The sequence below is a fragment of the Tympanuchus pallidicinctus genome, unplaced genomic scaffold, assembly GCF_026119805.1.
Source record: "Tympanuchus pallidicinctus isolate F22 unplaced genomic scaffold, pur_lepc_1.0 scaffold33, whole genome shotgun sequence".
In the NCBI taxonomy this organism is placed as follows: domain Eukaryota; kingdom Metazoa; phylum Chordata; class Aves; order Galliformes; family Phasianidae; genus Tympanuchus; species Tympanuchus pallidicinctus.
Window position 1 is genome coordinate 1,824,290 of NW_026294751.1, and position 142,179 is coordinate 1,966,468.

Genomic DNA, 142,179 nt, shown 5'->3' on the forward strand with positions numbered 1-142,179 from the left:
TGATCTGGACGTGGGATGGAGGAGCTCTGAAGCCCCTGCTTGCAGAGGAGCGATGCTGGAGCAGCGCTGGGTTGCAGGCATTGCTCCCTGGAGCAAAGCAACACCGAGCTGAGCTTCTGTGTGCTTCAAAAGCAGTGCAAAGCGAAGGGATGCAAAGTGAAGGGGGTATTTTTGTTGGAGATGTCTGCTGCTATGAATAATGCATGCTAATCTCCCGGAAATGCGGGGCAATCAGAAGGAGCCCATTGCAGGAATAAGTGACCGTTCCCATTGACTCCTGCTACTTAAAGGCAAGGGATGCGCTGTGCCTTCCCAGCCAGACACCACTTCAGCACTTTGCTGTTCCCTGCACGCTGATAAAGCACTGGAGGGGTGAGCTGGGTGCTTCCCTTCCACCCCTGCAATACCCAGATGGCACAGAACACCCCTGCAGACACACTGACATGTGGGGCTGAGCATAAAACTGCAGGGAATTGAATTTAACTGCTTTGGAACAGGTTGCCCAAGGAGGCTGTGGATGCCCCAGCCCTGCAGGCATTCAGGCTGGATGTGGCTCTGGGCAGCCTGGGCTGCTGGTTGGTGACCCTGCACACAGTAGGGGGTTGGAATTGGATGAGCATTGTGCTCCTTTGCAACCCAGGCCATTCTCTGATTCTGTAATTCTACTCCCCATCCCTTCCCCTAAGCAGGACAAGAAATGCAATTTCATTCATCGTGTACTCAGTTCAAAGCACCATTTACTGCCGAAGGATTGAACAAATATAATTTAAGGTTCCACTGTGCATGTGACAGATTTAATTAGTGTACATGGGAGCTCAAAGTTGTTCAGAAAGTATTTGTTTGCATAAAAATAGGCAATGTCTGCAATTTAAACTGGAATAAAGTACTGCAGTTATGAAGAATTTAATGAGTTGTTGTGTAATGTTCTGAACACCATCCGAGATGGGAAATTCTATTAGGAAATAAAAACGAGGTTAGGAAATGCAACGCAATGCTTGCTTCCCTGCACCCCCCTGTTTGCAATGCTGTGTGCCTACAGAATGCTGCACCTCTGGGCTGCTCAGCACCACTGCAAGCTACAGGGGAGACGTTCCTTGTTCTCATCCTGCAGAGCACTGTTTATTCAGAGGGAGATGGCACCTTTGTATGGTTTGCTTTTCATCTGCCCTCCAGCGCTCTCAGATCGTTTGGATCTGTGCTTCAGAGCCGCTCAGAGCAGCGGCAGGCACAGGTGGAAGCACCATTCAAACTACCAGCATCTCTGATTGCAGTGCTGGGTTTGCTGGGCAGGCTGGGGGTATGGTTTTATCCCAGGAATACTTTTTTTTTTCCCATTGTAATTCCATATAATTTCCATCTCACGCTTCTCGTGTGCAGCCCAGAGGTGTGGGTGAGCTGCTTGGAGCTTCAGTTGTTCCTTGTGCCTCTGGAGGTCACTGTAACAAAGACAAAAGTGCAGATCCTGCAGGTTGTTCCTGGGTTCTCGTTTGGCCGCTTGCACTCAAGGCATTTGCTGTGTTAAGGGCCCGTTCTGCACGTGCTTTAAAGACAGCATTTGTAAGGTCATAATCCGAGGGGTCCTCGACCCTGCTTGCTGCACTTGTGGTCAATGCATGCATCTGCTGCACTGTCAGAGCAGGCAGTGCCTGCAAAGGGCACCAGGAGCCCGAGTGCTTCTGAGGCAATGCCTTTGCTGTCTGGCTGTGTGGACGGTGTCTCTTCCTCTCCTAGGTGCTGTTACCATTTAAGACGGAATAGCTGGGCTGTGATCTCTGGTCCTTTCTGTGAAGGTAAAGGGAAAAGCTCCCTTTTTGGAATTGAAATGTGCCTGCCTCGGTCTGAGGATTTGTTTTTTTCTCTCTGGTCAGTAATGGAGGCCCTGCAGTAGCACTTTGTGTCTTGCCTTTAATGGTGTAACGGGTGCTACTCCGTGTGAAACCCCCCAGAATCCTCCATCTTTTTCTGCAGAGTTCAGATGTGGTGAAAGGTTTATATTCAGCTCACTGAGGCCAGAGAGCTGCAACAGTGGTTTCTTAAGAGATGTAGTTCCTAGTGGCAAAGACTGGAGGCAAGTGAAGGCAAAGCAGTGGCCAACTGCCTCTTAGGATCCTCTGTGCGCTGCTGAAGGGTCAACTGATCCTTCTCAATAAAGTGAAGAGGTGCTGACAAGCTGCAGTGTAATGGAACAGCTGCCAGTTCTTTTTTGTAGTGCACAACAAAGCAGAAAGCAGCCTGACTGCCGTAGCATTTCATCTCTTTGGTGCTTCTGATGCTGCAGAGTGCTCCAGGGGCTTGAAGCAGCACAGGAGGCAGCGGCACCCAGCGCCCATGGCACACATCAGCACTGCTCTTCCAAACAGACCCCCGTCTTCATTGCGTGCGCTTTGCTTTTGACATCTTTGTGTTCTGGAGGCTGGGTTGAGGTATAACAGGAGAAAATCCTCATTCACGGGTGTGAGGAAAACACATTCCATGTGTAGCTGAAGTAACGAGGTCTCCGTATTGATCCTGTTTGCAGAATCCAAACATCTTGTGTTTGGATTCTCTGCGGTCTAATTAGACGTGAGCTCTGATGTGCAGCCTTTCTTCTGCCCGGAACATTCCAAACATCCCTCCTCGCTCCCCATCCCTCATCCTTACAGGTTCTGCAGCAGGAGGTAAAGCTTGGAGCTCAGGCTGATGTCTTTCTATTCTTTCTCTTCTCCAGAGCTCGTTTAGGTGGCATTCTTCTAGGTGTGGCTGAAGCAAGCTGATGAATTGGGCAGTTCCTGGAGGAGAGGGGGGTGGAAAGATTCCCGTGCAGCATTGCTGGGTCTCATTTCCCCAGCAGAGCCAGCTGAAAGGCTTTACTTCAACCAGGAATAGGTCAGGAGGCCTAAGTGTGTCCCTGGGTACAGCGTGAGGAGTTTACATCCCTCCCTGTACAACTTCCATTAATGCTTCTGCTTAATCTGTTCCTATCTGAAAGCAGCGTTGCTGGGCGTTCCCTGGCTGCCGCTCATTGCATTCCCAGCCCTCACCAGCAGAAATGGATGCTCAGAGGACCTCATCACCATTCCACACCACTGGGTGTCTTTTAATCCCGTGTGTGTGATGGCAGCGCTGCTCGGGAGGGATTACTAAGATCTGTCATGCCAGTGATACGCAGCGTGACCTTCAGCTCTTATTGCCCAAATAAAGTTGGGCAGAACTTTCCGACGGATGGATGCAGGCTGCAGCACAGAGCAGGAGGATTGCTCGTGGTTGTTCATCACCTGAAAAGTGCAGTGTCTGTTCCCAGATATGTCAGGATACAGACACTGGTTTTTGTTTGATGGCTCGGCTTGACTTTTCAATGACTAAAATTTACATCATGGGTTTTCAATCATGTGCGTTCTCAGCCAAACTCCAGATGCCTTTGATCTGTGCCCATGGGTTAACTGCTCAGAGGAGTCTCCAGGTGTTGGTATTGTTCAACAGACAACGTATTTTTCTTTTGATTAGACACCGGGGTTGGCACAACTGTCTGCTTTGCAGAATTATCTGAGCAGCTTTCTCGAGTGCTGGAAGTTTACCCTTGAATATGACAAGTATAAAACATGTTTTCTGTGTCTGTGTATCTTTCAGTCAAGTGATTGATCTACTGCATTAGTGAGAGCTTCGGCTTTGTCACCCTGCCGCTGTGCTGTGCTCTGCACGAGGAGGTGACCGATTACCAAGGGCACTCCTAGGATGGAGTAATCACCAATAGAAACCTTTGCATCATTTGCAAGCACACGAATTTGGTTTCTAAAATAATAAGCGCAAAATACCCGTAAGAGAAATTGCTTTCAAGGACAGCAGACGAGCTGCTCTCACAGTTTGCAACCCGAGTCACATCACTTAGCATCTTCTTGTCAATTTACATTAGCTTCTCAGAGGTGTTATCAGGCAGCTGGTTACAAACTTCTGCTAATGCTGCTTCAACAGATCTATAGGACACGCACCGCAAGCACACGAGGGATTGTGCTGCGAGCTGTGTTGAGTAATGATTCCTTACGTTATTTTTTAAGAATTGATACAGAAGTGATGAAGATGCATTGCAGAAGCAGGACGGAGTTCATTCAGTTTAGTCGAGGCTGTGGGAGCTCCTCTCCAGGGCAGGCAGGAGGCAAGGTGATGCTGGGCACAGCACTGAGCCTTGCTGCCTCTATTCTTCCTCCCAGGGAAGCAACCTGCTGCTGGCTCCAGGCTCTGGTCAGTGATTCATCTGCTGAATGTGAAGGTTTCTTATCAGCCCCAGGCACAGGGTAATGCTCCTTGGTGAGAGCACAGGGTGTGCAGTGGGTGTTGGGCTGGGGATGTGCTCGGTTGTTTTGCCTCATAGTCGTTGCAAGCCAAAAAAAGGAGGCAAATCTCAGGAAGAGAGAAGCAATACTCTTAGCACCTGCAGAGTGAGAAATGGTAAATAGCAATTATAGCCATAAAACGGATGGTTTCTACTCTGGCATTTGAAAATGATTTATTTGGGGCGAAAAGTCAGAGAAACAGAACTTCCCAGGAAGGAGCAGAAGCAGAATTTCACATCCAGGACTGCACTGCAGCCCCGCTGCGCTGTGCTGAGCTGTGCTCCCTCTGCTCCCACCCTGCCCTGTTGGTGCAGCACTGCGTCCCAATCCAGGCTGCAGAAATTGCTGTGTGCTTTGTGGCACTGCTGGCTCCGACTGCTGGAAACGCGGCCTGAATTGTTGAGTACAGGGAGAAAAAGATGTCGTGGAAGATTGAATGGCAGCTGTCAACTGTGCACCTGAGCCCCATCTCTGCTTAATTTGTCTCACGAGAGGAGAAATTCCTGGGTGACATTTAGCTGTGTCTCCAGAGGTGGGAGAGGTTGGGGATTTTGGAGACCGTTTCTGTGAAGTAGCACAGAATAAGTGTTCAGTGTTCTGTTCTCCCCAGAGACTCCGGGCATTTCGTTGAAATACCACAAAGAGAAAAGCAGAAGCACGTAAAAGGTCATTAGAAAAAAATTAAGAAAGTGGCATTTGGAGTCAGCTGAAGTGCTGGCTCTGTGCTAATTGCAGCTCCCAAAGATCACCAGCAGCGTTCTTAGGGATCATAGGGAGATGGGGCAGTTCTGCTGCAGCTTTACCAAGGGCAGTGCATAGAATCACAGAATGGCCTGGGTTGCAAAGGAGCACAATGCTCATCTAAATCCAACCCCCTGCTGTGTGCAGGTCACCAACCAGCAGCCCAGGCTGCCCAGAGCCGCATCCAGCCTGAATGCCTGCAGGGATGGGGCATCCACTGCCTCCTTGGGCAGCCTGTTCCAGTGCCTCACCACCCAATGGGTGAAAAACTTCCTCCTAATATCCAACCTAAACCTCCCTTGCCTCAGTTTAAGACCATTTCCCCTCGTCCTATCACTGTCCACCCCAGTGCATGGGGCAGAGCAGATCACAGTGTGTCCCTCTGGCACCTGGAGATCTCTTTGCTCACTGAGTCCTATGAATCTGCAATAGGAAATGCAAACGCTGGGGGGGAATCTCTCCCAAGTTAATTGGAGAAGTAAAATGGATTTGGAGGTTTTCAGTAGCATTTCAGCTTTTAAAAAGCAACAACAACAAAAGACACAACACACAAAACAAAAAAAACTGCAGGTTGGAGGCTGTGTGGAAGGGGGGCTGCTCCCATCGGGTCCTGGCAGCTGCAGAGGGCACTGCCCAGCTCCTCCTGCTCCACGGGCTGCAGCACAGCCATATGAAGATGAATTCTCCTTCATCACTGAGGAAGTGCTGGCATCCGCGGAAAGAATGAATTAAATTGCTGTCGTGAAGCACGTTCACCTCTTGGTGTGTGTGCTTAATTATTTGGTGGCTTTTGCTAGAAAGAAGGGCACTGAAGTGGCTGTGTGTGCCCTGCGTGGGGTTCAGTGGAGTGATCTTTGTATTCTCCACTTACAAATGGCTTTGACTGCGCATCTAACGAGGGACCACATTAGGCATAATGGGAAAGGTATAGCAGAGAGGAGACCTTTCAATTGGCACCTAAAAGGCACCGGGTTCTGTATGGGATGACAGCGTGAAAGTGCCTCTTAGAATAACCCACGGAAAATGCAAGAGATGAGTGAAGTGTGAACCCAGGAGGAAGGTCTTGAAGATTGTGCTTGCAGCAAAAATCTGATCAATCAGGAACAGAAAGCGAAACAATGCGAAGCCTGGCAGCTAAAGTAGGTCAGCAGTTAACAAGGCAATGACTCACGCAGAGAGGGAGAATTTAATTTTTAAACACCGGGTCCTGAGTTTGCTTGAAATAAAAAGTATATATGCATTCAGCAGCCGGTTAAATGAGATTAGAAAAAAAAACGTGTTTTGTTTCGATTTCATTCTGCTGCTTGAAGTTTTTTATTGTATTTACTTAAACGATGCTTTAATAGCACAGCATCTTAGCCAGGGTGACGTCTGTGGGTTCAGCATTGCTGGAGCTCAGCGCAGCTTTCTGTAGAAGCACAGTGTGTGGAACAAGTGATGTACTGCCAAAAAAGGGATTGCCGTATCAGTTCCATTCGTTCACCCTTTGCAGAGCCTGAAGGATGTAGAAAGCAGAGCTGAAGGGACATCTTAGAAAACACTGACCTGGATGACGTGTTTGTGTGAGCAGTCGGTGCGGTGATGCATGGCTTCTGCTCTCAGAACTGTCCTGTGCTTGCCCAAAGCCCGGTGACATCCTCTCTGTGGTTATAATTAGTTTTTATCCTATTGATTAATGGAGGAAGGCATATCTTGAAATCATTTAGCAATAAAACAGTGCTTCTGTTTTATTCTAAAACTTCTAAGAATGACGCGGAACTTGTTTTTCCTTCTTGGAGTCAATGCTGGGTTTGTTCTAATGAGGGAAACTCAGGCAGCCCCATCCAGCAGAGCAAACCCAGCTCAGCCCTGGCACTGCTTCATGAAGCCCTCATCAGTTTTTGGGAGCTGGAACTTTTTTTCACCAAGCCAACTTTTCTCCATGCTGGAGCATCCCACCACCTGAGCATGGGCAGCAAATGGATGAGGAGCAGAGAGGGAACGATGCTCCCTGCTCCCAGATCGAGGTAGGCTTGCATCTCAAACTGAACATACAGTGCCCACGTGGAGCTGTGCACTGGTATAACTGAACAGCTGCTCCACACTGCTGAGCTCCAACAACTGAGGTTCAGCCAGCAGTAGGGAGGTTTATGCCTGGGAAATGTTTGTAGAGAGGAGGCTGGAGTTCCTGAGCTTTGCTGGAGGCTGGCGAAGGAATATTTGCAAATACTTGAGCAGGAAAGGAACGGAGCAGGAGAACATTTTAAACAAAAGCAGAGATTTTGCGAAATCCTTCAAACGATTTTGCACGCAGGCAGCTTCTCATTCGCACCTTTTCCAACGAAAGCCATCTGTTGTGTGTTAGCCAGATGCTCCCTTTCACTTCCCAGTGCACGGCAGTGCCAGACTGCCTCCCAGGGCCGGCTCCTCCATCACACCTGCACTCCCTGTGGGAGCCAACGCTGCCCTGTGTGCTGCAGCACGGTGGGAGCAGGGCAGCACTCAGCAGGACCGCTGCCCACCTCTGCCTTCTGAGCATTGCAGAGGGGATCACAGAATCACAGAATCACCCGGGTTGGAAGGGACCTCAAGGATCACGTAGTTCCAACCCCCCTGCCTAGCAGGGCCACCAAACATCCACATTCAGATCAGGTTGCCCAGGACCCCGTCCAACCTGGCCTTGAACACGTCCAAGGACGGGGCATCCACAACCTCCCTGGGCAGCCCGTTCCAGGGCCTAACCACTCTCTTGTGAAGAACTTCCCACTAACATCCAACCTCAATCTTCCCTCCTTCAACTTGGATCCATTTCCCCTAGTCCTGCTGTTGTCAGCCCTTTTGAAGAGTTGACTCCCCTCCTGGGTGTAGGTTCCCTTCAGGTATTGATAGGCTGCAATGAGGTCACCCCGCAGCTTCTCTTCTCCAGGCTGAACAAGCCCAACTCCCTCAGCCTGTCTTCATAGGGGAGGTGCTCCAGCCCCCTGATCATCTCAGTCGCCCTCCTCTGGACCCTTTCCAGAATCTCAATGTCTTTCTTGTACTGAGGGCTCCACACCTGGACACAGGACTCCAGATGGGACCTCACAAGAGCCGAGTAGAGAGGGATGATCACCTCCCTGTCCCTGCTGACCACCCCTCTCCTGATGGAGCCCAGGATCCCATTTGCCTTTCGAGCTGCCAGAGCGCACTGCTGCCTCATGTTCAGTCTCTCGTCCATCAGGACCCCCAGGTCCTTCTCTGCCGAGCTGCTCTCAAGGACCAAGGGATGATGGGCGATGGAGAGCGTTCCGTTCTGGCAGTTGTCCTGCAGGTGTGTGCTTCCCGGCCCGAAATTACGTGTATTTTTAGAGGTGAGGCGAGTTGTGGATTAATTAAGAACGTAGGTTTCAGACTCCTTCAGATGTGAGCTCCTATTAATATTTATTAAAAACGATTATATATTAATGCATTCATAATACGTAAGATATGTGCGGCACCGTCGGTTTTAATAGATTTTTTTTAGAACATCATTATAAGTGGGGATTGTTCTCCTCCGTCCTTCTTCGAGTTTAAAGAGTAATCGTATGGATTTATTCCCCCAGTGTTTATACAAGGCTTTTTTGGAAAAGCCTCCTTTTTAATTACCTTGCCAGTCCATCAATAAGGGCTGTAGGCAGTGTAATTTCAGCTGCAAGTGGCTGTATAAACTGCAATCAGAACGCTCAGGAACAGAATGGCTGTAGGTGTGGATGTGATTGAGTGCAATCTGCAGCCCGGTGCAGAGGAATGTGAATGAGCACAGGGCTGTGCTGAGCTCCTTGTGTTCTCCTGCTCCTCCAGGAATGGGCGCTTTGGAGAAATGCAGCATGAAGGAATGGAGGCCTTTGGTTTCCATTCATGCTGGTCTGTGGTTGACCTTTGCCGATCTTCCTCCTGGTCGGTGATGGGGACTCAACCTCTTCGGTTTCCAGTCTCATTTGCCTTCAGAGCATCCCAATTAGAGGCGAATTGCTTTACAGATGCGCAATTCTGCGCTGATCGCTACTCTCAACCATTTCATATTTACGAGGGAAATGCCTTCCAAAGGAGCTCTGCCACCTCCTGCATCCCGAGCTTCTCTCCTTGCAGCTGTAAGCAGTGAGGAGCAGCATCACGGAGGGGGCCGTGTCCCTCTGCAGGGCGGGGGGCTCAGCCTGTGCTCCTGGCTGAGAAAATGAACCAGGCATTGCGTGTGCATCACTGCTGTCACAGCAGCAGGGCCTCAGCAGCCCGGGGCAAAGCTTGCTTCTCTGTGTTTTGCTGTGTGAATTTAGGTTTAATTTTGAATCGGTCCGCGGTGATATTGAAATAAAAATAGTTCTAACATGTTTTGCTATTAGCATATGTTGGCAAGAATAACGCGCCGCCGGGCTTGGTTTTGTCAGCCTCGCAGTATGGGAGCTCCAGCTCTAAATGTTCACAGCATGTTCCTTAGGCTGTGTTAATGTGCATCAATTCTCGCTTACAAATTAACACGGAGCGTTTGCAGGAGGAGCACAGGCAGGCTGGGGCGGCGGCAGCGGCTCTCTGTGCCATGGCCAAACCCCAAAGAAAGGAAAGTTGGTTCTTTTTATTAAGGTCAGGTGGATAAGCCTTGTTGGTGCTTACATTGCTGACACGTGATGTCGAGCTCAGAGATTCTGAAGCCAAATTAATACTGTAGGGATTGCATTCTTCCCCGCAGCTCGGTCCATAGGCAGTGCTGTCTGTCCATCCAGTGCCATCAGATGGGAGAGCAGAGCAGGAGGGGTTGGCACACAGTTGAGTTCCAGCTCGAAGTCAGATTGGGAAATACCATCACCTTAATTCATTATCATTTCACTGCGAGAATCCTAATCTTGTCATTACCTTAAAGATGGCATAAAGGATAATTCTGTTCCCAGGGGAGTGGGGAATGCTGGGCTGTGTCACACACCAGTGCACCGTCGCTGCTATAATTACGGGACACAAGCAATCTTATTTAAAACCTGGGGAGCACCTGTATAGCCAGGAAAGGGGCTGTGCTCATTACGCTGCGTGGCAACTGCTGATGTTGTTATACAGGTGTGTGTTATTAAACAGTTTGCTCATTCCATTATGTATTTCCCTGGTAATTGTAACCCTGGGCGTGGAGAGCTCCTGGGTACCGGTGTGCCACTGAGAGATGCTTCTGTACCCCCAGCTGTGTTGGTAATAAGGAGCTCTTGTGAGTCATCTCCAAAACCACTGGACCAAACAGCTGAGCGGTGAGAGCCCCGTGCTGCAGAGCAGGGAAAGTTGGAGAAGTGCATTTGGGGCTTCTGTTCTTTTCCTGTGGCCTGAAAGGGGCTGTGGGGCAGGGATGCAATGCAGAGCTGTCAGGCAGGGCCATGGGGCAGGGCTGTGGGGCAGGGCCATAGGGTTTGGCCACAGAGCAAACCGGAGTGCGGATGGCTGGCGACCACAGTGGGGATGTCCGCGTGAGCATCAATCTTTGTGAGTGAGGAGAGGATGGAGAGGGGCAGTCACAAGTGAGTTATCCTGTCACTGCTGACAAATGAAGATAAATTGCGTGCCACCGGCTGTTTATTTACATGCTGTGCTGGGGATGCATATGGGTATGAGCAGGAGAAGCAGCACGGTGTCACGTATGTGATCACTGCTGCAAAGGGTGGGGGTGAGAGGTGAGGGTGAGCGTTGGTGATGGCTGCGTGTGGCCACTGGTGTGTGCTGGGAGCACGGGGAGCAGAGGGAGAGGATTGGGGGAACTCCGTGTTTGTGCTGGAGCTGTGGCCCCATCAGAACTAAGCTGGTGGTTCAATTGCTGTTGTTTCACACCTGAGCAAAGAAGCTCCTCTTCTGCAGGTCACTGTCCTGCCGTCTCAGTTGTGGGTGCAGCTGGCACTGGTGTGTCATCCTGCTGGCTGCTGTGTGAGCACACGTTGGCAGTGACCGTGGGGTGTCAGGACTTGGTGCATCACCCAGGGAGGGACTGCAGGAAACTGCCTGATGCTTTCTGGATAAATGTCTTTGTTTTCCCAGGGCCCACAGCAGCGAATAGGTTGAAGTCTGTAATTGCAAGATGTGTTATGTGGGAGCAGTGCCAGTGCACTCCATAGCAGTGTCTGACTGCAGCAGCCATGCAGGCGCAGGGCGGTGTGCCTGGGAGCATCACGCACTTGGAATTTGCATCTTCATCGATGCAGATTAGTTTCCAACTTCTCCCTCAGCTCGGTGCAGTCTCACTAATCCTGTTACAAAGGCATGAACTGCTAATCCTGGTCGTGCACCAGCCTTGCTGTTGTTTATGCAGCTACCTGGATTAGTTTTCATGTTTATAATGACAACTGTATTATTTGTATTATTTGCGAAGAGTGCACTTCAAAATATGGGTTGACTTTTTGCCACTTCCTGGCATGGAACCTCCATTCTGTAGAGCTTCCTGAAATGGAAAGCCATGGCAGCCAAGGGATCGTGTCCTTCAGGTCTCTGCATTGGTCTCACAGCTGCTGCTGTGCATGGAGAGCTGAAGGCGTTATGCTAATCCCGTGTCATGGCTTTTGCCTGCGGCACACGGTGCCAGTGGGGATTAATGTGAGGGACCTGGAATAGCTGACAGGCTGAGGAGCGTGGACAGGTCTGATGGGAGCCCATTATCTTCCATCAATATGTTGATAAACTGTTATCACTAAATTTTCCTGAGCCTAACATAAGCTTTGCATCAGGCGGGTATGAAATCCATTACTGTCTGTCACACCGCTTGGCTGTTGGAAGGAAATGGGTTTCTCCATTAGGGTTTGGTTGGATTCCTTTATCTGCCCCCTGCTTTTCCTGTGACTCTCATAATGCAAAATGACAAAGAATCAAAAAAAGACACCCAAACAGGGGAGCGGAACGAGCCGCATTGCCCTGCTTGGCCTCATTAAGGAGCCTGAGGTCCGAATTCACTTGCAGATTGGCTTGCTTAGTGAGTGATCCCGTGAGCTCACTCTTTTTGCTTAAAAAAATAGGAGAGTAATTTTTGTTTTACAGTAAATTTGGCATACAAATGTCATGGCATAGAGAAAACCGTTTATCGTCATTAGCGGAGCAGCTTCCCTGACCCTTTTGTCTTCACAAAAGCAGATGGCACGGCTGCCCTATCATTTGCTTTTGTTTTATTAATCTCACAGCTCCCCCAGCAATCATCCCTGTCAAACCGGGATGTGTGCGATCCAAAACTGCCCGCCAAAAACCAGCAGCCGTTTGCAAACAACCCAGCAAACACAAATAAGCAGAAGGATAACGCACGCAGGCGCACTGTGAGTGTTACCCATTCCTCTCCAAGCCCACGGCCGGGCTGCGAGCTGCTGTGGTGCCCTGCTGACCCTGTGGGGGAGGCTGTGCCGTGCCGTGCTGTGCCATGCTGTGCCATCTATGCCATGCCATGCCATGCTGTGCCATGCTGTGCCATGCTGTGCCATCTATGCCATGCCATGCCGTGCTGTGCCATGCTGTGCCATGCTGTGCCATCTATGCCGTGCCATGCCGTGCTGTGCCATCTATGCCATGCTGTGCCATCTATGCCATGCCATGCCGTGCTGTGCCATACTGTGCCATCTATGCTGTGCCATGCCATGCTGTGCCATCTATGCCATGCTGTGCCATGCTGTGTCCCAGTTGCATCCGCAGTTTGCCACTGTTTCCTGCCCCAGTACTTGCAGACCAGGAGCTGCTTTCTGCCACCCATGAACACAAGGCTCACAGCTCTGATGGTGGAAGTGTTTGGATGCCAGCTGGCAGTGGAGAAGCACTCTGTCTCATGTGTGTTGTCACTGTGCTGCAGCAGATCCCATTTTTCACTCCCAGTTTGTTTGGTGTGTGCAGAAAGAGGGAGACCGAAGGACTTGGCCAAATCTGGCACCGAGCTGGGTGTGAGGAGTGCTTCCTTTCCAGCAGCAGCACCGACCCGTGGGTTCTTGGGCTCACAGCAGTGCGTGGTTCTGATGCTGGGTTTGGTTTGTGTGCTGGCTCTGGGCTGGATCCTGGCACCCCGTGGGGCTCCTGCTGTGAGCACAGCCCCTTGCTATGCCTGGTGCCGGGTTGGGGTCCGCCATGGACAGCTGGAATTTAATATAAATAAATAAAGGAAATGAAGAGTGTTTCCCAGGCAGCTGAGAGGTCAGCATGGAGCAGGCTGTGCCATTGCTGCTCTTCAGACATCCTTCCCTGCTTGTAGTTAATCCCAGGCAGACAGCCACAAGTGTGTTTGTTTCCCTCCTCTCCCCTTTGCCTTTCTGTCCTCCTGCAGTGCACACCAGGCCCTGGATTGTCACTGCTGTGACCGGCCCTGTGCTCTGCTGCTGCTGGTATTAATTTTTTGTTTATAGAAAAATCGATAGGCTTTGAGTTATCAAAAGATGTGTGCGCTGCCGGGAAAGACACAAAATCAATGCTGAAATATTGCCTTATTTAATGGCTGCTGTAAATAGCTCTGTTATGATTCTTTAGTAGCAGTAAATGATGAAAGCAGAGGAGGGGTCTGTGGGATGCACTGTGCTGGCCTGCCCACCGCCCAGAGCTGGCAAGTGCAGCTCTGAGGGGCTTGGAGCAGCACAGTGCTGGTGTTTAGTGAACATAGGGAACAATGACAACATGCTGTTCTTGGATGATGATAAATTGTCTGTGTAGCTGCGTGCTCCAGGGGTACAGAGTGGGCCAGGAGTGAGGGTTTGGGCTCCAGATCTGAATATTTGCTGAGCTGTGTCCCTGCTGCTTGCTTGGCTGGGATATGGATCCATCCCTGTGCAACTTGTGGGGCTGGGAAGGAGGCAATGACCTAAACTGTGTTCAAACGATATCGTGGAGCTGGAATCTGCTCCCAGCAGACTCTCAAGGGAGTTTTAAACGGGAGCAGCATGTATTCCTGGAAGAGAACAAGGCATGGCTTCCATTTGCATCTTCACAGTTATCCTCTAACCCTCGGTCCTCCTCACCAGATGTCAGGAGAGCCGTCCTCAGCACTCAAGTACGAAAGAAGAGAAACCCAACTTCCGTGCTCCGTGCCCTTGTCTGAATGCAATGGGACCAGTGAAAGCAAGGCTGATAGCAGGGGAGGAGCAGCAGGAAAGCAGAGTTGCCTCAATGCCCAGTGAGCACGTTGAAGCTCAGGGCTCCATCAGCATCTGCAGGGGTGGCGCTGCTTTGGCTGCTCTCTGCTGAGGATTCCCTCGCCTGAGATGCACCGAAGCCCAGCGCTGTTCCCTCCTCCCCATGCACTCCTCTGGGCAGCAGTCGGCCAGTCATAGCATTTTCTTTTCATTACGCGTTTAATATTCATGAGGCATGCAAATTAGCGGAAAGGTAATTGCCCCAATTAACACCAAATAGGTTTTTTCTCGCACATCTGAAGCAATTTGATGCTTCTGCTTATCTCATAAAAAGTTTCCTGGTGGAACCGCCTCAGACGCGGTGTTCCTACAAGAGCCTGCTGAGCTGTTGTAATTAAGCTGTGATTAGCCAGCTATGAATACATGCTTTTGAATACGACATTTTGCTCTTAGGGCTCCTACAGATAACACAGCGAGCACCCAAGCTACGAGCTGGGATGGAGCTGCCTCATGATGGCACGCTGCTTGCCTCGACCCCATCGCCATGGCTGTGCTGCTGCCTCAGTGCCATCACACCATGCTCTGCCATGGCAGAGGGCTCCTGGCTGCGCCCCCCACCCCTCACCGTGTGCTCTGAGCACAGCAGCACGCAGCATCCCTCCGAGCACAGCCCTCCTCCCAGGCTCGAGACCGAGGGCCGCGAGGTTGTGTTCACTCAGCCAGAAACATGATGTATCTTGTGGCCTCTGAGCCCAACCGCAGCTGTTTGTAATGTCAGGGTAGTGCTCCGAAATGAATTACAGCTGGTATTTCATCACACGCGTTATTCGGCTGAAGGATAAAGCAGAGGAAGCCGGGACAATTCAGCGAGGAGAGCGAGCTGACAGTTCGTGAATAAATGATGCATTATTCACTCCGCTCCTGTTGCTCTGTGCGCTCGTCCCGATTCCTCCACTAAAGCTGGTTCCTTTCAAACCCGGCTGCGTTTCCATCTCCCCGCCTGACCCGGAGTGACAGATGAAATGGTCAGGAAATATTCTTCGGAATTGCAAGTTCTGTCAAAGCTGATTCTGAGAACCGCTTGCGGAAAATTCCTATCAGCTGCTGATTTTCACCCCTTTGCACCTCGAATATGGTGTGTGAGCTTTCTGACTTGATGTTATTTCGGTTCTAAAAGCACTTCAGGATTATTGTCAGAACAAGCACTTTCTTTTCAGCAGCCTCTCTACTCCCTGTTACAGTTCCTAGCAGGGCTGTTGCTGATTTGGCCTCTTTGTGCCAAGCATTGCACAAACAGTGTGCACAAGACCTGATGTCTCCAAGCTGAGCAGAGCCTGGGTTTGGCTTTGAGGTTGGCTTTGAGGTTGGTTTTGAGGTTGACTTTTGAAGTTGGCTTTGGGGTTGATTTAGGAGTTGGCTTTGGGGTTGGCTTTGGGGTTGACTTTGGGGTTGGCTTTGGAGTTGGCTTTGGGGTTGGCTTTGGGGTTGGCTTTGGGGTTGGCTTTGGAGTTGGCTTTGGGGTTGGCTTTGGGGTTGGCTTTGGAGTTGGCTTTGGAGTTGGCTTTGGAGTTGGCTTTGGGGTTGGCTTTGGGGTTGGCTTTGGAGTTGGCTTTGGGGTTGGCTTTGGGGTTGGCTTTCAGCTGCTGCAGTCAAACCAGTTGGGATCTGACACCTCTTCCATGTCTCTGGGGTGGAAATCCATGGATGGGGCAAGCACAAGCCCTGTGCCAACCCCAGAGTTAGGCTGAAAATGTGGTCCTTCATATGTGGTCCTTCTGTGGATCACACATGGTCCATATGACGTGCGTGGAACAAGGCAAGTCCCTGCTGTGCTGTGGATTGAGTTTGACCTACTGTTGAGGAAATCTAAAACTTCAGAAGGAAGAGTGTTTGCACAAGTAGAGAATGCAGCACCAGAGAGGAAATGGCAGAGTTCAGTGCTGAGATGGGGGGGAGATGGAAGAGAAAGCAATATGAAGATCTGTGCAAGCTGAAAGCTGGGCAACGTACCCAAGCAAAGAAGGAGATCCCAAACAAAATTCAGAGAAGGGAAAAGAAGGATTTGGGGCAGGATCTGACATGTGATGCGCAGGCAAAGGTCAGCAGCCGGTGGCAGCGCCCCTGGGATTGAGTGGAGCTGCTGGGGAGCAGCTCTGTGCAGCAGCTGTGAGTGCTGCGTTGCTGCACAGCGTTCCTTGGAGCTCCCCTCGGGCAGCGCAATCACAGAGCACTGCTGAGCTTTAACCTCACTTGGAGCTGCTTCGCACAGAGCCGTGTCCACGTCGTGCTTATTGAGACTGGGAGGAAACGTGCAGAGCGGACAGAAAACTTCCTTTGCTAATTTCTCCATCTGTTTTGTGCCTTTGCTCTGTTTGCTGTGTGGGTGCTCGTCGGAACATGGGCGTTTCGAAGCTGTTGTGCAGCTTTTCCCAGTAAACATGCTTTGACAGTCACTTCAAGTGGGGCTTTTGCTGCAATTCTCATGTTTCATTTCTTTATGTTCTGCCAATCCAGCTGAGTCCTGCTGCTCTTCTTTGTCCCTCTGCTATTCCAGTCCAACCCTGCCCCCTACATGAACACACGGAGAAGTATTTTGTCCAATTTAAAGCTAAGCAATTTTTATTTGTAGCTGTAAGTGGGTCCATTAGTGCTAGTCAGAGGAAAGCTGAAGAACATTTGGGAGATAATTGGGCCTGGGTCCATCAGAAGGTCTCAATGCAGAGCCTGCCGCACTCTGTGCTGGTAAAACATCTGTGTAAATAGCTCTGAAGCTGAGGTTTCATTAGAACTGCCCATCACGACAGTCCTCCTAGAGCTCTAAATACGCCAGGGACTCTTCTGCGTCTGCCCAAAATAGCAAGCTCTCCACTTAGCGGCCCTGCTCTAAAACTGGGGTCGTCTCATTTCAATGTTCCCGGCTGCAGGCGTGACCCAAGGTTCTTTGTTGTAATGTGCTGAGCTATCAAAGCCTCTCCCGATAGCGTCTCATTAGTCCTGGGAGAGGTGAGGCTGGGGTTGGCATCCAGCTGCGCTTCTGAGCGGAGTGTATAATTTTCTCGCCACATCTGGGGAGGGGGAGACGTGTAATGGAATGCAAATAGCCCTCTGTCACAGCAAAGAATGTCATTTCCAGTAGGATTTTCTTTGGGAAAAAAAAAATATATATATATATACCTTTGGATGAGAGGAGATTATTCTGGTGTTTGTGGAGCTGTGCGACACAGAAAGTCAGCTGTAACCTCAGGCTCTTTTCCCAGCTCTGCTCCAGTCCTGCTCCTTCCCAGCCCAGCATCCCCATGCAGGTCTCCCCTTGCCTGCCTGGCCCTGGCTTCCCACACAACCATTCTGCCCTATGTTTCTGCATCTCCTGTGTAAGGCAGGCCCCATCACCCCTATGCAGCCATGCTGTGGAGCTGCTGGGTCCCTCCTTGCTGAGCGCCGTGTTCAGACGTGCACATTTGTTTAGCAGATCGTCATCTGTTCCTTCTGTGCGCCACTTAAACTGCCTGTTGTTATGCAAATCCGGTAATGCATTTATGAGTGCTCTCCAGAGATTGCGAATGGCAGCTAATCTGGTTAGTGGATCGTTCTGCCCTGACCTGTGTCAAATTCAGCACTGATGCTTCCTGCATTCCTCCAGAGATGGAAGCTGTTCTGCCACCGTCGCTGAGCGCTACAGCAGCTCTACTGACCTGAGCCTGGGGAATGGCTGGGAGGAAGGAGAAACACACACATGTGGAGAAGCATTTGTGATGTATTCACAGCTGCTGGAGGTGTCTGCAGCATCTCTGCAAACGGAGCTCAGCTGGTCTGGAGTGAAGCAAAGCTGGGATGAGCTGTGCCCAAGTGAGGGAGCTGCTGGTGCTGCTGTTTGGGGCTGAACAGCACAGTCCTGAACCTGAACCTAACCTAACACTAAACCTGAAATTAAACCTAATCCTAATACAAATCCCAGTCTGGCACTAACACTAAACATGACCTTGACCCCAAACCTGACCTTAATCCTAGCCATAACCCTAACCCAAAACATAATACCAACCCTTACCTAACCCTAACCCAACCCTTACCCTAACTCTAACCCCAACCCCAACCCCAACCCCAACCCCAACCCTAACCCTAACCCTAACCCTAACCCTAACCCTAACCCTAACCCTAACCTTAACCCTAACCCCAACCCAAATCCTAACCCTAACCCTGACCCTGCCATGCACAGCTCTCTACTCCTCACTCGGTGCCCTGCTCACTTCTTCCCCACACACTGAGCACAGCCAGAATGACGAAATCCCCACACGTTTCTTGCTCAAATGGTGCTTTGATTGTCTGCGAGCTGAATGAAACATTTCTGATTTTTTAAATACTGACTTGAAGCTAGATTGAGGGAAATGAGCTCTCTTATTGAACGAGAAAAGGTTCATTAAAAAGTCACTTTGTTTTGACTCTACATTTCAAAGGCAAATACCTTCAACAAGCCCAAGTCTTTGGATAATTCTGATGTACACAGAGCCCTTTCTCACTCATAGTTCAGTGGAAGGCTGCGTCACACAGCTCACAGTGGTGCTTCCATCATCCCATCGCTGCCATGCACTGTGTGGTTGGGTCCTGAGCCCCTCCTGCCCAGCTTGGCACACGTGCTGCCCTGCTGCTCCCTGCCAGATGACAGATTTCAGGAGAGCGTTAGTGATGAGGAGCTCCACTTTCATCAAGGAAAATAATTAGTGGGAATGCATGCAGTTTACAAAAGCGGTTCAATTAAAGAGAATAACAAGCCTTTTACAGCAACAAAGGAAGGGCTAAGTAGACCTCAGTGAGTAAATAAAGCTGCAATCAGTGCGATTAATTTGAAATCTCAGGAAGGCCTGAACTCGATTGGTATTCCAGCAGCCTAATGTCTCTCGTGGGACCACAGAAGAAATCATTTCATGTTTTAGGGAGAATGTGAGGCCCTCACTACTTGCAAACAGCAAGAAAAAAGGAAAAAAGTGACAAGCATTATTTTTGCTCTAAATTTCTTGTCCTTGGTAGCACAGGTTTTCGTTGGTGTTCCCTTTGTGAGGCTACAGGGCAGCAGAAGATTCCCATCTTTGATTCTTCCATCCCACCCCATTGCTGGGGCTCTGGTGGCAGCTCTCTGCTCAGCTCATCAGTGCTGGCACTGCTGCCTGCATCTGTCCTCCAGCCCAGCACAGCCATCCCCTCCCATGCGGTGTCCTCTCTGAGTTAATCCAGTATTATTCAGGGGAAAAGGAAAAATAATTTCTGTCTGAAGATCGATGACATAGGTGGCAATTATCACTGCATCTCCGACTGTGGGATCTCCCTCTGTAGAGGCTGAGAGCAGTAGGTGCACACACAGCAGCCCCCCGTTCCCCCCTGACCCCCCAGCAGCAGAGGGGTGAATCCTCATCCTGCAGAGCGGTTGGATTCCTCTGATTCAATTACTCTTCCCAAGGCCTTCTCTTGCGAAGCTGTGTCTCAGCAGAACAAAACAAACACTCAGCCTGGATTCCGTGGATCAGCCTTTCGCGGCACCCCAGGGAGGTGCGTGATGTTGGAAGCAGACGGCAGACAGGTAGAAGCAAAACAGCCCATGCGTGGGCCTGCAGCTGGGTAAACAGCTCTGCTGTGCTCCTCTGGGTGCAGCTGGTTAGGGTTAGGGTTAGGGTTAGGGTTAGGGTCCTCCTACCAGCCTGGTAGCAAGGGCAGCACCTGCACCCTACCTCGGTTTGTACCTGCTCAGGGTTTGGATTGATCCCCCCCGACCCCTGTAGTGCAATTCATGCCTTTTCCCATTTAAGCATGCTGTTTCTGTGAACCCAGTCTGCAGCAGCTTTGCGTTGCAGCAGGAAAGGTGCCCTGAGAGTGAACTTTCCCTGAGCAAGCGCTGAGTGCTGGGCAGTGCCTGCTTCAGGAATGGCAGCTCGGAGATGATGGGGTCAGGCTCTGCAGTGCGGTGCCAACCTCCCCATAGCGGCCGTTTGCGCAGCAGAAGGAGCAGCGTTTGCATTAAGCCCTCCAAAGTTTTGATAACCTCGTTTCCCTCAGGGGAGGCTTTAGGCAGGATAATGTATAGCCCACTGTTGTATGTTCCGAATTCCATTTGCTGGAGATCAGTATTTTATTGCTAGAGCAGTGCTTAAAAATTTTTCTCTATTTTCTCAGCGTTGTGGGAATTTCTGGCACCCGGAGAGGGAAGAAAAGGATTTTTTGATAAGACACAGCCTCAGTCTTTATTGGTTCTGATGGGAATTTTTACCCCCACAAATTAAACCTCTCGGTTCCCTGCAGAGGGGCTGTCATGGAGTGTGGCCTGGCCCCCCAGCACAGGCTCTGAGCACACAATTTGGTTACACCTGGTGGCTGTCGGCGCCCGGCCACCAGCAGCGCGGAGCTCCAGCAGCTCTACCTAAAAATAGGACTCTTTGAGTCTCTTCTTTTGTTCCTCTTTTTATCCCATCCTTCAGCAGCCGCCGGGGCCAGCCGTGTGCTGTACTTTAATGCCTCCCCAGTGGCTGTCCTTTGATTTGCTGTGCAGTGCCTTCAGCTCTAGCACCGCTCTGCCAGTTCTGCAGTCAGCCCGTCCCCAGCTGGCGCTGCTGCCTCCATCCCGTGCCCATCACCTTCACGCTGCCCACATCCCTCCCTCCACATGTCCGTGTCCCTCAGCGTGTCCTTGCTGCTGAGCTGCCCATTGCTTTCAGCAGCACAGCTTCCAAAGGCCATGGGCTGGGAATGTGCATCTGCACCGTGGAGAGGTTGGGGAGCCTGGAGGTGTGAGCAGGACGTGCTTCTCCTCATCACTACTGCAGAACGTTTCAGCTCGTGTTTCTGATTTTACTGCTGTGTTTTCAAAGTGTTACCACAATACTTAATTGCCACAGTTACTGAAATACTTGCATAATTACCTTCTATTCCAGTTCTCATACCGTAGCTGTGTGAGCTCAGCACTGGCTCTGCAGTTATCATCAGACAATGCTTCTGGACAGCAGTACCAGACAAATGGGTCTGCTTCTCCCTTCGGGGCAATGACAGTTTAAAAATGCCCCGTCCTGCCCGTACTTCCTCCATTTGGCAGCTTTTTGGTAGTTTATATAATTTGGCCGTGATCCCCTGTCTAAACCATGTCCAACATTTCATGCAATAAACTTAATGGACTTTTCCATCTTTGAACAGCTGAATTCTTTCTGAGCAGCTGCTCTGGGTTATTGATGGCCTAATTAGAGCTCTGCCTTAGGCCTGCCACCAGACTCTGGGAGACTTTTACATATTCCAGGATGTAACGGAGCAAAGTGTCTCCAAATGATCTCAGAGCACAGCTTGGATCTGGGGAGCTCAAGGTGGATGAGGAGGACTGAAGGATGCTGATGGGCACCATCCTGGGGCTGCAGAGGCCCCGGCACAGCGCTGCTCCCAGCGCTGGTGGACCGACGTGCCCCGGGTGTGCTCTGTAAATCCAGTTAGGAATAAATCAAAGCAGCAGCAAGCCATCGAGCCACCCGAATCTCAGACAGCTTTGTTTGTGTCATTTTCATTTGCCTGCTTAATCGAATTGGTTGGAATTAGAGGGTTTGTCTGGATAATAACATTTTCTAACCCTCTGGAACACGAGAGGGTTCGGCTGCGGCGAATGCTGATGTAAAGAGAGCGATGCTGATTGCAATAACCTGGCCCTAGATAGCATCAATTACCCACTTGTGGGGGATGTCTGTGTGCTGGCTGCCAGCCCTGCGCCATTCCTGCCTGCAGGGATTCCACTGCACCCAGCATCCCTTGGTCTGCATTGGTGCTTGTGCTGGGGGCGGGCTCAGTGGCATTCCCACTGCAGAACACAACTGCTTTGGCAGCCTTGTCAGATTGCATATTGATTACAGCCTGGCTGTCTCCTTTACTAATTTCCTCTTCTCTCGGGCCCCTCGGTGGCTGCTGGGTGGCCAAGATAGGGGCACATGGTGATGGCTGGTGGGGTGCCAGGAGGCTATTCTGCTCTGCTGTGCAGGGCTTGGGGCAACGCTGGGGGATGGAATTGCTGGGATTCAGGGGCTGCAACTCAGCTGTGCGACTTCTGAGCCATCCTGCTATGACTCCAATGACTGATGTGGCACGTGTTGGTAGTGAAGGCACCTTGGTGTTCTTGTAGACTTCTCCATGGAGGAGAAAAAGCAGCAGCCACATTCAGCTTCTCCATTGTTCTTGAACCCAATGCCATTTGATCTGGATTCACACCAGTGGTCCTACTCACAATAGTGCCATATTTCCAGCTGGGAGCTTCAGGGCCAGCAGTGAGACAGGTGTGGATCTTATGCCATGGACAGCAGGGAAGGGGTCCATAGGGGTGAGCAGGAGATCTGTGCGTGGAGGAGCTGCGGAGCCCAAGCTAAGGGCAGGGCTTTCTGTTCTGAGCACTGCAGTACCAGAATTCATCCTGAAGGCCATACAGATGGTATCACCTGGTGTCGTTATGTGGTCACCCACAGGCTGGGCTGGGCTCAGTGCTGTTGGCACAGCACACTGCTGAGGATTGGGTTCCACCAGCCTGAACGCTGCTGCCAATCAAAGGAGTCCCCCCGTGCTCTGCTCTGCTCCTGTTTGAGCAGATGAGAGCTGCAAAGCCATTAGCTGCGAGCGTGTTCCTTAATGTGGCATAAGCAGCTAAAGAAGATGTATTTATGCTCCTTCATTTGCAATTGATAATCTCAAGAGTGAGAGCCTGGTAATAAATAGTCTCGCTGGGGCTCCCGTCCCGCTGCAGCCCACGCTACAGAAGGGAATAGATGGCTCATTTGCATAAGATAATGAAACTGCAGCGAAATAGTAAAATTGCAAAGCAACTTTGTTTTAATAATGACAGATGCTTCTTAAACACTTTAATGATGTCTCTCCGAGCAGTTTTCAGCCACAAGCAGAATGAACTTGAGAGAATCAAGAGATTCTTGCAGTGAAACCCGGAGCCTTCCTGCGAGATCCACCTCTTCTCTTCCCCGTGTTGCAGTGATGCCCTCACCCCGTGCTCTGCCCCGTGCCCTTCCTTCATGTAACAACACCCCCTCCATGCTGGTACCCACAGAAGGAACCCACTCACTTTGGCCATGGCAGAGCACCGTGGGGCTGTGTGTGTTGCCTGTGCACCATCACTTCCCTGCCCTACGAACCCCTTTGAAAGCATGTTAACTGAAGCCCATATGTTACATCAGTGCTGCCAGAAGATCTCTTGTTTACTGAGATCACACTTTCGCTCTGTGTTTGGAGCCTGCAGCACAGAACCATTGATACAGGGCTCCGAGTGAGAGGTGTCAGCACCCTGTCTGCCTGCAGTTTGCTCCGTGCTCCCGGCTCCAGCAGTGCTGCATCCCTGTGCAGCTGCACTGCTCTGCAGTGTTTGGAAGCCCATCTCCACGGATCCTGGGAGATGCTCCCCGCAGGCAGCGCTCCAGGCATGACAGCACCAGGGAGCATGTGAGCCTTTTGGTTTGTTTTCAGAGTTGGGAAGTGCAGAGGAAACCCCGCGTCCTCTTCTTCAAGAAGGCATCCTCCTTTTCTCTGTTCCATCTCCAAGTCTTTGAGGAAGTGAGGCGCGTTCAGCTCACGGGAAAGTTCAGTCCAGACCTGGGGATGGGTTTAATTGGTTGTAGGGCTGCTGTTGGTGTCCGCTGCCCTCGTGCCACAGGATCACAGAATTGTAGGGTTTGGAAGGGACCTCTAGAGATCATCGAGTCCAACCCCTCAGTCACAGATTGGAGCTCTGTGCTTTGGGATCAGAGGATGCTGCTGCAGACAGAGCAGTTCTGCTGTGATTTGGGCTCTGCAGGTTAGGAATCCACAACGCAGACAGCAGGCACCGTTCCCTGATGTTTGCCCTGTTTGCCCCCATGGGAAGGGACTGATGCTCAGAGGGAGCGCGGCGCCTTTTGACGAGTGAAAATCCATTGTCTGATTAAATATTCATGGCACATGATTGGCAGCACCGTGCGGGCTGAGTGGCAGGGTTAATTACTGCCTGGTGACACGGCGCAGTGCAGCATGGCGCGGTGCAATGTGCTGGGAGGCCCCCAGAGCAGCCCCACGTGCTGAAGGAGCCGCGCGAAGGCATCGGCTGCTTTTACCTTTTTTTCCCCTTCTTCTTTTTGCCGTGTCCTCTGCATATTGATCAGAACAAAAAGAGGAGCTCTGCGGGGCCTTCCTTGGCAGGAGGACGTCGGTGCTGCGGCTTTCCAGGGCTGGAGTGAATAACAGAGATGAGAACAATTTATGAGGTGACCCTTAGGAATAATTAGAGTGGGGAGAGATTCTTTTGACCGATGCTCAGGGAATGGCAGCTTTGGGAGATTATTCAGAGCCCAGAAGGGCTGAGGTCCACCCATGGCTGTGGCATCCCTGCAGTGAGCATAGCCATGCAGTGCTGTCCCTCTCTGTGGACCACAGCTGGGCTGTGATGCTGTGCTGCATTTAGGAGCTGCATTCCAACTAGGGGAGATGGAGACATCAGCCACAGACCGAGGCAGATTTCGTTGTTTTCTAGAAATCATTTTTTATTTAAAATTTAAAACCATATTACTTCATACAGCAAACTGTGCACTTTGATATATCACAGTGTCTTAAAAAGGAAAATAATTGGAATTTTTTCTTTTTTTCTTCTTTTTTTTTTTTTTTTTTTTTTGGAAATTTTATTTACATCAGCCTAGAATGATCAGCAAGTAACACAGTTACTATGAAACCAAAATTGTTACAAAATGTTTACAAAAAACTATATTCATAGAAATTCTGCATGTCCACAAAGGAAATTCCCCTGAATGTCAAGGAGACCAGTTTTTATTTTTTTCTATTTTTCCTTTTTTTTTTTTCTGCACTCTTTTCCATTGTTGTTGTCAGTTGGTTATTTTGTTTTTTTTTTTTGTTGTCGTTTTCCCTTTTTTATTTCTTTTTGTCCACTCTTCTGTTTGACAAAGGTGTGGGCAGTGCAGTGCATCCCACACCGCAGCGCTGTGGGGCTGAGCGGCGTCCCTCCGTGTGCTGACTCCGTGGGTTTGCAGCGTTGGTGTCTTGACCCAAATCTCAGCAGATCAGCCTAAATGGAGGAGCAGCCCCAGTGGGAGCTGCCCTTGTGTCCCTGCTCTGTCTCACAGGAGACTTGGAAGGAGAAAGCAGGTGAGGAAGGGACAGTGAAGGGGAATGGGGACGCTGTGGGTACAGTTCCGTAGCCCTAATGGGTTTTCTTCATTTTCTCCTCACTTCTTCAGTCCCTCTGCACACCAAGCAAGGAATGAACCTGCTTGAGGGTTGGAAGTCACATTCCTAAGACATGAGTCGCAGGTAGCCACGAGCAGGTCACAGGGCAGCTTGCAAAAGGCTTCGATGCTTTGTCATCATAGCTGCACCTTATGGGGTCTCCCCTCTGCCATCTGCCAGGTTCCTCACTGCTGCCTGCACAGCATTGCACAGCCCAGCCCTGGCTGCATCCCAGCTGCGTTCCCTCTGCATCCCATCTGCATCCCAGCTGCATCCCAACCTGCTCCAGCAGTCAGCAGCGATGCTGAGATCAGGGCTGCCCAGCACAGTGAGCAGGGCTGGGGGGGCCGTGGGGCCGATGCTGTCTGTGCTGTGTGTGCTGTGAGCTCGGCAGCACAGTGCTGTCAGCAGAGCTGGTGCTTCCTGGGAGTGAGCAGGATTGTGATGGTTGAACCACACAGACACGTGGAGAGCTGGTGTGTGGTTGGAGAGAGAAGGGAGAAAGCAGAGCCGCAGCGGTTTGTCTTGCTGGCCCACAGCACGAGCAGCGCTGGTGCTCACCTGTCACTCTGGGGCATTTGTGAGTAAAAGGAAATTGAACTGGTGTCAAAGATGAATAACTGGTGCTCACGGCAGAAGCGATATTTAGCTCAGTAACAAAAGAGGTCTGCGGAGAAGCAAAGTGAATGCTGGTTTGGGGGTGGTTTGCTCTCTGGAAATGTAAAGCAGGTTTCAGGCTTTTTTTCTTCATTGTGGTTGTAAAAATCTCTGTCTGATGGCTTATAAATCTGCAAGGGGAGCAGCAGCTCTGCTGCCTTGCCCAGCCCCAGGGTGGTGAGGAGCACTGGTGCATCGGCTCAGGGAGCAGAGCTGTGCTCATGGTGCATCCTCAGCCAGTGGGTGCACAGTCAACAAACTGCAACCGTGATGATGTGCACTGAGGTGGCAGCTTTCAGCTCTGACTTTTCACGATTTCTATGAAAAGGTGGAAATAAATGTAAATTCTTTGCATACCTCTACTTGAGTCAAACTATCCGTTCTTAGTTTCGGGTCTCTACGTTACTTCTTTACATCAGGGGAGAACAAAATAAAGACAAATTCTGTTTTGTGGGGGGGTGGGAAGGGGGGGGAAGAAGCTGTCTCCCCTTGATCTAGGTTGCTAGTTGGGATCAGCTCCAAAGAAACCTTCCTGATGGAGGGTGGGAAGAAGCCCCCCGTGCTGTGGGACGCCGGGCAGGGGCTGGGGGCTGCGCTTTTCTTCAACACCAGCATCTGCACCAGAGCTTTGAAGCACTTTCTGCAGTGCTCGTGGTGCTCGGGGTGACAGTGGGTCTGCTTGCTTCTTTTTGCAGTGGTTGGGAAGAGATGGGTTGTGTTCCCATGGAGGGACGGAGCGGAGCGGAGCTGCTCAGCGTTCCTTTCGGTTAGCAGAGGGGTCTTTGGTAATTCTGACTCGATTGGTGCTCAGGACCAGCCTTCTGGGTTAGCGACCTGAAAAGAAGAACACAGTGCATGGAAGATTCCTTAAGAACACATGAGTGCGTTTGCATGGAGCTGTGGGTGGGTGAGAGGCACTGGGCTGAGCTGCACCGTATGCTGGGACCCCACCGGGATGCTCAGGTGTGAACACAGCAGCTTCATGGCACCCGTCCTGTCCTCCTCTGGGATACAGCTCTCCTCCCGTCTCTGCTGCAGCCCATGAGCTCTGCTGCCTGGCAGCAAGGGGAGGAACCGGGCTGTGTGGTGTGGGGCGTTGGGGCAGCCCCAGGTTGGCAGCAGTTCTTTGCAGTCCCCACACACACCATGTCAGCCCCTTCCCGCCTGGCTGCAGTTCCATTCCAGCTTGCTGGGCTGCCTCTGCTCCACCAATGGCTGCTGGGGTGCCTCCTCCATGCCAGCAGCTGCAGTGCGTCCGGAGGCTTCTCCTGTCCCTTTCTCCCAGGTGTGCCATGCACACCCGATGGACAACAACATGTCCCTTTATTGCCGTGCTGGAGGAGCTGTGCTCGGGGGCTCCTCGCTGCCCGCTGGGGCTCAGTTTGGCTCAATTCAGTTGTGCCTCCATGTGTTCTCGGTGTGTAAACATCAGACTCTGGTGGGGCGTTGGGCTGCACGAGGCCAGGGAGCAAAGCTGTAAAAAAATGAGGAATGAAAAACAAGAAAAAACAAAACAGAAAAGCCCCGAGACCCACAGTGCAGTCTGTGCTTTGACGTTGCTGCTTCTGCGCCGGTGATGGATGCAGCTGTGTTGAAAGGCCTTGTTCTCGAAATGAACCAAACCAAGCTTTTTTTTTTTTTTTCTTTTTTTTTTTTTTTTCTTTCCTGCGTTTTTTCTGTCTTTCTTTCTTTTTTCCCTCTTTTTTTTTTTTCCAAATCCTTTCTTCCCCCACTTCGGAGCAAATCCTTTGCACATCCTTCCCTCCCGCCCCCAGTTTCTGCTGCCTATGGGAACACGGGCGTCAGGCCGGTGTTGCAGCTCATGCTGTCCTTCCCTGGCAGCCGGCGGTCGTTGAAGGTGTGCATGTTGATCACAGCATCTGCCTTCACCATGACGGGTGGGGGTGGTTTGTGCTTGACCCGGCGCTGGCAGGTGAGCGACAGCCGGATCTCATCGGCCACCGCGCTGCAGAAGGAGCGCTGCGGAGAGGAGGCACAGAACGCATCGTTACCACCCTGTGCCTGCAGTTTTGGAGCTCATCTCTGCAGCAGCAGAGGTTTGGGCCGTGCTGAAGGCATCAGGTTGGATATTAGGTGAGATTTCTTCTCCAAAGAGCAGTGATGCACTGGCACAGACTGCACAGGGAGTGCTGGAGGTGTTCAGGGCTGTGGGGATGTGGTGCTGAGGGACATTGTGGGCATGGGGGGCGCAGGCTGGGGTTGCTTGGGGGCTGAGAGGGCTTTTCTGACCTCAGTGACTTTGTGATTCTATGATCAGCTGTGCTCAATGGGACTTGAGCTGTGTGCAAGCTTTGGGGTTGACTCTCTCTGCTTTGGTAAGGTTATACCTTGTGTATGCTAACTCCTGCAGGAAGACAGAGCTCTGGAGGCTTTGTGTGATGCTGGTGGGGGCTGGTAGGGTTATGAATCAGAGAGGCAGAGTCCTGCTGCACTTGCCAGTGAGCAGTGTCTGCACCTGAATGCCCTGACACACAGCCTGAGTGTTTTGCTGTGGTTTTGCTGTGGATGCGTTTCCCATTACAGCACCGCAGCACGCAGGAAGGACATTCCTACAGGCTGCCTTTCAATGCCATGGGCTCTCATTGTGCACAGGATGGGACGGGCAGGGAGCACAGGGAGTGCACCTAGGGGTGCTGTGGCTCTGCCCTATGCAGGGGGCTCGGGAAAGGGAAATCCTCAGCCCAGGGCTAGCAGGGAGGTGTGGGATTGGTACCTGCTCACGTTCCGCCGTCTTCCGCAGCTTGTAGATGAACTCCACCATGGCCACAAAGACCGACAGCACCAAACCTGCTGCCAGCACGATGAAAATGCCACCAATGTTCTGGATGCCCAGGGCACTGGCCTCCTTGTTCTCATCCTCAGGGCAGCCGTTCCCCCGCCACCACTTCTCCTTCATGACGTGCAGCTTGTCCTCCTCCTGCAGCTGCAGGATGGCGATGGTGATCTTGTCCCGGTACGGTGAGCCTGGGGGCAAACAGCACAAAGTGGGGATGCCCTCCTGGTAACCAGGACCTCCAGATCTCTCTTTTGGAAGGTGGTCCGTATGAACTTTGGTGTTTGGAAATCGGCTGTTGGGAGAGGATTGTGTCCCTACAGCCACTTACCCATGGGTGTCCCAATCCCGTAGCCTTTGGAGTCGATGAGCCCCCCGACCTGGGTGAGGTTGCAGTTCCTCTGGGTGATGTACTCGATGGTGGTGGACTCCATCAGCAGGGCGTAATCAGCTGTCAGGGTCCGCTGGATTCCTTCCTCGTTGTTCTTAACGAGAGCTGTGGGTTTGCTGCTCATGAAAGCCCACATTTTTTCGAAGGTGGAAATTTTGGATTTCTGGGAAAATGATACCAAAATAAGAATTAATGTTCTGTTTGCTGGGGAAAAGAAAAAAATTGCATCTTTACAGTTAAAAAAAAAAGACAGTGAGAGAAGACACAGAGAATGTTTTGGAGGATCTGTTTTTCTCTCTCTCTCTCTCACACGCTCTGTTGTATTTCTGTCTTTCCCCAAGCACCACAAGGAAACGTCTCCTCTGAGGTACGTGCAACTGCCAAACAAATTTAACGTACCCACATAAACAGAGGCTTGGAAATATTCGAGAAGATTGTCTTATGGTTAAAAATAGGCTCTGGTATTCTTCCACGAGCAGCAGGCGTTCTGTTAGAAAGGAGGAGCATGCTGTCTAGTTTGCTCTTTGTACAGGCACGTTTTTCTTCTAGGAAATGTGTTGGTGAGAAGAAGTGTGGCTCTTTTTGGTCTTTCCGTAACATCTTAAATACAGCCTTTGTCTGTGACCACGCTCTTGGTCGGCTGCTGTGCTGGGGACAAGCACAAGGCTCATCCTGCACACGGTTCTGGCTGTGCTATCCATGTATTTATATAGGGGAAAATGAGCTAAGCCAGGCAGTCCCTCTTTATGATTGATATTTCGGACGCTTTGCCTGTCCGCCTCCTTTATTCAGCACGTGGGTTTGTGGCTGTGCTCACCCATCCAGCACCCCAGCAGTGCCACGTGGTGACAGAGGCCATTCCTCTGCTGCTGACCCATGGGCTCATCCCTGCTGGAACAGCCACGGGCTCGTTGATGTCAATTAGAATTCACACTCGTTATAATCCGCTGATGAACCTGCGGTGCAGGAGCGAGCTGCATTCAGGAGGCAGGATAATCTCCCTCGCCTGAAAATCCGGTCCAGTGCCCGTGAGCTAGATTTGTGGCATCTATCAAGCCTCAAAGAGCAGCAAGAAATGTCGCCTCCAAAAGGATTATTAAATATCTGTGCATTACGATGGGTAATTGAAATGAACAGCGCACTCGAGTTGCCGATAACGACTTGTTTAACATTTATATAGTTCAGATCAGAGGCCTCTGGGTTCACTGGCTCTCCCTTTTGCTCTTTCTCTTCCTGCATTTAATGCTCCTTGGGTGTTGACACAGGGCTCTTAAACAACATCAGTGTTCTCCCAGTTTAAAGCGCAGAGCAAAATAAACTGGCAAAAAATCAATAGGCTGCATTTAGTGAAGCTAATAGGACTTGCATGAGGCATTGTAGCTCTTCAGGCAGCTTAAATTACATGAGACAGGACTGCTTGGAACAGAAAAAAACCCCCACTTTTCTCTTCTCTGCTCTTCTTAAATCCCTTCTTTTGACCTGCTCAGGGACTTCATTGTGTGGAAATAGCAGGATGGATGCTGCATGTCTCCAGCACGGAGTCCTGGGCTGCAGACCTTCCTGTTTGCTGCAGCCCCAGCCTTGTGTCTGCCCAACAAGCTGCTGTGGCCTCGTCCTCCCCAAACAGAGCCCTGGGGTGAGCTGTGGTTGCAAAGGCAGCTCAGCACAGCTCAGCATAGCTTGGTGCAGCTCGGCACAGCTCTGCTTTGGCTGAGCTCTGCAGTCTGCAGCCCTCCACCTCCCCACGGGGAATTTATTTCCAGTTAGTTTCTTTAACTCGGCTAACAGGAGATAAGAGCAGTCCCTCTCCAAGCGAAAATTCGCCAGCTGTAATTCTCAGTGCAGCACCAGCGGTTTGATAGAGCTGGCTATTTGTTAGAAGTCCAATTTAGAAGTGATTGTCAGTCATGGTGAGAGCAGCCATCAATCAGGCATTGCAGGAGGAATGGGGAGCTGCAGCTCACACCTCACAGAGCACTTAGGGGGGCCTCATCCGTCTATGGGATGTGGGTGATGTCCCCTGGGAGCACACCATTGCCATAAGCAAACCCGTCCTCGTTATGCACAGTAATTCGTTAGCAGTAAATGGATACTCGGTGGGTACATATGTCTTTACACGTTGTGGGATGTGAATACAGCACCTGGAGGTGTTCAAGACCAGGTTGGATGGAACTTGCTGACCCTTGGGGTCCTTTCCAGCCCAAGGCATGCTATGGCGGCAAGCAGCCCCTGCCCTGGAGCTGAGTGAGGGGCATGCAGAAGTGGGCAGCAGCCCCACTGTGTGCAGGGAGTGCAGGAACTCAATGCCTCTGAGCTCATTCTTTAGAGTCACAGCTCAGGAGCTGCCTTTAATAACCAATGCTTCAAGAGCAGTCACCCAAATAAATTAATGGAATAGTTTAGAGGAGGCAATATGAGGCATCTTGCCAAGACATATATGCTTTTTTATCAGTGAAATTGGCAAGAAAGTAACTTTCAGGCTGACGATTTTCAATTCCAGCCTGTATGAAAAAATAAATTGATTTTCCCCAACTGAAGATACTTACTCTGGAGGATTTAACATTTCTGTACAAGTGAATGTATGTGTACACACATCCACACACCCTCACATTAAGCCCCACGTTTGTTCAGAGCGAGACAGCATCTCCTGCACGATATGAAGGATTCCTGGCATGATCCGCAATGAAAGCGAGATGCTGCTCCCAAATTAATTGATCTGTTTACTCCTGTAACTCAATCTGCATCGCCGGGAAATAAATAGCTGCTCCAAGGTTCTTCTCATGAAGTCGCAGTCTGCTGATGCAGTCGGGAAGCTCTCAGTGCTGCGGTCTATGGGGGGCTGTGGGGGTCTCAGGGTGGGCAGCAAACAGCTCTGCCAGCTGCCCATGCATGAGGGCTGAGTGGGTGCAGCATCCCCTGTGCTGTGCCTGTGTGTCAGAGGGCAGTGCTGGCATTCATCTCCAAACAGCAACGGCACAACGCAGGGAAAGGGAGATGTGCTGCAGCACTGAGCTGTGCCAAGTGCCCATTAGAAGCCCAGAGAACGATTCTGATGCATAATGATAGGAAGCTATAAAGATGCTGTGTCCTTGGTTTAAAAAAAAGATAGTTTCCTTTTATTTCCATATAAAACTCTTATTGGAAGGAGTAGTTAAAACGCCCCAGTAAAAGGCTGCGTCTCCCAATGGCTGCTCCTTCAGGAGGCAGCACTGTGCTGCTCCAGGTTCAGCCAGCAGCCATGGTGAGGAATCCTACTGCTGACCATCAGAGACCCTAAAAGACCCCCACCACACACAGACTGAGCGTTTGCAAGGAGACAGAACCCTGCTTCCATGATTTCAGGGGGAGTATTGGATGCATACTGCCCAAGAAAACCTTTGCATATGCAACACATGCTCTGCATGTAAGCTGAATATCAGTTGTGCAAGGCACACGTGGTGGTGTGCAAGGATCCCCTCGTGCACTTGGCACTGAGAATAAAGCATGCCTCTGTGTTCTGCCGTGGCCTTTTCTTGCAAGACAGCTTTTTAAGGTCACCATTAAATTTAAATTCCTCTCCAAGCTGGGATGCTCATTGCTTAGGTTAATCACCCCTCATTTCGATTCCTTTATTCTCTTGCTCTTTTCTAAAAGTGTGTTTTTAAAGGCCAGCTGCGGTTCCAAAGGTCTTTTTAAGTCTCTGGGTTTCTTTCCATTTTTGAGGCAGCAGTGAAATATGAATGCTCTTGGCACCCTCCCTGCAGTGTTGGCTAACTTCTGAAATTATGTTTTAAGCAGCAGAAATAAACGTGACTTGATTCTGAAGCCTTGGTGGCATTGCCATGCATGGGGCTTCAGGAGGTAACGTGAGCAGGGGCACCATGGGGCAGGAGGGGCATTTTGGCTGCACACAGAGCAGTGTGACCCAGGATGGAGGAATAACGGTGGGGGAAGTGTGGAAATGGGGATTCTTAGGGAATGAAGGAGTTTTCTGTTGGCTTTAGTGTAAGGAGCGTCCATCCTCTTTGCTGTAGGTTGGAGCATCTAAGCCTGTGCTGGGTACAGCCCCCATTGCTGCAATTTTATAATTGCAACTTCAATTAGCAACTGGGAGAGAAGGATTTAGCCATGATGTGAATCTAGGTAAGCTAAAGCGACAGGGTTAATGTCTTAATGAAGATGGCAGGCAGGAACAACCTGCTGGAGAGGGGGGCAGCATCCCGAGCCGGGTCTCACCTTAAAGAAGGTCATGGTTGCGCCGTCCTTCACAGCCCCATACTCGATTTTGGTTTGCTTTGCCAGGTCGTCTGCTGAGTCAATGGGGGATTCCATCCTCTCCACCGTCAGGAAGGCGGCGAGGTTGGCCGTGTAGGACGAGATGATGATGAGGGTGAAGAACCACCAGATGCCACCGATGATCCGCGTGGAGAGAGCCTTGGGCATCAGCTCAGAGCCTGGGGGAGGGGGCAGGGGGGGATGGGACCAGAGGAGGGACCTGTTTTATATCCATCATCCACGTGTATACATACATATACAACAAGGATTGGGTTTCACTGTCAAACTGTAACAGCTACGCAATTAAAGCCGGCTGCTTCTGAGGCACGTCATCCAGATGCATGCGAGGAGATCAGTGGGTCCCTCTGCCCCTTTCTTGCTGACCTTGGGTACAGTGCACAATTTACATGGAACATTCAAACCGAAGTAATTAACGAGGCAGCTTTTATGAGATTTGAATAGCAAGGCACTGATGAACTTTGATGAGTGTTTTGTTCTGCCATTTGAAGAGTGCTTTGCTTTTATACGGATCACTTTTCAAAGCGCTCACTCCAGGGAGTGTGTTCAAATACACAAGGTTTAAAAAGAGAAATCAAACACTGAGAGGAAGGAACTATCAGGGTCCGGTGCTTTGAATGGTGGTTAGAAGTAGGGGAGCTGGAGATGCTGCTCATGAAAGGCGTAACAGGACTGGAATGACTTCTACTGAGCAAACATGAAGGACTAAATGGGCTGTGCTATTTTTGTAATCACCCAAGACACCTTTTAGAGCCAGGAAAGAGCTCTGGGTTTGAAACAGCTGCATTTGGAGGATACAACCAACCTGGAATTTGCAACAAAGAGCAATTTTGGCTTTGCAGAGCAATTTTGTGCAGCAGCATCAAAGCCTGGTGTGGAGTGCAGCTTTTCTCCTGCCTGAGCGCAGCGAAGAGGCGCAGGGAAGCAAAGCGTTGGGTTTCCAGTTTGCTTCAGTTCTTCTCAAGACGCCTCTCCTCTCCATCCCATCCCTCGCCCTTTGATGCACAGGGAAGTGTGACATCAGTCTACCTTTGAAATGTTTTTCTTCTTAGATGTGGGATTGAATTGAAAAGAATACAGCTCTTTTCATGTATCCGCAGCTGCTGCCCATTGGGGGCAGGTATGGGCAGGAGCCCCACTGCTGTGGGGCAGTGCTGTGGGTCTGCCACTCGCTGGCTGCCACCACCACTGTGGGATAAATAAAATGGGAAGGGTGTTTGATGTTTTCCACTGATTCCTATTCCTGGATTTTCTGCAATTAGACCACAGCTGTATTTTGCTCCTCATTCAGCACTGCTCACAAGCTCGCTCCGTGCTGTCTTCCTAATGGATTTACTCTATTCATTCCATCTCTATACATTCTTTTTGCTCTGTTGCATCCATAGATACAGCTGTAATCCTATCTGTGCCCGTTTCTAAGCTCCCTGCCACGCTGGTAACCCACACCAGCAGCTCTGGGAGTGCTCCAAAGGGCTCTCAGCCATTTCCCAGTGCTCCAAAGGGCTCTCAGCCATTTCCCAGTGCACAGAATGACCACACAGGGATGGAAACAGGGACAGATCAGAGTGCACAAAGCTCTGTCTTCTGCAATAGATCTGAGATAACATATTTAAACACATGGCTGAACTAACAGAGCTGGAGGGCTGCTGCTATGTGTGGCACTGCCCCTGCACAACCCACACTGCGATTCCCAATAGCTGCTCTGGAGCTGCTCCTTCCAACACCTGCACGTGTCATTAAGAGTAATTACTGTTTGCAGGGCACATGTGAGCTGGCTGTGCCCTGCAGGGTGAGCTCATGGGATGGGCTTTGAACCAGCGCCCAAAAAAAGGGGGAAAAAAAAAGGCTGAGATGCTCAGTGCTGCTCTCACCCAGCAGAAATCTGGGGGCTCTGTGGGCACACGGATGTAGGAACCCCATTGTGGGCTATGCCTGATCAGAGCAGCCCCACTCCCCATCCCCTGACAGCTGTGCCCCGGGGCTGGCAGTGTCCCTTTGTGGTGTCTGCTTGGATCTGACAGACACAGCGATGCTATCTTGTTCCTGTCACATAGAAATGAAGCCGTACGTCTGAAAAGCCGCGGTGTGGGAGAAGCAGCAGGGAGCTCTGTACCTTGCTGCATCAGCGCGCCCATCCCGAACCAGAAGCTGTTGAACAGGGTGAAGTTGTTCTCCACGATGTCTGAGCCTGGGTTGCAGGGATGTGCATCGTACCACTCGTATGGGCTGAACCTGTGGGGACGCAGAGCAGGAGCTCATGAGCTGGGATGTGGCACAGAATACAGGCCATGCACACCCGGTGCTGCGCGGGGCTGCTGCTCCATTTGCCCTTGCAGCTCCTTAAAAGAAAAAGGCAAATTCAGTGCCAGGTTTTGGGCAGTAACCAGCGTGGCTGTGAGGCTCTCTGTCCCACACTGCTGCAGAGATGGGACGTGACAGATGTGGGAGCAGCTGGGATCCTGTGCCTCCGAGCAGAGGTGCAGCGCTGATCCTGCAGGCGGCTCTGGTGCAGGGGACTCTGCTCGTGCCTGTGGGATTGCACCCAGTGGAGCTCCTCACAACCCCACAAGCAGCAATTCTGTGTGTCAGTGCTCACTGTGGGCACACAGGAGAGCACTCTTCTCCAGGGGGAATCTCCATGGACAGTCCTCTGTTCATGGGCAAAACAGAAGGAATTCAGTCATCTCTGCACACATCCTGCCCAGGAGCAGTCCATAGGCACTGCCTCTGTTAGCCAGGAGCTGGGGTGGATGCCCCATAGGAGGGATGCTGAAGTCTATAGAGCTTACATTTTTAACGTTTTACAAATATTTACATTATTTTAGAGTCCCAGATTTTGCAGAGATTAAATTAAAACCATAATTGACATAATTGTTCTTGAACCAGGCATTAATTATCATCTCCTTCTGAAATCCCTATAGCTTTGCAGCAACCCCATGGCGGAGCCCAGCCTGCAGCTCACGCTGGGCAGTGTTCCCCCATAACCCATGTTGGATGTGCTGGAGGTTTGGTGCTTTGCTTCTCGTGTCCACAGGCATGGAGGGGGATGTGCTCAGAGCACAGAACAGCTCTGTCCCAACATAAAGAGCTCATGATTCAAGGAGCTGCCCCAACCTCTGCTTGCTGCATGCACCTCTCACAGAGCCCAAACTCTATAATGCAGGATGGAGCTGTGCAGGGGATCCTTGGAGCTGCCCCCACCACCCCCCTCCCTCTGAGTGGTGAAATGTGAGAAAATCAGAGAGGGAAAGCAAACACTGGGCTGAGCTGCGCTCTGCCTCATCTGTTCAACCTGCTGTCAGTGTGTGCTGTGTGAGCAATGCTGCCTGAGCCCCAGCTGTGGGGTAGAGGTGGAGTTCGGGGCTGGATGGAAAATTTCTCAGGCTGCCCGTGGTGGGCAGTTAGACAGAAAGGAATTGCTGAGATCAAATGAGCCTGGCAGGTTGGCACGCTGCAGAACTTCAAGGTCTCTGAGCGAGAACCTACCGATGCTGTTCAGATTACAGGGAAATATTCAGAAAATTGCAAAGCAGCGACCGCCTTCGGTGCTTGAAAAGCAGCAGGACTGTTAAAAGAAGGGGTGGGTAAGGAAGGAAGCAGTGAGCACTGCTTGGTGACCCCATGCAGATGCAATCTGGGCTGCTTGGGATGTGCCGTGGCCCAGCATCCCTCTTCCTCAGGTGCAGAACAGGGACTGAGAAATATTTCATCAAAACCTCTGATTACTTTCTTGTCTCTTTTTGGCAGGGGAGCATTTCAAAGAAGGCTTAGTTAAAGGTGAGATCTAACACGAAATGCTTCTGAGTCTAAATTGCACCTCCAGAGAAATCTCCCATGAATCACCCGGTCTTGATTGCAATTAAGATGAGTGTTGATCCCCACCCTGCTGCGCTAGAAGTGATGGGTGTTGGCTGTGGCCCCACACTGTGTCCCCTCACAGGAGATGCCACGGAGCTGTTGGCATTGTGGTTCTCCAGGACTGGGAGCAGAAAGGCTGATTAAAGGGGGAGAGGATCACATCCATCGTTCCCTGCCTCTGAGCAGCCCCTGGGTTGGCTGCGAGCAGCACTGACCTATGGCTGTAACAGCAGCACATGACCCTGGTGCCTGGTTTGGAGCTCACAGCTCTGAGTTCAGGCTTTGTGATGCTGAGTGTTTTTTTCTCCGGAGGTTGGAATCTGAAAGGCCTGGCCAGGGTCAAAAGCAGATATTGGCTGTGTTGCCTCTGAGTGTGATAAATACATCCCATATTTCCCCCATGAAAGCTCTCAACTCTCTGTTGTTCCTGCAGAACCTTAGCTACGTGGAATGCTTGATGTTCTTAAGAGAGTCTCAAGGCAGAAGGAGCATCAGGACCAGAACACTGTTTGTAGGGCTGTGTTTCAGCCCCTGTGTAGCCCACACAGTGCTGTGCAGTGGGGCTGAGCAGTGCTGAGTCCCAACACAAGTGGGGGCTGTGGGGGTCAGGGGCTGCCAGCACTGTCCTGTACTGCAGTGCCTTGTGTGGCTGCAGAGTGCACAACAAACACGCTTTGGAAGAAGAATCTGAGTCCTCTGAGCTGGGTTTGGTACTCAGATGAGTAGGGAGAAATAAACTCATAACAGTTAAAACTGTATTTGAATTCTAATTCCAAGCTGTGCGAGCATCCCTATAATTGATGGCGTTCGAGCCAAAGACGTTACGGCAGCAGAGTCCATCTAGCTGTGCTCTGCATGGCTGACAGAGACATAAAGTGAAGAAATTCCATTAATCATCGCAGTATTTCTCCTTCCTGTAATTACCAGGGTTCTCTGTACCCAGGTGAGCAGCTGCCTGCTGAGAGCACCAGCACTGGGGGCTCAGTGCCTTCTGCCCTGGCCCAGGGCTCTGCCACATGGCAGAGGTGCATTGCAACGACAGGGAGGGAGAATGCTTCCCTTACAGCCTGCAGCCCTGGAGACCTTTGGTGCCATCAGGGGATGTGAGGCCCCTGCAGTGGGGGGTCAGGGGTGGAGAAGCTTTGCCCCCAAGGTGGGCTGGGGAGCGCTGGTGCTGTCTGCCAGGCAGGGATTCCTCTGACAACTGCTGTGATGTGTAATTAGGATATTACACAGTAAACTTAGGAAATCATCTCTAAAAGCCTCCAAGGACCTGAGGGAGGTTGAAAATTGCAGATTTGTTGGAACATGAGGGTTAATCGGTTCTAGTTACTGCAGTTTCATGTTTAATCTCTGCTCTGACTGCCTGATGGATGGCAGAGGCTGAGGCAGGGGCTGCCTCCTACATTGTGCTGTGGGGAGGCACAGCCCTGGGAGGCAGCAGGGGCTCCTGAAGCACTGCTGCATGGCTAGAGGTGTGCAGCAGGCTTCTCTGGGCCTCACCCCACATATCTGAGCACCTAAGGAGTGTACAGGGCCAGGGATATGGCCAACAGCAAGCAAAGGCTTTGTTCTGCTTTGAGGAGGTGGCATCACGTACTCAGAGGAGCCCTGGACTGTGAATCTCATCAAAGACGCTGTGAAATTAATAACACATGCAAATGTATGCAAATTCTGCTGCTTTTAAATATAGAGGTTTTAAACATGTTAATTAGATGCATATTAATTTCTGTAAACAGACACATTGTCGGGTCCGTAGCAATGCGCTCTCCGTTCTTTTGCCATTGGGAAGGCTGTGGGGCTGGCTGTGCCCTTGCTGGAAGTGGGCTGTGCAGCAGGGGAGGCACTGATTGGAATGCACACAGTAGGGTCACTACAGGGAAGACAAAAGTTGGGCCCATTTTGGTTTAACACAGAGCAGTGCCACAGCAGAGCACAAAGCCATCTGCACTCTGCAGAGCCACGGATGCCCTAAGACCCTGTGCTGCAGCTGATGCTGGGATCTCCCTCTGTGGGAAGGGCAGGAGTGGAGTGGAGCAACGGGTCATGGGCCAGGGGTAATCTCATTAATGAAACAGGATTAACATCGTGGCTCCTGTGGTGCAGTCGGATCCCTGCAGAACTCTGCGAGGTGTGGGGAGCAGCGGGGCCCTGTGGGCATCCCCTTACCTGGCTATGACAAAGAGCACGCAGCTGACCCCCAGGTAGGCGAGGAGAATGTACATCCAAATATCAGGAGACAAAGGGTTGAGGAAGGAAAACACACTGGGGTTGGTCCCGTTGGGCTTCCGGTACAGAATGCTGACCCCCAGGGTCATAAAGGGCTTGGAGAAGTCTATCGCTTTTTCCCGTACGTGGGTGATGGTGAGAGGAGCAACAGCCAGGTCAGCTTTCTGTGCACGGCACGGGGAGAGACACAAAGGGAGAGAGAGAGAAAGAAGCCATTAGACAGTGAGCATCCTCATCCCTCCAGCCCTGCTCCCCAGCACATGGAGCTGTGTTTGCTGCCTGCTCTGCTCCTGGGATGCAGGGCAGCGGGGCCCCAGGCACAGAGCCTGGATTTCAGCTGGGCTGGGCTGTGGGGAGCCTGGGTTCAGTTTGTTCTGGTCTGCTGAAAGGCAGCATCATAACCCGACCCCAAAGGCTCAGCCTGCACTGCTGGAGTGGCTTGGGAGCCACAGTAAAGCCCATGCTGCAATGGTACAGAGGTTCTGTCATTGCTGCCTTCACCAGAGCTCTCCAAACCTAGCACTGTGTGTGTCCCAATGTGAGCAGGGGAAGCTGTTGGAGATAGTGAAGGATTTCACTCCTGAGAGAGGGAGGAAATGAGCAGTGCTGCGGCCAGGGCCAGCAGCCACCTGCGTGAGATCCTGCAAGCCAGAACTGTCAGAATGATGGAGCAAGCAGAATGCTGGCCAGGAGCTTGTGCTTCGCCACAGAAAACAAAAAGAGAAAAATCTGCATGGATGCCCAAGGATCAAAACGCTTTTAGCACAGTAATAAAATTTTACTGTGTCATTTCAGCAGCTCCCATGATCTGATGGCAGCCCCACATCCTCAGCAGCACGTGTCGCATACAGACAGAAGGAGGCAGCAGCCTGGGCTGTGCTGTGCCCACAGCTTTCAGGGCAGGATGGGGTGCTTTGATGCCCTTTTTCTCAATGCAGATTTTTCTGGAGGTGGCTCTGATTCAGGCTTTGCTGATGGAGAGGCTGTGGGTCAGCTGGATCAGCCCTCCAAGGGTGCAGCTGCCATTGGTGCCACCGTGCCACCATGATCTGGGTATCACATACTGGGCCCTGAATGCTTCTTTCTCCCATCCCCAGCTTTGTGCTCTGCACGGTTAGATGGCTTTTATTAGAAATGAGGAATTATGGTGAGTGCCAACAGCTTAAAGGCCCTTATCCAGCAAAGCCACTTAAGCACACGCTTCTGCCTTCTCGGAGCCTGCACACCCCTCCAAGTGCTATGGATCTTCTCAAGTGCTTCTCTGAACTGAGGCCAGGGAGCCAACATTCTCAACACAGAGCAGGGCAGCCCTGGTGCTGTGCCACTGTGTGCTCCGTGCAGGGGAACTGAGCTCACTGCAGATCTCTGCACTGCTCCCATGGACCGTGCAGTCCCATCTGCAGCTCTGCTCCGTGGGGCCGTGTTGGGCCACAGCTCTGCAGCCCCTGGAGCAGAGCACCAGGACATATATTTATTCAAGAAAGTAAGCTGCCTCGGTGCTTATTTTGCCAATCTGAGCTCAGTGTTTACATAAACTAATTAGGTGTGCGTTCCCTGAGAGACAGGTAAATAGTGCATGCGTTGCTGGGTTATTATCCAGGCCCTTTCTGGCAGCACCCAGACGTTCATCCCCTATCAGGGCATCCCCAAGTGCAGCTGTCCTGCTGGGCACAGCTCTGCCCACTGCTGTGCTGGCAATGCTGGCAGGGAACCCTAGCAGGGAGCTGGGCTGAAGTGGGGAGAGTTGAGGCTCTTTCAATCTTTTCTTTAGGGAAGATCCTCAGAGAGGGAACAGGAACACCTCAGGGTGTCACAGGGATCACAGTGACAGCAACCGAGTTCTTAGGGATGCACCAGGGAGGGAAGAGCGGGGAGCCAGCACAGAGCTGGGGCTGCTCCCCACACCACAGAGAGCTTCAATCAGCCGCTCCATCGGTCTGATCAGTCTGAATGCTCCCAATTAGCAGTGCTGGGCACAGAGGAGGGGTGCAACCCGCTGCTGGGGCTCACTGCCATCTTCTGACACTGAAGTTCCTCCAGGGCATAAAGAAGAAGTGAAACAAGAGGAGCCTCATCCGCCAGCAATTGGTTTTCCTGTTGCTGGCCCCGTGGCTCCCAGATGAATCCCCTCTCTGCAGCACTTGAGATAAACACCCACCAGTGCACAGCGCTAATGGGAACGTGGCAATGTGGTGCAATATGTATTTCTGCCAGAATGTACTGTCAATAAATGCCCATTTATTGTGAAAGTGTTAAATCAGCTGTCATAAATCGTCCCTAAGGATAGACATTACATCTTCTCTATAGTTACCACTGGCAGGGATTTCCATTAGAAACCCTATTATTTTTCACGCCTTTTTTATTCCCACAAGAAGTTTTCAGATTGAATGGAAATTTGATATGTACTGTCTCAGCAGAAGACAAGTTTTATTTGTGAACGAGTTTGTGCAAAATGTCCAGAACAATTCACGCTGTGGTTTTATGTGGCTCTGCCCACAAACAACACGGAAGATTTGCAGCCGTTCTGTTGGCAGACAGCTACGATTTAGAACTGGGATGGATGGGCCACGGCGCGCAGCGCAGCTCTGCTTGTATCAATAATAATTCCTATGAATAAGCAGCAGTAATAGCTCAGTGCTGATGCAGGGCAGAGATGTGCCATTGCCAGCTCGCTGCTCACTGCCTACGGATGCAGGGCAGGGTGGGTGATGCTGCGCAGGGTGAGCAGCAGGAGGGTGCAGGGCAGAGAGTTGCTTGCTTGGGGCTTATCTGCTCCTGAGGGCACAAATGGGGTCAGGCTGTGAGCGACTCTGACTGCTGTTGCTCTTCCTGTTTATGCTTAAGGCCAGAGTGAAACAAAGCAATTGCACAAAGGCGGATTGCCCAAGGCATCGCTGCCTATGGGCAGGCATGTCTGGATCAGAAGGGACAGCGGAAGGATGCCCGACTCCAAAGGCAGCAGTGCAGCAAGCTGTGCAAACAGCCCATCCTCTGTGCACTGTGCACTGCTGTGAGCTGAGCACCACCACACCCCAAAACTCATTTGTCACACCTCCTAAGCAGCCCCACTGCCTGGGCATCTCACAGCACCAGCAGAAGGGCCCGTGGGATGGGAGCTACCCCTGCCTATGTGCTGAGACTTCCCAAAGACCCCCCTGCTTTGCTCAGGTGAGATGGAGATGGCAGAGGACGGTCAGCCCTGATGTCAGTCTTGCAATGAGGGCAGTGCTGTTCCCATCACTGTGTTGTCTGAATGCCATCTCCAGCACTTTTCATAAGTGTTATGACATGGGTTCAAACCCTCCTGAGCACAGATCAGGTGTTGTTCCTCTCCTTGCATTGTAGGAAGGAGCTCTGCTGCTAAGGAAGGGCCGCATCTGGTTGCAGTTTCATTTTTTAATGCTTTACATAAACACTGCTGTAAAAAGCAATGACGTGTAGATAAGGAACGGAATGGCTTCAGACAGGGTCTGGGCAGTGGTTGTAAATCACTGCCCGGTGTGCACTCAGCCATACCTGTCAGAGTGCAAGCCTGATGCTTGCTTGCAAGGAAACCTGCAAGAAGAGAGGTTTGGCCCTTTGCTGTTGCTGAATGTTAATGTACTGTTTTATTAAGAGGCCAAGAAATGCTTTGGTGCAGACTGACCGTGAATTCAGGGCATGACTTAATGAGGTTGTTCCCCGTATCTTCTCAGCTTGTCACTTCCAGTCTTGGGAAGATCAGAAAAGCCCCTGAGAGCCCTGCAACGTCTTGCAGGACATTGGAAGTGACATGGGTCAGACTAAGTGACAGCGCAGCTGTTGTTCCCCATATCTCATCTCCTGTTCAGAGCTTTTCCCCAGCAGCCTGCAGCAGGGATGCTGTGCTGGGAGCGGGGACCTGCTGTGGGATGCTGTGATCTGGCACGCTACCAGGGGACACAGCCTGTGTCACACATCCATGTCACACATCCATGTCACACACATTGCTCAGGGCACACAATAGCCAGGGCTGTTGTGTAAGAGACCCTTCAATCTGAAGTCTGCACGAACCTGTCTGGAAGCAGAAATACAGAGGCAGATTTGCACAGCCTGTGGCACATTCCCCTGTGAGGCAACGTGTCCTGGTCCCCAGGGCTGTCCTCGTGCGCCCTTGCCATCCTCCTGCCTCTCCAGGATGAGCCATCTAAGGACTGCCGTGTGCTTCTCAAACTGACGGAGCATCACCGTGTCCCTCTAAGGGACATAATCATTATCATCTGCATTTTACAGATGGAGCAAGTACTGCACAGAAGCAACTTGTCCAATGTCATTTAAGGCAGACAAGACAAATCTGGAAACACAACCTAGATCTCTAAGCCCCAGCTCTGCCGTCTCACCGCGAGACAATGCTCTGTTATCTGCTCACAGCAAAGCTCATTTACCGAAGTGACTCACCCAGCAAATGCATCCTTCTCACACGGCCTGGAAGAGCATCACGGCTGCTACGTACAAGAGATTATTTTTGTCTCTTTTCTGCAAGTGCAGCCAATGAATCTGGGAGGTGTCAGTGAGGCTGGGAAGGGGTCCGAGTGCTGCACCACTGGGACAGGGCTGAAGGAGGGAGAGATGTGCTCTATAGCACCTGGGAAATGGAGACCAGAGTGAACTCTGTCCTATCTCTTCTTCCAGAGACCTTTTCTAGGAAGGAGAACTTTGTACAAACGCCACAGCCCTGAGTGGCCCTGAGGGGGCATGGGGTGTGCTGGAGGCAGAACCCAACTGGGAGCTCAGCATCTGCTGGCTGTGTGTCCTGGCTTCAGGCTAGGTGACCTTTTGGCAGCTGCAAGAGCAGGGTTGCCCCTGGAGTTGCGTTGGCGTCAGTGGGCTTTTGTAAACTGCCTTATTAAAAATGGAGATATGGGGAGAGAGAGCTGTGCCCCATACATTGCCCATGCCCTCCGGCTGTGCCACCCAGGTTTGGCCACGCTGTGCCCCAGCCCCACCGCAGCCCCGTGCCCCACTCACGTGGTCGATGAGCTCCTTGATCATCCCGTTCCACTGACCCTTGTCGTCCTGTGCTCCGTACTTGCCGTCCTCCACCAGGCGGATCTCGTAGGTGAAGCCCAGGATGACAGCCAGCTCCTTCAGCAGGTCGATGCAGTACCCCTCGAAGCGGTCGTTCCCAAACAGGGCCGTGTCAGATTTGCGGAACATGACGAAGGGTTCCTCCTGGGCACGGACAGCACAGACCCCATTATGGCTCAGCCTGGCTCCAGGGTCAGCTCGCCAGGCTGTGCTGCCACGGGGACACGCTGGGAGTAAATTAACTTTGCACAGCGCAGCAGCTAATTAGCAACCTTGTTTACCCCACAAAATTTAATTTTGTCTCTTCTGAGCGGCCAACTGTTTTCCATTTGGTGGGATTTCAGGGACAAAAATATCCATTTCATGCTCTGAAATGAAGTGCTGAGGGGCAGTGCAAGGTCAGGGGGATGAATAAGAGCGCCAGTCCTGCACGGTCGGGTGCCCACCATGCTGTGGGTCTGGGGCTGAGCCCGGCAGGCTCTGTGCATGGCTGCTGCAGCCCAATGATCCCCCAGTTTGGTTCTGTTCCGTTTTGAAGCGCTCCCTATGGGATGCAGGGCTCTGCTCTGGGGAGTGGGGAGGTTGGGGCAGCAGCTCCAACTGGAGAAGTGCTCCATGCCCACGGGGCAACGGGTAGCAGGTGTGGGTGCAGCGAGCGGCACGGCTTGGGATGGCATCAGGCATGGGCAGCCACCAAGGGCAGGGAACGGGGGGCGCAAGGGCAGCCTGAGGGGGGAAACACGGAGGGGACGACAGATGGGAATGGCAAAGGCTGAGAAGCAGCGGGCAGGAGCTGGGAGGCAGGCAGAGGTAGCAGCAGCTGATAGATGGCCACAGTGAGGACTGCACACAAGGCTGGTGTCCTTGCCGACAGGGCTGGGCTCCGGCACCGTGCTGGGGAGCAGGGTTGGGGCTGGTGTCTGCCTGCAGCACAGAGCAGCGTTTGCAGAAGCACAGAGCGATGCAGGAGCACCGCTGTGACGGGGCTGAGTTTGGCATGCAGCTCTGTTACGCCCTGTCCCCCCCCAAACCTCCTCCCCGGCTTTCTTTGTTATCTCTAGAATTAGTGCTTTGTTTGTGGATCGGTCCAATCGATGGGTCTGGGTATAAATACGGCAGCTCCAGAGCAGCTGTAAAGCACTATTAATTTTGGGAAGCGCTGTAGGGATTACATACATATTTAACAGCCGAAGCGCCGAACATTAGCACGGCGCCCGCTTCAGTAATGCATCTGCAGGTCTCAAACATTTCCTAGGGGGTAATTCTGAACTCTGTGAACCACTTATTCACGGACTATTTCACAATTTATTACTGAAAATGGCCAGACATCCAATTCACAAGCTCTCTCGGTTTGCTAATCGATTTCTCAGTGAAGGTGCCCTCAATTTCATAACTTCACAGTTCCCATATTGCTTGGGGAGAGCGGTGCTGGCTGCTGGGGTAATATTTCTCTTCCAACAAGTTGCTGCGATATGAACAAAAAGGGGAAAAAATAACCTTTCGTGCTTCCCCTTCTGAGGCTCCTCCTCTGGCTTTCCGGCACAGCAGGACAAAGGCAGAGTGCAAAAGCACAAACAGTTTAAGGATGTGGGTTTTTAGAGCCCGGTCTGTGAGGGCGCAGTGGCTGCAGACTGGGGCTGAGTGCATTCCCTGTGGGCTGCAGGGTCCCCCAACCCCGTGCGCAGCCCCTGGCGCAGTGCAGTTCGTAGGAACTGGTGCTGTCTGCATGTTTTGCAGTCTGTACATCCTTGCAGAGCATGGGATGAAAGCACTGAGAGAAGGATATCAGAGGCAGATGGCTCACAGGTCCCCATCGTTTTGCATTGCACCCTGGTCTTGGAGGGTTACCCCAAGTGGACGTTTCCAGGCCCTGCAGTGCATCCTGAGCCCAGCAGATGCCTTCCCCAGCTTCAGCCCAGCTCTCAGCTCTATCTACCCCTGCCCTTCCTGCAGTCCCATGGCCTCACCTCACCCTTGCGGGCTCCTGCACCTCCCAGTGCCCCCCACACATCCTCCTTCCCCTCTCTTCCCCCTCCCTTTTGCTTTGTCACTTCACGTGCACTTGTGCCATAGCTCCTGATCTGGCTGTTGTTTACCTGTATCTGCTGGGGAGCTGTGGCTGCACCCCCTGCCACTGCTCCACACACAGCCCTCAGTCTCACGGATTGCACAGCCTAAATCTTTCAGCCTCAGAGATCCCCCCAGTAGCAGCTTTCCACCTTCCCTCCCCCCAAAAACAAGAGGACCATGTGGCTGTGAGCCGGCTGTCTGGGGTTGGTGCTCCTTGTTCCTTCGTGGTGGTAACTCCACGAACCTGCACTGTATGATACGGCCGTATCCAAACCAAAGCCACTCGTCATAACTCATTAGATAGAAAATAAAAATTCATTCTGATCTGATGCCTGCCATCAAATCCAATAGCCAACGTGCGGACAAAATGCAGCGTGACAGCTGGCAGCAGAGGGGCCCGCTAAGCAGCCGTGCTTTGCTGGGTAATGGCATTACTCAGAGCTGGCTTATCAAAGATGTGCTTAGAAGAGGGAAAGAAACGCGATTGTCACAGCTCAGCCTGGGTCTGGGGCTGTTCCTGGCATCACTGTGCAGAACACAGCATCCCTGATGGGGGCACTTGGCAGCCATGGGGGTCCCCATGGGGTGTCCTGACTCCACAAGGGCGCACGTGGGGGGCAGAGGGTGTGCTGAGCTCGGGGCAGAGAGGGGGAAGAGTTGCAGTTTCTTACCAGCACAGTGGTGACAATCAGAGATCTGTTGCTCAGTGAGTCCGTGACGTTGGGCCCTCGTCCCTTGGAGATCTCGGTGATGTTCAGACCATTGGAGGGGTTCCATGTACCCACCTGAAAGGAAGCGAGCAGACAGGAGGTGAGCTGCTGGGACACCAGCACTGTTCCCTGGAAATGGAAGTTGCTTTCTTTTGGAAGCAGAGCTGACATCAGCTTGTTTCACCCAACCAAAATCTGCAATTGTCATTCAGCACGGGTCACTGCTTGCTGTGCAATGGGTTGTGTGCTGCATGGGGCAAAGCTGGGGGAAGGCAGCAGGGTTTGGAGCTGAGTGCACCATTTGCAGCTGCACTGCGTGGGATGGGTGGTCAGAGCACACTGGCTGTCAGCTTTGGGCCAAAGCAGAGCAGAATCAAAGGGAGCAAAAATATACCCAAATTTGGTTTTAATTCCCTGAGCGGAGCCCTCCCAGGAAGGTGCCAGGAGCTGCAGGGAGCACCACATCTCCTCCACCCCCCTGGCTCTTCCAGGTGCTCTGCTTTTCTCCAGCTGTCAATTTCAATAAGTCGTTAGGCTTTGAAGGTGTCTATTGACCCAGAAATAGCAAAACATGTCTCTATTTAGAGAAGCTGGCTGGGCAGCTCTAAGCCTGTTAACCCAGACCGTGCAGCACCAGAGGCTGGAGGAGCGTGACGACGTGGTGTGGGGTCAGCAGGCTTTGTAATGGGTGATGCTGCCTGGCAAAGAAACCTCATAAACTCCAGAAGACTTTCCATGAGCGCTGTGAAAGGCTCTGAGTGTTTCAGGTGAAACTCTGCTCTCCGTCTCCCTTCTGTCCCAGCAGCTGCAATGCAAAGGTCTGCATTGCTAATGATGCTAACAGGGGGTCTGAATGAGCCTCCTCTACTCAAAGCTCTATGGGATGAGGCTTCTTCAGGAAAAGGAAATCCACAGAACTTAAGGCTGAAGTAATGAATTTAACAAAATGACAGAAAGAAAAGGAAAAAGAAAACAAGTGCCTTAAGAGAGCTGTGCGGCTCAGATAGTCAAAGCACTTGTAATTAGGTTTAGTTAATGCTCTGGTAATCCCTGGAACATCCAGGAGGTATCGGGATCAGGAGTGCAATCCTAAAGCTCAACAGACATAAGCTGCTCTGCATAATGCAGAACCCGAGCAGGATTTGTTTGCTGTTCAGCATTCTGTTATTTCAGATTAACCATTGACAGCAGCGCGGCGTCGGCGGAGATTTGACATCGATACTCGAGAGCCCCTCCTGAGCCCACAGGAAGCTTTCAGACAATGAGGTGGTGAGCTGTGAGATGTCAGGATTGCTGCAGACAAAAGTTGCACGCAGTATGCATGGAGCTGCAGGCGGCGTGAGGCACACAGCACTGATAACAACGCTGTCCTATGGAGCGCATGGCAGACAGATGTGCAACGTGGAGATGCACTGTGCAGTGCCTCGCACATCTCTCTGCTACTCCAGCACTCCAGAAAGCTGCTTTTTGGGTGGTGCTGCTTCTTTTTTTGTTCAGACTCTAGGGGGAAAAAGAAGCAGTCGGGGTACAAAGATCAGCGTGCGCTCAGTTTGTGTGAGATGGGCTCCGAGCAAATGGGGCTGGGGGTCACAGGGTTTATCTGAAATAATGTTTTCTTTATTCTGTGCTTGGCACCAACAAATGCATTGCTAGGGGAGGGCTCTGCTGACCTGGAGATTTGTTGCTGCAAGCACAGAGCTACTATGGTGTTGTGAAAGTGTGACGACAGCTTCTGCTGGAGAGAAGGGAGCTGGGAGCTGGGATGGGATGGGATAGGAGCTGGGAGCTGGGATGGAAACACTCTGTGAGCACTGCAATTGATCCCCAACCCCAACTGGAGGAGGCATCTGCTCCCCTCGGCGGATTGCAGGCTGCTCCTGACTGCTCCCAGCTGGTGTCCCTGTGGGATCCATCCCCTGTCCATGCCCATGGGCACAGGGCTCAGTGCCTTGTCACTGCTGCCAGCCCATCACCTTGTGTGTGTCTGAAAGCAGACGGCTCCAGAGAAGAGATGAATGGCTGCCCTGGAGCTTGCAAACCTGCAGCACAGCCCTTAGTAGGGCCAGCACTCAGCATCACTCTGCAGAGGGCTCTGGGAGCCCTCGATGTCTTTGTGTGTGGGTTTGGAGTCTGGTGGAGGTCATTGGTGGCCATGAGGCAGCCTCAGGCTTCTCTGTTTTACCTTAAACAAACAGATCTCACCTTGAGACTGCTGTGTTAGAGGCTTTGGTGCTTTTCTTTTGAAAAGTAACTGGAGAAAAGGGAATGAAATCCCAGTGACCACTCAATGACCAGCGTGGTGTCTGTGCCCCTGAGACCTGCAGCAATACAAGAGGCTGAGGCTGCTGGGACAGCCAGAAAACACGCTTTGCTTTTTCTTTATCATCCCTTAAATAACACAGAGGCAAATTAAACTACGCAGCGCATCCTCCAGTATCTAGCCTGTAATAAGTCAGTGCCATTTCCAAGCAATTTTCCTTGTGGAAATCACACCAAGATGATGCTTTCAAGAAGCTGTTTGCTGTTCTGTGAGCAAACCAAGCAAGGAGCTGGGTGGGATGGGTTTTATCTCCCCCTTAGGCTGGGCGAGCAGAGGTTAATGGCTGATCTGAGCATTCCTTCTGCTCCACGCTCTGCCGTGTCCCCAAGAAGTGCCACAAGCACTCCTGCAGCTGGGATCTGTAATCCTCCATGCGCTGCTCCGGGGCCGTGAGTCACAGCAAAGGCGTGGAGAGCAATCAGAGAAATCTTGCAGAATAAATATCCTTATATAAAACCCAGAAAACAGGGAAGCAACGCAACCACCAGCGTCAGAGCTGTGCTGGGGCAGGACAGACACTGCCTACCTTTTCAAGGCCGTCTTCTTTCAGGCTGATGATGTCCAAGTCAAAATCTGTGCGTAGACCGCTGCTCTTGTTAAAGACGATGCGTCCGGTGAGTCCTTCCCACTGGGCCTGGAGGGGAGAGGAAAAACACAGGGCTGTCAGTTGGCATCGTAAATAAGCTTCTTGCCCTCCGCTCTACTATCTTTTAATTAGTCCCACCCCTGGTTCTTTCTCCCCAAAGAACATGATTAATTAATGACCACCTCCATCGCCGTGTTCTGCAGATGGAGACGTTCAGAGCGCTCTGCAGTCCCTGTGCTGGTTTTGTTTGCACCTTTTGTGTCCGACAGCTGTTGGGGCTGTGATGACTCAGTAAAAAACTCCTGCATTCATCATAGCATCCTTGCGGGCTGCATTTATCCTTGCGGTGCTGATAAATGCTGGGCTGTGGGGAGCCCGGCTCTGGGACAGCTCTGGTTGAGCTCATAAATTAAGAGCTGCTTTTGGCAGGATGCTGATGCTCCCGAGGGGAATGGGAGCCTGAATGTCCTGAGCAATGGGCAGCTGTGGGAGTGCTGGCACTCCTGCAGTGTGACCTCAGCAGGTGGCACTGTGGCCATCGCTGCAGCCGTGCTCACAGTGTGTGGCAGTGTTGCTCGGGGTGCAATAGGGGCACACTTATCTCTGCACTGTGCTGTGTTGGTGCCAGAATGGGAAACGACAGGAGGGCACTGGCGTGTGAGCTCAGGATAATTTGCAAAAGGAACCAACCAAACAAATTATTTACACTGTCTTTTGGCAGCCAGCTGGAGCAGCTTTCCACAGAAGGGAAGAAAACATGAAATAGGGGAGAGAGAGAGAGGCAGAGATAGAAGAGATACAATCTTCAGAGCCGATTAAGAGGAGGTTCATTCTCTGCCTGTGATGGGAGCAATTCCTCTCACTGCTCCCACAGCTGCATGGTTGTGCTGCCCAGGCTGGGTGCAGGGCTGTCCGCAGGGCAAGCTGCAGCACCCTGACACCAGCAGTGTCCTTCTGTCTTTGTGTTTATGGACCTTATGGGACTCTGTGCCCAACCTTTTAGGTCCAACCCTGGGCATGTGTCCTTTGCTGCAGCTGCTTCCCTGACTTCCTACGCAAAAAGTCACTGCTCCAGAAGTTTCCAAAGGCCAGGGGGTAAAAAGGTGACTTTCCTACAGAGCCACACTGGCAGGTTTGCACCATCTCCCTGCCTTCATTTGTTCTTACAAAGGACTCTTTGCAGCCAGAGCAACATGTGGGGTCCTGGGGAGAGTTTTCATAGCCCTGGAAGCACGAAACCCTCTGTTACGTGTGCAGGTATGCCTCACTGCTCCTGCTGCAGAATCTTTGCAGTCATTTTGAGCAATTAGAGCTGCAAATCGGGCTCTCACCTCCTTGATGAAGTTCATGAATCGTCCTCCGAAGCGCCAGGCCTTGTGCCGGTGACACTGCAGGGAATTCACCGTCATCTGCGGGGCGCGCTGATAGCACACAGACACCACGTGCACAGCATCATACAGCAGGGCCGCGTCTGTCTAAAGGGAAGGGAACAGCATTTGTGGCTCTGCAGAGTGCTGGTGACACCTGTGCATACAGGGCAGAGATGCAGCAGAGCGAGTTTCTGTTCTTCAGGCTGAAAGAGCACAGCTCTGTCCTGAAATCAGAGCTTGGCACAATGTCATCTGTTTGCATGAGTCTATCCGGGCTGTTCCTGATGCTCTAGCTGCTGTGTTGTCAAATGGAGAAGCTAATTCTAAATGTAGGAGATAGAAACAGAGCTTTCTTATTTCATCTGCTTAGTCTAAGGAGAGTAAAGCATCCTTACATGAGAGCATCTTAGCCATGCACATGTGTACAAAGGGAAAGAAGAACCAGAAAAGCAAAGTGGCTTGTCCCTGTGCATGGAGAACTTTCCAAAATGACCCAGCCAGCACATCACAGCTACATAACATCTGCCTACATTTCAGTTTTGGAACCAGGGAGAACTTTCTGTGAGGTGATGGCTTTGGGTACCATAAGGTGCCCCATCTCTCCTCCAAAGTGCTCAAGGGCATCAGGTTAATTTTACACCTTGCTGTGATGAATCCTGCTGGGGAAAATACATTGTTTGCTAGCTTCCCAAAGCTGCAGAATGGTGTACAGCACAATGAAACAAGTAGCACAGCAAACAAAGGGGAACATCCATCAGGACGTGGCCATGGAGAAAATCCTCCAGCATGGCACTGTCCCCATGGCTGCAGCACCCAAGCGTGATGAGTGGGCAGTGTGTGTCCTGCAGGCTCCTGGCACAGCAGTGGGGACAGACTTTGTGTGTTTGGGGCTGGGAGAGGAGCACGAGGACGTGGCAAGGCAGTTTCATGGGGAATTAGTGTAGTGCTGAGACCCTCCTGCACCCCTGCATGCAGTGTAAAAGGAGAAGAGTGATGAGACTGTCTTCCAAAGGAAAATAAAGCAGAATAGAGGGATACGAGGAGCCTTCTCAAGGTGAAAGTCTGGGAGCTGTGCTACCTGTGGGAAGGATCGGGAGGCAACCAGTCAACAGTTACGGGGCCAGAGACAAACTTGCAGGGAAGACAGATGGGTGAGCAGGTGCTGCACCTTCCGAGCCGTAACTCGGTGGAGCAGAGCTGCCATCAGGCCCTAAAAGGAGTCATCAAAGCTGCGGTAGAAGCTGTCTCTGGGCATAGCTGTGGCTCTTCTTCCCTGCATCAATCTCAGTGAACTGCCTGACCCAGTCCAGTCATGTGCTCTGCTCCTTCTGGAGGCTTCCTGGGATGACAAACCCCATTGTGCTCTGTCTTTGGCAGTAGTGAAAGCTTTGGATTTGAATGCTTTGTGCTGTCGTCATGCTCTGTACCATCATCACACCTTGTACCATCATCACACCTTGTACCATCATCACACCTTGTACCATCATCATATCTTGTACCATCACCATGCCTCGTGCCATCACCATGCTTTGTACCATCACCATGCTTTGTACCATCACCATGCTTTGTACCATCACACCCTGCACCACCACACCCCATACCACCACACACCACACCATCACACCCCACATCCCCATTTCCCAGCCCATGACACCATGTCCTATGACACCCTGTACCCTCAGCACACCCCACACACCCCATACCATCATCACGCCGTCGAGCAGCCCCAGCTCTGCTTTGGGCGCAGACTGCAGCCTCTCCATCGCCCACTTCTCGATGATGGAGGACACGTGGGGATTCTCCACATTGAGGATCCTGAAACCAGTCAGGTTCACTCCAGAGTAGCGGTATGGTTCTAGATCTAGTGCATAAAGATCCTAAAAAGAGAGAAACCGGGTTAAACATTGGATTTAGCTGTGGGGTGTTGATCTCTTTTACACTGGGTTGTGTGTGTGCCATGGCAGAGCACGTGGGCAAGAGGCAGTGATGCTGCAGGGCTGCCAGCTGCAACCCATGCTGCTGTGTGCTGGTGGGACAGGGAGGCGATGGGAGAGAATTTGCTGTGAGCACCAGAGCCCTCCGGGTGCTGGGGATGGTGGAGTGACTCTGAATCTAGCAGACAGCGATCAAAGAGGAACGGAGATGCATCTCTTGACGTTCCAACCAGGCTACACAGTCTGCAAATGAATGAGAGGGCCCTTTATGCAACTGAAAGAAAACTCTCCCAGCCAGGCAGCCCTGAGCTGCTGGCAGCTGGCCCGCGGACATGGCTTGGCACACAGCAGGGACGGGCACTCCTTAATGCATCTCCTGGCTCCGGTGCTCAGCTCGAGATGGACTCCAGCTCAGGGATCATCCTCAGTGCCCCATCAGTGGTGTGGGGGTGAGTGATGAGCCCAGGGCACAACCCAGAGCCTGCACAGCTCGGATGGGACGGAGAGCTGCATGGGTGTAGTTGGGGCATGGGATGCATGGCAGCCAGAGGTTTTGGAGCTGCTTTGTATGTTGTGGCTGTACCAGCAGGATGTAGCTGGGCTATGTGCTCACCAGACACAAGCTCTGTTCTGCCCATAGGCAGCTGCAGAAACACTGGCCCTGAAATGCAGCGCCCTGAGCAAAGCAGAACACAATCAGCACTCACCAGCAGCCAGCACTTCATGCTCAGTGGAAGATCTGAGTTCCTACAGCTGTTTTGCTTTCGTAATATTTAGGAGTTTGATCTCTCCTTGTGCATCCCCATGTCCTTGCGCCCTGGGCTGGCTGCTGATGGATGCTGGGCTGTAACCTGCTGGAGCAGCCTGCAATGCTGTTCATCACAGGCAGCACAGCACAGCGCAGGGTCTGGGCTGGGTGGGCATTTGTTGTTTTTTTTGTTTTCTTGCTGAAAAATGGCAAGTGCAAACCTCACGTCTCATTAAAGTGCAGCGCTCAGGCCCGGTTGTATGCTGCTTTCAGATGGGTTACAGCCACCGCTAGCACACGGAGCTGATAAGCTCAGACATGCAGATGTCTGCTGTGGGGTCCTCTGCTCCATGCAGCACTGGGCTGTGCTCCCACCAGTGCAGCTGGGCAATGCACAGCCCCACCGAGCATCAGAGCACCTCAGGGGGGAATTGCCCTATCAGTTTCTCCCACATTTTCCGCTCCTGTACAGCCACAAATTGGAACATCTGGTTCTATTTTCCACCTCATCAGCATTCTTTTTCGCCACTTTTTTTTCTTACTGCAGATTTATTCTCCCCTCCGTCCCTCTGCCTTCAGGCCAGTTCTGCTCCCGGGGCTCTGGGGGATCCTCCCCAGGTGATGCCATTCCCCATGGGAGCTGCAGTGGGCAGTCACACCACAAATGCACGACATCCTCATGTCCACACTCCCCAGCCTGAGCTTGGGGGCTGTGGTTTCCCTCTGCACAAAGCGTGGGAGGATCCTTGCTTCCTTTGGGGCACTGGGAAGCTTCCATGTTTGCAAAGAGCTGCTTTCCAAAGTTGCTGGGAAATCCCTGGAAGCATTGGGCTCGGAGGACCATCCGTGCTCGGGACATTATGGGATAGCAGAGCTGCACAGAGAGCTGTGCTCCTATAGGGCAGGCCGGACTGGGGCTGCTGCTGCAGGAGCACTGAGCAGAGCCGTGCTGCTGAGCACACTGCAGCAGCATTTCGTGCCAAGTGTTGATGCACTGCACTCGGTATTGACTGGGGACCTTTTAGAAACATTCAGTATAACATAATAGACTAATTCATTAGCACCCCATGGGTCTAGTACTGTAGACGCCGAAGCACATGCGTTGCAAGCTAGGAAAACATTGCCTTAAGGAATGACAGATTAAAATATCTTTCCCATGATATAACTGTTATTTCAGGAAAGTGGCATTAATTGTGATTGCTTATCTATTAATTTATTATAATTCTTCTTTTCCCGCCTCCAGGCTGTACCTACACATGAAATGTACTCTAGGCTCAGCTGGGGCTGATTAATAGGAGGTTATCTGGGAAATGCTTAAAGCTGCCTGGAATAGATAATAGTAGCAGGGGTAATTAAAATGTCTTTTGCATTTGAAAAATAAATTTTGCAGTTTTTAAGGGTTAGTTTTGTCTGCTGCTTTCCTAAAGGCAGAGAGATAAATTGGATTTTCAGAATCACGCAACACTCAACAGTAGAGTAGACAATAGCATCCCGAGCGGGAACAAAAGCAGCAAGCTGGAAAGCCCAGACCAGAATGGCTCCTGGTGTTGGGAAGAAGTGGCCCATGGATAATGAGAGCAGAGCTCATCTCGTGCACAGGCCTTTCTGCAGAGCACACAGGATGGAGCTGTAATGGTGGTGGAGCTGCTGATGGTTCTGCTGGGTTGTTCAGCCCAGATCTGCCCACAGCCCTCCCTGCCATCCCACCCCTCACCCTGCAGCTCCCCACTGGGGGACGGTTGGGGTTACAGAGCAGATACGTTACCAGAGTGGTGAAGATGAAGTGGTAGTACTCCGTCATCATTCCCATTGCCATGGCCTTGGGGAGAGGAGGGAAAGGCAGTTAGTGGGGGAAAGGAGGGAGTAAAACTCTTCTCCAAGGAGCAGTGATGCAGTGGCACAGACTGCACAGGGAGTCCCTGCAGGCATCCAGAACTGTGGGGATGTGGCACTTGGGGACATGGTCAGTGGGCATGGTAGGGTTGGGTTGAGCTTGGATCTTGGGGATTGTGGAGAGCTTCTCCAAGCTCAGTGATTCTGTGATTCTCTGATTCCATAATCAGGAGACAGTCGTGGTTGTCCCTGCGGTGCTGACTGTGAGCTTGCTTTCTGCAGAAAAACACATGCAGGAGCACTTTAAAATCTCCACTGATGGGAAAGCAACTTCACGTCCCCCAGGAGATGTTTACTTCCCTTGTTTTCTGCTGAAATTACTAGGGCAGAATTTCGCTCCGAGGAAGGAAGTGACAGTTTGGAAAGAAGCAGGATGTCAAAAACCACGGGTAAAGGAAAGGATGGAGATCACAAGCCTTGAAGTTGTACCTCTGGGGTGCATCTTCACCCCGAGATTCTTGGGAATCTCTTTCGAGAGCCTTGTACCTGTGGCCTGTGGGGCTCTCAGAGCTGCACACCTGGGTGCAGAAATAGATGTCTTTGAGGACATGTGAAATCAGAGGAGTAAATAGAGGGTTCAGGTGCAGGAGGTGGTGGTGGATGGCAGCTCTGTCCTGCTGCAGGCAGCCAGCCCTGCTCCTGCAGCACGAGCACAGCTGATGTCTGGGATGGTGGGGAAATAAATCCGTGGTGAACCAGGGGTGGGAGTTGCAGGTGAGCCCCAGGATGGGATGGGAACTCCATCAAAGTGAAGGCAGCACATCTATATACTGTGGAGAGCTGCAGCTGTTTGGAGACAGCTGCCAAGGGGAGCAGAGGGGCTGAGAAGCAAGAGAACAGGCATACAGCATTACGAAGTGACCAGAAATGGGCATAGCTGGAGAACACAGATAACGCCCATGAGCAGGCAGAGCTCTCCCACAAAGTCCTGCAGTGATTTGTTTGTCCAGGAAGGAAAGGAACGGAGTGGCCGCTGCTGCTGACAAAAGAGCAAACCCTGCTGACACACAGAAGGGCTCTGGAGAAGTTCCTTCCCTGCAGCCCCCCCTCCTCCATCTTCCTCACTCTGCACTCGCAGCGACAAGCGGAGCAGATGGCACAATAAACTATAATAAACCACATGATAAGTGAACAGCACTGAGCACAGCCAGCATGCTAAAATAATAGGCAGGAGACAATGAGTCCCTTCTATTGCTTTCTTTAATAATCCCTCCTAGGCTTTCTGATTTCTCTTCATTTTGCATCAAGCAGGTTGCAGGAGAAGTCTCTTTCTCTGCTTGCTTTCCCAGCCCTTCAGGGCATCTATTTAATCTGTATGGCAGCGTCTTGCTGGGCTGATCTGAGCAGCGCTCTTCCTGAAATGTTTCCCTCTGTCTGATGCTGACCCTGCCACGTAATGGCACTTGGGTGAGAGGAGCTGGGCCAGCAGCTGTGACAGAGGCAGGAGACAGGGAAGGAGGGGGGGGAGCCTGGTGACAGCAGATCATTGATATCTGGTTAGAGTGCAAGAACTGCACACAGTGCCTGGGAGGTCATGGCTGCAGCACTGCTGCAAGGAGTGGGGCTGAGACCTCAGTGGTGCCACCGTGGCATTTGTGCAGGATGGCCCAAAGGCTGCCTTAGGAGAGCTAGCATGGAATGTATGTGTTGTACCTTCTGCTGTAGGCAGGACTGAGCCCAGGTCCCCACCCCTCGTGTCCCCATCTCCCCCCGTGTCCCCAAAGTCCCCCCGCTCACCTGCCTGAGGATCTGGGCTGCCATCAGGTGGCTGCAGTCGAAGATGATGCGGAACTCCCTGCCCCGCTTCATCTCCTTCAGCAGAGGCCGTGCATCGTCCGTGTCCAGCGGCAGCTGGCGGATCTTCAGGCGGATGTTGTACCGTGATGGGGCCATGATGAGCTCCTGCAGCCGGATGAGGCCTTCAGGCATTGCACAAAGACAAACCCAGAGCGTTATGGGATGGGCTGCCCTGCCCTGCAGGCGGGCATCAGAGTAAGCTGTTTCCTTTTGGTAATAATAGGGATGCAGACAAGCCGTTCCTCCCTGCCCTGGATGCTAAAGGTCTATCAGAGTAAAGGGCAGAGCTGGGTCCTGGCACTGGGTGGGAAGAGGGGAACAGGGCTGCTCCCAAACTCAGTCATCTCTGTTGTCAAACTGCTTTTTCTTAAGCAAATATGCCCTTGAGAAAGGACAGGCTGTGATAATTATCTACATGACAAATTAAAATCCCTGGTATTTATCATGGGCAACAGCAAAAGAAAAAAATGAAAACGCACTTAGATTTATGAATAGCGTGGTTCATAGCGGGCACTTAATCACAACTTGTAACCGTCTCGCTGTCCTTAGAATTCGTTCCTGTTTTATGTGGAATGTACAAAGCTGTGCTGAATGCAGCTGAGCTGGAGCTATTGGTATCTCATGCTGCAAGAAGGAGTTCAGCAGATGCCTATCGCAGGCAGGAAAAGCAAAGCGAGTCCCCGTGCATAGTAGAAGTGCATTAGAATATGCCACGAAGGGAACATACTGTGACCCACATTTGCAAAACAGGAATGTCAAACTGTGTTCTCATCAGCCCTCCCCTAAAGAAACCATTTGGTTTAGTGGAATGAGGTTGGACAGGCTCTCCAATGTGTCTTTTGTTTCTGCTCTTTTTTAATCTATAGCGCTGTGCAGCTCTTTGCTTTGTTTAACCATCAACAGCATTCTTTAAGTGAAAAACTTTGTCAGCTACTTTTTTATAGAATTAGCCAAAAAAAACAAAAAAAAACTTTGCAGAACTGCCTTTGCTTTCAGCTGGGAAAGTCCATTCCCAATGGCAGCCGTGGAGCTGGGCCAGGCACTGCCCTGCAGCTCTGATCCCCCTCATCCCTCTGTCCCAGCCCTGGCTTCTATGTGCCCAAGGATGGAAAAGCTCTGGGATGGGACCCCCGGGGTGTTCTGCACACTGTGAGATTTGGCTTCCAGATGGGTTCCTGGGAGCACCTCCTAAATGGGACCCACAATAAGAAACCTCCCAGATTCCTCCTTTCAAAGCACCTCCTTCACCTACCTGTGCTGTCATCGTAAACCACAGTGGCTGACCTCCATTTCAAGTACTGCACCAGGTCCAGAATGGCATGGCTAAGGGAAGCATAGTCAGGATAAAGGTTGACGTAGAAAGTGTCCTTGTTATCCAAAGGGTGGTGCTTCCACCGGAGCTGGATGTGTGGCACCTCCAGGGCATTGCAGATGGACTGCACAGCGTTGGTGCAGGAGCCTTGGGATGGTCCGAATATTGCTACGACGCCGAGAGCCAGCTGGTCACAGGCTGCAAGGGGTGAGAGGCCATCAGCAGAGCAAGGCTGCAGTGTGGGGTGGGGGCAGTGGGGCAACGGACAGACTGAGCTGTGGAGATGCCAAAGACATCACCCACCTGCAGCCAGGCCACTCAGCCACTGGGTGCCTCTTTGGCATCCTTTGTGCTGAGCCCCCCAAGCTCATCCCATGGGGTGTGCCTGGGGCTGACATCCCCTTGGAGCAGCTCATGTCCATTGATCTGAGCTGAATATGCTTCAGAGGGTAATTACCTCTTAATGGCAGTGTGGCTGGGGGCTGCCCGGTTAGCTCGCCATTAGGGCTGTGTTGGGTATGAGCACAGAAATGATCAAAATTGCCCTGACAAATGTGTTTTCCCATCAATTTTAATAGAGTTTCTTTTCTGCCAAATAATGCTTCCCCGAGCTCCGCTGAAGCTTTCACTGAGAAATTAAAGCAGAACAACTGCATTTAGGGCTGGAGGCATTTTGGGGGGAAAAAAACACTGAAGTTTTTCACAGGAACAGATTATTTCTCTGTCGCCTCTGCTGCCTCCCTCCAAATCAAAGGGCAGCGTGGGGTTTTTTGACAGCTCTGCTTCATTGCAAAGCATTAGGAAAGCTGCCCTGAAAGAAAGCAAGCCGACGTTCTGCACCGGGGAGGTTTGAATTGCTGGGGATACAATGAAATAAACACAGCGTGGCCTACAGACCTGCGTGCAGGATGAGAAGCAAGCACTGAAAGGAGCTTTGTGGGGACAAAAGGAGCAGTTGCTGCCCTGTGTCAGTGCCTTGGAGGGTCGGCCCCGTGCAGTTGTGCACTGAGCCCACGGCTGAGGGGAATGCATTGCCTGCTCACCTTTCTTGGTGGCTTCAAAGCTGTCGTGGAAGTGTATCCTCTGGATGTCGTAGGTCAGCGTGGTGTTGGGCAGCAGCGTTCTGTTCCTGTTGATGATGTTGGCAGAAAATCGGAAGGCTTGCTCCTCTGCGCTCATCACCTGCGTGTTGGGGCCATCGGTGTACTCAAAGATCCCTCCTGGAACACAAAAGGAGCAGGATGGAGCCGTGGATGCTGTGGTTACGGTGGCACACAGCAAGGGCTAGAAGGCTCGGGTGGAGCTGTGCCATCAGTGAGCTGACCAACAGCTCATCCCAGGCTGCTGTAGAATCATAAAGTGGTTCAGCTCATTGGCAGGTGCTGCAGGGAAGCTTTTGGTGTCAGCTTTTCAGGGACAAATCTGATGCCTTGGAGTATGTGTATGAGGCAGGTGCATGGCATGCTGTGGGAGCAGGGCCAGCCCTGGGGAGGGGCGCACTGCTGGGCTGGGCTGCTGCTTCTCATGGCCTTTCAGTGCCCTTCCCGTCTTCCATCGTTCCTCGTGTTTGCTCATCCAAGTCCTTAATTCACACCAGCAGAGATCTGCCTATCCCACAGCACATCAGCTCAGTAATGCACATCTCGGATGCTGCTTCCTCGTGCTCAGGAGCTGTTTGTGCCATTACACCTCCCCATGGGCAGCGAGCTCATGTCGTGGCATTGCTACGTCTTGTCCTCAATTCCCTGCTGACAGCCAACCTAATGGAAGCAACTCGGGGTGGCTGTAAATTATGCACTTGTACATCATTGTAGGTACAGCCCTGCGCCCTTCGCGGAGCTGCGGAAAGGCTCACAAACCCTGCTCCATCTTATTAAAAAGTAAACCAAAATAATTAATGGATGAGCGAGATAAGCAAGTGCAACTGGTAACAGATGGGCTCTGGGTTTGTTAGTGGGAAGAAAATCTTCCTTTCCAATTTAAGGTGGACCTAAAGTATTTCATTACAGACATTGGAGTTGTTCACTGAATGTTTTCACTGGGAAAAAATATTTTAGGTCTCGGTAGTAACATGGGCAATGGGGGGAAGAGTAAAGAAAAGATTCTGGAGACCCATTTCAATCCTATGGGATCTCCAAGCAGTCACTGTAGAACGCCCAGCAGTGTGGGCAGGAGCCCAGGATGGCTGTCCCAGAGCCCCATACTCACTGCATCCTGCTGTAACCTCTGGCTATTGAGGGATGGATTCACCCCTATCAGCTGTACACACCGGTAGTTCATCCACGTTTCACAGGGTAGGGAAGATTCTTGCTCAATATTACACCAGAAACAATAAACAGGAATGAAGTGAGCATGAGGTTCATCCTCTCTGTTCAAAGATTTACTGCCCAGAACATTGTAGCAGAAGATTTTTTTGTGTTTTCCAGCATCATCCCGGAATGATAACTGGTTTCGTGTGACATCGATCACAGAGCAGCTGACACGAGCTTTCAGAGTTCCTTTGCAGCACGTCTTATTAGGGCACAATACAGAAGGTCTGCCTGTGTGGATTACTGCTGCTTGAGCCCAAATAAATTCCCATTCCAGACATCCAATTGGATATAATAGGTTTTTTGACAGAAACAAATTTTCCGTGCAACCACCCAATAGCTTGAATTTAGTACCAGGCAGTGGAAGAGGGCAGGAAGGAGCCATATATCTCTGACTGCACTGCCGGGTGCTGCAGACACCAGGACAGTGTGAAATCCATGTTTGCAGAGGTGCCAGCAGCAGGCACCACTGAGTGCTCAGCACCGAGGGATGCTGTGTGCTGCCTCTCTCCTGGCTCTGGGTCTCTCCTTCAGATATATTCATTGCAATCATTATTTAAAGAGCCTAATAACCGGCTTGGAGCAGCTGATTAATGCATAATCTTCATCATGATTACATAGCATAACTGGCATTAATTTGAAAAGGCGGCTAATTATGAAAATAATTGTTGCAGCTTTTCCATTTGAACGAAGTGGAGATGATTTGTGGGATGGCATCAGCTTGCAGATCGTGGGGAGACTTGGGACCCCCTGTACCCCTCGGTGCAACGTGCTGCAGGGCTCCAGCAAGCAGCCTTCCACTGAGCAGCACAGGAAAGTCAGCACAAGGTCTGAAAACTGAGCATTTACCCTCAGAATGAACATGAAGCAGCCATTCCATGGGCACACCAGAATTCCCATTGGTGCTGAGAGCAGAGGGAGCTCGGAGGGGCTGTCAGCTCCGCAGGGTGCAATGGCTGCAGGGGGATAGGAGCTGTGCTGTGCCCCTCTTGGGTGGAACACGGAGAGCCAACAGGCTGTCAAAAGCCAACAGCAGAGCAGCTTCCACTTTTATATACTTGTAAAGCAGTTTTATCAGAGATAGTAAAAGTAAAAGCTCTCTGGTGTGGCCGCTTCTCATTCAACCACTTCTGTCTCCGTCTGGGTGTTGCTGAAGTTATTTCCAGCACTGGGGAGATCAGTGGCTGCTGCTCCCTGATGTGTGGCTGGCTGGCAGCACCCAGAGCTGCTGTGCAGTGTCCTGCAGATGATCAGAGGGCATTTGCTGCACAGTACACCCAGGAAGGGACCTTGCTGTTTCCTTGCCCAGGCAATGACACACAGGTCCACCTTGCAATGCTATGAGCTGCTCAGCTCACACTGAGGTTCAGACTGTGTTTGTTTGCGTATATATATATATTTTTTTTCCCAAAAAACCTTGTTTTTGTCCCACATTTGGTATGATGGGAACTAGATCTGGGAACCAGCCCATGGGAGATGCCTCAGTGCAGAGTGCAGAGTGCTGCTGGATGCTCTCCATCATCAGCACTGACTGTAAGCAGTTGGTGGTAGAGCAGAGTGCTGGATGGGATGATCAGGGTGGGGGTGGGTTGCAGTGTTGGGTTGTTGGGTGAGCTCCATGCACTGCAACTCTGTGCTTTTCTGCAGTATCTGGGGAAGGCACAGGGAGAAACTCTGAGTCATCAGATCCCAGCAGTGGCTGGGATTCTGACTTCTTGGAGTTCAGGTATCAATCACCAGGCAGGTTAAGTAAATGTTTGTCTTTTCCCTTTAGAGTAGGCTAATTGCTCTCCAGAGAATGTCAATCACTTAATGAGAAAGCACACTAATTAGGATCTGCTTCGTGTCTTATCATTTTGTGTTACTCGATCTGACTGGATGGCCACTGACATTGCTGCTGAGGTGGGAATTGAGCAGCAATTCACAACGAGAACCCAAAGCAAAAGGCTGAACTTGTGCCTGGGATGTGGAGCTCTGGGAAGGGCTGTGCACAGCTGAGCCCAAACCTGTGCACTGCTGCCCCATCCCAACTAGGGATGGTAGGAATCCAGAGCTGTGCCAAGAGAGCAGAGCTGTGTCCAGGCTCCATCCTCTGCTTCGCCCTTTGGTTGCAATCAGAGCTGCTTCCAGCTTTGCAGAAAGCCGGGTCAGGAAAGTCAGAGTGGTTCAGGTTATCACTTTCTCCTCCCTCCCCCTTTTTAACAAAACAAACAGCTCCATCCTCAGCAAGAACTTCCTTCAGCGCTCGGTGCGTGGTGCGATCTCGTCTTCTACTCCGCACAAAATCACCGAGTTATTTAGCTCCGAAGAACAACCATTCCGATAGCACTTCTCTCTCCCCCGCTGACAGTGTTGTTAACACATTTAGACAGCTTTCTGACAGCCTTTCCGTGTGACATCCTGGCAGAAGTGCTTGGTTTGAAATCGCTCTCGCTGGGTGCAGCACGAGAGCTGCTGCCTCCCCTCGCCTTGTGCCTTGGTCCGGCACTTTGTCCTCTTCTGCTGGACCCCGTTTGGGGATGGTGTGAGCACAGGGCTGAGCTTTGCACGACTCCTGCCTGTGCATCCACCAGGGGAGGTTTGGCACTTTGCTTCCGCTGCTGGGAGTGGTGCAGTCAGGGGACGGCACTGCCTTGCTTCATGTGTTCCCAAGGCTGGGTCTGAACCCTCAGGGAGAAATGGGAAAACACCAGTGGAAAGTAAAGGGAGTTCCCTGAGTTGTGCACTGAGTATGGAGTGAACACTGCCCAGTCATAGAATCACAGAATCATTCAGGCTGGAGAAGCCCTCTCAGACCCCCAAGTCCAACACCCTGCTCCCCCCCACCCCCATGCCCATACGTTCCTCATTGCCACATCTCTCCAGTTCTGAACACCTCCACGGATGGTGATCCCAGCACTCCCAGCACAGCCTGTGCCAATGCATCACCACTTGGAGAAGGAACTTCTCCTGCTATCCAACCTGACTCTCCCCTGGTGCAGCTGGAGACCACTACCAAGATTGCCCACTCAGCACATGGCTGCTGCAATAGTACCAAATGTGATGGAGACAACAGAATGCAAAGGCAATATCACTGCAGAGAAAAAAAAAAGGGCAACAACTACTTATTCCCCCCCCCCCCCCCAAATTTTTCTATGTTTCCTAAGGAGTTGCTACCACAGAACACTCCAACCCTGGATACAGCTTCCCTTGGTCTGGGCACTCTGTGCCCCCCTGGTGAGGGACCTGGGGGTGACGTCAGCATCAGAGCTACCCCCAGTGTGCAGCACGGGGATAGAGAAGCATTTGCTGAGTAATGCCAAGGAGATGAATTCGAGCAGAAAATGAAATCTGTCCTGTAAGGAGGGAATTCCTCCTGCCAGGGCAGCACGCCCAGCTCGGCGCCGAGCCGCACAGTGCAGCTCCCAGGAGACGGCATCTCCTTCTTTCTTCATTCTGATATTAAATATGCAAAATCTTATTTCATTTGCACTGTATTAGGTACTCCATGTCACGAGGGGTGACATCCTTCTCCTATGGATAAGCCGTTTAACGGATGAGCAGTCAAGTGGCAAAGAAATACATTATTAATGTTTCTGGTTAAATTAACTGATTAAGAGCACTGTAGCTAAAATGTATGTATCAGCACTTTAGCCTCACTAAATGAGAAATTAATGGAATTTGGCGGCTCGTTCTGTAACGAGGAGTAGATCGGGGCGGGCTGAGGGGCTGTGCCCAACGGGACGCCCGCAGGGAGCTGCAGGGATGTGCCTGGCTCTGTGCTCCCACTGCTGGGTTGCGATAGGGGGATAGAAGGGGTGGGGGCTGCTGGTGCAGCAGGGCAACGTGGGGACACTGAGGGTCAGGGTGGGGGCTGCTGCAGCTCCTGGCGCTGCTCCTCGTTTGCACGGGGTGAGCTGTGTGCCCTCGCAGCAGCCGCGGCCAAGAGCGGATCAAAGCGCCGAGAGGAGATCAAAGGCCTTCTGCAGTGCTACAGCAGCAAGGAATTAAGTGAGCAACAGATTTCCTAATGATATTTACATTTCTCATTTGCATAGGACGTGATCAACATGAAACGGGCTTTTTCGTTTCGTTTTGTTTTCTTTTTTTAAGCAGGCTCAATTAATTAATTTTTAAAGGTGTCATCATGGTCTCTCAGGAGTAGATTCCATCAAGGTAAGGGCAATGGAAATGCCAGGAAGAGTCAGGTTTACCCAGTGCACAGTGTGGCACAGCAGTGCTGGGTGCAGGAGGGAGCAACTCTGGATGCAGGGGACAGCACAGCTGGGTGCATGGGATAGCAGAGCTGAATGCATGGGATAACAGAGCTGAATGCATGGGGTGACAGAGCTGAATGCATGGGGTGACAGAGCTGAATGCATGGGATAGCAGTGCTGAATGCATGGGATAACAGAGCTGAATGCATGGGATAACAAGGCTGAATGCATGGGATAACAAGGCTGAATGCATGGGCTAGCAGTGCTGAATGCATGGGATAACAGAGCTGGGTGCAGGTGGGAGCAGAGCTGGGTGTAAGGGACAGAAGTGTGTGGATGTGGATCTGTTTTTGCTGAGGTTGCCACCAATACAGAACTCAGCCGCAGTGCTTCCGTGCATCGTGCCCTGCCACACTGTCACTGCTCTGCTCCCCAAACCTTTCTGGGGCTGTGTATGCTCAGCAGCTGTCCTGGCAGCACTGCCTGGAAGTGGGAGTGGGACATAGAGGTGTCCCACATTGGAATGAAGTCTGAAATGAAACCTCAAACCCAATTAAAATCAGAGTTCCCGCATGTTAATTAAATTCCTCTTCAATATTCATTGCGAGGCCCCAGCTAATAAGTGTTAAAATCCACCTGGCGTGCAGCATTGCAATATTAGGCTTAAGGAATCGAAATTAAATCCTACACTTCATTCACAATGTAACCAAATAGTGGCAGTCAATTGTTTCCCATTCTCCTGTGGATGCGTCCAAAAACGGCGAGATGAGGAGCGGAATAGCAAACGCGGTTCTGCAAATATTATGACATATTGTTTGTCATCTGCCCTAAATATTTAACAGTTCGGTTTTGCAAGATTGTTGTGCCACCTGCTGAGAATTTGCTCCTGATAGATACGGAGTTTGATTGGCAAACAGAGTTCTGTTTCGGAGCTGAAAATCCCAAACCCATAGTGGGGTCCTCCTGGTTGGTGTCCTGTCCATTCCTCCCCACTCTTTGTAATAGAAAGCATTGAGAGAGGGGAAAAAAAAGCACAGAATTCTCTGGAAAGATGCTTTCTGCTGCATCCCTCTGCCCTCTGCCCGAACTCCTCTGCAGGGAAAGAGATGAAAGCTCTGTAATAGATTTCATTTCCCCATCACTCACTCTTTGCTCACAAACCACACATGGAGCAGAGGGATGCGCCTGGAGCTGCAGGAGAACTTGAGTGTCCCATAAGCATTCAGAATGGACCAAAAAAAGCCCCTTCCCTCTGATGGAGGAGAACAAAGCACGTGGCAGAGCCCAGGAGCTGTCTGTGCCCCCTGCAATGGGGGGGGCTGCAGGGATCTGATTGCCACAGGGGCAGAGCTGAGCGCAGCCTGAGCTGTGTGCTAATGGAGCTGCGTGTTCATTAATATCACTGAGCCAACCGAGCAGATCGCAAATTGAAGCAGGTAAATTATGAGTTTGATAGCTTGGAAAAGGGGAAACTTCAAGAATGCTTCGTTTGTAAAGAGGGTGGAAGAGGAAAACTTTATTAAAGGATTCCTAGGCAGTGCAAAAGGAGCGTTGTTGTTGAGGGCTCCCAACTTTACCATGAGCAGCAGTGGGTGAGCTGCTCTGAGCTGACCCCAAAGCCTGGGGGCTGTGTGGGCACTCAGTGGTGTGTTGCTGCACAGTGTTTTCCCAGGGATGGCATTGATCCACGCAGAACTAATTAATGAGATGCAATGCGCTCATTGTAATGAGCGTGGTGAGGAGCACGCTGCTGCAGGGGGCTGGGGTTACTGGGGTGGAGGGCCATGCACTGAGTTACAGGTGCTGGGGTGGGCAGGGGTCTGCAGTGCCCACCTGGAGCCTGCACTGCTGTGTGGCTGCAGCTCCGTGGGGAACACACAGGGTCAGATATTGCAGGTGTGGCAGTGAGAGGAGAGCTGCCTTGGCATGGGAAATGACCACCTGCTGCTTTTCCCAAAGTGGCTTTTTTCAGCAATTCCTTTCCTTTTAGGAGAATCGGTGATTTCCTGTGTGCTATTTGTTGGGCATGAGGGGTAAGCAGGGAGTGACGAGCTGAGAATGGCGTGAGTTCAATGGAAAAGAGGATTGCTGGGAGTTGGGTGAACTCGGGAGGAAGGGCTGCATGTGGGTGGGAGGTGCAGAGTGAGCGTGGGGTGCCACAAGCTGAATCTGGCTTCAATTAAACAGCATTCAAGGGAGAGAAGCAGGAAAGCTGGGAGTGAAGGCTGCCTGCTGCCCACCCCATCCATGTGCAGTGCCCAAGAGCCTTCTCCTCCCCATGGTGTCTGCAGTGAGTGGTGGGCTGCTCACAAGGTTGGGCAAAACACTCCTCCTCCTGCACGTGGAACTGAGCCCAGAGACCTGAACCCTTCTTATCCCTTCATTGCAAAACCCAAACGGTGCCTTCAGTCCCATAGTGCAGAGCAAGAGAGAGATGAATCAGAGCGGTCCACGTGAAAGCAAATTTGGAGAGAGACGGTTCTGTTGTCGCACAGAGCGTCTTCGTTCTTGACGCGTGCAATATATTGAAAGGCTGTTTGGAAAAGGTGCTTCTGGCATCTCCCAGCCCAGCACTACGTGGGAAAGCACAGCAGACAGAAGGCTCCTCCTGCGGGTGCCCCCTCAGCCCCCGCTTCCCATGCAGGGAGGGGTGGGCAGGGATGCGGTTCCCTCTCAGGCAGCAGCTCACAGGAAGCACGATGTGAATTATTTTGCTTCTTAAATGCTGTTTGTGGAAATACTTCAAGGCCTGACCTCAATCTCGTCTCACCAGACAATGAGTCGGAATAACCCCACCGCTCAGCGTTTCGCTGGGCTTTGTTCTATAAAGAGAATGCTGTGGCTTTATAGTTTAAAGAGACAAAATGACAGCAGCTATCGACGGCAAGGAGGGGAGGGAGTGGGTTTGAAATCTGTTTGCAGGTGGTAGAATCGTGACTCAGAAGGATGGGTCTTTGCTCAGGATCACAGAACTGAGCCCGGCTCAGCGCGGTCCATATGAGCTCTGCTGCTGTCCCCATGGCAGCACCAGGGCTGGTGGGGATGGCTTTGGGCCATCCCCCCCCATCTGTCCTTTCAAAAGAAAGGAAACTGCTGTTATGTGCTGTCCTGGTGGGCTGCAGAGCGAATGGAGCAAGCAGCACAAAGCTGCACGGTGCGACCTGGCAATGCTGGGCCACCAGGAAAGCACTCGGAAATTCGCAGGGAGGAAAAGGTCTCAGGTTCACTCTGCAGGAACCCTGGGTTTGTGCTGCCTTTGAGCTCCCGTGAGCTGTTTTAGACACCGAAAACTCTCAGCTGATGAAAGATATTCCCAGGGTGGAAATCTGTGCCAGTTGTCAGCCAGCATCTCACTCCTTTCCATGCATTAACTGCCAGCAGCAACTAAAAATCCAACTGGCATCCATGCGCCCACCAGCCCTGTGTGCTGTGGGACTGCTCCACCTGGGTTCCATCCAGAGCATCATCACCTGCAGCACAGCAGAGCACAGCTGGGGCTGAGCACTGTGCTGGCTCCCCGGGGCCACAGCACCAGGTAGAGCACGACAGGCTCTCAGCTGTAATTGCTTTTCTCAGGTGGAATAGTAATGGGAGCGGGGAATCAAACCGTTGCTGTGTTTGCACTTCAGCAGCTGGGGGATCACTTATTGCTCCTAAAATGCAGCTGGGGATGGGGCAAAGGGCTGAGCTGGGGGTGCTCGGCTGCTGCTCACAACCACTTTTATATAACAGCTTCTGCTGGTTTGTTGCCCCTGAGCAGCATGGAGGTGAGCAAGGAAGGAGAAGCGGTGCTTGATATTGAGCTCCTGGTTTCAGGCAGGCACTGAAAGCATTAAGCAAAGGGTAAGAAGGGGAATTATTGGCCTGACTGGCAAAGCAGAGCCCTGTGGTACTGAGATTTTTGCAGCTTTTCTCTCCAATGACGTTTTCAAATGCTTGCGTGTCCTTCCAGGTGTGTGAGCTCAGACAGCAGCTGCTTTGCAATCACGACCAGGGAGCTGGAAGGCAGCAGGGCAGCCGGGGAAGTGGCTGTGCTTGTAGCTGAGAGCTATAGCAAATGCATCAGAACTTCTGGAGCTTAGTCCCAGACAAAGAGCCAAAGTCTCAGATGGTACAGAAGAGCACAGGGCAGCAGAGATCAGAATTCCATGTGCCTTCCTGCTCTGCAGGAACAGCCTGTCTTTTGGAGACACACATAGAATCAATGAGGTCAGAAAAGCCCTCTCAGCCCCTCCCCAGCTCCAATCCCAGCTCACCCCTTCTATGCCCACTGGCCATTGCCACATCCCTGTGGTTCTGAGCACCTCTGGGGATGGTGAACCACCACTCTCTGGGCAGCGTGTGCCGATTCATCACCACTCTGAGAAGGAATTTCTCCTACTAGCCAACCTGATATTGATATTATCTAGAAGCATGAGCTGAAGCACGGGTAAAGCATTACTAATAAAGGTGGTAGGAGAAGCCATGCATACTTTCTTAGTCAAAACTTGCCCCTTTCACTGGATGCAATGTTTCAATGTTACTGTTGGCTTTTTACACCAGTGCTGCTGCTGCTGGCTTCACGCTGTGTGCATCCATCCCCCCCATCCATGTCCCCTTCACTGCCATCTCCCAGCTCACCCTTCCATGCTCACCTCACACACTTCTGATAGCCGTAATCCTCCCCTATATTGTAGTAATTAAGTGTGTGCTTCCCCAAAAACGTGAGTCAATTTGGGTGCACTCAGGCTTGTGAGCTCAGCGTTTTGAATCTGGGAGGCTCTTCCTAAAGCGTTCACACTGAGCTAACACATTTCTGTTAATGCTTTCAAACGGAGATGAAAATAATGCATTATTTCGGAGACAGAAGGCTTCACGAAACCCCAAATCCTGCTGGTTCAGCCCCTGCTCCTGCTTTGTGTTACTGAGACTTAATGCAGTAATGACACTGCAATACGCTCCGGGAGGAGTCTGGAAGCCCTGATGGGATTAACACGCAGTGCTCTTCATTCTAGCTGAGTTCTCTGAGCCCATGGGATCCTGTCTGAGCTGCATGCCGTGCAGCTGAAACAAATGTCCAGGTCTGAGGCATTTGGGCTCCCTGTTTTGTCTCACTTAAGCAAGTTCATTTCTTCCTGCATTTCTTTTTCTAATGCAAACTCTCAGAGCAGGCAGGGTCTGCAGTCCAAAGCCCTGGAAGGAGGTTGTTGGGGGGGGGGGATTCAGCCTCTGCTCCTGGGTTGCAGCAATAGGATGAAAGGGGATGACTATAAGTTGTGCCAGGAGTGGGTCAGGTTGGATATTAGGAAACATTGCTTTTCAGAAGAGCAATGATGCAGTGGCACAGCTGCCCAGGGACCGGTGGAGGTGTTCAGGGCTGTGGGGATGTTCAGGGCTGTGGCACTTGGGAACTTGGTCAGTGGGTAGGGGGGGGTGGGCTGTGGTTGTGCTGGGGGATCTTGGTGGGCTTTTCCAGCCTCAGTGATTCTGTGGTCCTCTGCTCACTCAGCACCAGTGGAAACATCACAGCCTTTTCCACGAGGAGGGAAGAAAGCCCATTTTTCTCAGCTGTGCTGAATTATTCTGTGAGCTCTCATTCTTCTGAGCGGTGTCACACCAATAGCTGATGCTGCTCCTACTCTGGTTACAGAGCTGTGCCAGAAGCAGTGCTGGAAACAACAGGGCCAATTAGCTCCTGGGACTCCCCTGCCACCTTTGAAGTGTGCACTGAGATATTCTGTGTAAGCAGGCTGATAAAACAGCAGAGAATGAGGCTTCTTCAGTGTGTGGCAGCAAGGTGTTTCCTTAAACAAACACCACCAGGGTGTGCAAAGGGGTCTGCGGGCAGCTCAGCTCCCAGGAGGGACCACACCAACCGTGAGGACATCTGGGGAACTGGCTTCACCACTGGGCTGCATGATGTTGGTACCCAGATCAGCTGTGGCTCTGATTGCTCCTCATTGGTTCAAACATTGCTGAGTGGCGCAGGCTTCTGGCTGTTCCTGTAGGGCTTTGCGGTGGCTGTAACCATTGATTAATGACCACCAGCTGGCTTGAAGGTCACCCTTATGTTCTCCTTGAGGGTATGAAAATAAACCCTCAGATGTCCTTTCCACGAGGTGCTGTGCAGAGCGCCCAGGGCCAGAGCTGTAGTACAGGGCCAGCACTGCAGTATTGCAGAGCAGTGCCTGGTTGTGGGCATCTCAAAGAGAGGAAGTGGGAATGGGGCATAGGAGGGCCAGGGTGAGTCCTGGGGAGGTGCTGAGAGCACCGTGCTGTGAGGAGGAGCTGGATGAAATTCAGCTGTAAAATAATGGGGAAAAAGGGCTGTCTGTGTAACCAGGGAGCTGCTAAAGCAACACACCGAAGGGGAAATATAAAGCTCGGAAATTGGGTAATAAATCTCTGCCCTCATCAGAGAAGAGACAGTTCTATTGGGAAATAACCTTCTAAAACACAACAAAGTGGGATTTACGGTCCAATTAAAAATGCGCAAATAGGAGAAAGACAACGCTGGATCCTTTTCTTTCTTCACTTTAGGAAGAATGCTGGAGGATCTGCTGCCACAGCCCAAACGTGGCTGAAAAACCAAATGCAAGAGCCTACAGCTCAATGACAACAGATTGCCACCATAAAGCAGGGCTGAGAACGGGGCTGATTCCCAAAGAACACAGCATGGGAGGCTGTGAGCTGAGCGTGGCACTGTGGGGCTGTGCAGGAGGGGTCCCACAGCAGTGTTGAGAGGCCCTGAAGTGCTTCAGTGGGGAAAGAGGTGAAACATGTGGCTGTGGGGCTTTGCACGGAGCTGCTGTCAGGAATGCTCTTGAAAACTCAGCGCAGCTTCTGCATGAGCAACAAGCGCGGCTTTGGCCACACAGACCATCTGGAGCTCCCTGCGGGGATTCAATAAACTCCTTCAAATTGCTTCAGACGTTTCCCACTCTCTCCACTCATTTTATGTGCAGAGTTCAGCAAGGCACCGTTTCCTGCTCGAGCACCACTTGTCGCTTACATTCGGGTCGTTTTGCTTCTCCCTGCCAACGCTGACTGCAGCGGATCTCAGCATCCAGCCCTGGTCACACTGTGCTGCAGGCACCCTGCTTGCCACGGGGCTGTCCCAGCACTGCAGGGAGCACTGAGGTCATGCAGCAGGGAAGCAGCTCAGCTGCCTTTCCCACAAGACTGCATTTTGCTGTGTGCTCCTCGTGCTGCCTGCAGCCATCGCCGCCTTCCCCTCATCGGCTGCTCGTCGGGAGGCAGGGCACGGCGACCGCAGTGAATGATGATATAAAAATAAGCATCAGGCTGATTATTGGCTTTGTCTGCGTTTTGCAACCAGATGCTCCATTGTCTGTTGAGCCTGTTCTCCAAATCCGCAGACATGTACGTGGGATTTCAGATCCGCAGACGCTCTCTTGTATCTTAATTTTTCAAGTGTACCCTTGAAGCTGCCCTAACAGATGCACCTTGCGTGCTGCCTGCTGGTTCTTCTCCTGCAGCACCATGCAGTCAGCAGCAACCTGAGCCTGCAGGAGCTTTGTTTTCCACCCCTGCCAGAAAAGAACATCCACCCTACCTCCATGCAAAGCAAACAGGAACGTGTCTCACAGCCCTCCTGCTGGTTCTCAGGGATTCATCTCAAGGAGGGAGAAACTTCACCGCGCTGTGGTTGGCCCTGGTTCAGCTGCATGGGGCTCTGAGCCCCTGATGGAGCTGTGGGTGTCCCCGTCCACTGCAGGGCACTTGGATCAGATGGTTTTTAAAGATACATTTTGCATGTGTCAGGCTAACTAGGAAGGGAATGGAAAGTGGAAGAGGAATAGCACGTGCCTGAGCTAGGGCAGCACCGCCTGCGCCGATGGTGCCAAATTCATTCTGCTCCCATAATAATAACGCAGCAAAGTTTCCAAGTGCTGCAGTGATAGACATCTCTTCCCTGAGCTCTTCAAAGGAGAAAGCTCCTTTGGTCATCCCTCGCTGAGGTCACGTAGGCTACAGCACAACAACGCACCTCGGCTTTCAACAGCGTTTGCAATTAACACCGACATCTAATGAGAATAGCATCACAGCTATTCTGCTGCCGGCAGACTTAGAGGATGCAAACATCACACACAGCACCTTCAGAAAGTCAGCAGGAGGGGCCTCTCTTGTCTTTTGCTGTTCCCAGGAACGTGGAGACGTGGCACAGGGGTACATGGTTGGTGGGTTTGCTTGGGTAGGTTGGGGTTGGACTTGCGCCCGCTGCTCCTTTTTTATCCACATTGGTGCGTTCTGATGTTGGCATTTATTATTAATTATTTGAAACCGTGCTGTAGACATTCAGTTGGGCACACTGTCAGACAAGGTCACAGCCTGCAGAGCTTTGGATCTATTATGGGAGCACCAGGCAGCAAGCGAAGCTGCAGGGCAGGGCAGGGCAGGTGGGCTCTGCAGGAACACAGGGTTGCACTGACTGCGTTCCAAGGGGGCCTTGGGAGCCTGGCTGATGTGTCACCTTGTGCCAGGCATTGCCATGCCCACGGGAGCAGCCCTCCCAGTGCTGCTGCACTGATGGTGGCAACGTCCAGTGCTCTGCAGACACAGTTTTGCACGGCCCCTTCCAGCTGGCACTCCTCCATTCTGACAAAGCAAGCAGATAAAAGGAAGAACAAAGATTTTTCATACAAAGCAGGTTCTGAGTGCTCCTCAGGTGCGTTGCTGGTTGTCTGCATTTGCAGCATGCAGGAGCGCTCAGGGCAGGTCCCAGACCCCCCTGTACCTCCCTGCCCCACACCTGGGGAGCAGCTGAAGGTGGCAATGTGCTCACCCAGCACAGCTCAGTAAATGCAGCTGTCTGCAAAGTGATGGGGCGTGAAATCTGTTCTTACAGGTGTGCCATAAAAAGGGACAGAGCACATGAGTACGGGTCAGGTGGCAGCAGAAGGGCTGTTTGCACATCTTTCTTAATGGAACGCTTCGTGGGGAGAGGGCTCTTTTCAATTAATCTGTATTGATGGACAACAGTGCCTGCGTGCACTTTCTGCTTTCATTTGGGGAAGATGCTGTGGGTGCCAGGTACCAGCAGATCATTGCATGGTGCTGAGCAGGAGAGCAGCACTGAGTGTTGCATGGCCAACACTGAGCATCTGCACTGGAAAAAAGTCAGTGTCAGTGCAACAGGGGCTGGAGCTGGAAAGCAGTGTATTATATTTGTGCCCTAGGAGAGCAAGCAGAGAAGAGGAACTGTTGTTATTAAGTGTCCCTATAGAATGGACTGCCTGAGAGTGAATGCACGCGGGTGATTCAATTGGAAGTAATGCTTTCAAAGCCAGGATGCATCTGTTCCCACTGACCTTAATGAAATTATTTAGCACCCCACTATTATACTGCTTCAAGAAATAAGATTCGCTGCCTGATAAATATGAGGGAAGAAATTGATCCAGGCAGAGGAAATATGGATGGAGCAGCAATAGGAAGCAGAGCTGCTGCGCCACACGGCGCATTGCATCCAAACACCTTTTTACAGCAGCAGCACGGAGTGCTTTAAAACATGCTGAGCTGTGTTTTATCCCCAGTTAGCAGGGATGGCACATTGTTTTTCATGTGAAGAAAATATGTTCTATTCTGCATATTGCTTCTGCAGTTAGCAGCTGCCCCGCGTTCATCTCATGCTGTCCCACTGATGGATTGGTTTGTGGTGGGATGTCACCTATTCCCACCTGCCTTGCTGACCATGAGCATTTTACCAAGATCTATTCAGCATTTCACACGCATTTTCTACTTTGCCAAACTTCTGATTTATCTTTATTGTTACCGATTCCATTTTTTTTTTCCCATTTCTTTATGCTTTTGGTGCTGAATTTTTTTTCTCTGTTTCTTTAATTTTATTACTGGCTTCGGTTCAGCAATAGAGCGGGATGGGCTGTGAGCCAAAGCTGCCTTCCTTCTCTGATTTGCCAAAGAAAATGTATTTCCATAGCTGAGTAAATTCTCAGAACCCCCACATTTCTTGCACTGTTCGCCTTCTACATTTTCCCAAAGATTTTGGGCAAAAGGCATCTTGCTTTTGGAGCTCCAGGCTCTGCCACCTGCTGCTGTGCTCCTGCCCCAGCACTTCTGGGCAGCTTTACTCTTACCCAGACAAGAAAGGAGCCAGGGCAGCCCACAAACCCCATGCACAGCTCCTCATGCAGCTCTCCCTGCCGTCTGTGTGCTGCAGGAAGCTCAGCAGCAGCCACGGCGCAGGGATTTAAGAGGAGCGGTCACAGGGTCCCAGCACACCTGGCTCCATTTTCCTGCTCTCTCTGTTCTGAGCAGCACAGCAGTTCCTGGAATCTCAGGCACAGGCTGAGATTGCGGTGTTTTTAAGCCGTAATGAAAAAGGTAATTTTCCCAGGCTCCCTGCAATCTCCGTCATTGGGAAGGCATTTTGTGCAATTTTCAGTACTGGCTGTAATCTTCTACCCAGAGATGATAGCATGCTGCTGGGGGCCTTTGAACCCCATAGAGCTTTGGGCTCCAGAGTAGGGGAAGAACTAAGTGTGGTTGTGGTAATGCCAGCCCTGCTCTGTGCACACTGCGCCGAGCAGACATGAGAAGGGTGGGTGTGCATGAGATGGGAAGCACAAAGAATGAACCCTCCGAATGTCTTTGAGATCTTTGGTCAGGATTTGGGAACACTTTCTTCTCCAAAAGAGCTGTGATGCATGAGCTGCCCCAGGAGTGATGGGTCACCGTCCCTGCAGGCGTTCAGAACTGCAGGGATGTGGCACTTGGGGACATGGTCAGTGGGTATGGGGAGGCTGGCTGGGGTTGGGCTCATCTGCAGCCATCCATTGAAGCTCGGTGCTCACTGATGCCTTAGGGCTGGGGATGTGTACGTGCAGGAAGTAGGATGCAAACAGGCTGTAGTGCTCAGTCGGGTGATGTTATGGATTTGAAGGAAAACAGAAAGGAAAATGTCAAAGCTGTTAAGCTTTGGAGAGCTCTCAGCAGTGTGTGGGCAGTGGGGACGCCGGGAGGTTGGTTAAAAATAGGAGCCAGAGGGAAGTGGCTCTCACAACGGTGACGTCGGTGCTGGTGCCCTGCTGGAGCACTTTCACTGCTTTTATTAATCACAAAAGAAGGAAAAAAAAAAGCTACCAGAAAGAAGCATGGGCCACTCGAGGAGCAGGGCTTGAAGCTCAGCTCCGTCACCTGGTGTGGGCCTGGATTGCATCTGGGTCAGTGCTCAGAGCCAGAGCAAAGCACTGGGGGGGGGTCTGCAGGGGCACAGGGCAGTGCTGCAAGGCTGGAGCTCTTCCCAAAGCCATTCCTCACGTGAGGACACTGCAGATACCTCTGCCAAGTGGCACTTTACACCTCTTTTGCATCTCTGGAGTGCAGATCCCCACTTCAGCACAAAGCAGAACTGCAAAGAGCAGGAGGAACCATGGATGCTGGGAGGGCTGTGAGGAGCTCTGAGTGCTGAAGTGTTGTGGCTGTTTGTGCTGCGAGGGCACTGTGCTCTTAAGGAATGAGGAGAGGAGGTGCTGCACTGGGATTTAGCATGCTGTTCCAGATCAGGTCGTTCCTTGCTGCGTGTAAACTGTGCTCAACAATAAGGTGTGCATGTGATTGTGCCATTTCTGGTATCTGTTCTATAGAATCACAGAATACCAGCCTGGAAGCAGACCCACAGGGACTGTCAGCCCTGTGCTGCCATCGCTGCGTGCTGCCATCAAAGTGGAGAACCACTGGGAAGGCTGAGAGCACATCAAGTGGCACACAGGGCAGGGCAGGAATGAAGGAGCTGAGTCCAGGCATTCAGACATGAGATGACAACACACAAACAGAATGCGGGCGCCTGCAAATGCACTGCAAGCAGAGCAAGGTGAGCAGGGCTGGCAGCGACATCTCCTCTTATCTCCTTTTCAATTACTGCTGCAAAGTGGACTGCACAGAGACAGCAGAAAAGTCACAGACCCTGCAGAAGCAGCAGGAATGGAAGCAGGAGTGGGAAAAGGAACGGGAAAAGGAATGAGAGCAGGGCTGGGAGCAGGGCTGGGAGCAGGAATGGGAGCAGGGTTCTGGGGTGGAAAAAGCCAGGAGGAAACAAGCACCGTGGTCACAGAACAGTCGTAATGCTCACCTTATAAAAGCCACAAACCCCGTGATTTAGAGGGAGGAAAACTACTATTTGTTTCCAAATTTACAGGCAATAATCCTTGATTTAGATCCCTGTCTGCCTCCTGTATAGACTGCAGTATAATTTAGAGGACAATAAAGTCTGGGACCATAATACCATCCCAGCCATAAATCAGGCGGTACCGCCACTCAGTGCAGGAATTATTAATCTCTGTTCCAAACGATATGCTGGCACACTGCTTGGTGTAGCTGCTTATGCAGCAAGCTGAGATAGCACTGCCCCCCATTAATGTTTTTCACTTTTGCAATGAAATACTCTCTCCTTGTACCCAAGGGGCATTTATTGCCCTATTTAGATGGGGCAGCGTTGTGCACGTGGAACACCTAATGCTGGGGCACTGCTTTATGGCAGCACTGCACTGCTGCAGGGCGTCCCCAGGGCAATACTATGAAGGCTCTGGAGGTGCTGTGAGGAGCTGCTCAGCACAGGCTCGAGGTGATGCTGTAATTGTGGGCTTTTCCCCACAAGAGGTGGCTGCAGCCCCTGCTTTGGGTTGGCACAGGGCTGCTGCAGGGCTCCAAAGCCACCGGTGCTCCTATGGAGACCATCAGGAAAGGCACCACCATCTGGCTTCAAGCATTCAAGTGAATCTCCACGTAGTCCTCAGGACTACTTAACGACTGATGTTTTTAATAAAGCACACTTTATTTGTTAGGCAAATAGCAATTTTTTTTTTTGCTTTTAATTTGCAGCTTCGCCGATTGTCTGCAAAACTGAGCTCAATGTAAAGCAAAGGGCTGAAAGTTACATTTGTACTTTATGAAATATTCAGCACTGAGATTTTCCCCAGGAATGCCCCCATCTGCTGCTCGATTTCTCTTTCCTGCTAATTATCAAATATATCTGAGCGGAAATAAATAATAGATATCTTTTAAAGCAGCAGAAGTAAAAATTAATGAATGTTTGGTGCTTTGTGGTGCCGTTCCCTTTCAAGTTGCAGGAGCCCGGGCTGCAGGAGGGCAGCAGAGCTGCATTAGCAGAGCTGCTCTGCACAGGTCCTTCTGCTGTTCCTTTGGCTTTGGTGGCTGCTCGCTGTGGGGTTGCTCAGGGTGGATTTGGGGCTCCTCCTGGTGCCTCAGCCCTCTGGGTACCACAGTCCTTGTGCTGAGCTGATTTCATGCCCTTGCAAAGAGCTGTTTTTAGGAGTACTGATGATGTTGGGTTCACAGAGCATCTCACCACGGGATGCCCCTCCTTGGTGCTCTTAATATACAGGCTGTAGGATGAAGTAGACTTAGGTATATTGCAGAACCACGTTGTTTTTTAGGTTGGAAAAGACCCTTAAGATCATCAGGTGCAATTCTCAGCCTAACACGGTGAGCCCACCATTGAAGCATATCCTGAGGTACCATAGATGTGGTGCTAGGGAGGTGTACCAAGCTCTGTATGGGGCTGTTCCAGCTCAGGAGAGAACTACCTCTGAGCAGAGGAGCAGGTCTATGTGCTGTGCTGACAAAGCCTTCCTTTTGAAGATAACCTTTTAGGAATCAGTGCATCTTCTTGGTTGGTGGACCTACAGTCGGTCCCCTGCCTAAAACCAGCCAGTTTTATCCCTATCACTCTTTAAAACAGAGTAAGGAGTTTGTGTGATTCTTCTGGTGAAGATAAACACATCTATATGACCAAAACCTTCCTGAAAACAGCAGGGCTGTGAAGGTGGTCCTGCTGAGCCCTGGGCTCACTCTGCTCCTCAGCTCCTGGCGAGCACAGGGACACTGCAAGGAAGCAGCAATGCAACTCCTGCAGCAATTCCTGCAGCTTTCCATGCAGCTTTCCCTGCCAGGAGCCCTCAGCACGGCAGCAGGACCCACACGTGTCACACTGACCCCATAATTAAGCTCCGTATTGTTCAATTTTCTCTCTTCTCATGGGAAGCAAATGTCTCCCTAATAGTGCAAATTGCTGTGGAAGCGTTAATGAAACACATTGCAACTGTAAAGCAGGAAGAAATCTGTTACCATAAATTGCATTTCAATTTCCTTGTTACCAATTAGATGAGGAGAGCCAGGCGGGTCACGTTTGTGTACAGCCAGCAGCAGCAAGTGTGAGGTTGTCCCCAAAGGGCTGAAAAGAGCTGAAATCACAGGAGCTGGAGCTGTGTTGACTCATCTTCTGGTGAGGATGCAACAGGAAGAGCTCTGTCTGTCTGTGGGGACCCCCATCAGTGGATTTCTTTACCCACAGTCCTCAGGAGATCCGTTCTTAACTGGAGCATCCCTTCTGGCAATGAAATGCTTTTACTTTTGGGAAGCTTTTCTTAATCTGCAGTGTCCACCCTGCATACATCATGTTACTCTGGTTGAAAAAGCCATAGGAAGATGTGTTACCAGATGTAAAGGGAGGCACAAAGCTGGTTGGACCTCTCCTCTCTGTGCATAGGAACCTTCTGAAAAGCAAAAGCACAGATACCATCGAAGATTAAAGAGCTCCACAAATGAGGTTTGATTCATCCTTCCATCACTCCTAGAAGAGATGCACTGAACCCCAGAGTTTGCTGTTCAGATGAAAGCTTGGAAAGTGTAAAATGTGTACATTTATGGTTGAAACCACGGGTCACATAATTGCACTGAAAGGAAGTATTTTTGGTTTGCCGCTCGGGCAAAAAGCTCCTTTGATTTATTTTTAAAACACATTCCTGATGTGGAGATGAATGTCAGCCATGTGCTACAGCGACTGGGGATCCCTCCACCAGCAAAGCCTCCACGTCCCTCTGATCTTCTCCATTTGGTCACAGTGGAGATGAAAGCTTTGTCTCCTCATCTGCAGGAACATCGCATTCCTCCTCACATCTGTTTTCCCCAATTTATTCCAAACGACAACGGAATTAACATACATAATGGCAAGCAAGAATCTGGCTTGAAATGCTTTCAAAAAAAGCTTTCTGCCCAAAAGATTCAGCTCTGTCCCTTTCAATCCACTTCTCTGCTTCCTTTGAGATAATGGCTAAGTTGGTGTTCTGCTTCAGACCAAGAAGGACGGGAGCTCAGTGACATCAGGGACACAGTGAGGGCTCTGTTGGTGCTCAGCAATGCAGAAGATCCAGAGTGTCATTGGGAGCAAATGCAAAGCAGCAAGCCAAACCTTGCCAGGTGGAGGTGACTTTGTGTGATGAGCTGTGATGAAAGTCTGGTAAAACGTAGACATGCTTGATGTAGACTGGATATAGACTGGAGATTTGGACTGGATGTGAGGGAGAAGCTGTTTACGATGAGGGCAATGAGGCACAGGTGGCACTGAGAAGAGTTGGTGCCCCCCAGGTCAGGGGATGGGGCTCTGAGCACTGCTGGAACTGAGGGTGTCTTTGCATTGCAGAATATGGGTCCTCAAGCAGCCTCTAAAGGTCCCTTCCAACACAGATCTCTGATTCTATGTTAAATACAGAAAACGTATGGAAAAGCTTCATCTGCATCACTGCTGGTCCACCAAATCCCACACACTCACTGTGAGCTTCCCACCCTCCCAGTGAGCACACACAGGGAGCAGCCATCCCTGCACCAGTAGAGCAGCTCCAACCCCTTCCTTCATGGGTGACCCAGCGAAGGGACTGCAGGGCAGCGTTCCCCATTACAGCACAGCCTCATGCATTATGTCTTTGTTATGCTAATGCCCCAGCGCTGCACAATTTAAATAGCACTTCCAGAAAAATTAAGTATGTTCATTGACACAGTGAAATGTTTTCACCCTCCATGTAACCTTCACAGTTTCTGTACAAAATCTATCAGTCAGTAAACTATTCATCTGCGAATGCTTACCAATTATTATGCTAATGTATTACAATACATTACAGTGAATTCTTTTTAAATGCCAGGAAATGCAGCTGTCTGGCAACCTAGCTCGCCTGTATTATGGAGCTATCAATAAACAGCACAGCATTTGCAACTGGATTTTGACTGCTTTGTTGGAATGACGCAGAATTTTTCTTATCGCTGCTTATTGTGAAGGAATTCAGGACCCAAAGTGCTGCGATGTGTTCTCTGTGCAGGGGATGGAGTGCAGAGCTGGGGGCTGCATGGGAACAGCTCAGTGCGTGTGGCACAGAGCTCTGCGTGCCCATTGCCAGCACTTCACACCTCTTGAGGTGATGAAAATGCTCATTCTGTGCTGTAAACTGTTGCATTTTAAGGCCCAGCACATACTGGGAGCTCTGCATTCCCATGTCTGAGATGCTGACAGCTGCAGCAGCAACTGCAGCGCTGCATGCACTGCTATGTGGGCTCACAGAATGCACGATTTTCCATATTTGCAATTGCATAATACTTCTGTGCATTCATTTCTTCCTTGGCAGACACAGAACATAGGCAGGAGCCCACACGCATTGGTGCTACAAAGCATTGCTGCTCCATCAGTGCTTCTTGCAGCCCCCCCCAGCCCCACAGTGAAATTCATGCAGCAGTGGCCAACGTTTGGGAGTGCTGGAATTGAAAACGCAAAGAGAAATAAGTTCAGCTGGAGGCATCCATCAGAACTTGTGCAGTATTTGCCTTCTCTCAGGAGCTGATATCCATGAATTTGGTTATTAGAGTCATAACGTTCTAATTATTTCATTTAATACTCTAATTATCCCTTGTGATTAATCCTGACCATAACAGAAATGTCTGTGAGTCTGGGAGGCACGTCCCAGTAGATCTGGCAGTACGAACGTTAATTTGAGTTAATGAGGATGGTGGCTTGGGGAAAAGAAGCCAAAGAGTGCAAGGACTGCTGGCACTGAGTGCGTGCAGCCCCTGGGCCCATCTCCCATTGCCATCCACTGCGTTTGGACGGACGTCGTGCAGGGCGCTTTGGCCCCATGGCATTTCAGTGCCTATCCCAGAGCTGCCTGATCCCAATGGCTTGCTCCATCTCCTCTTGTTTTCAGCTACAGGGTTGCATTCAGAGAATGTGGAAGTATTTCAGATCAGTGTGTCTGTTGGCAGACCCAAAAGCAGAGCCAGTGATGGGAATGGGAGAGCGCGGAGTTGCTCTTACTGTCTGGTCTACGGACCCAAGGGAGACCAACATCACCAAGGCCTTGGTGGGTGAGCTTTACAGTGTTGGATGTTTTCGGGCTGCCCTGTGCACAAGTACCTCTGTACACACCTTCATGCTGTAGTTGTACCAAGAAAAGTCAGTGCCTGTGTCAATGGCAAAGCCTGGAATTGTGTCACTTCCTCCTTCAGACGTACCAACATCACAGAGCTGTGCGTGCCCCCACTCCCTCAGACAAGTGTGCATTCACATGCACACACACACGTGTCCTCCCAGCTGCATGCCCGCCTGCAAGGCTCGGCCATCTGTGCTTTTATGTGCACAGCAAGGGAACGTATGGACAAAAGGAGCACATGCTGCTGGCACAGGCTTCTATGGTCTTCAAAGGAGGGCTTTCCCCATACGACACATCTTTAAGCAGCATTGTGTTACCAACAGCTGATGGTGTCTTTGCTCTACGAGATGGGAACCGATGTCAGTGTGGAGCTGGGGATGTTTCCACCCCATTGGCACCACCCAGCCCCACTCACCCCACTCCTGCACTGCCCGCCTCCATCCAATGCAGAGCAAGTGCTCCATGACTTTCTTCCATATATACAAAAGGTGGGAGGGTGCAGAGAAGAGCCCTTTGAGCTGAGGAACAACTGCTGGCTCCTGGCTTCCTTGTGTGTCCACCAAAGAACTGCTGTCTGCAGCGTGGACGTATCCAGGGAGGCTCCCACCTGGCAAAGGGCAATGTCCTGTGTGCACGGGGGGATGCCAAGCAAGGGAAATACTGTGAGCATCCAGCAGTGCCAAACTTGCAGGGCCGTGCCAATGCCACTCTCCACACATTGCTTCTCGTGCCCTCAGACTGCCTGCTGGCTGTGGCGATGCACTGCAGCTCATGGGCACAGCCAGATGTTGAGCAGCTGAAGCGGGCACAGCCATGGGCAGCGGCCAGGAAGGGGCTGTCAGAGCGAGGGGGAGATCCTCCTCCTCCCTTCCCTTTGATATCGTGCCTATTCCAAAGGGGGACGGATGCAATTTCAGCTGTCAGAACCACGGTCTGAGTTCTGCTGTGATGTTCACCCAACAGGAGCTGCGGCCCTGGGGAAGCCAAGAGCTCTGGGGGAAGCCGAGTTCCCCTCTTCTTTCTGGCACTCAGTTATTCACTGCTCTTAATTTGGCAGTTAGGGAGCTGGTGAAGGACATGATGCAGCAATATCCTCATAGTGTGAGCCTTAAAAACAAAATGCTAAGAGATGGAGAAAATGGATGTGAAATCACAGTGTTCACAAAGCCTCCGGCGCTGCCCATGCTTGAAGGGCTGCCTATTAACACCTGTGGTCAATAGCAACATTCCTCTCCAAAGATCCTTTCAAAAGCATCAAGGATGGTGGTGGAGAGCATGAAAATAATCTGATTAGTGCCACATCCCCTTCTGCAAGGTGCAAAGTGTTACTTCTGCAGCAGTTTACTTTTCCATCGCAAAGTGAAAATCAAAGTGCAGAACCACACAGAGAGCAGAGATCCATCCTACGAGGAACAATGAGGCCATAAAACCAAACTGTAAAGTTAAATAATTTACCATAAATATCGAAAGCTCCCAAATTATTCTCTACATTAACTGCCTATGTTTAAAATGATCTTTGCATTCACCATGTCACAGATGGCAACATCAGACAAGAGAGTCCTTGACAAAACTCGCTGTAATTATTCTTTCCACAGCTGCAGTTATTTTAATGCCTTTTCAGTTAAGCTGAAAGAGACGCACACATTTTATAAATAAGGGCTTTTAAGCAGTTTGACAATGAAGCATTTGAAACGTACCGTGCAAAAAAAAAATAAAAAAAAAAGAGGACACCCAAAAACTTTCAGTGGTGAAACCTGGGAGAGCTGTGGGGCCACAGGGAAGGAAGGCACTGCTCCTCCTAAGCAGCGTTGAGCAGCCGGAGCTGAAATGATGCTGGTACAATGGCACGAGGTCATGGCCAGCCACAGCCTGTGTCAGAGCATCACTGCTCTCCTGAGGAGAAATTGCTCCTGAAATACCCAACCTGGCCCTCACCTGGAGCAAGCTGAGGCCATCGCCTCTCATCCTATAGCTGCTACCTATGAGCAGTGAAAGACCCCCACCTGGCCACAGCCTCCATCTCTCCTAGTGAGATGGGCTCGCCCTATTTCCACCTGCTTAGAGCAGCTGTGAGTTTGAGCCATATCAAAGTGCAGTAACGGATCCTCGAGCTGAAGCAGCAGAAGTTACAGCAGAGGAATCCATCCTCTGTGCAGCACAGCTCAGTGCGACCTTCACCTACAGCTCTCCATCTCCTCAGTGCCTTCAGAACACCTCTCCCCCAAATCCATCTCAGGATCTGGACAAGGGGCTGCACTGATTCAAGCTTTGGGCACGCAGCAGCTCTTGTGCAAACCAAAGAAGCCAAACCCTCCCTTAGTGAAGTTCTCCCAGCGAGTTGCAGCTGTCCCCACCCCTGCAAGCTGCTCATTTAAAAGCAGTGGAAACGCTGACAAATTGGAGCCACGACTGAAATGATGAGAGCAGCACCGGGAGGGTGCTTTCCCATTTAAAGCAAATAAAGCAAAATAAAAGCAGGGAAAAACGGTGGGAGGTTTTTGCGGAACGAGATCCCGGCCGGCTTAGACATGCAAAGAAGACGTCGTGGTCCTCAGTGCTGCAGCCCAGGGAGGCTCTGATTAATGGGGGTTATTGTCAGGGAGGCCTGGCTGTATGCTCAGTGCTGAAAGGCACCAACCCGCAAAGTATTCAGCGTTATACAATAACAGATTGTGTGCAGTTACCCTTAGAAAACAAATGTGCTCTCTCTTATATAAGATTATAGACCATCCATCACTGGCTGGCATTAAGTAGCACAGAACAGCAGTGTATGTAATTAGCAATACATGAAGTCCAAACATTATTTTAGAGGGGTTGGAACAGCAAAGGAGTGGATGTTGCAGTTCCCCTTTCAATTTGGAACTTCTCCTCTCCCTGTACCCACAGCACTGATCTCCACCTCCAGGTGAGACGGACACAATTTGGGAACCTGCAGAGTCATCAGTCCCACAATTAGGAGCTGTATGTGAGCACTGGAACAGACAAATACACCCCATCCTTGAAGCAGTCCCCAGATTTCATAGAATCATGGAATGTCTTGGGAAGAGACCCCAAGGATCACCAAGCTCCAACCCCCTGCCACAGGCAGGACCACCAACCTGCAGGCTGCCCAGGTCCCCATCCAACCTGGTCTTGAACACCACCAGACAGCTTAATGTTGAGTCTCCGGATGACAATTAAAAACAAACACAAAAACTCACTTATAGGAATTAACGTCACACTGTGACACACAAAGCTGTGTGCAAAGCACACTTCCTCTTTCAGACATTACAGGGCTTGGGATTTTCCTATTTCTGAGAGGCAGAGCAGTCCTTCGAAGGGAGCAGCCATCCCCAGGGCTCTCCTTGTGCCCATGACCAGGGCTGAGCACTGCATGGACCCAAGCTGGGCACCAGAGCCTTCTCCTTGCTAATTACACGTCTCAAGCAGGCTGTAATATTGGGCTGTATAATTGGGACGTAATAGCTCAGACTATTGTACGTCAGTTAAATACCAAGGGATTATTAAGAGTATGTTTTCAGGCTTTCCAGTCCCATGTTGAGTAAACAGTTGTTACATTTCAATAAATGATTTTAAAAATAAATGAGCAGTCGAGCGTGTTTAGGATACGTGCTTTTTTCCCCCCAAACAAATCAAATGAGAGAGTCCCAGGCTGCAGCCTGTGCTGTTCAGTAGGGCTGTGCCTGTTCTGCCTCTTTGCTCTGCCTCAGACCACCATCAGTGTCTCTCCCAACTCTTTCCATTCCCATGCCCACACTTTAAAGCCCTCCCCATTACTGCAGCCCAGAGCAGCATGGGGTGGGCTTAGCCCTGTTTGGCAAGTACAGAATTGAAGCACGGAAGAGCAAAGTCATTTGTTCAAAGCCAGGTGGGGAGTCTGATACGGGGCAGAACGGGAGCCAGTGAAAGATCAAAAAATACTTCTCTAAAAATATGGCTTTGAAGGTCTGTAAAGGAAACGCAGCTCTAACAAATTGCGTTACAATCCCAAATGCAGTTAGTCGTGTGGCTGACGTTGTAATGTCTGATGAACGTTCTGGTGGCTGTTGCTCAAATCCGGGGCACTGCAGAAGGGAAGGACATGCAATGGGGCTGCTTGGCCCCCCTGCCTCCACCAGAAAGGTTTGGAGCAGCACACCAGAACCAGCAGGTGCAGCCAGCCCAGTAATCACGGCGATGGGTAACTCAGGATTGGTTTCACCTTCCTGTTAAGATTGATCTTGAGCCTCATACAGCTTTCTGCACTGTGGTGCTGCTATGAGGAGTTCTTCTGTGAAGCAGTGGATGGGTGCTGCCCTGCTGGATGCATGCATGGTGCTGGGAGCACACTTTGGAAACAGGATTGGCCCCAGAGCTGCCACCACCCATCCTCCTGCCCTTCTCCTTGGAGTCAGTGACCCCTAAGGGTCCAACACAGGGGAGGGAATCCTCATGGCTTTGTATTCCCCGATGGATGGATGCCCATCTGTGCCAGGAGGGTCAGTCTGGGAGGTGCTACCATGCATGTTGCTGATCCTGCATCCATCCCTGCTCTCGGGGTTGTTGCTTTGAGCAGATGAGGTGCTCAGAGCACAAGGAGTCTTTGCAGCACCTTACTTCTGAGCGGGACTCGGAATGCATTGTACTTCCAGAATTCGTTTCCACTGCTCTGCACTGTCGAACCTGAAGAGCTAATTAAGAAACCAAGAAATTGGGAATCTCCAACCAAGTACACTGTGAAATTAATGAGGACCTACTGAAGAACATAAATAATCCGTGCTCCCCATTAGAGGCCGTTAGCACCATTAAAGCAATCCAGAGGAAAAACGGCAGCGCACCGCCAGCCAATCCCCTTTGAAATCCATCACTGTCAGAGCCTCCATTCTGCCGACTGAAATCAGTGGTTAACCCCAGAACATCCTGACTATTTAGAAATAATTACTGTTGCTATAAATCAAAAGCGATGGCTAAACTGGTCACAGAAATGTACATACAAAAATCAGACTGAAGTATCACGCTCACACAGGAAAAATCCTTCGTTCCCTGCTGGGTTTACAAGTAATTTTCTAGCAGTAAAATGCAAAAATTTTGCAGTGATCATAAATAAACCTGGGATAAGAATTCTTTGCAGGACTCCCAGGTCCGCTCCCTCAATGGCGAGGTTTATTGCTCCAGTTTCTCTGTGCTTTCTCTCAAACTGCAGCTGTCAGAACGATTTACGAATTATGGCCCTGTTGGCATAAACTTCCATATTTCATAGCAAAATAGGTTTTCCCACGAACTCACGAGGCACAAATTGATATGTGAGCACACTGAGTGACCTCAGGGATGCAGCCTAGACCCACTGCTGGGCGATGTGGGTCATCATCCCCCCAAAACTCAGAGCTGGGCTGTGCTGTGTCACCCATAGGGGCTGGATCTGTGGGAAATAAAGGCACAGACTGAGCACTTTGTTCCTCACTGTTGGCATAAGCAGAAATTCCAACAGCAGGGCTAAAGGCATGCAGCAGTGTGGGGTTCCAACCAGTGGTGGGAGCTTTGCATGAATGGGAGTTGGGGGTGGGCAGGGGGTTTTGGATCCAGGCAGGAACAGGGAGAGAAAAAAAGGGAGTGGAAGTTAATCAGGTCAGAATCATCTCCAAAAAGTGTGAAAATTAAATGCAGGTTCGTAATGTAATGATAAAGACATACAAATCAGGTTGGGTTGCAGATTTTAGCATGCCACTGCTCTCCTCCTAATTGGAAGAGACGGATCCAACAACTCAAATGGCCACACTTGAGATATAAAGTCATGCTGCAGAAGGGGAAATATTTCCTGATTTTCCTCAAATCACTGCTGCTGTGTAAATATATGAAGAAATGAAGCCAGTGGAAGATAGCTGTTGTTACTGATGAGTTTACAGCAGATGGGTGCATGTGCAGAACTACTCCTGTCTGTTAAAACACGTCACCAGGGCTGCAGGTAGAAGAGCAGAGGATTGTTTCCATCTGATATTTTTACTTATAACTTCTGCCCTAATTGAAGGTGATGCTGTTGCAAAGGTGGGCTCCGTGTGAGTCTGAAATGATGGCAGCTCCATCCAAGATTATGCAGCACGCTTTGTGGGCAGCGCTTTCCCTGCGAAGCAGATGAATAGGAAAAGAAATGTAAAAGCCCATTTCCATTCAAACACCATGAGCCAAACCCAGGAGCTGAGTGCCCAAGGACTCACTTTGAATTTCTTCAAAGTAAAGGCGACAAAAACTGATCTTGCAGAAATAAAAATTCCTAAGAAGGAAAGTGCGTAAAGTGGGGAAGAAAATGGTTTTCTTTCCCCATAAATGAAGAGCAAGTCTTAAAGAATTTATAGACCAGAAATTTAAATGAAGAAGTTCCTTTTTACGGGTCCCTGTTCCAGCTCAGAGCTGTAGCAGCACTGCGTGTGGAGGTGGATCAGACCCAGAGGGGTCACAGCACTTCTGTCCTCCGGAGCTCACAAAGCAAATGAGCTTCTGACGGCATTTTGTCTTCAGCTCTGCTTGCAGTTATGAATGCTGCATTCTGAGCACCCAAATCTGAGCAAGTTTCACTATTCACTGTTTAAAAATCCTAACAGCAGTGCCGTGCCGTGGGGTTTGTCCCAGCACAGATCACTGCTTGAATGCCTGGAGCTGCTCCTGTGTGCAGCTCTGCACCCAGCTCAGCTCATAGCAGGCTCCCAGCATCCAGCACCCAGCTCACCCCTCATATCTGTGAGCAGCATTCTGGCTAATTGGGATTCCTTCTGCTTCTTCCCACGGTTCATTCTCTGGATGAACCCTTTCTGATTCACAGAGGGCAACAAAGAGGTCCTTGTAAGCAAGTCCTTGAGCTGGGCAAACCCGACGTGCCCCGTCAGCACTGGGAGCTGCAGCATCCTTCAGGGTGAGGCAGCACAGGCACAGCACAGCTGGGATGTGTGCCAGGGCAGGAACACCATTAGGAACAATTGAGCTGCCCGTAATGCAAAGCAGAGCCAGAGAACGGGGCAGGAATGACCGGGAGCATGATTTGCAGCCAATGTCTTTTTATCTCATAAATAGGAGAGACACTTTGGGATGATTATCCACCCAGATTTATCTCTGCAGCTCCTTGTGTATCCTTCTGCGCTTAAAAATGTCTCACTGCCCTTTGCATTATTGCATTGCCCTTTACATTCATACTGCATAAACCTCTCAAGCACCGTAAAACTTACAAGGTGTAATATAATGCTGTGATTTTCTTTTACACACCATAAACAAAAGTCACTGGGAAAGGAAGATGGCAAGGCAGACTTTATTTGGTCTGACAACGATACGGTGCGATTCGGGGTGAAAATATGTACACAAGTCCACATCATACACTCTTGCACACTTAAAATCATGAGCTGGATTGATTATCCGCCACTGATGGATTGCTTCAATGTATTAAATGGATTATTCCATAAATCACCAGCTGTGCTAGGAATGAAGCGTTAGGAAAGAAAGAGGAAACATCATAGATCTGTCTCGTGCAGGTGAATGGAAAGCTGAGCGGAGAGCTGGGGGGGATCCTGGGGTGATGAGGTATCACTAGGAGGACCCCAGGGTCACAGGGTTGAAGAACCCTGAGCTGGGAGGGACTGCAGGGAGCTTGGAACCCACAGCAAGGAGCAGAGCACCCGTAAGGCTGTCACGGGGTTGAAATGAGATGATCTCCAAGGTCCCTTCCAACTCAAGCCATTCTATGATATGATGTAAGAATGCAATCCAGGCACTGGGTGCAGCTCCCAGTGCTGCATCTCTGCCCACCCCATCGCTGGATCCTCTGCTCAGCGGCCTCTGCTTCATCCATAGCAAACCTGTGCTGTGCCGGTGTTGCCTGAGCTGTGTTCACCCACCTGCAGGGATGGGATTCGGGATGGCTGCTGTTAGAATCACTGACATCTGAGTGCTTTGCATTCACTGCAAAACCAACCACCCAGTCTAACACTTCAGTGCCAATAGACAGTCATAACTCAGCTAAATTTGTGGGTTATACCAGATTTTATTTACTGTTTCATCCTGGGAGATAAGGAGGAGATGACAGCCATCTATTCATTAAAGTGAAGCCGCCCACAGCTCTCGCTGGTTTCTCACCATCCGTGGCCATCTTTAATGAAATTTGGGTTTTGCAGTACTGGTGCTGTTGGTTTAGGAATGCAAATACCCCCACACACCTGGGGGGCTCAGCGCCCTGCCCTGCTCACCTCGATTCCTTCACAATCAGATGTCATTACCAGCTAACGAGCATCCAGTGGCCCCTGTGAGGCAGCCAGAAGCCTTTTCCCGTTTCCTATTGGACATCCAAAGCACTGTGATGGTCTGAACTGCTGCAGTGGCACCAGCAAATGCTCCCAAAGCTGCTGTTTGCAGATGTGAAGAATAGAAGGCTCATTTCAATCCTTCAGCCTCACACTCCTTTGTAATGCTCTCCACATTGGCCCTGTACTGGGCTCCCTGGTGCCCACTTCCCAGCAATGAGCAAAGTGCAAATTCAAGAATTCATCTGCACACTTCTGGAATTTTAAGGCTTTGTTTTGTTCCCTCGGTGCTGGCTGGTCTATGTGTATGCTTAAAGGCTTCCTAAACGGGGATGCTTTTCTGGCTCTGGAGTTGTTTGGTGCGTGCATGGTGAAATTCAGAGCAGTGCTGTGGATTGCGTCTTGCACGGCTCTGGGAAGCGATGTCTGCATCAGAGCAGGGTGCTGCTGGTTATCTCCTCTCCCAGCCATAGCAGAATGGTCTCATCTGTGGCTGTGTGGTGCTCAGTGCTCCCTGCAGATGCAGTACATGATGGGAAGCCCCTTCCTCTATGGGGCTGCTCCTTGGGAGCAGAGCCCTGTGCTGCGAGCTGTTGCTTCTTGGTAACGACCTGAGCCTATTTGGGGCTTTATTATGAGTGCTAAAAGCAAGCACATTGTCTGCTTTTATTGGTAGTGAACATGAGTAGTGCTGCGCAGCCCCATCACGCTACATCCATCTGAAATGAGGCAGTCCTGCCTCACCAACCCCTTTTTAAGGACATGGAAGCTGCAGTATTCAGTGGCACGTTGTCCCACTGCCAACAGCAGCACCTGCACAGCCCTCACTGCAGCCCCTGCCTTCGCCCACCCTCTGCAGCCTTCACCTCTGAGGAGCTCAGGTGCTCTCTGTGTGCTCTGCCTTCCTCAGAACCTTCAGAACATGCAAAGGGAGAGGAAAGCAGTCTAGACAGCATCGCATTAATCCTCTGGCAAAAAGAGGGAATCAAGATTGCGCAGCAAGACCGGCGCAGAAATGCTTTATGTTGGATCAGGAGGCTTTGGGAGGCGTGCTGCAGACAGATGCACAGCGCTGGGTTTGGTTGGAGCTTCGTCCCCACAAAGCACTCCGGTGGCAGCTCCTCAGGCAGCGCTGTCCCATGCAGGGTTGCAACAGCACTGGGGGGGAGGAGGTGGCTGGAGCTGCTGCTTCACCCCCAGCAGTGGGAGATGGCGAGGAACCAGTGCCCTCTGCTGCTGCGGGGCCGGGCAGGAGAACTGCTGCATCCCAGCAGCACCGCAGGGCGTGCAGTTTTTTGCTTTTGCTATCGTTCCGTGCATCTTGAAAACTAAGAAAATCTTTTCCTAGCATCAGCCTCCATTTGCTCTCGCCAAGAAGAGCATCCAGAAGGTAGTAGAGGCTGGTGGTGGAGCAGAATTCTGGCTGCAACGCGCGGCGAGCATGCAGCTCTATGGCACAGCCACGGCGCAGAGCTGGGGGTGGGAGCTGCAATGATGCAGGGAAACCCTTCCATGCACACAGACCCCTCCAAGCACACAGACCCTTCCATGCACACAGACCAGTGCATTGCCCCACTGAGGTCCCACTCACAGCTGTGACTTTGAGCACTGTGCAGCTCCGCTCATCCCAGGACCACTTTTTCCCCACGATAGAGTGGGGTCGATTACTTTTTCTGCCTTTCCTTTTATTTATTTCTTTTCGTGTGGTTTGATCTTCATTTCCCGCACCGTGCTCCCGTGAGGATGCTGAGATCAAACAATTAGGCTATTCCGCCATAAAGAGGTAACATTGTTATTCAAATGTATTCAGAATTAATTTACCACCAAACAGTTTTACAGCACCGGGATGAGCTGCCTGATGCACAGAGCATCTCCTGACCCACAACACCTCCCCGTGCCACTCAGTGCTCGAGCAGTGGCTGCACAGCCATGCAAATGCAGGTGGGGTTGCAGGAGAAACCTCCACGAAGGTGATCACAAAGCCTTTTAGTGGCAGCAGGGAGCATGCAGCAGCAGAGCCCCAAAGGAAGACAGCTTAGGGGGGTCCCTGTGCAGCGTTGAATCTGGGAGCTCTATGCCCCCCAGGTCCCAGTTCCCCCCAATGCTGCCTTATTTCTGATGGCAATTTCGCCTGCAGTGTGTGGGAAGGTGATTGCAGAATTAAATTCCAGGCGGGCGTAATGAGCCTCCAAAAAGCCAATCACACAGTGGAGGGTAATTATCCACGGAATTTGTTTTCTGTGTATTTATATAAAATAATCAATGCTTTTTTTCTTTCTTTTTTTTTTCCTGCACCGATTCCGATCCTGTTGGGTTGTTTGCTCTGCACAGCATGCAGTCGGTGTGCAGCCCTTCCCTGGGTGCACACAGCTCTGAGGAACAGAGCCCACGTTCTCAAAGCATCACCATCCCCACCCATCCCTTGGGCACTGCTGCTGCTGCACCACAGGGCTCTCATCCCAAGGAAAAAATATATATATATAAGAAAACACAAAAGCAGGAAAAGAGCCAAGAGGCAACGGTGCGGGTGGTTGCTTCTAAAACCAGAGGGAAAAATGGAATGTATCCAAACAGAGGAGGGCAGGGAGTGGGGCGGGGGTGGCTCTGCCATTGCAGGGCTGCAGCTGCTGCCATCTCCATGCATGGCTGAGCTGCAGCCCCGCAGCGCTGGGTGCAGATGGGAGCAGCCACCAGCAACGCGAGCAGCAGGGCCGTGCCGAGCGCTCCTGCGCTGCAGCTTGCACCATCTCCTATTAATCTCAGCCACTACGTCTTGCTAACGGGTCATCCTTTGGCACAGTCATCCCAAGTGGATCCCAACAATGCTTCAGAGATGGGCTCTGCTTCCTCACGCCAGCACCAAGCCCAGCCTTGCCACCTCCAATGGAAGCACTGCACATCCAGCTCCGGCCGTCCATCCCTGAGCTGGGACGGCCCAGTGCCACAGCAGCACCCCGTGCACATGGCTGGGCTGTTTTCTGATGCGGCGTTTTCAAATATTTATCATTGCATAATAATTAAACAGCTGCTGGGGGAAAGCTTTCAGATCCCAACTCCTACCTCTGAACAACAAAACCCGGCGGTAGGCTCTCTTTGTGCGTGTGTTTGCGTAGATTATGGTTAGATGTGTAGATTAAATATTTATATTTCACACGTGAGAGAAGGAGCGCTTTTAGCTCTTCCTTTCCTTTCCTCGATGTCTCCTCGAAAAGAACCAAAGCCTCGCTGTATTTATTTTAATTGTCAGCTTCATGGGAAAACAGGGGAGCTTTGGAAAGTTACCTGTTTTCTCCGCTTTAATTTTCGGCTTTAAAACAATACTTATGTAAGCGTTCTCCAGTTCTTGGCATCGCCTAATAATTAAAATAATTACTGGAAAGCCAGAGCAGCTTTGCACAAATGAATGCAGGGGGGGAGAAGCCGCAGTTTCCCAGTGAAAGAGGACAGAATTATTCCAGTTCTAGCTGAGAGCACAGGTAAATGCAGACCTTCCTACAGCCCCATTCCAGCTCCTTTCTGACCCTTCTGTTCCTGCTTTAGTGGTGGAGGGAGGGCTGAGCGAGGGGCTGAGATGCTGGTTGTGGCTGGCAGTGGGGCTGCATGGGGCTATATGGGGCTGTATGGGGCTATATGGGGCTGCATGGCACTGCATGGTGCTCTATGGGTCCGTATGGAGCTGCACAGAACCCCGCACGGCGCTGCTCCTGGGGCAGCCTTGGTGCTGGCATTGCTCTGCTCCGTGCCTGTGGTGAGGAAGAGCAGAGCCACAGCCCAACCACAGCATTTTGGAAAGGGCTGGCACAGTTTCCCTACTGGAATCTCCCGGATCCCTTTGTACGATTGCTTTGAGCCCTGCCTAGAAAATCTGACAGAGCTGAGCACTGCCCCAGGGATGCTCCAGGCTCCAAACACCCCCGTGGGCAGCACTGATGCTCTCAGGGCATCTCCCATCCACCTTTCCCATCACAACTCGGGGTGCTGCAGCACACGCAGGGCACATCTGCGTGGCTCACAGCAGCACAGGAGAGCAGTGTGTGCCCTGCAGGACTCAAGCTGCAGTCCGTGCCAGGGCCATGCACTCACGCAGCCCTTCTGGAGATGGCAATATTTCAGAACGCGGCCGCCCTTCAGGACTGGCATTTTTCTCTTTCTGGCTTTCCCATGGTTGCTGTGCATTCACATCAGCATAAACAAGTCCTTTTTTTTTTTTTCTTAACACTAAAAAACATCCACAAATCTATTTGGTTTTCACTGTTTTCTCCAGCTTGGACTCTGGTCCCCATGCAGGCAGTAACCCTGTCCTGACTGCTGTTATGGGCACACAGCAAATCCCTGTGGATGTGAACTGATGGCGAAGTGCATGGGATGTAGCAGGGAATCAGAGACTTTCTTTACACGACACATTTCTGCATCTAGTTTAATTAGAGAAAGAAAGATCATAGCCTCTTTCCCAAGCTGTTATCTGTGCAATTACTTTATGTAACATCATTAAAAATTAATTTTCCCCAGAACCTCAGCTATTTAATGAATACCACCCGGCCCCCCGCAGCGCCGTAGCACCTTGCAGGCTGCGGGCTCAGCACGGCTTCCAGCACTGCCTGCCCTACGCAGCCTCACAGCAACACCCCGTGCCCGAGGGCTGCTCCTGGCCGGGGTTAAAGCTCCTCCGAACAACGCTCCTCCTGCAGCAGGCTCGCATCTCTGCTCACAGCCACACAGCACCCTCCTTGCACCGGCACAACGTCCCCCTCTCTGGGGCACAGCATCCCCTTCTCCGGGGTTCAGCGTCCCCTTCTCCAATGCACAAAATCCTCTTATTCGGGACACAGAATCCCCTTTTTCTTGGTGCACATCATCATCCCACTCTTGAAGCACAGCATCCTCCTTTCCGGGGCACATCATTCCCCCCTTCAGGAGCACAACATCCCCTTCTCCAGAAACGAAGCCTTCCCTCTTTCTGGGGCACGGCATCCCCTTCTTTGGGGTACAGCATCCCCCCCTTTGAAGGCACAGCATCCCTTTATCCCGCGGGCACGGCACCCCGCTTTCCAAAAGCAAAGCATCCCCCTCTCCGGGGCGCAGCATCCCTTCTCGCACCGGGCACCGCGACGCTCCTCGTACCGTTCTCAGCATCCCCCTTCCGATCCGGCACCGTCTCCATCTCCCCCTTACACGGCACAGCCCCGCACCGCCCCGTGTCCCCGCTCCGGGCTCCCTCCCGGCACCGTGCAGGGACGCGCCGGTTCCAGCCCCGCTCCCCGCATCCCTTCCCCGGGCGGGGCAGCGCACCGCACCCCCCTTGCACGGCACTTCGCTTACCTATCCGGATGACATGAGGCATCCCATGCGAGCAGTGTCCCCAGAAGCCTCCGAGCAGGAGAGCCGCGCAGTATTCCCAGAGCACGCCGCGGAACGCCGGCCACGGCTGGGTCATCGTCGGGCAGGGCGCGGGGCCGCGGCCCTACGGCCCCAGGGGCAGCGGGGCGGGGGGCTGCGGCCCGGGGCTCAGCCGGAGCGGCCGCCCATGGCACATCGTAGTGAGCGCGTCGTGCCGAGCCGAGCCGCGCCGAGCCGTGCCCAACCGAGCCTCGCCGAGCCGTGCGGGTCCAAAGCGAGCCGTGCCGTGTCGAGCCGTGCCGAGCCGGGCGGCACCTGCGGAGTCGGGCTGTCGGTGCGCCCGCAGGAGCGGCTCTGTCCCCTCCTACCACTGATGCGCGCGGCTCTCACAAAGCCCCGGAGTGGAGCGTGCACACACGCACACTCACACACACGCACCCGCGCTCACACCCGCACCGACACTCTCACCCCGGGGGGTTGCGGGAACGGCCCGCCCCGACGGCTGCTCCGCGTCCTGACCCACAGCGTCCCGCTGTCCCCAGTGTCCCCGCCGTGTCCCCGCCGTGTCCCCGCTGTCCCCGCCGTGTTCCCTCTATGTCCCCGCTGTCCCCGTGTCGCGGGGATGCTGGCGCCCTTTGTCCCCGGAGTGGTGCCCAGGTGTCTCCGATGCTCGTAGAGGTGCCCACTGTCCCCTGTGTTCCCAGAGCTCCTGGGAATCTCGCTCTCCCTATGCGTTCAAAGGCCCCTCTGTGCTGGGGATGATGGTGTTCCCTCTATTCCCAGAGCACCTGAGGGTGCCACTGTCCCTGGAGGCCCGCACTGTCCCCTGTGTCCCCCAGAGCTCTCAGAAATTCCCCCATCCCCTCTGTCTCCCGAGATTCCCACTGTCCCTTATGTCCCCGGGTGTCCCCACTGTCCCCTGTGTCTCCAGCAGCCCCACGGGGCTCGGGGCAGCGCACAGCAGCACGGTTGGGTGTGGGCTCGGGCTGGGGATGGGTTTCATTTCGGTGCCACCACCGAGCCCCGCGATGGGGGAGTGGAACGACTGCAGTGACAGAGACGGAGAGCCGGGGGAGGAGGAAGCGCTGCCAACCGGCGGGGCTCGGAGAGGGCGAATTTATTTTTTCTCATTTAAATAATTCGATCTATTCCATCATTTCCAATCGTTCCCATTTGCGAGCTGTCTGCTAACTACATCGCCTGGAACGTCTCGAGAGCAAATCTTTAATATTCTTGCAAACATACTATTAGTCCGTCTCTGTTCATCCTTTTAATTCTGCCCGTTTCTCCGCTCGGCGTTGGAAGAGAAAGCCGACCTCGCTCTGCCTGCAGCTCAACCCAGTGCCGCAGCTCCGCCCGGACGCCGTGAACCCCGGGGGGGGGGGGGGGGGGGGGGGTGCGGAGGGGGAGGTGTGCAAATATGCATCGCTCTGAAAGTCGGAGCACAGCTCCTTGGGGTCCGTGTGTGACCGAAGGCTGCGCAGCGAGGCGGTCCCCCTGCGGGGCACCCGGCGCTGTGGGGCCGATCCCGTGCCATAGCGAGAGGCGGTCGTTGCGGAGCTTTGGAAAAAGCTCTGGGGAGGGGGCTGAGTGCCCGCAGGAAACCTGCTGGCAGTGCCAAGGGAGGAGAGCAGCCTCGGTCTGAGGGTGTTTCTATCTCTCAGGGCACCCAAAGGAATAGGATTCAATACGAGTGCATGCGAGGGATTTTCTTCACTCGGTGCTTAAACAAGGGACAGCTGTTGCTGTGGGCTTCGTGTGAAATCAAATGTCACAGTCTGGTGAATCTGTGCACCTGGAGTTAGAAAAATGCTTCTGGGAGGAAGACTACAGAGAGAGCTGTTCTTTGCTCTTCTGAGTGCAACACTTAGAGAAGAGTTTGGTTTTCAGTTAACTCAGGACAAGAAGTTGTGATTCTGCAAACTGTTGGAACCAGGCAGTTGCCGGGGTGATGTTTGCTGTTAGATGATGAGAGGCTCCAGCTTCTGCTTTGCTCTCTGCTCCCCACTGCTGTAACAGCACGGTGGGGTTTCAGAGGGGTGAGCTCAGGTGCAGATCTGCTGTCCTGGGCTCTGCGTGCCCCTCTGTGCAGCCCTGAGGATACCAGCACTATTTGGATGCTCCTGGTTGGGGGTGAGGGTGCTCAGCTCTGTTGGATTTCTCCTCCCTCAGTGCTGCTCGTGGCGTTTGGAGCCGTGCCTATCACACATGGAGGTTACTCATCTACACTTTACATTCCTCATATGCCTGAAATCTTGCTTCACTCGCCCACAAATAGAGCTGCAGGCTTACGGTTGTTCCAAAGAGGGTGGATTTAGTGCAAGGCTTCTCCGTGTTGGGTATGAAACTGTTTGCCAAAATAGGGGGGAAAAAAATATGGCAACAATTTCATTGATATCCGAGGAAAATACTGCTTGACAAAGGACTCCTTCACTCAGATCCTTGCTTCAGAAGAGGCGCAGACCTCAGAGAGAGAGAAATACTTCAGTAGGCGCCACACATTTCCGTGCCAACGAACAAAAAGAGGTTCTTCTCATTGCTAACGCCGTCTGAACCGCTCGATGCGACCCACGTGCGTTATGTTTGCATGCGTGCGCCTAACAGCCGCGATCACCGCGAGTGATGCTGCCCAGCTCTCCCGTTACGGAGCTCCTTGGGTCCTCCGTACATCGCGATGCTGCGGAGCGCATTCCTGGGCCGTGAGTGCCCTCTGCTGAACGCACCCCGGCTTCGGGAGCTGCGGGCTGAGCGCTGCGGGGGCTGCCGCCCACCCCAGGACAGCACCGATCTCCTCGTCCTCTCTGTGTGCTGTGATGGAGAAGCGCTGGGTGGGCGCTGGGTAGGGATGGAGGTTTCCCACTTGGCAGATTTCTCCCAGGCTCTTCTCTCTGCTCATTGGAGGCGCTGCACAGCACTGCGGGAGGGGAGGGAGTGCTGGAGGTGGGGGGAAAAATGCACTTTTTGGTACAATCTTGGTTCCAGAATAGTGCTTCTAGAAAGGTCGCAGCCCCACACGGTGTGTGTTTGTGTTGGAGGACGTTGCTGTGATGGCTGGTTTGAAACACGCCTGGTTCTGCTGCGTGTGTTGTTGTAGAAGGCAGGTGTGCACCAGAGCAGGAGCTGGGGGACAATGCTGGGGCCACAAGGATTGAAGACTCCATCCCTGTGGGGCTGAAGGTGGCTGTCAGTGGGCATGGAGGGGACGGGGGGTGGTTGGACTTGGGGATCTCAGAGGTCTCTCTGACCTCAGTGATTCTGTGATGGACGCTTAGAATAACAGGGGGCAGAGAGGGAGCCTTGTTTCCACGGTGCATCTCCTGAGGTTGCCCTGCGGCTTAGAAGAAGCAGGGGCAGCCAGGAGCTGCTCCATCAGGTGCTGCTTTTCCTGGGCTGCACGATGGTGTGGCTGAGGCTGGGTGGGATTGCAGGGCTGTGCCAGGAGCTCCGTGTGTGTTTCATCCTCTTTCTGCAGAGGTAGGAAATCAACCTTTCCCCCCCCCCTCATCTTTAGGATTGGTGAGAGAAGCCATTTGCAACTGATGGGTGTAAATTATGCCTGCTTAGTCAGACAAGAAAATTAGAGGCTGCAGAATTAGACTCTGCTTGCAATTATCTTTCCATGGAACCAGTTTACAAAAAAAACCCATCGGCACACTCCTGGCTTTCTGATAAATCCCCCAGCAGCATTCTTTTCTATCTGTCAGCTCCAAAATGGGCCTGGGCAGTTACCCCCCACGTGTCCAATTGCCCACGTCGAGGGTTGGGATGAGTCACAGAAAGCTTCCTCTCACCCTGCATGCAAAAGGCGAGGAAAGAAGGGCTGTTCCAAACACGGCTCAGCGCCTGGGCACAGGGTTGGCTGTGACACTTCCCAGCTTAGCAAGCAATGAGTTACATCCCATTTTCACAGAATCATAGAATGGCCTGGGTTGAAAAAGGAGCACAACGATCGTCTCGCTTCAACCCTCTGCTGCATACAGGGTCGCCAACCAGCAGACCAGGCTGTCCACAACTACATCCAGCCTGGCTTTGAATGCTTCCAGGGCTGGGACATCCACAGCCTCCTTTGGCAACCCAAGGTTCATGCCATTAGAAGGGAATGGTGCAGCGGTCACGAGTTGGGAGTGCAATGTAGGAAGCTGCCTGCATCTATGTGACGATCTCTGTGACCCTGTTTGCTTTGTTAAGTCATAGCAGAGTCTCATTAAGACCTTTAAGATCATTAAGCCCAACCTGACCCCAGCCCCTTGCTTCCCCTTCTCAGCTGCCCCATCCCTTCTATTGCTGCCTGTGTTTGAGGCAGGGTGTGCAGAGCTGTGCTGCACTGTGTCTGCTGTGCACCGGTTCCCCTTCATGGTGGGAGCACAATTTGCATTGTGGAAACCTGACTGGAAAACAACGAGCCTCTCTTTAGAGCAAATTTTCATGATTTTCTATGGTGAGCTTTTGTTGTTTTTTGTTTTTTTCCAAGCATAAGGAAAAAATAGAACAGCGTCCAGTAAACATCAGATATTTAAAGCAGAATGTCATATATAAAGAAGTACTTTGTGTTGGCTTTTTTTCAAGTGTGAAAGAAGACAGTGCATAAATCTGCATAACTGTGGTTTTGTGTTATAAGCATTCGCTGGGGGGAGGGGGAACAGCGTGCGGCCAAAATCGGGTGTTCTGCACCATTTTTGGGGGTTAAAATCCACTTTTCTCTTCCCAGAGGCACACGGGGTGCTGCCATTCCTGGCTCAACCCCTTCCCATGGTGTGGGGTGGCTGCTGCATGCACTGAGCCCTGGCTTTTAAGAATTAAGGCCGAAATCACATGGGATTGAGTGGCTTTTAACAAATTATGTCTGAAATTGCATGAAATCCATTGGTTAGTGTTTGTCTGCATAATGTGTTGAGGAGCATCAGGGATGTCAGGTGCTTTTGTGCTCTGCTAGGAAGGGGATGTGCATCCTTCCCGGAATGCAGTCCCAATTTTTGTGCAGCAGTGTCACGTTTGGGCAGGGCAGGGTTTGTCTGAGGGTGGTGGGAATGCAATGGGATGGGGCTGAGCAATGGGCACTGCAATGGGGGCATCCCCAGGCAGGGGGCAGGGAGAGGTGCACTGAGGGGGAGAGGGGGGGGGGTTGGATTTGGGGTCTTTGGAGCTCTGTGTGCCCGTGGCCTCTCGTTATAAAGTGAGCAGTGATGACAGCAGTGCTGTGCCACGGTCACAGCTTGGTGCTGCAGCAGTCTGAGTGCTGCTGGAAGAGCTCACTGCCATGTGTGAGGGATCAGGGCAGCGGGTATGTAATTCGCTGTTGTAATTTTAGTTTCTCGACTTGGGGAGAGGGTTTCTTTGGCATGGGCCATCTCTTGGTGCTGGGTTTCAAAGCGAGGATGAAGGGACACCCCTCTGAGCAAAACCGTGGTGTGTGGCACCAGCTGTGCTCTGCAGCTGTGGTGGGATAAGGGAGCAAACAGCCCCACATCAGCAGCTGAAATGCTGCTGGGTCTGAGAAGCAGCAAATGCAAGCTGTCCCTTTTGTATTTGCAGCAAAGGATCCTACAGGAACCTTGCAGCAAAACGCCTCGACGCCGTGCTCAAGCAATGTGAACAGCATCGTGTCTCTGGGGATCATTAATTCATGCAAAGAGACGACTGCCAAAAGGGGAAACACAGTTCCTTCTCAAGCTTGAAAGCCCTGGGAAGGTGAAATGCTTGGGTGAGCCTGTCGGTGTTCTCCTGCAGGTAGGAAAGGAGAGCTGAGATCCTGGACATAAAGCTCTGCACCCCCTCAGAGCGTTGTGAATAGAACAAACACTGTTCTTATTAATAATGAATTAATGTACTGTTGTGATGAGTAACTCAGAATAAGGCACTGCCATCTGCTCTTAGAGGTAATTCGGAAGAGGTTTTTTGGAATGGTGCTGATCTAGAAAAAAAAGCCAAAACTCGTCTCATTGTTTGCTGCTATTACTCGTTAGTTGAAGGCAACTAATGAGTCGCCAGAGCCTTTGGGGAAAGTCCCACAGACAGAAAAGCTGCTGCTGGGGTTTGCAGCCTGCAGTGTGTGGTTCTGTGTGCCCTGTACAGAGGCTGGGGATACTGCAGGATGGCTCCACAGCTCAGGCCAGGGCTTAATCCACTATCCCTTAATATCAGTTTACAGCTAACAGAAAACCTGTTGTCGTTTGTTTCTACTGGAGGATTGCAATCCCTCCTTGAGGCACACGATGACAGCAGGAACACCTTTGCTTTTCAGGAGGAGAAGGCTTTGACCTTGGCTTGTGCTCATTTGCAGCTGGGAGATGCTGCAGAGAACAGCCTGGAGCCACAGCCATCCCCAGGCAAGGACCTGCTTGTGTTGGGCTCCTCACAAACACACAGCAGAAGTGGGTTCTGAGGTCACTGCATCTCTGGGATTTCTGCTGGTGCTCTGCGTGGCTCTGCACGATGCTGCTGGGAAGGTGGATGTGACAGAACCAGGTGCTGCTCCCACTGGGTCGGACCTGCAGCTCATTTCAGTGGTTGCCTGCAGCTCTTACTGGACGTGCACTTCTCACAAGAGAGGCTCCGGGGTGGGGAGGTTGTGGGATTAATTTCTGGCTGAAGGAGCAAACAGCTGTAGGTGAAGTCAAGGGTGATCAGCCTCAGCCAGACACCGTGTCCCAGGAGATGCCTGGGGTGCCTCTCGCTGCAAATTGCTTTGGATGTGTGAATATAGACCTCTTATAGACTCCAGCACTGCGCCGTACTGCTCGTGTCCTCATGCTGCCATCGTGTCCTCAATCATCAGGAGCTGCTGAAGGTCGTGGGAAGAGCACGAAGCAATCCAGAGGTAAACCCAGGTAGTTTGCCTCGAGGAACCTTCACTTTGCACCCAGTTTGTGGGATATCCCTTCTGTTGGGTCCGTGCCGCTGCCCCAGGAGCATCCCAAGCAGAGTGCAGGCACACATGGGTTATTTCTGCAGCATGCTCTGAGCTTGCTTTCAGACAAACAGTGCAGCATGAGCGCCCGCTGGCAGGCAGCGTGCTCAGCCCCCTATTAAAAACAGCAGAACAAGTTTAATCTCTGGATGGCAGGGACGTTTGCATTGTCAGCAGTGTTTGATCCAAGTTTTAAGGGCAAAATTGAAATCGTTCTTCAGCCGGCTCTGCACATTGATCTCCAACACAAGAGCCCTTGTAAATAACCTCCTGAGAGCGTGTCACCCTCTCACCGTCTTTCTCCTCCAAACCACCACGCTCCAAGACAAGGGCGATCCCAAGGGTGCAGCAGCAGCCAAAAGGAGAACAAGTGAAAATGGCTTCAGGGTTTTTTTTTTGCTCTCCTTCCTCCTCCTGCAGCCCACATCACATGCTCCAGATCACAAACCATCACTGAGGAGGAACGCTGAGGCTCTCGGCTTTGCTGTGTTTGATAGCACAGACCAGTGGTTCAGTTCCCACCACTCCAGGCCAACACAACCTGTTTTCCCAACCCTTCTCTTGGCTCTGTACCCTGGACGGGCTGTAGGCTGGTGCTGGCATGGGGATGGGTTCAGTCTCACCTCTCCTTGCTGCTGATCAGTGCTGAGTTTTCCATTTGTCAGCAAACTGATCGGCTCCAGCACGGCCTTCGGGGGAGAATGAATGGCTCTGCTCTCAGGATCAATAGGACATTTTCAGGAGTATCTTCCACCGAAGGGGATGGTGCCCAGTGTTAGATGTGCTCCAAGCACAAGGGTTCCCTGGCTTTGTTGATTATTTATCATCAGCGAAGTGACAAAATTAAAAAGTGATTTTTTTCCTCACCTAAATGGGACAAAACGATCACTTTAACCTCTTGTAGAATGGCTATGATTGCAATTCGGAGATGAACGCAAAGCTTTGGGACATTTGGAGCAGCACGGGGTGCATGCTGGCTGCAGCGTGCCCACAGCTCCCATCCCATCCCTGCAAGCACTGCTGGACCCATCCTCCCACCTCCCCACCAGAGGCTGAGTGCTTTGCATTGCATCTTCAAAGGCCTTTAAGTATTGTTTGATTTCAGTAAGCTGATTCATTAGCTTTGAGATAAGAGCGTGCTTAAATGATTTGCAGAATCGTACCAAGCCAACGTGGTTTCCAAATGAGATGTAGTCCCATTTCTTCCCTGTTTTTTTGAGATTTATGAGATATTTAGCAGGTTTGAAGGAGCACTGTGGCAGTTCCTGTGTCCCACCGGGTGAACCCATCCCACAGCTCTGCGCTGCTGTTACAGCTGTGCTTCTGTTCCAATGCAATTCTCTCGTAAGAGTAAGAAATAGAAATAATACCATGGAATCATCATATCATAGAATGGCCTGGGTTGAAAAGGACCACAGTGCTCATCCAGTTCCAACCCCCTGCTGTGTGCAGGTGGCCAACCAGCAGCCCAGGCTGCCCAGAGCCACATCCAGCCTGGCCTTGAATGCCTGTAGGGCTGGGGCATCCACAGCCTCCTTGGGCAACCTGTTCCAGTGCCTCACCACCCTCTGTATGATAAACTTCTTCCTAATATCCAACCTAAACCTCCCTTCTCTCAGTTTAAAGCCATTCCCCCTTGAAATATATGTATTCCCAGGCTTCTAGGTTATGCTCTCCTCTCTCTTGCCCTCCTCATCCTCCTGACCATGAGCAGGAGGGGATGGTTCACACTGAGGACAGCGTTGTTGGGGCATCATCACATTCCAGCCATTCTCTTGGCACGGGAGAAGCAGAGAAGCCCTTGAGTGTGGCTGGAGGAGGCATGAGGCTGCATGGGGCCGATCCCAGCTCCCTGCCAGCTCCACTGCACACTACTCAGCAGCAAAAGGCAAGCAGGAGATGAATGAGAAGGATGAGCGACTTGGAAAGAAGATGAAATCATCTTTAATGAAGCACTTCAAAAATAGCTTTGTCACTTTTACCCGCCAAGGAGGTTATTGTGATGAAATGGCATTATCATCTCGTGCTGGTTTTTAAAACCAAGCTGCACCTCCTGGGGGGGAATGCAGCTCTCAAAAGATCTTCGTTTTATCAAGGAGAAGAAGAAAAAAAAAAAAGCAGCACGGGGAGATGTGTGTGCTCAGTCAATGGGTCTCATAACTCATGGATAGAGGAGTTTGGAACCAGCATCAAGCTGAAGGCATTAATAGCCTCTGCTTTCAAGTCAATGGGATTGATCAGCAAATTCGGTTCATTTCTGAGTGATTATTGTAGAAAAGTGGAAAGCAAACCAATATTTAAAGATGTCCCCGCAAGCAATAATACATGATTGCAGGCTTTGGCAAGCTGGGCAGCAGCAAAAGGGCTGAATGACATAACAGATCATTCATAATTGTCAACCAAATTGCATGGCTGGTATCGAGCTTAAAAAACAAAAACACAAGAAGCATTTCTTATTGATTTCTGTTTCGTTGGAAACAATATGAGGCTGCCTTAAAGAGCGGGGAGCGGGCTGCAATTGATTCTCTTTTCCTTTTGAGTTAATTCCAGTAGAATTGGAGATTTGATTTGAATTCTGGTTTTATGAATGCGTTTTTCTTTCCCCTTTACTCCTGTTATTACAGAGGAGGCGGGAGAGCACAAACATGGGAAAGTTTATGACAACGGGCACAAACTCCCTCAGAACAGGATGCTCCCCATCTTCTCTGGAGTGTAACTCCTAAGTGTACAGGTGCAGAGCTCGATAGGAATGGCAGATGTTGGGTACCACTCGGTTGGGTCTCCCCAACCCCACTCATTTCTGCTCCCCTCGCTCACTGGCCCTGCTCCGTGCTTCTTGGTGTGAGCAGAGCCTGGGGACAGAACTGCATGCTCATCCCTCACCCCATCCCTGTGCTCAGTAATCACATCTCCTCCTTCCCAGCTTTCTGATGCCTTTCCCATGCCATCTCCTAACCTGCCCCATTCGCTCCCTGCCCCTCCATCACACAGCCCCTCGGCCATGAAGGTGATGTGCCCGTTCTCCCACCCCCAAAGCCGTAAGACCTGCAATTATTTAAGGTCCTCCTTACACGGGAAGGAGATGTAATCACCCTTCACGGGTGAGATATTCTGTGGGGATTTGTTTCACATTACTCGACATTAAAGCAGCTCACTTTATATTTTAGTGCTTCACTTAAAAGCAGGGCAGTGCTCACGGAGAGCTGTGATCCCTTCCCTCTGTCTGGAGGTGTTCCTTTGGGGAAGTGAAGCCTGCAGCAGTTCTGCAGCCTGAAGTTAACCCATCGCTGGTGCAGTCTGTGTGTGGGACGGATGGTTGGAGCAGGGCTGGGGGTCTGCACGCATTGGGAGCTCTGCATGGTGCTGCTGCTTTATGCTGTGTTAGCAGAGCTGCAGCATAACTGCAGGATCACCCTGCAAATATTGCAGGGCCCAAAGCTGGATAGGTCTGCATACATCACAGGGCTGAGTAGTTCAGGTAAACAGGTGAGCTCCTGCCCAAACAACCCCCGGTGCTCCACAGCCAACCGCAGACATTCCTGCATGGGTACCCGTGGTTACACTCTTGCATGTTTTGCCCTTGGGCTGTGCTACACTGCTGTATTTTACAAGAAGCTTTTGCTGAAATGTTCTCCTTTCATCACCATAACTTTAACACATGCATTTTATAGGGAGCTTTTCTGTGTGTCAATAAAAGACAGCGCTGGTGTCACACGAGGCTGTGAGACACAGTGACAGCAGCTGCCATGGGCTGCATGGAGCAGAACCTCACTCTTCAGCCCTGTTGCTCTTCAATGGGAAGATGCTGACATGTTAAGAAGAAAAACATGTTTTTTCCCATTGCCTATGCCATGCTAAGCTGCAGGAAAGACACGTGGTACAGCCTGGGTGCACGTTGGGGTGCAGCCATGGCACTGCAGTGCTCGGTGCACGTGCACATCTGTGTGCATTGCTGCTCTGCAGCCGTTGCTGAGGTGGAGCTGGAGATGGGCATAAAGCATGAGCACAGAAATCTATTAGCATAAATTACTGATGGAGTCACCCAAAAAACTGTGTTCCAACCCCATGCTTAAAAACAGTAACAGCACTTCAAAGGGGCAGTAGGCCTGATCTGTTCTCAAGATAAGGTGGATAACTTCAAGCACCAACCCGTCTTGCTTGCGCTCCTTCTCTTGGTGTTCTGCATAATCTGCTGTGTCCAGCTAAGATTAGATAAAAGCAGAAGCAGTTTGTTTTTCACTTTCCAGCATTAACCATTTGCTTCTCCTTCCCCAGAGGTGAGGGCTCAGAGCTCAGTGCTCCCATGGCTTTGGGCTTCACCCAGATTTGGTCTGGGATGTGGCGTGGTGTGATGGTTCACCTGCTCATCTGTTTGCTCTTTCCCCCTCTTTTTAGAGGATCTTTTTGGGATTTTGAGGACCTTTTAAGATCCAAGCTCAAACCCTTGCATACAACAGCTGCTCTCAGCCAAGGTCTGAGCATCCCCATCACTCACCACATGCAGTGCCAGGCGTTGCTGTGCGGGGAGGCTCGATGCTGTGCACCAAACAAAGCCTCTGCACCACTGCTGCGCTATCGACAGCTCTGCTGCTGCTCCATGGCTGTGCTTCGTTTGTGGAAAGTGCTGTAATTATCCCCTGGTAGTCATTTTGGGGAACGGCATACAACTCCTGAAAAGAAATCCAAATGGGTTCACCTGATTGCAAAGAAAACGCTTTAAATATCGAACCGTTTTTCTAAAGGTCTGAGTTCTCTGTTTGCTTCAGCACTTAGCAGCCATTTTGTTCCGCCTCCAACAATGGCTGTTTTAAGCCCAGATTCCTTTTTCTTTTTTGCTGTTTTGCCCTTCTCCTTCCAATGAAACCCTTAAAGCTGTCTCTTCCCTCGCTACCCATGCAGACTTCCCCACTCAACTGTCAGGCTGTTCAAGCCAACTGCACGCTTGATCTGGTTCTTTGGATGAGCTTTATGTGTTCAGCAGCTGAACGAACCAGTCCCCTGTTTACAACATTTACATCAAAATAAAGTTTCTGGAAAGAAAAAGCAGCTTAGAGTGCAAAGTCACTGGAGAAGTAATTCTTATGCTTTTCAGCAATAACAATATTGAAGGAGCCAAAGCCAGGCTGGCTTGGCAATGCAGAGGTGCAGTAGGAATGTGGTACTCTCCATTATCCAGGATTATTGATGCACTGGGCTCACAGCATGCTGGCAACTGGAAGGCAAAGCCGTGCACTGCTTCCAGCTCCCACAGCTCTGTGGCCCATGGGTCCCCATGTGGTCCCACGACTGGGAGCATGGAACCCTCCTGCTCCACTCCCTGCCTTCCTCACTGCCCACCTGCTTGGTACACACGCCCTGTCTCATTGAGAAAAAGTAATTTAGGAGCTGACAAAAACTGAAGCAAACTGCTACAGTTAATTAATAGCCCACCATCTCATGCGGTTGGTTCCAATGGAAGGCTCCAGCATCGTCACTAATTGGGAAGTCAGGCCAGATCTCATCCAACAGAATGTGCTCGTGTTGATGATCAGTGATCTCCGTACTCGGGGGCAGTTTTTTATTTCATTTGCAGTAGTTTGTTTTGATGGATGAATTAAGTATTCCTGAAGTATCAAAACAATCTTTGTAGCTGTGTAACAGGAGCGGGAGGAATGTCATTAAAAATGAACCCAGCTCGATCTGGATGCTTGGCAAAACAACTTCAAACGTACCCCGGTTATTTTGGGGGAGAGGAGCCGTGTTCTCCCAAGATGAAAGAATCCAATTGAGAATATTTTAAAGGAAGGGTTGGTGGCAGGAGCGGGAAGGCTACCTGGGGATCCTCCTGAAAACAAACAGATGAAAATCCATCTGCAGGTGTTACAGAGCTGCGTAGAGCTGCTGGGTGCAGCCCCTAAGCTCGCCCAGCCCTGAGCCTGCTTTGAGAAAGGAAAGCAGTGAGCAGTGATATTTAATGCAGGGCTCTCCCAGTGCAGAGTTGGAATGCATTGACCTCTTGCAGAGGCATCGTTGGGCGGCTGCTGTGACACAAAGGGAGATGGCTGTGCATGGAGCTCTGCTGCAGAGCTGGGATGCAGGGGTGGCACACAGCAGTGCTGGGGCTCTGGTCTAGCTCTGTGTTTGTTCTGTCCTTAGGTAAAGTTGCACAAATTATGCTAATTATTAGATAAGGGATTCCAGTTGGGAGCGCTGCATCACACCCAGATGGGATCCACACTGCATCATCCAAACCCAGGCTCCTGGTCTGGAGGTTGGTGACACTGCACATAGCAGGGGGGGTTGAAACTAAATGACCATTATGGTCCTTTTCAACCCAGGCCATTCTATGATTCCATGATCCTATGATTCTTTGGGCTTGAAAGCGCAACAGCCTCACACCATTGCAGCTCAGCCCCATCAGCTGTACAGACAGCCCCTATTGCCATGGTCAGGGCAGCAGAGCAGGCTGGGATGGGGGTTTGTAGCTGAACGCTGCCCACACTTAGGATGATTTGAGGTCCTGTGGGTCTGAATAAAGCAGTGCAGAATGTTTGATTCCCACCTGTTTTGTTTTTTTTTTTCTTGCCACCGATAATCCATTTGCATCAGTGCTGCACACTGGTGCAGGTTTCCCAGAAAGTTGCTGTGCAGTGAATGTGCCAGCTGCACAATTTGTGCATATCTTAAAAAAAAAAAAAAAAAAAAAAAAAAAGGAAGAAGAAAAGGTGATATTTTCCTCTTTGCATGCAGTTTTTAAGAAGCAGAGAGCGAAGAGCCATAAAATCTCCCTTTATAGAGGTAGCAGGCAGCAGCAGAGTGCGCTAAAGTGAGCGAGGAAAACCCAAGGTGACATTTAATTTTAGCAATAATAAGCTATGGCAAAACTCCTCTTATTAAAGACCTGAGGCAAAAGCATTCAGCTGGAGGAGGATGGAGCAGAGACACCATGGGCAGATGTGGGCTGAGATGCATCAAGCACAACTCGGAGCCCAGCGTTAATTTTAGGGAGGGAGAATGTAAGCATTGGGTTCCTTCTTCTCACTGTCTGTTCTGGGCTGGGTAGAGGGGAGGGGAGACCTGCTGGGAAATGGTGTCACAGGAAAGGGCTTGGGAAGTGGTCCAGTGCATGGGGATGTGCTGCTGTGACCCGCATGGTGAGCGTGGGATGTGGGGGGAGGTGAGGGAGTTGCCTTGAGATGCACCCAGTCATGGCAGCTCTCTCCATAGTGAGCTCTGTCCTAACAGAGACCAACCAGCTGGATGTGTGTTGGGATGTGCTGTGCTCAGCTCCCAGCTGCTGTGCAGTGTCACCTGGAGGGGGATGCAGCATGGTGACCCACCAAGGGTGCACACCTTGTCCAGCAAAGTGCCCGGCCAGACCTCCGTGGAAGGGCTGAAAACAGCACGGAAGGCAGCAATAGGAAGCAGGCTGACCAGCGACTTGTTCATTCAATGCTGCCTGAAGAGCCAGACCTCTGTGCCTGCATGCATGCGGGTATAAATAGATGCTCAGAGCCACAGCAATGAGCGGGTTGTGCGACGGCCCTCAGAGCTCACAGCAGCCAAAAATACCCTTGGAACAGCGGGCAGCCAGAGTGACGTTTGCAGAATACTGCTAATGGCACAAACCCACAGTGGGTGAGTCAGCGTTGGGCCGCTCTGCCTGCTGCTCCCGGTGGCCCTGGGTTGTATGGGGTGGGAGAAATGCAGGGCTGTGCCCCAGCCCATGGCTTAGCCCTGGGGTTGGCTTTATTTTCCTCTTCCATTTTGCAGAATGACGGGAGAAGCGATCGCGCTCACCTTGGCAAGAAAGCAGATCCTCCTATTGTCGGGGATAATAAGGAACAATAATTCTTGAAGAGATAGCAAGAGGCAGAGCTCCTGTGAAACGCTCCCGTTCTGTGTATAAACCTATCTCTATTTTTCAATCCTAAATGGGCCGTGCATTGAAAGCCCGGTGTTTGAGCTGTCTCCATTCACTGTGAAAGCTGCAAAGAAATAGAAACCATCCGGAATTGCTCAGCCCCTGGAGAGAGGCAGTGCTTTCCCTGTGGATGTCTCATTGCAGTGCTGTGATGATTTTATGGCTTTGTGATGGGGTGAAGGATGTTGAGGCTGATCGCTGGCCCCGTGTATTTGTCTGGGCTGTGGCACATGGAGCATCACAACAAGGTGTTTGGTGCACACCTGGTGAGCTGCTGGGGTGAAGCATGGGGTGGTCTGGGGATGCCATGCAGGGAAAGGCTCTCTCATTTTGGAAGTATAGGGGGCTGAAGGGATTGGCTGCGTTCCCAAACATTGGGCTCTCAGCTGCCCCAAAGACCCCAGAGCAGGAGTGTCTGAGAGCTGTGCTCATGCTGCTGCCTTTCTGATTGTCTGATGTGCTCTGAGCTAAGGGCTGGAAATCAATCACCCTGTATTTGAGCAGAATGAGCAGCACCTGGGTCGTGGTCAAGACGTGCTTTTGCAGTTTCCATTGTCTGCAGCGTCTGGGGATGTTTCATCAGAATGATGGGGAACAAATTACTTTACGCTCATCCCGTCAGGATGGCATAAATCCTCTGCTACTGGGATGTGTGTTGTGTGGGAGAGGAAGGATAAGGATGGTGGTGCTGATCATAGCAGCTGGCACCGGGCTAAAAGAGATTTCCAGACACCTCTGTTGTTTGCTGGCTCCAAAAGCTGTACAGAAGTCCAACCTTGCAGGGTGGCTGTGCCTCCAGAGATGCAGTGCTGCCCTGTGGTGGGGATGCTCACATGGCAGTGGATCCACTCTCCATCTCAGGCTCCTCACAGCAGGACATGGCAAGGTTTCCCCGCTGCCTCCAAGGCTGGCTGCACTACACATACATCAGCTCTTGTGTGACTCAATTGTATTAATTGTTGCACTAAATTATATGGTATTATTCAAGAAGAATGTTAATTTAATTTCCCTACAACTGTGTTCAGCTTAATTTTTAATCAAATCTGACAGCAGAAATTTAATTCAGGTGCTGCATCGTGGCTGCAAGAGGACCAAGTCTGTAACAAATGTTCTAAACTCGGCGAGACAGTTTGCAACATTAATACACGTTAAACAGAGGCGAGCTGCTGAGCTGTGGGCTTTAATTATTCATCCTCTGCCACCAACCTGAGCGCCATGGGAAGAGCTGAGCTGAGCTGTGCGGGATGGAGGTGCTGGGGCTGCTCCTGGTCCTAATGAGTGCCACCAATGAAGCAGGCAGAAAGCAAAGCTGGGTTGGAAAACAGGACTCAATCTTTGCAATTTAGCTGGGAATGCAGGGAGGGGACCAAAGGCAGTTTGCAGAGGCAGAGTGAGCATGCAACTGCATCTTAAGCTGGGAGCAAGCAGGAACATTTTCCAGGTGACTGCAGTGTTTCTGAATTTTACCAAACGAAAGAGCATTTCCCATAGTAGGGCAGGGATGGATCTGCACTCAGGGGAGCGGGCCATGGAGATAAGGGGCTGTTCATCAGCTAACTAAAGACAAACTAAAGCACTAACCCTGCAGCAAGCTGCTGATCCGTTACCCACAGTGATGCCATGAGCTCACTTTGGGGAGCCCTGGCAGCTCCTAAAAATCCTGGTGGAAACGTTGCACTTTGTTGCAAGCGTGGCATCTGCAGTGCTTCCATGCAGCCGTGTTGCTGTGTGTCCCTGCCAGGAAACACAGGGGCTGCACACATCCACAACAGTCACAGCGATCATTCTGCTCTATGAGAAGCTGCAATTAATAAGGGGTGTCAGAAACAATGGGTTTTATTGCAGTGATATTCATTGCATGCGATACAAAGAGAGAAAGCACGGTGCTTTCTGCGTGTTGCAGAGTGGGGCCAAGTGGAAGTAAATGAAGCATGATGTGGTTTGGGACGTTCTGTATTCTGTAGAAATAGTTCAAAAAAAAAAAAAAAAAAAAAAGAAATAAAAAAAAAATAAGCTGTTCAAAAATGTTGATAAAGAAAAGGCTTCCAAGGTGCAAACAGCTGAAAACACAGAAAAAAGGAAAATACATTGAATTCTGTGCTCGAACACATTGCTGTACGAGTAGGGGAGGGCTGCAGAAAGCAAATACTCCTTCTGTTCTGGAAATCTGCAGCACTGGGATAATTGCTACCTGTGGTTGCTGTGGGAACCATAACTTTTCAATTCCAGATTTTGAGCGCTTAAAATCTCAGCCAAATGTGCCACATTAATGTGACTTGTGTCATATTATGGGAAATCAGCCAATTTGAGGTTAATATAAACAGGGTGGGGAGGGGGAAGTTTGGGGGCGAGTAGGGGATGAGTTCTTCCCCGTGGTCACAGGAGTCTGCAGGAGGGATCCTGGCAAAGGAGGAAAAGGGGAGAAGAAAAACAGGGGAAATGAAAAGCTTGGCAGGTGAATAAGGAGGGGCCCATAGAGGTGAGATCCCCCCCCAGGAGTTTGTCAGAACCCTCTGTGCTGTGAGCATCCCAGCCCCATTTCCACCCTTCAGGGAGCACTGCTGTGCCCGGTGCTTGGCTGAACGACCTTTAAGGTCCAGGAGCTTTATAGGACCATTATTTCATTAGCCTAATAAAAGGTAATTGTCCTACCCATATTTACTGCTGCTGTGCAAAGGGCTGGAAGGGTTGGGGGGTGGGCTTTGCACATCCATGCCCTGCTGGAAGGGGCGTGCGATGAGTTGGTTTTGCACTCTGTTGAAGGAAGGGGAAACTCAAGTTCCTGCTGGTGCTCTGTGCTGGATCTGATTTTTTTCTAGTGGTTTGCTGCTGAGCTCATATACCAACTTCTGCCACGTGCTCTCAGGTGCCCATGCTGTCTTGCTGAACCCCTGACCAACCCAGAGGGCGTTGCAGCATGCACCCTCCTTCCTTCCCCAGTTTCACAGCAGAGACAGCAGCAGTGCTGTGGATGAGGGGCTGTGCCATCGTGTTTCCTCACTGGGGAGCATGGAGAGGTTTGGGCTGAAGATGGGATGGCAGGGAAGAGCGGGGTGATGCTGGCTGGTCCCCAACAGCCCCATGACAACCCTGGGCTCACATCTGCAGTGATGCACCTGAAGTGGGCCAGAGGCCAGAGAGCATGTTATTTAGGATATTGCTGGCAGAAAGCAATAGGAATAAACTGGTCCATCACTCAGCCCTGGTGCCAGGTGTGTTTCCATGGCTCATGGCTGGCTGAAGCCCAGCAGAGCCCCCTGCAGTGGGCAGAGTGATGCAGCACAGGTTGGGGTGCCAGGAGCATCACCACAGCCAGAAACCCACAGCAGAGATACTGCCGAACCACAAAGCCAAGGCAAAGGGGCTGCAGCACAGGTACATCTGCAGTGATGTTTTATGGATGACGTGAGGCCCTTGAGCCCATAAAGAAGGATTTGGGTTTGTTCCAGTGGATGTCATTGTTTCCAGCTGCTGTGCTGCACGGCAAGGTCCTTCTGCTGCCTCTTCTGCGGCACTGAGAGGTGACAGCATGGGAATATGGGGCTGGGCATTGAAAGCAGGATGCTGGAGCTCTCCCTGTACTTTTCAGGTCCTGGAGCAGACTCAGGTCACCCCCCCAGCTCCCAGCAGGGCTCTCTCCTGAAGCTCATTGCAATTGGAGCCTTGCGTTCTCTTTGTTGCTTAACAAGCACTCTAATTAGTTCTCTGAGCTGTTGTTTTAGAGCCTGGTTAGGAACTCAGTGCACACGTGTAAGGCTCACGTTAGTTGGAATGGGAGAGATTTCAAGCTTTGCAAGTTCATAAACAGACGATGCAGATTCCCAGCGTAGCAGCAGCACATCGCTGTTTGCATAAATAGCAGGAGCTGTTCCAGGAGGAAAAAAAAAAAAAAGCAGAATTCTTTCCTCAGCATCACACTGGGCAGAAGGTGCTCTACCTACATGGAACGAATGTCCTCATTTAAAAAGGAAATAAGTCGGTGAATTCTGTGACTGCTTGTGAAAGATGTTTGCAGTGCAATTAAAATACTGTTTTTTTTACATGAGAAGCCATGCAATGTTTGTTAAGAAAAGGAAACGATGGTGCAGCCTGGTGCTCCTGAAGGGGCATTCCCACCTCCAGGCTGCTGGGCGCAGCGCTGCCCTCCTTGAGCTGCAAGCAGAGACGTCGGTGTTCAGAACTGGGATGGAGGTTTCTGCTGGAACATTCGGGCTGGAGGTGTTGGATCCAAATGCCTTTTTCACTTGGAACATCTCTGCTCCAGAATTTTAAGGAGCTCCAACTTGATGTTTGATTTAACACTTTATTGAGTGTGTTCCTTCGGAAGGGGTTTGGGGCCGACAAGCAGCTCGGGGTGGGGAATCTGGTTTGGGATTTAAACCTGTGATCATACAACTCTTTCCAAATTCCAATTAACTTGGCGTTTTTCGTAGTGTTTTTTTTCCTCCATAAGCCTCTGTTCTCTATGCATTTTTAATTAGCTTTATCCTGGGAAAACACGAGAGCTCTAACTGCAAGTGAGGAGAATAAAGGCAGCTGCTGCACTGCTCGGAAAATCTGTTAAGTACAGGGAAGAGCGTAGTAAAAAGCAAAGCAATGAAGAAACGTTAGCTCTGCTCTAACACAAAACTGTGAATGGAGATAAAACCTTTGCACAAACCACGGCTGGCTGGAGCAGGATGCAGAGTTACAGCTCTGGTGAACCTGTGGCTGCGTGTTGCAGATTGGCAGCAGGTCATCCCCATGTCCTTCTCTCCCTAATGGTTCTCTGCTGAGTTTTGGGGTTGGTTCCCCCCGGTGTAGGAGGAGACGTGTGCTGGAAAAACATCAGTAGCAAAAGCATGACAGCAGATAAACCTGGACTCTTAGGGAGGATTTAGTCATGTAGATGATCTTTCCATTATGCATATTTTTGTTGTTGTTATACTTTGAGGAGTTCTGGCAGTGAAGTGGTGTCAGATACCCCCATGGATGAGGCTTTGTGGGGCTCTCCTCATCCTGTACTCTCCATGCCCGCCTTGTTGTGTTTGGAAATAGTCTAGAATATAATTTAGGTGTTAAATGTAACAAAACAGACTTCTGGTTTGGGGCTGAGCAATGTTAACACCAGGCTGCAGCCTGCAGAGCCGATGTGAAGTGCTCAGTGTTGGCATGTGTCAGCACGGGCGGTCGCTTACCTGCACACACAGTGCGGTGACACAATTCCAAAATCTTCCTACAAATTGCATCCATCAGTTTCCTACCTCTCCCCTTTGGGTTCTGCTGTTCCCCAGGGCCCATTGCTGCAGCACGGTGCCACCTGGGATGGGGGGTGGGCTGCAGCCATCCACTTCTCCGTCAGCACTGATCAGCATCACGGGAGCTAATGGGGAGCACAAAACCTATTTAAGAGCTACATTTACCACTTGGCTGATTCCATTACACGGTGTAATATCCAGGTGTCACATTTCCTCTCCCACTGCCTGCCTTAACGCTTTCCCAGCCCCTCTCTGCTGCGCTGGGTGCTGCTGTCCTCCTGCGCCCATCACCTTGGGATGTGCCTGAGGTGGGGAGGGTTGTGCTGGAACCACAGACCCGGTGCTGCTTGGGGCCATGCTGGGTGCCACCAGGTCCTTGCACCCTTCCCAAAAGGTTTCTGCCTAAGGTCTCTTTGCTAGGAAGCAGCCACAAGGTCCCCCACCCAGGGACACCAAGTGTCTGCAATCTCCAGGAGCAACCAGCACCCTCTCTGCAGTAATTCTGGGTTTAGAGCAGATATTTTTCAGGGATTCAGGTGCTTTGTGCAAAGCAAATAGTGTAGGAGTTCTGCCGTGAGCACAGCAGCACAGAATGCCCCACGGGGCTGCTCCATGCAGGGCTCTGCTATCACTGCGTGCTGCTGAGAGCAACCCTAAGAACTCACTGGTGCTAATGCTGTGCTGAGCTTCACCCGAACAAAAAAAGTCTTTTGTCAGCAGAAGACATGCTGTACACACAGCTCTTTGAGTCCCATCTTGTCCCCGAGGCTGCAGTTCCTCTTTGGGTTTTCCTTTCCTTTTGTCTCCCTTCTGTGGATCCGTGGCTGTGTCACTTAACGTACCCACAGCTGCAGGAAAGCCCATCTGCAGGCCTTGCTGCTGTTTGCTGTTCTTGGTACACGAGTGCCAGAAGACGTCTTGCAAGTGTGCACCTCATGCTCAGCTGTCACAGAGGATCTGAAGTTCTCAGAAGTCCTGAAGCTCCTTTTATAGGTGTCACAAATCTGACATCAAAGATCGCGTATCAGTTTTGCTCTTTTGTTTTGTGTTGATGCTATAGTATACATTGCCTGTGGTGGTTTTATCTGTAGCTACAGTTTTAGAGAACAAGATTAAGGATGTAATTGCTTCCTTTGATTCTTAACGAGATCAAACAGGACGACAGAACTATCAGTGGAAGGTTCCAGGAGATGCGTTTTGGAGCAGATGCGTGCGTCTGTTTCTTGCACTTGAAAGCAGTGTGGATTGCAGGGTGGTGCACTGCAGAATCAGGCTGCACCTCCAGAACTGGTGCTGATAAAGATATGTGGGCAGAGGGGCTTATTTCTGAGCCCAATTGCATGGGACTGTGTGAGGCAGCTTGGGCTGAGGGACCAGTGGTTGGGTGCAGTGGGCTGAGTGCATCTCTGCAATGTTACCCTGTGCTGCCTGCACACATGGAATGCTATCGTGCTGTTGTGTAGCACAGCTCCATGGAGTGTTGTGCTGACCTGCAAGGCAGGAGGGGTTTGCAGGGAGCCTGGCTTGCAGGGCAGCCCTGCAGTGCAGCAGTGGCATTGCTGTGTCTTTCCCCTCCAGCCCAACATTGTGCTCTCCACGGGGCAGCATGCAGAATGAGGTTTGTGCTGTGAGAGATGAAGTTCTCAGGCTTAGCATAGTCTGCTGGGCTGATTGGCAAGATGCTGAAAAACGCCCCAAAATTAACATCCAGGTGCTGAAAAATAGCATTAAAATGCAACAAAGGTTTCTTTTCTGATACACTTTAAGCACAAAAATTTCCAATAAATAGAAGAGCTGAACAGGTACCGAAGGAGGCAGCTCTGAGTGCAGGTGCAGAATGAACAGAAGGTGCAGTTTTGTTTTCCTCCCCTGAAATGCCCTCAGCTGCTCTGAGATCCCAGTGCGATAAGTCTCTGAGAAAGGAGAACGTTCCTCTTCGTGACCTTATGGATTTAAGATCTATTTCTAAGCCAAATTTTCATAAAAAAACCTGCCACACACAATCTCCAGATTAAACCTTTTTTTATTTTCAGGCAGAGATGACCTTTCCCAGCTCTGGATATTAAATATCACAAAACCCGCTGCAATTTAAGCTGAGGATTTTACATTTGAATAAATGTAACTGAAAAGCAAAGCTAACTCCCCTGCAGAGCGCCTGGTGGGGGGGCGAGGGAGTCCCCACGTCCCTGTTGGGTCACAGCAGTGATGCTCACACACTGGTGTCACCCTGCAGGCTGTGTCCATTGGTGTCCATCAGTGCTGGACTCAGCAGGCACAGTGTTGGCTCTTCCATCACCAAGCAGCTCGCGCTGATGGAGGGCAGCTCTGCATGAGAGCAGAGCCTGGATGGACAGACAGACAGCAGCAGTGGGTTTTGCAAAGGTAGGAGAGAAGCGATGCTGCCTGGTGTGGGGATGCTGGTTTCAATGTGCTCACATTCACAGCAGTGCATGTCATGAGGTGGCATCTATCAGTCTCTGGGCTTCTCTCCATTGGGAAATGTGCACTCGGTTGTAAAGCAGTTTGTTAAATTTGTCAGAACTTTAAACTTGGGCAGGGTTTTTTTCGCCTTTTTCAGCTGGAAATGCCTTTTGGTTAACAAATGCTTTGCGACAACAAATCAATGTTCTTCTGTGTAACAGAATTAACTCAGCTTGCACTGCTGCAGACCTGCTCGGCACTTACATGTCGATAAGGAATCTTTTCATGGGTGAAATGAAGGACCTCAGCTCATTAGCACGTGCGTTTCTGAGTGTAATTTGTCAATAGGAAGAAGTTAAAACTGTCAAAAGGTGTAAAGGCAGTTGGGGTGAAGGAGAATGTTAAAGAAGAAAAGTATTGCTGGGCAAGATGAGGACAAAGTGAATAGTGGAAGTGGAAGTGGAAGGGAAGCTCTGCGTGGGATCCCAGTGCCAAGCAGGGGCTGGAGGTGAAGCCATGGCAATGGCAGAGGGGTTGGTCTGGCTGCAGTGTGAGATGAGAGCAGTGAGTGAGATGCTGAGAAGAGCAGCATCTGTCAGGGCACTTCCACCCAAGTGTGTCTGCGTGTGGCTGGCGCTGTGGGGTGAGGGAACCCGAATTCCTGACCTCCTCAATTCAGGCCACAGTACAAGTTGCCATGGTGACTCTCCGGTGATGGAGGCTCGCTGCCAGAGGCATTTCTTCATCTGATTTCTATCAATTTTTAAAGAAGATACAGTGGTGGTATCTCCTGCTCCTCTCATGAAAAAGGCATTTAAACACTTTATGGAAGGAACAGGCTTTGGTGACTTTGCAAATGAGGCAAACAAAGATGCAGCATTGGATGCTGTGCTGAGCAGGGCAGTGTTCTGCATGGAGCACTGCTGCCTTTGAGCATTGCCTCTGCTCCTGTGGGGTTCAGAACACAGCTGGGCTCAGCATAATGGACCCAGTGGGATCGTGCCTTGGTCCTCATGTTCACAGAATCACAGAATCACCAAGGTTGGAAATGACCTTCAAGATCACCCAGTCCAACCATCCACCTATCACCAATAGTTCTCACTAAACCACGTCCCTCAACACAAAATCCAACCGTTCCTTGAGCACCTCCAGGGTCGGTGACTCCACCTCCCTGGGCAGCTCATTCCACTCTTTCAGAAAAGTAGTATTTCCTAACGTCCAGCCTAAATGGCTTGAAGCCATTCCCTCTAGTTCTATCACTAGTTACACAAGAGAATAGGCCAACCCCCATATTAAGGCATGGGAGGACACCCAGCCAGAGGCACCTGGAGCAAGCAGGAGCATTTTGCAGTCTTTACACCACTATTGCAGGAGCATATAAACACAGATATCAGTAGCAGTGCTCTGAGGAAGAAGTGGCTATTGGTGGTTACTTCTTTATGTTTATTTAGCTAAGTGCCATACGGGTCTCAACAATGGCAGCGTTTCCACTTCAGCTCTAAGCAGACAGAAGCACCTCTTGTCTGAGTGAATCACAGCCGACTCCACTGGGGCCATTGTAAGTCACAATAAAAATGACAGACAGAGCCATGCAGGATGCCAGCCAGGAGCAGAATGGGTGGAAAAAAATAGGAAAATTATGGCCCTTATCGCTCACTCCTGAGAACAGCAGCCCCAAACACCTCGCTGCAGTGGGACGGAAGGGATAAGGTGCTGGTTCTATTCCCACACCATGGTGGCTTTCAGCATCGTGGTGGTGCTTGAAGATATTTGTTAGGCTCTGGCTTTGTTAAACAGCACAAACACTGAAAAGCTGGCCTCACTGGGAAGGCTGGTGTTGTGAGTGCTGCACCTGATGGCAGGAGGTGAAAGAATTAGGGGGTGAGACCACAGTGAAGCCACCCCATCACTGCTGGGTGGCACAGCGTTGTCTCCTGGCTGTGACCCCGTACCATGCCAAGCCCACTGCTACCCCATAGCAACCTCATAGCACAGGGGTGACCCCAAGGACCGCAGCATCCCAGATCCACGGCCTGCTGCTGCACTCTGCACTGCCAAAGCCCAGCAGAATTCACTCCTGGCACATAAAATGCAGAAATATGAGAGCTGTTTGCCAGAGTATTATCTAATCGTGGAGCTAAAGTGATGCGTGCGATGATACGGGCACATCTTTTACATGAGTAATCTGCGAGAAAGATGCTCTACATAAATGTCGCCTGATTTTGTTCCGATTTAATCCCCTTTATTTATTATCCTCTTGTACCTGTTTATTATTTCCAATTTTTCTTCCCTTCGCTGCACCTGCCACTTCCGATCCTATCACACCCTCCTTATGAGGACGATGAGGCACACTCGTGTCGTTTCCTGCCTTCATGTGGAAGTAAGAGAGAGAAGGAAAAGAAAACAGACACTGTGAAACCTGCACATGCCTTCTAGAAATAGTGCTGCAGATCCACCTGGAGCAGAGCTCTGTTCCAGTGACCCGATGGTGATGGATGGGCAGTGGTGTGATCCCCAGATCCCCATGTCCCTATGGGTGCAGCCCTGGGAGTAAAGACTTACTGCCACCACACTGCTTCTCTGTCCCTGGGATGTGCCAGAAGGGATTTCTGCATTGTGTTCTGCACTGGGGCTGCTTGGGGTGATGGCAGTGCCGCGGGGACATGGGTGAGGAGGCTCCTCTGAGCCGTGGAGGTGGCTGTGCTCTGAGCAATCAATCAGACGTAATTATGCCAATTAGCTCCTTGACCTGGCGATGTATCCACAGTGGGCAGAGGAACACAGAGCTGTTCCTGTCCTTATTGCACACCGGTCAGGCTGGGGGATACGGTCACAGCTTAGTGCATAACCCGGTAGTTCGGTGATAAATGCTTCATTTTGTTGCTGTTTTAGCTGCCCTGCTTGGCGGGACTGATATCAATCCTCATTCCAATCAAAGTCCTTCTCAAACATGCTCCAGTGAAGTGGAATTTTCTGCAAAATAAGGTGTTATTAACCCAGCTCTCCTCCTCCCGGCGAGAAACGAAACCATTCTTCACCAATGAACCCTGCTTAAATAGCGATTAGCGGCGTTCCAGCAGCAAGACAAATGCAAAACCTGTGACCTTCCCTGCTCCGAGCTGCTGGGACTGTGGGAAGGAGGAGCAGCTTGCTTTTCTCCACCAGCATTTCAGCACGAGGTGATTTTTGCAGTGTGTGCAGCCCTTCTGCTCCCTGTGCTGTCTGCTCAGCGGCCTCCCCTGCATGCGGCTGCTCTCGGGGTGCCCCGTATGGGTGCAGATTGGGATGGCCCAACGTTGTGCAGCTCTGTGTGCAGAAGGAGCAGCTTGCTGCAGCTCGGCAGCGCTGGCAAACAGAAGTGTTACAGCATGGGGAAAACATTTGTAATTTAAAAATTGTCCCTATTTCAGAGCGTTAAAAAAGAAACGGCGCTTTTATTTCAGGGTTTGTCAGGATTTTGTTGATGATGATTTCCCTCTGTTGCCACAGCCTCGCATGAAATAAATAATTGCTTTCTCCTGCTCTGCAACGTCTAAATTTGAAGAGAGAAAGGAAGACGTGATGGGGAGCTCCTTTTTCTCTTTGTAGCCTTATTCACTGCAATGTATCCTTTCAATAGCAAACGGAGGTGAAATGAGGGGAGAAAACACACATCACAGATTATTTTTCTTCCCAAACTCCCAATGTGAAAGACAGTGTGAATTTCTGCCCCAGCTCCCAGCTATTGCTGCACAGAGGTTTGCTGTTGCTGTGCAGCTCTGCCCAGGGCAGGATGCTGCTCCCTATGGCTGTGCCACGAGCTACCAGGCATCCCGAGCTGCCCTGACCGATGCTTTGCTCCTGGGTTGGGCACCAGGAGATGCTGCACTGCTTCCCAACCCACATCGCAGCCATCAGCTCCAAGGATTGGCTCCTAAAACGACTGAAAGGAAAGGAAACTTTCAGCTTCAAAGCAAAACTCTGCCTTGTGGGTATCGGCGCGATCCTCGGCGTTGTCATAAGCAAGGATGTGATAATTAGGGATTTTTTAAAGGGACAGAATTATTTTATTTGCTTCCCTGCTGGTTTTCACGAGGCCATCAGTCATTGCTTCACTCAGATAGGATTTCTTATGAGCAGTGATAGGATAAATTATATGGTTCTCATCCAGCAAATCAACATTACAGTACAACATTATCTCTTGCGGAGCGATGTCTGAACAAATCATAAATTCTATCCAGCTTTATTAGATCTGCCTTGAACTCAAATATTTTTTTTATTCCAAGCTGAGGTGTGGGATTTTTGTGTTTTTTTCTTTTTTTTTTCCCCTTAATTGTTAATCATATTAATAGGGTGGGGGACAAAACCTCTGTTGGTGATGCTGGGTGCTGGTGGGCATTTTGTTGGAGGTTGCCATGCAGTCCAACCATGCAGCTTTGGAGCTGTCAGCACCACGATGGGCTCAGGGATTTATTGAGATGTGACACATTAATTACTGGCTTCCACAGCCTCCCAGAGGATCTCCCTGACAGATTCCAAAGGTGGGCTTTGCTATGGAGGAGATGGAGAGCTTCTGCCTGCTGTTCCCTATGGAGCAAAGCCATAAATCCTGGAGTTGGGTTGTTCAGGACCACTGCTATAAGCATGTATGTGGTGGGGAGGGCATGGCAGCAGCTTTCATATGGTTCATATAGGAGGCATTTGGGGGTAATTCCACATCCCTTTATTCTCCCAGGCTCATCCAAAGCTCCAAGAAATGAGGCTGGGTGTGTGGGATGGGGCGAGCAGGGCTGAGTTATTGTTGAAGTTATTGACTGAAGAGTGGGAGAAGTAGCATTAAAGCCTGGCTCTCTTTTGTTCTACTAGAGAGAGAAAACATTTTCTTAAATTATGTGTCAATAAATAATTGTTTGTAGGGTTTTTTGCTGCTCTAATACTGGCATTAGGTAGCTCCAAGGCACATTTCAGAGAAGTGCAGCTTGCTTGGCCTGTGGGGGGTACGGAGCTTTTGGCATCAGCAGCATGCTTAGCTAAGGAAGGGAAGCTGGGACGTCTCTGAGGAAAGAAAATTGCTTCAAAAGCACTCAGAATGGAAGCAACAGAACCTCTGCTGTGTGGGTACCGTGTCCATAGCCTGAGTTCTGGCTCAGCAGTGCTCCGCAGATGTCTGTGCAGAATCTGATTCCTTCCTTCCGTTGCGTTACACGGGCAGCAGGAGCAGTCTGCACCTGAGTTGGATGCTCACAGGCTTTTGCCTTTTACTGTTGCTTGCAGTTGTAGAGCTGGGCTCTGGGTCTGGCAGTCCACACGCCGTGAGGCTTTTTTTCCCATCACTGCTTTCTGACATTTCCAAGGAAGTCGTGCTTCCTGCCAGCACATCTCATTTTGTAATTAGATTAAACTTCTTCTCTGTGCCCCAAATTTTGCTGTTCAAGAACAGAAGTCGGGTAAGAAGTGAATTCTCTTATTTCATCTGCTCGCAGAAAGTGAACAGCAGAGCCACTTACTGTGATTAAATTAATCACTGAGCAGAAATGTGCTTGTAATGATCTGCCACCAAACCGCCTCTGAGGATTTTGAACATTTTACCATCAGGGTCAGCAGTTTCTCACCCCTTTGGACTGCAATGAAAGGAGGGGCAGCTCCTCACAGCGGTGTCGCTCTCATTAAATGAGAAGAGGGTATATTGGGCTGTCAGGGCTGAAACAGGTCAGAACATCTTAAAAGCAGGAGGGGGCCCAGGGGGACTGTGAAGGATGCACGCTGCAAAGGGGCTCTGCATGGTGCACAGAGCTGGCCATGCACTGTGCTGTGTTGCATCCCTGCTGCTGTGCATCCTTTGGTCCTGCAGACCATCCCAGCCCCAGCAGGATGCTCAGTTTGGCTCAGCAGACGAAGCTGATGCTCTTTGCTTTGTCACAGGAGCAGAGCTGTGGGACAGGAGCCACCCATGGCACTGCATTGTGCTGGAAGGTGCTGCTCCGGGTGCTGCACCCTTTGTCAGGGAGCGATGTTCTCCTGCTGCTTCTTGTTGGGGTGGTCGGAGATAACATTGTTTCCCAGAAACAGGCACGAGATCTGAACTGACGCGCCGTGAGAAAATGAATTCGGCAGCTTAATTTCCCCATGCACAGGTGGAGCTGAATGGGAAATGAATGAGCACTGCTGGCTGGAGCAGCGCCCGGCTCCTCTCCCATCCCCAGCACCAATTGCTGCCACCACCAATTCCTTGGTGGGGGAAGGAGGGTGAGAGACAGCAAATGCAGCCCATGCACAGTGCAACATGTTTGTGCATCTTCTGCCTCGTGAAGGTCATGGCATGAAGCACAGGAATAGAAAGTCTCGTGTTGTGTTGTTCCCCAGGCTTTGTTTACATCATGATTACCTGCAGTGTATTCTGTTGCTGCCAAAGCCTAATCTCTTGATGCTTCATTATTTTGCTAGATTTGTAAGAGCGATGATAAAAACAATTATTTTAAAGTAAGTAGCCAATCATCAAACCTCTGGATGCTGATACTGAAGAATTAGCTCAGCATTAATGCGAATGCAATAAGCCATTAATGTGGGCACAAAAGTGCACAGTGCAAGTCACTAAATAAGAGATGAGGGATTAGCGGGGAGGATTTACATAGCAGTAATAGCTCCATATTAGCACATCTTACATATGGCAATACTTCATTAGCAACTGAACTTTATGTGAAGAACAGAGGCAATTGCCACAGCCCCAGCACCAACTGGTGTTGTTTCCAGCACATTCCAGCACATTCTGGATGATCATAGAGGTGTTTTCCAGCTTCAATGATTCTATGGTTCTCCGTGGTCGTGGTTCAGTGGGCATGATGGGGAGGCGTCGGTGATTGGATTTGATGGTCTTGGAGTTCTCTTCCAACCAAAGCAATGCAATGATCTCATGATTCCCCTTGCAGGACCCTCCTGTCCTGGCAGGACCCAAGGTTGGTGTGGAAGGGAGCAGCACAGAACAGATCCTGATGCAACCATTCTGTGGCAAATCCCCATTCCTGCCTATAAATGCACAATAGGTTATGGCTTAAGTAAGGGAGGAGATGGCTTCTGTGAACTGCCCTCTGGGTTCTGCAGGGAACTGCTGTGTTCCCACCCCATAATTCTCTGCCTGCTGCCGTCCCCCCATCAGCACGTACTCCTCGCTGTGCTGGAGCACAATCTCACTCTGAAAGGGTTCAGATGAAGCTGATCGAAGATGGATGGGGAGTGTTTTTCTCCCTTGACAATAGGCGTTGTTAAGGCTTTTGTGTGCAGCTCCTCAGCTTCTGAGAAATGAGCGTGTAATCTCCATTCTAACATGCAAAGGAAATCGAAAATCCATACAGGCCACTTTAAAACCTATAGATTTCAAAAGCTTTGTTCCCTGGAGTGCTGAGCACAATGCTGGGCACCTGTTGCAAGCAGGGCTGGGGGGCTGTCTGCACTGGGGACATCACTGCGCTGTGCTCTCAGCTGATGGAGCTGCCCTTCCTCTGGAGCAGTACAGTGACCCTGAGCCCATCACACAACATCTAATTCTGCAGTCTCCCAAGCAAGTAAAAGCCAGTCCAGAATCCTTTGAAATGGTCCCTTCAGGGACCTTTCTCATGGCACAGCGTTAAGCCTGCAGAGGTGACGTACCAGCCTGTCTGCTTTCTCTCCCATTCATACTGAATGAGAATTTAGGTCTCTATTTGAATAAAACTCTAGCAAAATGTTCAAAACTAAGCAAAAATAAGAAAGTGTTCAGCATTTTGGTCATGATGATGGAAGGAACTTAATAACAATTAGAAAATAAAGTACAGGGATCGATTCTGACGACTTGGAAATGCTTTAGATAAGTAACACGGAGTTTTCTTTCCTTTCTGCTTATATTTAGATCAACCTCACGCACAGAGGTAAAATCATTTGGGTTAATTTTAGAACCCCCATAATTTCTTCATTACTGTACTGCATTTCCAACCAGCTCCGGGGCCTTCAAGCCCAAGACAGTTGACTAAAGACAAATTAGAGTTTGTGCTTCCTTTGTCTGCTTTAATGAGTGGCTGCCATTACCTTTGAGATGCGCCCAGGACTGTGAGCTCTTAAATGCCTGTTTCCAATAAGAAAGATATAATTTCAGTACTTAATGTTTGAAGATTAATTACATAGCAGCCCCTCTGCAGCTCCTCAGCTTCCTTCCCCTTCTTTGTACGTGGGTGAGTGGTCTGAATGTGGGGGCAGCTCGGGGTGCTGCTCTGGGGGTTCACGTTCCCTTCTCTGGCCGTTCCTTTCCCTGCAGAGCAGAGCTGGGATGGCGATGTCCATCTGCGTGCAGTGAGGATGAAGTTTGCACATCAGAGGGGATTTTCAGACCTGAGTGCTCAGTGTTTTCCTTCCCTTCCTCTGCACTCAGCCCAACTGCACGAAGAACCGCTGTAGTGTCAGCGCGAGGTTGTGTGGCTTTCACAAGGCAAACACCCTGTAACAAAAACGTGCGGTCGTGGAAGCAATTGTAATGCTTAAGGTGGTGCATTTTTTAAATGCTCCTTTTAAAAATAATAATGCTTTGCATTTGGCAGCCTTTAAGCCTCTCCTGGATACACGCATTTGCCACCGGTTGATTGATTTCAGCAATTCTGCTATTACAGCAGAACTGGGACGTTGGTGGTCATTTATTCCTTGCTTGTTTGTCTCATGAAAAAAACAACAACAACAACAACGATTTGGATTTTTAAAATGATTTTAAGTGTTCCTTCGTGACCAGCCACCGAGGAACGTTTTATATCAGAATCGTGAGGTTCTGCATGTGGGTTTGGTAAGCAGCAGACAGGCGTTCCCTATGGCCATGCTCTCTCCACTTGGTAGCACTCAGAGCACCTCTCCTCCTGCATTCACCTCTGAATTGACTCCCAGAGAGGTGTGAGGACGTGGGCTCCAGCCTGGCCTGGGGAGCAGCAGAGCTGTGTTGCTTCTCTGAATGAAAATGCTCTGTGCAGTGCAGGAGGCTGAAAATAGGCCAAGTTTCCCCATCTGCACCATTTGCATTAAGCAAAGAGGAAGAAACGAAGCATAACGCAGCTGGGAGTGGGACAAGGAGAAGAAGGGGAGAAGAAGCCCCAGGTCTGGCCTAGGGGTTGGGGACAGTGGGGACTGGGGCTGGTCCTTGTACCTGTGTGGGATGATGTGTTCTGAGGGCATCATCCCAGTGCCACAAACCCACACCTCAGGGACCTGTGTCCCTTGCAGTGCCTCCTGTCCCCATGTCCCCTGAAGTCCTCTATGGAGGTGGACATGAAGGAGGGCAATGGATGGAATTGGTTTTGTGAATGATAGGCAGGAGCCCTCATTTCCATGGGTGGAACTCTGTGGTGAGGCACTGGCACAGGTTGCCCAAGGAGGCTGTGGATGCCCCATCCCTGCAGGCATTCAAGGCCAGGCTGGATGTGGCTCTGGGCAGCCTGGTCTGCTGGTTGACAACCCTACCACAGCAGGGGGCTGGAACTGGATGAGCACTGTGCTCCTTTTCAACCCAGGCTATTCAATGATTCCATGATTCTATGTGCCAATTCCTGGCAAATAAATCTACATTTTGTATATGACTTGATTTCAACTTCATAGCTCCGATGTATGTTTACTCCGGGGAGCAAGCACTGTTTGTGGTTTCCAGTACAGCACAGCTCATAATTTTTTCACACCTCTCAAAGCAGGTGACAGCTCACTCACAAAGCCCCATTCGTTTTCACACTGTGCACAAATCTGTGCTTTTAATGTATGCACAAATAACATCAGAATGAGCCCGCAGACAGAACGCTGTCCCCATCCCATGGCAGTGATGAGCACCAAGCCCTGCACCATCCTGATGCCAGCAGGCAGCAAGACTTCTCTCTATAATTTCCTCTCGGACAGAGCTCTTAATTGCAGGAAGGATTGTTATGCTAATTGCTATTTTGCAGCGAGTTAATCCCGTGGTGTTGGACATCTAAATTAAGCTGTGTGCCACGGCAGGCGCTGCTCCCATCCATGTGTCACCCCACGGCCCCACGCTCTGCATGCTCCTCAGCCACTGTGTTCTGTGCAGTCATCGTGCTTCGTTAAGCTATGGGTGTGTTGTGTTGGCACTCATCATTAATAACAACGCGGCGGCTGCTTCGTGCCGAGAGATGATTCATCATCAGTGGGAGCAGAAAGTCCGGGGGCAAAGTTTTATTTCTGACGTGCAGTGATTTCTCCCAGGAGGGTGTTCTGTCTTTTCCCTCCCCAGGTGGGTGTTGGTTACGTCCCATCCACAAACAGCAGCGATGGGAATCAGCCGTGCCCCGCTCTGCACATCCCTGTCTGCTTTCCCTGCGTTGGTTTGTGCTCATCGTTAACAATGAATGCCTTCTGATCGGGTGGATTATTTCTGCACAATGCAAGGTGTGTTAAAATGTACCCTACTTCTAAAAATTAGATTTTATTTTGGGATAAGCCATTCAGTTCTAAATGCATTTCAGTCACACTGAGAAGATGAAAGAGCCCGAGCCGCTGTATTACTTTAAGTAATCAGGCTCGAGGCTCCGGGCAGCCTTGCTCCCAGCTGACAAATAGAAGGGATAAATAACCTGGACACTAAAAGTTGCATTAGGCAAATAAAGATATCCCCAGGAATCATGTGTGACGTCCGAGGGGAGGCAAATAAACCCTGACTTATGGACGGCCATCCAACCTCACAGAGAATTGAATAACAGATATCATTACGGTGCATCTGACGCTGCTGTTAATGCCTGTCTGTCCTGCAAGCCACTGCTGTAAATACAACTTTATGTGGCATGGAGCTGCCTGCAGCTGGTACCTGGCTCACAGTGTGGGGAGAAGCTCTGCTCCGTGTGAAGTGAAGGGCCGTGGGGAGGCATGGTGGGATGGGTTGGGCTGGGACGTGGTGACATTAGGGGTGTTTTCTGACCTCGGTGTGTCTAGCATCTGCTGAAGTGCCTTTTGGAGATGGGAGTTCCATCTCCTCCCTGCTGCTCTCTGTGTCCCTGTGTTTTGGGTGGATGTGCTCGCAGGATGCGTGCTGGGGGTCAGTGATGCTGGGCTGTGAAACCAGTGCAGAAGGTGCTCCAATGTTCCCAGCCATTTCCTTCCCTGCTGCATGACACTGACATCAAACCCCTTCAATCTTTGCAGTTTTAATGCATGTTTAAGAGCCGATTGCCATTTTAAGGCACTTGATCTTTTTGGAGGAGCAGGGATGCAGGGGGAGCTGGGTTCAGGTGGCAGTGGTGTGCACTGGAAGGTGGAGCAGTGATGCTGTACCCCAATGGCCCAGCTGCAGTCAAACCCCGCAGCCCCCAGACTCATGGCTCCCATCTCTTTGCTTTGCAATAAAACATCACGTTTCTTAATCCCAGTGATAAGAATATAAGGAAATAACTTAAAGATGATGGCAGCATCCCACTAAGTGAGCACCCCCAGGAGGGCAGGCATGGCACAAAGCCACGTTAATGTTCGCTTTTAGCCGCAAACATTACGGTTTTCAATTTAGCAGATGATGCTTCTGGTTAGCTATGTATCATACGTGCTGTACCTCTCTCTCTGGGTGGTTTCTCTCATCAACAGCAATAGTATTTTGCCAGTTATAAAAAGGCCATTTTTCTCTGAGAGCACTTTCTATTTACTGATCCACTGAAGCAGCATTGGGATCAAAATCATGCTCTGAAAAGTAATTGATGTAATCAGCTGCACGAAGCTTGCTGCTCATGATAAAAGTTTTCTCTGGCAAGCTGTAGGATGCAGCAAAGTGGCATTGGGTCAACTGGTGCCATCAGCACCGTGCTGCCATTCTGAAACCCTCTGCAGTAGGATGCCCTGTGAATCTGCCAGATCAGGATGCTCAGATGGAGGCAGAGCTAACTTTGCTGGTGCAAAACCCAAGCAGAAAATGAGGGCAGCCCCAGGCTGAGCAGCAGAAATCCCCACTATGTGCAGCATCCCCACGGTACCCAGTGCCCAGGGAGGTGGGACCCAGGGGTTCTGGCAGTGAGGATGGAAGCATTAAGAGAGGAGATACAAAGGAGCAATTTTTCCTGGAAAGCACTGCAGAGAGATAACACAGGCTCCAGCTGTGACCTTCGCACCCGCCTCTCATCTGGCTGAGTTGTGCCTGCAAGGAAAGAGCCATCGCTCTCCAAAACACTCTTGTGAAAGGGCAAAGGCTGCAGCGAACGCGTTGCAAATGCTCTCTGTTTGGAGCTGCTGCACAGAACAGGGGGGGGTTGGAGAAGAGCTGCAGAGCAGAGAAGCGGCCGCTTCTCCATGCTGTCCCCATGCTCCGTTGGTTGCACCTCTGCTTGTCCTCTGGGCTGAGGATGTGGCCCAGCAGCTGCTGGCTGCTCGTGATCCTCACATAGAGCACCACAAAGCTCCGCTCCGGAGATCGCCTTAAATTAATCAATTAGGAAAAATGAGCTGTGCGCTGTGAAACGTCCTTGCTCCATAGAAGTCTTTTCAACTATTAGTTCTCTCGAGGAGATTAATTACGAGCGCGCAGCGCTAATGCCCTTTTAATGGAATCAGTTATTCAATTTTAAGGAGTCCCCAGTACTGGCTGCGCCAGCATTAGGTATTCACTGTGAGTTCCAGATCAAACAAGAGAGGATAACGCTGATAGGGGCCGGGCTCTTTATTCTCCAGGATCTCCTGCTTTCGTTGTCTGCTCTCAGTGTAATTCCACAAACTGGCTTTTAACCTGCAGTAAAAAGGTTGTTTACAAAGTGCTTACATTTGCATCTCGGCTCCCTCCTCCGCTTAACGAAAGTGGAGACGTGCGCGCGGCTTCTCTGTGCCGCCGGGTTGAAGGCAGACCCCCCTGCACCCTGCTCTGCTTTCCCTTCCTTTGCCCATCTTTAGTGCCCATGCTTTTGGGTGCCCATTCTCAGGCCCGAGGTCGGGCAGCTCCCGTCAGCTTCGTTAGCAATTGGGGTAATTAAGGATGTGATGCGCAGATGTTCCAGCTCCAAGCACCACGAACAAATGCACTTTTTTCAGCAGCAGATTGCAAATGGGAAGTTGAAGGAAACGATCCCTGAAATGATTATGATAGGAACCTGATTAAAATGCAACCTTTATTGAATGGATTTAATCCAGGAAGCCAGCTTGCATCCCTTGCAACCTAGGGATCATACCTTGCTTGTAGGGCAGGCTACTTGGGTCCACCTGTAGCAGTGGGAACTGTTGGCACAGCCTTCCCTCCATGCACACAGATCTGTCTCCAGTGTTCCTCTTTTCCCATGGTGGAAACAAAACATTTGCTAAACTGAAGAACATTCATTAGCATGCTATGGAAATGACCCAGTATTTTGGTTTCCCACTTGCCTAATTAGTTTTTGTAGATTAGCAAGTAGAACAGCTGAACAATCAATTGGACATATTAATCAGGCCTATTTTGGAAGCTTGAGATAGAGAATATGTTTCGTCTCTTCTTTCATTTAGGATATAATGGCTCATAAATGGACGCATACAACATAAATTACATCCTTTAACAAGACGAGAAGAGAAAGTGGTGAGGTCTAAATAAGGAAGGCTGGAGCACTTATCAGAAATTCATTGGGCTTCAGCTTGGCTCTGCATGGCATCATCTGATTGCATGCCCTGTGCCCCACCTGGGAGCTTCATCTCCATCTCAGGGGACACAGAGTGGGGGGATGAGGTCCTGCAGAGCACCAGAGTGGGGTGGGGGGAGGTTTGGGTGTCCCACCATCAGCACATCCCCGTGGAAACATCCAGGTCTCTGCCCTCAGCACAAAGGGTCTCAAGCTCTGCAGCACTTTCTGTGGGGCTTCTCCCAGCCCGAGCTTCTTCCAGCTGCTTTCCTGGAAGCTGGGGAGCACGGCTTGTGTTTCACTCACACCTTTTTTAGGAAAACAGGTAGTATCCTAGTCAGCATCACTGACAGCTGCAGATGGGAAAAGATCTTTGTTCTGCATGTGGCCGTGACACCAGCAAAACCTTTTTTAGATGGCAGAACTGATGGGCAGGACTGCCTGGTGCTCACAGAGCCAAAGTTGCACTTCAGAGTGAGGTCCTTGGCTCAGGAAGGAGGGAATGTGAGCCTGTACTGCCAGCACCAGCAATCAGAGCAGCAAGGTCAGATGGGAGAGGGCTTTCATAGCTGAAAACCTCCTCTAGCTCCTCCTGAACACTGCAGCTTCCTAATATCCGAGCAGTGATGCTGCATGTAGGTGTAAGGCAGACATATATGTACGTTTGATACATTATTCCTATTTGCAAAGGTTCAATAAAAAATGTGTGGGTTGTTGCAAATTATTTCTACCATCCTTCTTGCAATGAAGTTAACAGCTGACTGCGTTCAAATACATCAGTTGTATAAATTCATAGGGCATTTTCATGTTTCAATCTAGTTATGCATTTCTAGTTGACCAAACATGCTCGAATTACCATTAACTGCAATCCTATCACTTGGTTCACTGAGCAGAAAGGCAATATCTGTGTTTTAACCATTGAAGACCTGAAACTGGAGGCAGCAGGAGGAGGGGGGTAGAGATGGTGTGGGTTCTGCACTCGTCCTGGTCCTGGTTTTGGTCCTGTTCTGATGCTGGTGCTGATCCTGCCCTGGTCCTCGTCCTGCCCTGGTTCTGATCCTGCCATGGTTCTTGTTCTGGTCCTGGTAAGGCTTCTGTCCTTTCCTCTCCTGGTCCTGCTGTGCTCCTTGTCCTGGTCTTGCCTTGGTTCTGATCCTGCCCTGGTCCTGGTCTGATCCTGGTCCTGTGCTGGTCCTGTCCTTGTCCTTCTCTGGTCTTGATCCTGTCCTGGTGCTAATCCTGCCCTGGTCCTGATCTGATCCTATCCTGATCCTGATCCTGGTCTTACCCTTGTTCTGTCCTGCCCTGATCCTGTCCTGGTGCTGTGCCTGCCCTTCTCCTGCCCTTCTCTTGCCCTGGTCTCACTGTGTCACAGCCATCACAAGAGCTGCTCTCACAGTGCCAGCAGCCTCTCAGATCACACTGGTACAGTCACAGGCGCTGCTGGCAGCCCTCCTTTGCCACGATGCTGAGCCATCCCACAGCCAGAGCTTCACGCTCTCTTTTTCTCTCCCCTTTCTCAGCCAGAACACTCACTGTGCTCCGTATGCACCACGTTTTCTCCCCTGCGCCTGCGATGCTCTCAGCAGATCCCACTCTGCCAAATGCTGCTTGGGTGTAAACGTGCACATGGGCAAGAAAGCAGCTTTCCTGAAGAGATGAACAGAATCAGGAATGAACCCAAAAAGCCAACGAAGAGGAGAACACAGCTCTGGAAGCCAACCCCAGTGACGTGTCCACCCTCTGCTGTTCCACTGCTCTGCATTCCTCATCACTATTATCAATCTTTTATTGACACTGAATGTTTTGTTCACTTGTACAGAGGTGCCCTCTCATCAATGCTGCAAATAAGGCTGCTGCTCACTGGTAGCCCTTCGGCTGGGGTGAGGCTTTCTAGCACCACAGGATAAAAGATGTTCATCAGGATAATTCACCTTCATCACGTTCTCTTGTATCCTTGCTGGCAGTGGGCTGAGATGTGCCTTACAATCATTTTGGGATGGTTTGATGTGGGTTTTTCTCCCACCCAATGCAGGCAATGTGCTCCTTCACAGGAGATCACAGCACGGGGACCATCAGTCCTTCATGTATTAGTAATTACCTGGGAAGAAGCTATAAATATAATGAAATGCCAATGTTTCCTAAAGGCACCGGTAGTTCTTTTCAGGGAGATTCATTATCTGTGAAAATCAGATCAAATAAATAATGTTCTCCTGCAACACCGGGACATAACTCATAATTTCAGAGAGTTTAGGGAGGACCATCAGCTCATCAGCTCTCGCCTCATTTATAACACAGCCATCAAACCTCACCTCTTGCACAGTGCCTGAAGCAGAACTGGGGCTCCTCCTGCACTGAGAGCTGCCCCCCGTGTGCCCATGCAGTGCAGGAACACCCTCTGCTTTTTCCCCTCTCCTGCCCTTCCCATGCTCTGTGCTGTTGTCTGGTTCTCCCCTTTTGAGGAAGGTTTTCTTTTAATTAGTGCCTGGTCTCTGTTGCAACTTGACATCTTCATTTAATTTTGTTTGCAATATACACGAAGAGAGGAATGATAATGTAATATAGTAATGATCATTCCTGAGACAGTCACTTATTCAAAATATTACTCCTGTTTAATCAGTGCAGACGAGTGATTTATTGGCTTGCATACCCAATTTCCAGTGCTCCTCCATAATTAAAACAACCACATTTCCAGGGTCTGTCCACGTGCAATAAATAGCAGAACCCCACATCAGAATGGTGTTGATGCTGATGGGCGCAGATGATGGCCAGGTTTGCAGCAAGGTGGGTCTGCAGCCTCAGTGCTGTGGTGGCAGTGTGTGATGGATGCGGTCCGTGGCCCAGGGGTGAGCCCAGGGGTACCTGTGCCATGGCATGGATGGGGGAAAATCCTCCCCTTGTGTCAGATTTCAACCAGCAAACTCCAAAAGTGCTCTTAAAAAAAGAGAAAAAAAAAAAAACCAACCACCAAACCAACACAAAACTTAGTGGGAGATGTCAGCTTGTCGCCGAGAAAAGAACAACTGTCAAAACCCAAAGGTTTTCTGCCAAAACCCACTGAAAAATGTTGGCTGGAAGCTGCAGTGAGTGAGAAGTGAGTCCAAGAGAGCATTTGGGAGTTGTCAGCCTTTTTTTTGTTTTTTGGACAAAGATTTTAAATATTTTGAAGGAAGGGGACAGCCCTGGGATGGTGGGTGCAGAAGCTCCATCCACCGTGTGCTCTGTCCCCATGCATGGCCCCACTCTGAGCACAGGGATGGCTGTGGGATGCTCTCCTCTCTGGGTTCTCTCAGCAGATGTTCCTTTCAGTCTAATATTTGCCTCAGCAGCTGCCTCCAGCATGCAGGGGTGCAGGAGTTTGCTTTCCCTATCAGGTTGTTCTCTGAGATAAGGGAGTGGGGTGGAGAACTTTGGCTGTCCACTGTGCCAGGTTTGGAGGGAGGGGTTATGTTTCTGATGTGAATATGGGAACGGGATGGGAATCAGGACACAGGGCTTCTCCCCTACCAATTAAGGGGTCCCTATGGACAGGTGTCCTTATGGGATGTCCCTGTGTGGATGGGCACTGCAGGTAATGCTGCCAGCAGCATCCCCTGAGCGCAGCTCTTGGAGTTGTTGTTGCAAAATGGTTGCACACATGGAGTGCTCAGCAGGCAGCAGGGATTTGTGATTCCTAGAGCTAATTTTCCTCACTACAGTCATCACAGCAGAGGGACAGGAAGGACCCCATGCAACCACCAGCCCAAACGCCACAGCATTTGCTCTTTGAAACAGAGCTTTGGCTGAGGAGCAGTGCTGCAGCAAGGAGCCTGGAGGGAGATAAGCAATGTCAGCGCTGGGGTCACAGGGAGCCTTTGCTGAGGGTCAGAGCAGAGTGCCTCTAAAAGCCTTCTGCCAGCTCCACATGTCTTGCAGTGTGGGCACAGCAATGTCACCGTGCCCCAGTCACGGCTGCAGCAGCGGGGTGGCAGCAGGACAGCAGCACTCAGCACTCCCAGCTGTGGCAGCAGGACTTGTTGGTTGGTCTGTGCCGCGCAGTCTGGCTCCAGCACCAGCATAGCCTCACTCTTTTGCACTTTCCTTTTGTTTTAATGCCTTTGTTCCCTTCAGCCATAGCGTGCCTGATAAATAACACCGCGGTTCACCTCTGAGTACCTCCGTGTTTTCTTTGTGTTTTATTTGTTTGCAAGAGAGCAGCGTTTGCTGGGGAGATGTTTGGATCTGCAAATATTTGTCAGAGAGCTGCATGGCAGATGCTGGCACAGAAACACCTCACAGGTGTTGCTGCCTCTTGGTTCTTCTATTTACGGTGCTGTGACCATCATCTAACCATGGTGCAGGATTGGTGGCGACCCACATTTTGGCAATGCTTGTGTCTGGGGAGAGTGGCACCAGGAAAGCAATGTCTGGAGGGGATCAGTGCAGCGTTGTATGAGCCCGGTTCAGGTTTTGCAGCAATCCTGGGCTGGGAGAAAGGCTTCTGGGTGCAACACCCAGCATAAAAAGACTGCAGGAGTGAAGGGATCCCAGCGGGGATCTGTTCTCTGCACACTGCCCTGGGGCACTGCGTGGTCACAGCTGCTCCACACGGTGCTATTGCCACCTACAGACCCTGCAGCTGCATTTCGCCACAGCTGCAGGTGCCTGGAGCTGTGAGTTGTGTGTGTATGTCTGCAGCTGTGTGCCTGTAGCTGTGTGCTGGGCCAGTGCAGGAGATGGAGCTGTGGACTGCAGCAGTGCTGGAGGCACTGCTCTGCCCAGGAACTGGGATGGGGTCAGATGGGATCTGATAGAGTCAGGTGGGTTTGAGGACGATGGAGTGGGATGGGGTGCAGTAGGAAGGAATGAATCAGTGAATCCTGCAGAAGCAAGCTGAGCCTTGGGTTCCCAGCCTAGGGAAATATCAGGGTTGGTGGGAGAGAGGAGCCAGAGTGCCTGTGCCACATCCATCTGCAGGACTCTGGGGTACAGACACCCACTGAGACCCAGAGGTGTTGCATCATCACTGCTGCTTATTCTGCACATTGACTTGCGTTCTGCAGCCCTCATTGCTCCTCTGGTGCTGGTGGTTAAAGCAGGAATGACTCCATTGTGTCTGGATGCTGCAAGTACTCAGACAGAGCCCCTGGCAGCCTATGGTGGGACAGAGCACCCACAGCCTGGGGGGGGGAAATCAGGAGAGTCAGAGACAATTGGGTTAACGTGCCCTGACTGTGAGTTCACAACTATTCCAAAGTATTTGGGGCACACATCAGCAGAAAAATTCTGATTCAGGTCATAAAAAAGAACAACAAATGAAAGCTGTGCTGGAGTGGAAATTACTTTCATCGTAAGGGAAAAGAGTTCATGTGGATCTCTATTGCTCCAAAGTGTTTACATTACCTTCAACCCCGCAGTCAGGCCCTTGGCACACTTTAGAGTTAGGTTTAATTGCTGTTTAATCATTCATTATATGCTGTAAAGGAAACGGAGAGCCACGCGCTGAGCGCTGTGCACGCGGCTGTGCAGTGCAGCAGGAGCAGAACCGCACGCAGTGTTTGCAGCCCCACTTCTCCCCCTGTTTGTGCTGCCTGGAAACACAGCTCCTGGGCAGCCCCGTCCCCATCTGTGATTGCAAATCAGCAGCCTAATCCAACCCATCTTTTTTTTTTTTTTCTTTTTTCTTTTTCCTGGAGATGCTTGTCTCAACCTGATTTGTAATCTGTTTTTACCAGCTGCTCCTGCTGCTGCCTCTTGCAATTTCTTTTGCACGTGACTTATACTGGATTAAAAAAAATCTATCTATCTGATTTTCCCTGGTGCCAAACATCCCTTTTGCTGGAGGCCACGTTGTATGCGTTGTGCAATACGATGGGAGCTCCATCAGCACAGCAGTCTCTTCTTATCCATGGGATTTGTTGAGTGCAGTGAGGTCTCAACCTAACCTTCTTCACACCCTGTCCTTTCCCTGCAGCCCTAAGCTCGTTGAGGCTCTGGATCATCCCACAGAGCTCGGCTGCCTCACGCACCGCTCCATCCAACTCGAGTGGCAGCACTGTACGTCCAAATCAGAGCTGTTCTATGCCCTGAATAAGCTTCGGGGAGCAGAACCTCCTCCTGAAAGGCAGAAATCCTTCCAAAAAGGATTTTCAGTATTTCAGATCAACCTTACTAATGGTAAATCCGGCTATTCACTCCCTGAACTTCATGCATAGGATTTGACCCTTTATTATGTTAATGTCGGTGTTCAGAGGATGCTGCTGGCAGTGCTCTCCATTTCTTCTCATTGTCTGCCTTGAGCACCTGATGATGCTCCTGCTGCCTGCTCATTCCTCACCTTAGGGGAGGGGCTGGTCTGGGATTGTCCCTCCATCTCCACAGTGAGGGCAAATCACTCTGGTCCAGACTCTGGTCCAGGTGTTCCTGAATCAGAGAATAGAATCATAGAATGGCTCAGGTTGGAAGGGATCTCAAGCATCATCGAGTTCCAGCCCTCCTGCCACAGTCAGGGTTGCCAGCTGCTAGATCAAGTGTTCAATCAGGCAGCCCAGTGCTCCATCCAGCCTGGCCTTAAACCCCTTTGGGGTGGTGTCTGCACCAGCTCTGCCCTGCACACAGCTATGTCCCAGGGATGCAAACCAGGAGATGGGCAAAAAATTACACCAGGGACTTGTGAAAGAAAGAAAAGCAAGCACATATGAAGCCTCGGAAAACATTCTGGAGAAATGTATGCTTGGCATTCCTGGCTCCTGCCTGTCTGGGGCTTGTCAGCAGCTGACAAGAAGTAAATGGAACGGGGCGGGTGTCCTCAGCTGCTGGCAGGAGCACCAGGCCCAGTTGCTGGCATCACTCAGCCCTGCCAGCACTGATGGGGCTGCAGAGCAAATGCCAGAACCACTCCTATTCCTCCTCCCCGATGGCCCTGAGAGCTCTGAGCAATGCACGGGAGCTGAGCATCCTCATCAGAGTCATCCCCAGCTGTTCAGGGGGATGTGCAGAACTGCCTGATGTTGGTGAAGCCCAACATAGAAGCACAGTCATGGGCTGAAGCACAGTGATGCTGCAGAGGTGGGAGCAGATCCAACCTCCAGGTGTGCTCCTGCAGGAGGAGCTGTGGTCCTCAGGGTAGGACCCCACAGCCCTGGCTGCCAGCAGTGCACCTCCTGATGGCTCATCTCACTTTTCGTGCCATCCCACCCCATGGAATCAGGGGAAATGAAATTACAGATCTATCCCCTCTTTTTACACAGCTGATGCGCTGATTACCTGTCAGTCAAGGAACTGCATTAACATCTGACAGTGTGTGCATAACAATTACCCCCATCAAATTAAGGACACCTTTCACACTCGGAGACAGAGAGAGGGAGGAAATTCAATCAAGATAATTAGTTCAATCAGAAAAGACCTTCTTTTCATCAAGAAGGGGGAATAGCGAGCAGCAGAAGCAGGTTCCTTCATGGGGTGGAGGGCTGCTTACCCTCCAGCTCCCAGATTTTGTCCCTCAAATAGCAGGTGGGGATGGGTCTAAGGATGATTCTCCCAAATTCCAGCCCCTGCATTGCTCAGGGATTTATTCTACGTGGGCTCTCTGGGTTCTCCTGCTCTTGGAAGAAGACTCCAGTGTTGGAGGTGAGGTTAAAGCAGAGGTGGGTTACTTTTCTTTCCCCCAAAATATGATCTGTAGAGAAATAAGCAAGGAAATAAAGCAGTCCTCTCTTAGCAGCCTCCCTGCCATCTGCTCACCACTACCAGCTGGCACCCACCCAGCAGTTTATATCTCCCCTTCGTTCCAGAGGATCTGAAGCATCCTGCAAACTTTGGGCAACGCTTGGCTCTCCTTTACACCTGTGTGTATGCATCCAGAATAACTCAGAGCTGACTCTGGCCTTCCACAAGCTGCCACTGGGGCTTTCAGCTGCCTGCAAACATCTCGTGCAGCTGCCTGGGGGCTGATGGAGAGCAGGGATAACTTTGGGAAGCCCCTTCCCTGGCACCCCATAGCCCCAGGCTGTGCCATCACGGTGGGGTTTGTGGGTATGGGGTGGGAAGAGAGGCAAATGCTGCTGATGTACCCCAAAGGGAGCCTCTGTATTTTCCTGGATGAAGAAAGATCAAAACATATTTTTCGCCATTAGCACGCTTTTATATATCATCTAATGAGTGAGTCAGTGAGGAAATGCCGGGGGAGGGAGCTGAGCATGTCATTCAGCACATGAAAGGCTGAAGGATCTCTTTGTCTGACTTACAAATTAAAGCACAAAGATGAAAGATCACTCCTGGCTGCGGATCACAACGCAGCAACCCCAGACCTGGAGTGGTGCTGGGATGCACCTGAAGCTGTGCTGCCCGTCTTTTCCTTCTGAGCACGAGAAGAAGGAACATGGAAACCACCCCCGTGTCCCTCAGGCAGCAAGGTGATCTCCAGCACATCCTTTCCTTGTGCAGGAATTGGGGCAGTGAATGAGATGAATGAGATAAGTCCATCTAAAACCCAGCAGCAGGCACTGCAACCCAGTGGTGGAGCATTCAGAATCCAGGTAATTTAAGCCCTTCAAGAAACAAATGGTTGCGCTCCTGCTCTGCTCAGTCACCACTCAGATGGGCCTAAAATGCACCCTATGAATGATTCCAAAGAGGGAAAATCACACGTGAGGGTCCCAGCTGAATGGTTGCATCCCATGCTGCATCCCACAGCAGAATGGACCTTATTAATGCTTGAAAGATCCCTGCAATGCTGCAGCCCTGCAGTGTCCCTAGGAGCAGCTCGGGGTTGGCCGTGTGTAACCCAAACTGTGCTAAAAGCATGGGATTTTTCTAGGAAATACTTCACTGAAGTGAGATCATTGATCTCCAAGAGTGCTTCTTTTTAAAGGTGTCTCTCAGGGAAATCAAGACTTTGCTTGATTCATCCCCACTTGACAATCAAGCAGACACACATAGGCACAGATATTCTGCATATATATGTGCACACATAGACACAGACAGCTCAGAATTGGGAAGCAATCATTGCTGAGATTTATTTAACACCGCATTGCACAAAGTTTGATAGCCGGGTTGGTTAATTGCTGCGCTAATAACACCCTTCATCAAAGAGACTCGCAGGCAAAAATAAAATAACAAGGAAAAAAAAAAGAAAACCAACACAGCCCATAAGAAATGGCAATAAATGTGAGAACAGTGCATTTCCAAGGCAGAACAGTGGGGTCTGGGGGCCGCAATGCGAGCACAGCAATACGAGGGGGGCCTGCAGCCCTATCCCAGCTAATGGGGTGATTAATTAAAGCCTCCTCATCAAGCACAGCCCGCGGTGAAGTCGCTCCCATCCGCTGCGGACCTGTGACCACAATTCAAGGCTTTTGCCCAGAGCACGGACGGAACTCATCAGAACAGCAGTAATTTGATTAGAAATTAATTGGGCGACATCGGAGCCTGAAAAATCTAACAGATTTGCTGCTGATAAAATTAAAATGAGGAGCGGAATTGATTAGCCCGTGCCAGAGAAGGAACCAAAATGTCAAAGGCACCAGCTGTACATTTGCATTTGGTACTTCACAAAGTTCT

At 51.0% G+C, this 142,179-nt stretch overlaps 1 protein-coding gene across 1 annotated transcript; it reads right to left on the reverse strand.

Annotated features, from left to right (window-relative positions):
* Positions 1 to 27,694: 27,694 nt before the first annotated feature.
* GRIK3 (glutamate ionotropic receptor kainate type subunit 3) lies at positions 27,695 to 97,018 on the reverse strand. The gene is made up of 16 exons (XM_052698775.1): positions 96,610 to 97,018; positions 60,343 to 60,519; positions 59,240 to 59,497; positions 57,928 to 58,109; positions 56,063 to 56,116; positions 53,319 to 53,492; positions 51,577 to 51,720; positions 50,186 to 50,293; positions 47,301 to 47,414; positions 44,500 to 44,703; positions 39,454 to 39,677; positions 35,540 to 35,658; positions 33,370 to 33,587; positions 29,095 to 29,317; positions 28,704 to 28,954; positions 27,695 to 27,949 (listed from the first exon to the last, which is right to left on the reverse strand). The coding sequence occupies exons 1-16, from the start codon at positions 96,722 to 96,724 to the stop codon at positions 27,755 to 27,757; spliced, it is 2,760 nt and encodes a 919-aa protein (XP_052554735.1). The 5' UTR covers positions 96,725 to 97,018; the 3' UTR covers positions 27,695 to 27,754.
* Positions 97,019 to 142,179: the final 45,161 nt, after the last annotated feature.

Coding starts and splice junctions, on each gene's coding strand:
- GRIK3 (XM_052698775.1), bottom strand. CDS start 96,724: ATGACCCAGCCGTGGCCGGCGTTCCGCGGCGTGCTCTGGGAATACTGC. Junction 39,678..44,499: donor TCAAGGAGCTCATCGACCAC/GTGAGTGGGGCA, acceptor TGCCGTGCACAG/AAAGCTGACCTGGCTGTTGC. Junction 29,318..33,369: donor CAACCATGACCTTCTTTAAG/GTGAGACCCGGC, acceptor TCATTTTCCCAG/AAATCCAAAATTTCCACCTT.